Source organism: Scyliorhinus canicula, chromosome 14 (assembly GCF_902713615.1).
Source record: "Scyliorhinus canicula chromosome 14, sScyCan1.1, whole genome shotgun sequence".
Lineage (NCBI taxonomy): Eukaryota > Metazoa > Chordata > Chondrichthyes > Carcharhiniformes > Scyliorhinidae > Scyliorhinus > Scyliorhinus canicula.
The window spans coordinates 40,262,632-40,386,702 of NC_052159.1; the positions used below are offsets into that span (position 1 = coordinate 40,262,632).

The window sequence follows — 124,071 nt, forward strand, 5'->3', positions numbered from 1 at the left end:
ATTCAAAATTTATTGCAACATTCATCTATGTCATATATTTGATATGTTACTTTAACAGGCTTGTTTCTTTTCTATAGCCCTATTAGGATGGTTGGCGGGGTGGGGGGTTGATAGAGGAATGCCAAATATAATGGGCAGAAGTTACAAGGGTCTTCACGCCAACAGGATTATCCGGTCCCACCATCGGCGCACCCCCGCCTCCGGTTTCCCGGTGATGATGGGTGTATTCAATCACACATTTCACGATCTCGGGGCATCCCACAGCACTTTACAGCTATTGCAGTTCTTTTGAAATGTAGTCACTGTTGTAATGTAATAAACATGGCAACTGATTTGTGTGCAAGGTTCCACAAATAACGATGAAATAAATGACCAGGTCATCTATTCTAGGCATTTATTGAGGACTAAACATTGGCCAGGACATTGGGAAAGTTCCTCTGCTCTTCTTTGATTAGTACATGGGATCATTCTTGTCCATTTGACGTGCCTGGAGATAACCTCTCATCTGAAATGGCTGTGAACGCTGAGCCAATTGAAATATTCAAGTTCGAGATTACTCCTTTCAATTAATACTCAGTGATACAAATTACACAGGTATGAAATCATTGGTCAGAGACCGTGCAAAAAAAAACCACAGACTAAACAAGTACAACACCCGTACTTCATGTAATTGTTATTTCTTTGTGACTGGAATATGAAGTTAAAGCACAGTGTGGAATAGAATTTGCATTCCAATGTGGAAATGCATTTCAAATTGCAACTATTCAGTTAAAAATAACTCTATTTTATCTGGTAATCTTCTTGTCAATTCTCCAGATTTTCCATAAGGTTATGACCAACAGCTTGGAACATTATTGTTATGCAAATTCCTGTAAATGTCAATCTCTCACAACACTAATTGCAGATGCAGTTTTTCTAGTTAGATTTGAAAGAAATGGGCCAAAATTGCAAAAGGAATGTCTATTAAAATAATCGATTTTGATCTGTTCTAACCAGCAAGCTTGTTTTCTTCTTTGAATTTCACAGTTGCAAAGAGATTTCATAAGAAAAATCCCCAAAACATTTTTAAAAAAGCTTTCCTGGAATTTCTGCAATTCAGAGAGTAAAAGTTGAAGATTTTTAGAGGTTGTGTGGTTTTTCTTTGAACCAAGGCATTCCAAAACCTCTGGTGAGCTGCATTGTTCTGCTATTAATATATGCTCCTTGAACCATGGGGGAACTGAAAGGTGAAGTGTCAACCTGGCAAAGATACAACAGAGGATGACATGGAACAGTCACAGCAAAGAAGGCCATTCGGCCAATCGTGTTTGCGGCAGCTCTCTGCCTTAATAATTCACCTACTGACTCCTTCAGCTTTCCCTGTTTCCTCATCAGATAATGATCCAATTCACTTTTGAATGCCTCAATTGAACCTTCCTCCACCATCCTCTTAAGGCAGTGCAGTCCAGCTCCTAATCATTTGCTGCATAAAGTAGTTTTTACTCATGTCGCGATTGCGTCTTTTGCCAAGCACCTTAACTCATTATCCTCTGGTTCTTGATCCTACCACCAATTTATTTTTTTAAATATTTATATTGAAAATATTCATTTATAACAAACAGGACATCAATAAAAATAAAATGGCCGATGTTACTCAGTATAATGTAACAACAAAAGTACACAGAAAAAAACAAGACCGGCACAACCTATCTTATAGGCTGGGAATTTCCCACCAGCCCGCCACATGTTTTTCAGTGATGGAGGTAGCCCGCCAAGAGGATCTCTCGGTCCCGCCTTTGTCAATGAGATTTCCCATTGACAGCACCCCTCGTGGTGGGAAACCCAAGCGCTGGCATGGGACGGGAATTTCCCGCCAGCGTGAATAGCTAGTAAATCGCAACAATAATCTTTTCACGACAATACTAACTACCCTCCCTCACTTAACAGCTGATGATGATGAATTCTTCAAAGTAGGAAATGAATAGCTGCCACCTCAGGTAGAAACCCTCCATCGATCTGCTAACAGTGCACTTTACCTTTTCCAGAAGTAGAAACCCTATAAGGTCACCCAACCAGGCCGAGGCACTGGGTCGAGTGGAACATCTCCATCCCAGCAGAACCCGCCACCGGGCTATCGGTGAGGCTTTACCCCGGTCTGCAGCCAGCGAGTCCGAAACCCCGAAAATGGCTACCAACGGACAAGGCTCCAGAGAATCGCTGACATGGTGTTAACGAAGGAGATCCAAAAGCTTACCATCCTAGGGCACGACCAGAATATGTGGGTGTGGTGAGTGGGCCCCAAGAGCACTGTCCACATTTGTGCTCCACTCCTGCAAAGAACCCACTCATGCACAGGAGGAAGGGGAGTTCACCCTGCAAAAGGCCTCACACCACACATCTTCATCCAGAATAGGATCTAGCACCCCCACCCACTTTTCTCTCACCCGGTCTAGTGAAGCTTCCTCCATTGACAGGATCTGCCCATAGATATTTGAAATGCCCCCTCCCCTCAGACCCCAATAAGATTCACCGAAGCAGGGTGGTTTGTGGGGCTGAAGGAAATTTAGGACAGGCCTTCCAAGTAAAAACAAGTGCATCCCTCACAGTTGAAATTTCACAGAGAGCTCATCTAAACTGGCAAACCTTCCCTCCATGAACAGATCCCCAAAGCTCTCAAGGCCCTTTCCCCACCATGGCTCAACCATCACATCCAGGCTCGGCGGGACAAACAAATGACTGCCACACATGGGGCCAATTGTGACATGGAGCTCAGTTTGTAATGCTGCCTAAACTACCTCCATATCCTTAAAGTAGAGATCACTACCTGGTTCAAGGAATACTTGGCAGCAAGGTAGCACAGCGGTTAGCACTGTTGCTTCACAGCACCAGAGTCCCAGGTTCGATTTCCTCCCACAAAGTCCCGAAGGACGTGCTATTAAGTAAATTGGAAATTCTGAATTCTCCCTCTGTGTACTCGAACAGGCGCCGTAGTGTGGCAACTAGGAGATTTTCACAGTAACTTCATTGCAGTGTTAATATAAGCCTACCTGTGACACTAATAAAGATTATTATATTATTATTACTTTGCTGTGGAGAACGGAAGCGAGGCCATCACCAAAGCCAGCAAACATGAGCCCCCACATTTAGGGGCTGATTTAGCTCACTGGGCTAAATTGCTGACTTTTAAAGCAAACCAAGCAGGCCAGCAGCACGGTTCGATTCCCGTACCAGCCTCCCCGGACAGGCGCCCGAATGTGGCGACTAGGGGCTTTTCACAGTAACTTCATTGAAGCCTACTCGTGACAATAAGCGATTTTCATTTTCATTCATTTCATTTTCATTTTTCACATGAACCCTCCTCCATCTGACCCCACATTGAATTCGGTTCCCCCAACCACCCTAGCACATTTCAATATTGACCGTCCAATAATAAAAGACCACCCTGGACTGCCGGTCCTTCTGAAGGAACACCCTATGGATTCCCGGTGAGTTACCTGCCCCAATAAAAGAGCCATGATGTGGAGATGCCGGCGTTGGACTGGGGTGAGCACAGTAAGAAGTCTTACAACATCAGGTTAAAGTCCAACAGGTTTGTTTCAAACACAAGCTTTCGGAGCACTGTACTAATAAAAGAGGTAAGTAACCTGTTAATCTTGGCAAAATAAAGATTTAGGGAGGAAAACAGGGAGGCATTGAAGCAAAAACAAAAACCTTGGGAGAATGTTCAACTTAATTGCCTGGACTCTGCCCGCAAGGACAGTGGAAAGTTATCCCACTTTTGCAGATCTGACAACACTCTACTCAACAGACTTGTATAATTTAACCCATGAAGCGTAGGCCAATCATGGGCAACCTGGATACCCAAATAACAAGCTGCCTCTGGGCAAGAGGAAAAGGCAACACTCACAAATAGGCTCCCATCCCCAGGTAATTAAGCAGAAAGTATTCACTCTTCTCCAGGTTCAGTTTGTATCGTTGAAAAGAGTCAAAGTTCCTCAGTAACTTCATTCTTTCTTTCATAGTGGAGACTGGGTCCGTAACATACAAGGTTGTCAGCATGGAATGATACCTTATGTTCCCTTCGCACCCCCCCATCCCCTTGCATTCCCCAGAGACCTCAACACAATGGCCAAGAGTTCATTCACTCATCTAAACAGGAGTGGCGACAATGGGCACGCCTGTCTCATGCTCTATTCAAAGAGAAAGTACCACAAGCTCATCGTGTTAGTGCATAAACTTGCCCTGGGTGATCTATACAATAGCTGAAGCCATGAAATCAAGTTCTGCCCAAGTCCAAACCTCCTAAGCACTTCAAAGAGGTACTCCCACTCTACTCTTTCATAAGCCTTCTCCGCATCCATCGAGCTAATCACCTCTGGTTCACAAACTGAGGAGGAGGAGAGAACAGCACTAAGCACCTGCCGTATATTAGCAGTAAATTGTCGGCCGTTGACAAACCCTGTCTGATCCTCTGCAATTATCTCCGGGACACATGCCTCCAATTTCAGCACCTTGGCCAGTAGCTTGATGCCCATGTTCAAAAGGAAAATGGGCCTATATGATCCAGATTTAATTGGACTTTATCCTTTTCCAAAATGAGGGAGATGGGAGATGGAAACCTTCAATAATGTATTGGCCAATACCCTGCCAGCCAATGAACATGTCTACTATCAGTGGTACCAATTGATCTGCAAACATCTTGTAAAATTTGACAGGAAACCCATCAGAACTGGGAGCTTTCCTTGACTGCATCAGCCCAATGCTCGTCAACACCTCCTCAAGGCTTAATGGGGCCTCCAATTCCTCCCTTCTCTGTCTCTCCACCACCGGGAGGGACAACCCATCTAGGAACTATAACATGCTCGACCCTTTCTTTGGGGACTCCAACCTGTAAAGATGCCTATAAAATATCTTAAATACTGCACTGACCTTTCTCGGGGCGGAGATCAAACTGTCACTCACGTCCCTGATCTGAACAATCTCCCGGGAAGCTGCCTGCAGCCTCAGCTGGTGAGCCAAAAGACGGTCTGCCTTCTCCTCCTCTCTCAAACCACTCCCCTCACGCACTGAAGCTGGCCAAGGGATTCTCCCCTACCCTGAGGGGCGGGGGGTCCCGGCGTGTCGGAGTGGCGTGAACCACTCCGGCGTCGGGCCGGCCCAAAGAGACCTCCGCATCTTTAGGGGACAAGCCCTCACATTGAGGGGTTAGGCCTGCGCAAGAGTGGTTGGCACTCCGCCGGCTGCCGTGAATGGCCTTTGGCACCACCTCAGCCGGGGCTGAAAGGACTTCGCCGGCCGGCGTAAGTCCACGCATGCGCCGGAGCGTCAGCGGCTGCTGACGTCATCCCGGCGTATGCGCAGGGGAGGGGGTCTCTTCCGCCTCCGCTATGGTGAAGACCATGGCGAAGGCGGAAGAAAAAGAGTGCCCCCCATGGCACAGTCCCGCCCGCCGATCGGTGGGCCCCGATCGCGGGCCAGGCCACCATGGGAGCAACCCCCGGGGTCAGATTGCCCCGCGTCCCCCCCCAGGACCCCGGCGCCCGCCCGCGTGGCCAATCTCACCGGTCAGGTAGGTGTTTTGATTCCTGCCAGTGGGAGAGGCTTGACAGCGGTGGGGCTTCGGCCCATCGTGGGCCGGAGAATCGCCGGGGGGGGCCCGCCAACCGGCGCGGCGCGATTCCCGTCCCCGCCGATGTGGGGGCGAAACCCACGCAGACACGGGTAGAATGTGCAAACTCCACACGGACAGTGACCCAGAGCCGGGATCGAACCTGGGACCTCAGTGCCGTGAGGCAGCTGTGCTAACCACTAGGCCACCGTACAGCCCCATTCTTATTAAACTTGAGATACTCTTCAATAGTCATAGCCATGTGTTTGCAAAACCCTTTCTTCGCCAATAGCATCTAACCTCCACAGCAGGCGCTGAAAGGGATCCATCTTCAAGACCGAACCCACAAAGTGCGGAGCATGGTCAGAAATTATTATTGCCGCGTATTCCATTCCTTTTACAGAAGGGAACAGAGACCTGCCCATCAGAAAAAAATCAATTCTGGAATATACTCCATGAACATGTGAAAAGAATGAGAATTCCTTATCCCTTGAGTTCAGAAATCTCCAAGGATTCCACTCCCCCCCCCCCCCCCCCCCCCCCCCCCCCAATCTGCTCCATAAATGCTCAAAGTGCCTTTGCCATCCCCAAAGAGCCAATGGTTTAGATATGGACCGGTCCATTTTAGGATCCAGCACACAATTGAAGTCCCCTCCAAGAATCAGTTGATGCATATCCAGGTCTGGGATGGCTCGCAACAGACCTTTTACAAATGCCACATCATTCTAGTTAGAAGCAATGACATTCACCAGCACCACCAATGTCCCCGCCAATGACCCACCGACCACCATGTATCACCACTGACTGGTAGACCCATTTATTGCCAGAATTGCAGCTCCTCGAGCTTTTCCATCAAAGCCTGAGTGAAAGACCTGGTTCACCTACCCCCATCACAGTCAGATCCGATCTCTAACCCACAAGTGAGTCTCCTGTAAGAACATCACATTAGCACAAGGGCAGCACGGTAGCACTTTGGGGAGCACTGTTGCTTCATAGCTCCAGGGTCCCAGGTTTGATTCCTGGCTTGGGTCACTGTCTGTGTGGAGTCTGCACGTTCTCCCTGTGTCTGCGTGGGTCTCCTCCGGGTGCTCCGGTTTCCTCCCACAAGCCCCGATTGATGTGCTGTTAGGTGAATTGGACATTCTAAATTCTCTCTCTGCACACCCGAACAGGCGCTGCGCCGCCTACAACGGGCAAACTCCACAAAGGCTCCACACAGTCAGCCAATGCCGGAATGGAACCTGGGTCCCTGGCATTGTGAGGCAGCAGCGCAAACCAATGTGCCACTGTGCCACCCCAGATAAGAGGTGATCGGGTTGTGGGTGATGTTATGTTGGAGAGAATTGGGTCCAGGGTGATTGGGTTGGGTAGGTAGTCAGGTTGGGTACTTGGGGTGGATAGTCAGGTGGGGGAGCATTCGGGTCAGGTCGACTGGGCAGTTTGGTCCGGTCAAGGGGTGTTGGTGGGAGAGAGACCTGTCTTTGTCCAGTAAGTTTAGGGGTTGTTGGGTTGGGGGGGTTAGTCAGGTTGGGTTTCATTGGGGTTAGTCAAGTAAGGTGGTAGTGGAGATTGTTGGGTTGGGTGTGATGCTCAGTTCAGTTATGCTGGCTAATCTCAGTTAGACCAGGCATTACCCAGGGTAACATTTCCTGGGAAGGGTCTGGTTAAGTCCTGCCAATCTCGCCAAAGTCTCTGGCACTGAGCTCAGTATTGGAGATATTCACGGGGGTGGGAGGTGGCGGGGTGGGGGAACGAGGGGGGTCCTTGAAAGTGCAAATCAGCCCTTTGGAAGCTTTAATGTCCTGGAAAATATCAGTTTGTGTGCATGTGCCAGGACATCAGGTGATTTGGCCCATTTTTGTTTTAGTGATGCTAATTGAGAGATAAATATTGGTCGTAACACCAGAGAGAACTCCCTTTTTCCATAAAAATTGTGTCATGGGATCCTTTATTTCCAGATGAGAGAGCAGAAAGGCCGCCTGTTAATCATCTCATCCAAAAGACCCCAGACCATGCAGAACTTCCTCAGTACTACACTGGGACGGCTACCTACATTGTTCCATTCAAGTTTCCAGTGGGACCCAAACCTTCAGACTCAGAAACAAGAACTGTGCCACTGAGCCCCAGCTGACGCTTCATTATTTGTCAATTTCCATTGTTGGTGCTCAGGTAAAGGCAAGATCAAGTGCAGTCTTTAATTGGAAGGGTAAGAGAAGATTCCTGTCTATATATGGACTGGCGAATCAAGTATCTATCAATAAAACAATTAACATTTGATTATTCCTTTTGGCTTGACAAAAATGAAGAAATAGAATGTTCCTACTTCGGATCAAAGGCCACTTGCATCTATCACCAACTTACCCACTCTCTGGATGCTGGAGTCCGATTTCCTCTGGGCTGCACATATTCCACTCTAAGCACTGTGAGAGAGGACATATAAGTGTTACATTCATCAGAGGCTCAATTAAAAGTTACTGAAAAGATTAATTAATATTTCAGATGCGCCATTTTTTGGAACTAATCAAGTATTGTGCAAATCAAGTTGTGTGCTGTTGTTTTCTTCAATTGTTTCTTCCCGATGGTGTAGAATTATCTGATTTGTAAATAATTCCATTAGTTTTAGCGTGAACATAACGACCTGCCAATGTGATCTATCACTTTTCAATGTGGACAGAAGAATTCAGTGAGCAGCCCAAACAGTGTGTGGTCTCTAGTCTTGCGCTGTTAATTATGTGGTATACTATTCCATTAAAGCCAATAATAAGGATCCTTCAATTCACTGGAGATGTGCTCTGTTTATGAACACTGTCCTTTGACTATCTATTCAAGATCAAAGTTCGGAAGGAGAGCCAAGGTTTTTAATGAACTGTCCAGGTGAAACATTTTAAAAAAGATTTATGTATCAGGTTGATGTAGGTTTTTTTTATAAAGCAGCTCACAGCATATCCATTTCCCATAGCAACACAGATCTGCTGAGATGAAGTATTTCAATAAATCTGCTTGAAAACTAGATAAAGCAGGGAGAGACAAATAATAGCTTATTCATACATTCACAAGATTTATTTTCCTTACCGTCTTAAATCAATGTGAAGCTTTTCACAGGATTAGTTTGTATAACGGTTTACAGAAGCAGATCAGTGTGACTTTGCCTCAATCTTATTGTAGCAACCCTCACTAAATTAGTCCAGCATTTCAATTTTTCGCACGTACTCTCCTTGTACTTTCCTTCTGTGTGATTTTGAGAGAGATTATCAGATTTGTGCTTTGGCCTCCATCACCATTACAAATTGTCCAAATCACTTCTCTGAGCTTCTTGCTTCAGTTGGGAGGTGGGAGATTTGTTTCCAAATATCTCCCTAACTTGAACTTCAAAATAACGCTCTTGGCATAAAGTCATATGTGAAAATGTATCTTCTTGACCAACATCAGGTGTGAAACCATCAAGACTCCTGCACCATTAGGATCTAGGAGCGGAAAGTCTTGCAAGAATTCCAAAGTGCATTTCACACTGATGTAAACGAGTGACCTGATTGTCCCCTCCCCTGCCAGCCATGTAACACATTTCCTGGTGTTATCTGGCATCTACATTTAAATCATTCCCCTGTAAGAATGCCCATTCACATTGACGTGAGGGCAGAACAGAGTAAAACCCAACTGGTCTCCCAAGGCATGTACCCAGCGAGAAGACCTTCTAGAGGAGTTCTGGTGAATGCATTTCTCAGGGGGAGGGGGGGGGGGGAGGGGCGAGGGGGGGGGGGGGGGGCGGTTGGAGAAAGGGAGTCCTGTCCGTGCACTACCCGAACAGTGTCAGGGGGTAGTGCCTGGAGCAGTGCCGGGCGGGGGTATGTCGTGGGGGTATTGGTTTCCGGTGAACTATTGTGTACTGGGGTGACCATTAAAAAGGCCCCCAGATCTTGGAGAAACAAAGTTGCTGGCTGGCGGTGTGGGCTCAATCAGGACGCAAAAGTGCAAGTTGTCACTCCAGTGCAGTGTAGAGGGTGTGCAGGACTTTTGAAAGATCCTTCTTTTGAATCTGACATTAAACGCAGCCCCTCTCAAGGGGATATAAAAGATTCCAAGATGCTTTGAAGAGGAGCAGAGGAGTTTCACCTGGCATCCACGCCAATACCCATTTCTCAATCAATATTACCAAAACAGATGAAGACATTGCTCTTTGTAGGAGTTTGCTGTGTGTAAATTAACAGCAATGGTTCTTGCATGATATCATTGACTACACCTTAATGGTATTCAATTGGCTGCAAAATACTTTTGGACACCCTGATGTTGAAATATGCTAAATGCAAATCTTTTTTTTTCCCAGTGAAACTTTATTCTGTCACAGGTTCTTCCATTGAGGCATTCAATCCTCAATCCATCAGGTTAATTTATAAACTGCAATCTTTTCGACATGCACCAACAATCATCCCAGCTGATATTAATCACATTGCCTATTCACAAGACAAAACTAACCCAGTATCGCAGCTGTTCCTGACTGGCCTCCGTATTAATGCGGAGACTGGTGAGCAGGCTATTTCTTGGATTGAGGGCAGGCTGATTTAACTATTGGGAATAAACACATTTATCCTTTCAATAGATTGGCCAAGGTTAAGAATAATTTAATACGATTAAAGCAATTTCTGAAAGGTTGTTCAAATAAACGGCCATATCCAAACCTGAACCTATTCTTTTCTCTTTCAGTGCCTGATCAACACATCAATCATCATAAAGATCTGACAATACATTATGAACTGTTCTTGGTTACCTCACATTTTGGGATTTTTAACTTGGAAGTGTGAATGGAAATCGATGGCAAGAACAGTTGGGCAGGGTTTGTTCACTGTAAATGTGCGACACTTCAACCAGTTATCTCAAAACTCGTTCATCTAGGTGTCCTTACTCGTGAGACAAACAAAGAACAAGAGTGGATTAGTGGTTCAACCTGATTTTATTCCTGAATCTTATGATCCAAATTCTATTCACACAACAAACTCTAAATCCTTAAACTAACTTATAAATACCATGGTCTATCTGAGACTCAGATACTACTTGTGCAGTTAAACCTTGTCAGGCTGCACCACTGGGTATGACTCTTCATTGAGCTCTCCTGATTCCGTTGACCTTGCTCCTGAACTCATGGCATTTTTGGCAAAGGTGGGTCTCGCTCACCATCTTCTGTCACCCTGTATTCTCTTCACTGGGGTGGAGTCTTTGCTTGGGGTAAAGTCTTCACTGGGGGTGGAGTCTTTGCTGGGGTGGAGTCTTTGCGAAGGTGAACAAAGAAAAGTACTGCACAGGAACAGGCCCTTCGGCCCTCCAAGCCCGTGCCCACCATGCTGCCCGACTAAACTACAATCTTCTACACTTCTAGGGTCCGTATCCCTCTATTCCCATCCGATTCATGTATTTATCAAGATGCCCCTTAAATGTCACTATCGTCCCTGCTTCCACTACTTCCTCCGGCAGCGAGTTCCAGGCACCCACTACCCTCTGTGTAAAAAACTTGCCTCGTACATCTACTCTAAACCTTGCCCCTCGCACCTTAAACCTATGCCCCCTAGTAATTGACCCCTCTACCCTGGGGAAAAGCCTCTGACGATCCACTCTGTCTATGCCCCTCATAATTTTGTAGACCTCTATCAGGTCGCCCCTCAACCTCCGTCGTTCCAGTGAGAACAAACCGAGTTTATTCAACCGCTCTTCATAGCTAATACCCTCCATACCAGGCAACATCCTGGTAAATCTCTTCTGCACCCGCTCTAAATCCTCCACATCCTTCTGGTACTGTGGCGACCAGAATTGAACACTATACTCCAAGTATGGCCTAACTAAGGTTCTATACAGCTGCAACATGCCTTGCCAATTCTTGTACTCAATGCCCCGGACAATGAAGGCAAGCATGCCGTATGCCTTCTTGACTACTTTCTCCACCTGTGTTGCCCCTTTCAGTGACCTGTGGACCTGTACACCTAGATCTCGCCCACTTTCAATACTCTTTAGAGTTCTACCATTCACTGTATATTCCCTACCTGCATTAGACCTTCCAAAATGCATTAACTCACATTTGTCCAGATTAAACTCCATCTGCCATCTCTCCGCCCAAGTCTCCAAACGATCTAAATCCTGTTGTATCCTCTGACAGTCCTCATTGCTATCCGCAACTCCACCAATCTTTGTGTCGTCTGCAAACTTACTAATCAGACCAGTTACATATTCCTCTAAATCATTTATATATACTACGAACAGCAAAGGTCCCAGCACTGATCCCTGTGGAACACCACTAGTCACAGCCCTCCAATTAGAAAAGCACCCTTCGATTGCTACTCTCTGCCTTCTGTCACCTAGCCAGTTCTGTATCCACCTTGCCAGCTCACCCCTGATCCCATGTGACTTCACCTTTTGTACCAGTCTACCATGAGAGACCTTGTCAAAGGCCTTACTGAAGTCCATATAGACAACATCCACTGCCCTACCTGCATTAATCACCTTTGTGACCTCTTCAAAAAACTCTATCAAGTTAGTGAGACACGACCTCCCCTTCATAAAACCATGCTGCCTCTCACTAATACATCCATTTGCTTCCAAATGGAAGTAGATCCTGTCTCGAAGAATTCTCTCCAGTAATTTCCCTACCACTGACATAAGACTCACCGGCCTGTAGTTCCCTGGATTATCCTTGCCACCCTTCTTAAACAAAGGAACAACATTGGCTATTCTCCAGTCCTCCGGGACATCACCTGAAGAAAGTGAGAATCCAACGATTTTTGTCAAGGCCTCAGCAATTTCCTCTCTAGCCTCCTTCAGTATTCTGGGGTAGATCCCATCAGGCCCTGGGGACTTATCTACCTTAATATTTTTCAAGATGCCCAACACCTCGTCTTTTTGGATCTAAATGTGACCCAGGCTATCTACACACCCTTCTCCAGACTCAACATCCACCGATTCCTTCTCTTTGGTGAATACTGATGCAAAGTATTCATTTAGTACCTCGCCCATTTCCTCTGGCTCCACACATAGATTCCCTTGCCTATCCTTCAGTGGGCCAAACCTTTCCTGGCTACCTTCTTGCTTTTTATGTACGTGTAAAAAGCCTTGGGGTTTTCCTTAACCCTATTTGCTAATGACTTTTCGTGACCCCTTCTAGCCCTCGTGACTCCTTGCTTAAGTCCCTTCCTACTTTCCTTATATTCCACACAGGCTTCGTCTGTGCCCAGCCTTCTAGCCCTGACAAATGCCTCCTTTTTCTTTTTGACGAGGCCTACAATATCTCTCGTTATCCAAGGTTCCTGAAATTTGCCGTATTTATCCTTCGTCCTCACAGGAACATGCTGGTCCTGAATTCCTTTCAACTGACACTTGAAAGCCTCCCACATGTCAGATGTTGATTTACCCTCAAACATCTGCCCCCAATTTAGGTTCTTCAGTTCCCACCTAATATTGTTATGATTAGCCTTCCCCCAATTTAGCACATTCACAGTAGGACCACTCTTATCCTTGTTGACCAGCACTTTAAAACTTACTGAATTGTGGTCACTGTTCCCGAAATGCTCCCCTACTGAAACTTCTACCACCTGGCCGGGCTCATTCCCTAATACCAGGTCCAGTACAGCCCCTTCCCTAGTTGGACTGTCTACATATTGTTTTAAGAGCCCTCCTGGATACTCCTTACAAACTCTGCCCCGTGTAAGCCCCTAGCACTAAGTGAGTCCCAGTCAATACCGGGGAAATTGAAGTCTCCCATCACAACAATCTTGTTGTTTTTACTCTTTTCCAAAATCTGTCTACCTATCTGCTCCTCTATCTCCCGCTGGCTGTTGGGAGGCCTGTAGTAAACCCCCAACATTGTGACTGCACCCTTCTTATTCCTGATCTCTACCCATATAGCTACATTGCCCTCTGAGGTGTCCTCCCGTAATACAGCTGTGATATTCTCCCAAACCAGTAGCACAACTCCGCCACCCCTTTTACATCCTCCTCTATCCCGCCTGAAACATCTAAATCCTGGAACATTTAGCTGCCAATCCTGTCCTTCCCTCAACCAGGTCTCTGTTGAGGTTGTTAATTTAGCACAATAAACAGTCCCACAGCATATTGTTGATCACTGCACCGAACCCGGTGCTCGGCCATTTGGGGGAACCTGGCTACGAAGGCAGAGATTGTCTCTCATGGGTCCTACACAGCAGAGTTAAATTTGATCATCCTACAGCGGTGCAGAGGCCTGGGGTTAAAATGTTTCTTGACCAATGTGACTAACTGGTTAAAGGTTTTGAGTCAGGAGCCTCCGGGGAAATAAGACTTCTTACCACTTTGTAGGTTTGAGGCCCACAGAACGTCAAAAGTATCACCGTCTGCTTATCTTCCCCTGTTTTTTCATTCGCTGTGAAGAAACAGCGGAGCCGTCCCCACCTCCCCCAAATCCAGAACTGCTGAAGACTAATGGGGCAGCATGGTAGCATAGTGGTTAGCACAGTTGCTTATAGCATAGTGGTTAGCACAGTTGCTTCGCAGCTCCGGGGTCCCAGGTTCGATTCCCGACTGGATCACTGTCTGTGCGGAGTCTGCACGTTCTCCCCGTGGGAATGTGGGTTTCCTCCGGGTGCTCCGGTTTCCTCCCGCGGTCCGGGGATGTGCGGGTTGGGTTGATTGGCCATGCTGGGTTGCCCTTAGTGTCCATAAAGGTTAATTGGAGTTACTAGGTTAAGAGGATAGGGTGGAGGAGATGTGTGCTTGAGTGGGGTGCTTTTTCCAAGGGCCGGTGCAGACTCGATGGGCCGGGGGGCTTCCTTCTGCACTGTAAATTCAATGATTCTATGATAATGATCAAACCTAATACCCACCCTTGACCAAAACCTATTACCCACCCTATTATTGACCACCCTATTTACTCTTTTCGCCGGGGCACTGGTCCCGGCTCGGTTCGGGTGGAGACCGTCCCGGCGGTGTGGGTCCCCCCTGTCCCATCAGTTTTGGGACGGGGGGGACCTGTGCCGTTGGGATGGTCTCCACCTGGGCCGGGCTGGGGCCAGTGTTCTGGCGAGGGGAGTAAATAGGGTGGTCAATAGGACTTTAAACTAGAGATTGAGGGGGAAGGGAAAGTCAGGGAACCAAGAGGTGAAGGAATCAGTGGGAAGCGTAGCTGCTTAGGATTACAAAAAATCACGAAAAGACAGAGCTCAGGAGAGGTTACGATAGTCCCCATCTCACAAAATATGACACAGTGTATGGAAAGGCTCAGTAAACCAAGGTCCACCACACTAAGAAAACAAAAAGGGACAGTCAATAGGGAATTAAAGGTGCTATATTTAAATGCCCGCAGTGTATGGAACAAGGTAGATGAGCTTGTGGCCCAGATTGTGACTGGCAGGTATGATGTGGTAGGCATCACAGAGACGTGGTTGCAGGGGGTTCAGGACTGGCAGTTAAACATCCAGGGATTTACAACCTATCGAAAAGACAGAGAGGTGGGTAGAGGGGGCGGGGTTGCCTTGTTAATTAGAAATGAAATTAAATCAATAGCACTAAACGACATAGGGTCAGACGATGTGGAGTCTGTGTGGGTAGAGTTGAGGAACCACAAAGGCAAAAAAACCATAATGGGAGTTATGTACAGGCCTCCTGACAGTGGTCAGGACCAGGGGCACAAAATGCACCACGAAATAGAAAGGGCATGTCAGAAAGGCAAGGTCACAGTGATCATGGGGGACTTCAATATGCAGGTGGACTGGGTAAATAACGTTGCCAGTAGACCCAAAGAAAGGGAATTCATTGAATGTTTACAGGATGGCTTTTTGGAACAGCTTGTGATGGAGTCCACGAGGGAACAGGCTATTCTGGACTTAGTGTTATGTAATGAGCCAGAATTGATAAAAGACCTTAAAGTAAGGGAACACTTAGGAAGCAGTGATCATAATATGGTAGAATTCAGTCTGCAATTTGAAAGAAAGAAGGTAGAATCAGATGTAAAGGTTTTACAGTTAAATAAAGGTAATTACAGGCGCATGAGGGAGGAACTGACGAAAATCGACTGGAAGCAGAGCCTAGTGGGAAAGACAGTAGAACAGCAATGGCAGGAGTTTCTGGGAGTAATTGAGGACACAGTGCAGAGGTTCATCCCAAAGAAAAGAAAGGTTATCAGAGGGAGGATTAGGCAGCCATGGCTGACAAAGGAAGTCAGGGAATGCATCAAGGCAAAAGAGAGAGCCTATAATGTGGCAAAGAGTAGTGGGAAGTCAGAAGATTGGGAAGGCTACAAAAACAAACAGAGGATAACAAAGAGAGAAATAAGGAAGGAGAGGATCAAATATGAAGGTAGGCTAGCCAGTAACATTAGGAATGATAGTAAAAGTTTCTTTAAATACATTAAAAACAAACGGGAGGCAAAAGTAGACATTGGGCCGCTACAAAATGACGCTGGTAATCTAGTGATGGGAGACAAGGAAATAGCTGAGGAACTTAATAAGTACTTTGCGTCAGTCTTCACAGTAGAAGACATGAGTAATATCCCAACAATTCAGGAAAGTCAGGGGGCAGAGTTGAATATGGTTGCCATCACAAAGGAGAAGGTGCTAGAGAAACTAAAAGGTCTGAAAATTGATAAATCTCCGGGCCCAGATGGGCTACATCCTAGAGTTCTAAAGGAGATAGCTGAAGAAATAGTGGAGGCGTTAGTTATGATCTTTCAAAAGTCACTGGAATCAGGGAAAGTCCCAGAGGATTGGAAAATCGCTGTTGTAACCCCCCTGTTCAAGAAGGGAACAAGAAAAAAGATGGAAAATTATAGGCCAATTAGCCTAACCTCGGTTGTTGGCAAAATTCTAGAATCCATCGTTAAGGATGAGATTTCTAAATTCTTGGAAGTGCAGGGTCAGATTAGGACAAGTCAGCATGGATTTAGTAAGGGGAGGTCATGCCTGACAAACCTGTTAGAGTTCTTTGAAGAGATAACAAATAGGTTAGACCAAGGAGAGCCAATGGATGTTATCTATCTTGACTTCCAAAAGGCCTTTGACAAGGTGCCTCACGGGAGACTGCTGAGTAAAATAAGGGCCCATGGTATTCGAGGCAAGGTACTAACATGGATTGACGATTGGCTGTCAGACAGAAGGCAGAGAGTTGGGATAAAAGGTTCTTTTTCGGAATGGCAACCGGTGACAAGTGGTGTCCCGCAGGGTTCAGTGTTGGGGCCACAGCTGTTCTCTTTATATATTAACGATCTAGATGACGGGACTGGGGGCATTCTGGCCAAGTTTGCCGATGATACAAAGATAGGTGGAGGGGCAGGTAGTATTGAGGAGGTGGGGAGGCTGCAGAAAGATTTAGACAGTTTAGGAGAATGGTCCAAGAAGTGGCTGATGAAATTCAACGTGGGCAAGTGCGAGGTCTTGCACTTTGGAAAAAAGAATAGAGGCATGGACTATTTTCTAAACGGTGACAAAATTCATAATGCTAAAGTGCAAAGGGACTTGGGAGTCCTAGTCCAGGATTCTCTAAAGGTAAACTTGCAGGTTGAGTCTGTAATTAAGAAAGCAAATGTAATGTTGTCATTTATCTCAAGAGGCTTGGAATATAAAAGCAGGGATGTACTTCTGAGGCTTTATAAAGCACTAGTTAGGCCCCATTTAGAATACTGTGAGCAATTTTGGGCCCCATACCTCAGGAAGGACATACTGGCACTGGAGCGGGTCCAGCGGAGATTCACACGGATGATCCCAGGAATGGTAGGCCTAACATACGATGAACGTCTGAGGATCGTGGGATTATATTCATTGGAGTTTAGGAGGTTGAGGGGAGATCTAATAGAAACGTACAAGATAATGAATGGCTTGGATAGGATGGACGTAGGGAAGTTGTTTCCATTAGCAGGGGAGACTAGGACGCGGGGGCACAGCCTTAGAATAAAAGGGAGTCACTTTAGAACAGAGATGAGGAGAAATTTCTTCAGCCAGAGAGTGGTAGGTCTGTGGAATTCATTGCCACAGAGGGCAGTGGAGGCCGGGACATTGAGTGTCTTTAAGACAGAAATTGATAAATTCTTGATTTCTCGAGGAATTAAGGGCTATGGGGAGAGAGCGGGTAAATGGAGTTGAAATCAACCATGATTGAATGGTGGAGTGGACTCGATGGGCCGAATGGCCTTACTTCCACTCCTATGTCTTATGGTCTTATGGTCTTATGTAATGGCAACAACATCATAGTTGCAAGTACTAATCCAAGCTCAAAGTTCATCTACTTTACCCGTAATACTTCTTGCATTAAAACATATGCACTTCAGGCCACCAGACCCACTGTGTTCAGCAACATCTCCCTATCCGCTCTCCCTCAGAGCCATACTGGCCCTATTCCCTAGTTCTCCCTCAATGCTTTCACCTTCTGACCTATTGCTCCGGTGCCCAGCCCCCCTGCCATACTAGTGCCCTCCCATGTAACACTAGCAAACCTCGTGGCCAGGATATTTATGCCTCTCCAGTTGAGATGCAACCCGTCCTTCTTATACAGGTCACACCTGCCCCGGAAGAGCTCTCAATGGTCTGGATAATGGAAACCCTCTCTCCTACACCAGCTGTTTAGCCACGTGTTTAGCTGTTCTATCTTCCTATTTCTAGCCTCACTGGCACGTGGCACAGGGAATAATCCCAAGATTACAACCCAAGAGGTCCTGTCCTTTAACTTCCTGCCTAGCTTCCTGAATTCCTGCTGCAGGACCTCATGCCCCTTCCTGCCTATGTCATTAGTACCAATATGTACAACGATCTCTGCCTGTTTGCCCTCCCCCTTCAGGATGCCCGCTACCCGTTCAGAGACATCCTGGACCCTGGCACCAGGGAGGCAACATACGATCTTGGAGTCTCTTTCATGTCCACAGAATCGCCTATCTGTGCCCCTGGCTATCGAGTCCCCTCTGACTGTTGCTCTTCTGCGCTTTGACCCTCCCTTCTGAACATCAGAGCCAGCCGTGGTGCCACTGCTCTGGCTGCTGCTGTTTTCCCCTGATAGGCTATCCCCCCCGACAGTATCCAAAGGGGTATACCTGTTCGAGAGGGGGACAACCACAGGGGATTCCTGCACTGACTGCCTGCCCTTTCTGGTGGTCACCCATTTCTCTGCCTGCACCTTGGGTGTGACCATATTTATATAACTGCTATCTATGACGCTTTCCACCACCTGCATGGTCCTAAGTGCATCCAACTGCTGCTCCAACCAAACCATGCGGTCTGTGAGGAGCTCCAGTTCGGTGCATTTTCTGCAGATGAAGCCATCCGGGATGCTGGAAGCTCCCCCGGACCTGCCACATCTCACAGTCAGAGCACAGCACCCCTCTAATTGACACTGCGTCAATCAATTAGTAAATTAATTAACTATATGTTTCCTCGCACTAGATTTCTACTACGAATGTGAAAGCTGAATACAGTACTCTCCAATCTCTGGCTTAGATACCCCTCTAAATTATAATTAAGTAATAAGTAATAAGGGCAGCAGGGTAGCATGGTGGTTAGCATAAATGCTTCACAGCTCCAGGGTCCCAGGTTCGATTCCTGGCTGGGTCACTGTCTGTGTGGAGTCTGCACGTCCTCCCCCTGTGTGCGTGGGTTTCCTCCGGGTGCTCCGGTTTCCTCCCACAGTCCAAAGATGTGCGGGTTAGGTGGATTGGCCATGCTAAATTGCCTGTAGTGTCCTAATAAAAGTAAGGTTAAGGCGGGGGGGGTTGTTGGGTTATGGGTATAGGGTGGATACGTGGGTTTGAGTAGGGTGATCATGGCTCTGCACAACATTGAGGGCCGAAGGGCCTGTTCTGTGCTGTACTGTTCTATGTTCTAAGTAATTATGTTTAATTAGTTTAACAATGCTTAATTTTTAAATTTAGTGCAGCTTCCCAACCAGCCAATCAGGTCACAGCTTTTCTGTGATGTTACTTCCCCCCCCCCCCCTCCCCCCCACCGACACAATTTGAAAAGGTAATAAAAATAAATAAAAATCACTTACCTTCCCAGGTTCTCAGATGCTCTCTGGTTCTCTCCCTGTAGATTAAAAGTTACAGGTCAGAAGAAAGAGAGAGAATACAGTAGGGAAAAAGCACCTTCTCCCATTCTGCACCGAATTACCTCACTGCACTAAATTACCAAGTTCCAAATTCCCACTCTGGATGTGTCTCACTCTGGCTGTGTATCCTCGACTTGCGCAAAGCTTCACTGGTGGTGTCTTCACTGGAGGTGGAGTCTTCACTCAGGGTGGAATCTTGACTGGGCTTGGAATCATTGCTGGTGGTGGAGTCTTCACTGAGGTGGAGTCTTTGATGGGGTGGAGTCTTTGCTGGGGTGGAGTCTTCGTTAGGTTGGCATCTTCGCTAGTGGTGGAGTCTTCACTCGTGGTGGGGCCTTCGCTAGGGGTGAAATCTTTGCTGTCTCTTCTATACCCGTCTCTCTTTCGCGCCACTCTGGAAAGTTCTCTGGCTTCCAACCAATGGGCTTACTGGAGTGGGGAGTCTCAGCACCCAATTGGATTGCCGATATCATATATGGAAGATGCCAGAAGCCCCCCGTTTCTCAGGTGTGCGGTGCGCACCTAGCCCTTTATACATATATGGTGTAGTGACACCATTGAATCTGATCAATACTGGACCTGATGTGCCTGCGGGTCTGACCAAAGGTAGCCAATACACAAAAACTGTCCTTATTTGTCCAAGGTTGAGTACGTCCGGTCCCAACTTCGAGGACAAGTTCAGACTTGCCCTTGTTCGCCTCTGAGCAGTGTCTGTGTTTGTTCGGCCTATCTGAATTCTCGGCAAGCCTGGTGATTCAAGCTGTTGGCTGTTGTTTAATTTAGGTTGTCCAATTCTGTATCTGGCCTAGCTTTTCAGGCTGTTTCCCTTTTTGATAAAGGTTTATAACAGGTGATCAGGCTGCCTGTTTTTTGCCCATGCCCAAAGCACAAATGACCGGTGCAAAATTTTGGATATTTCACATCACAATATTGAAGTCGTCATTAAATTCAGAGGTTAAATCCATAAAAACAGCAGTTGGGGATGAAGGTTAGAATTCAGGAGATTACACAAAGAGCTCAACTAGGGTTTATTTCCTACATTTGTTTAATAAGTTTCATTAACACACCCCAGACAGAAAGTTACATTCCGATGAGCCACACAGAGTCTTGTACAGAATCCCAGCTATGAACGAAGTAGGCAGATAGATTGGCAGCTTCACTGGCCACTCCCCAGGAATGTCGGGCGAAAAGGGATCAGGATTTTGGTTCCTTGTTCAGCTAAGAAAGGACCCACAGAAACACAAAAGGTGTTAGTCTGCTAGGACTGATAAGGGAGTCAGAATTGGAGAGAGAGAGAGAGAGAGAAAGCTTTTTCCTTAAACTTAGCGCTGACCGGTTTCAAAAGATATTACAGCTTATTAAAGTGTGTTTTGCTTGTTAAATTAGACAGTGTGGCACATTATGGAGAGTTTTATAAAATGGCTTGGAATTCAGTACAAATGTTACTCTGAACATTCAAGCATGATTTATGGGTTGATCTTAGATTTGCCAAATTGGATTGGAAGTAGTGTTGGAGCTTTCATTGTCTGACCTCCCACCTCCAACCACCTCACCCAGTTAAACAGTGTTTTTTAAGGATCCTTTCCCAATATTTTTTGCAAGCAATAACACAGAATTTTTACAGGGCAAGAGGCTCTTTGGCCCATCGTGTCTACACTGACTCTCCAAATGAACATCATGACATGGTGCCATTCCCTTGCCTTTTTCCTGTACCCCTGCACATTATATCTATTCTATTTCTATTGGCAGAGGGTGAAATTTGAATTCAATAAAAACAACATTTTGAAGTCTAATGAGGACCATGCAACCATTGTTGATTGTCATAAAAATCCATCTGCTTCACCAATGTCCTTTAAGGAAGGAAATCTGCCATCCTTACCTGGTCTGGCCGACATGTGACTCCAGATCCACAGCAATGTGGTTGACTCTTAAATAACCTGGCAAGCTATTCAATTCAAGGGCAATTAGGAATGGGCAATAAATACTGGTGAGGCCAGCGATGCCCACACTCCATGAATGAAAAAATAAAATTCAAATAATCATCTAATGCCCTCTTCATGCCTCGATTGAACCCACCTCCACCACACTTCCAAATAGTGCATTCCAGACCTGAAAATGAAAAGCACACTTTGGTGGTGGCACAGTGGTTAGCACTGCTGCCTCACAGCTCCAGGGCCCTGAGTTCAATTCCAGCCTCGGGTAACTGTCTATATGGAGTTTGTACTTTCTCCCTGTGTCTGCGTGGGTTTCCTCCCACTGTCCAAAGATGTGCGGTTAGGTGGATCGGCCATGCCCCGTGTCCAAAGGTTAGGTGGGATTGCTGAACTTCTCAATGGGCCGAATGGCCTCCTTCTGCACTGTTGATCCTATGATTTTGTACTCCGGTTCGCTTGAAAGTTAATTTATGCAGACAAATAAATGCTCAAGGTGCCCAACAGATTTTCGACTGCTGGATGCTTGTTTTTAAGAAGGGAACAGATGGTTGGCAATTAAAGCCTCCTCCGTTTTTTGTAAACTAAATGAGATGATTAGTTTCTAATTGATCCATCTCATCAATTTGTTTATGAATCTGATTATCAAAAAAGTAAAGACTCGCATTCATTTAGTAACTTTAATGACTACTAGGCGTGTCAAAGCACATTGCCGCCAACGTAGTGTGGTGAACTATAAATACTAATAATCCACACTGTATTGTACAACATGTGTTGAGCCTGTATATTGTATTGGATGATGCGTAGTTGCACGGCTCTACCCATAGGGGGAGATGAGGAGCTTGCACTGGGCTCCACCCTTGGCTCCGCCCATGGCTCTACCCATGGCTCCTTCCCCTAACCGGAAGTATAAAGGTTGATGCTGAGAGCCTGCCTGCCAGTTCATCTGGAGTTCTTCTCGTCACAGGCAGGCTCTGTTGTAAGACGATTAAAACCACTGTTCACTTCTAACCATGTGTCGCGTGAATTGATGGTCTCATCATGTAGCTCCCTATAAGTATTGTCACTGCTGTAATGTAGGAAACACAGCAGCCAATTTGTGCAAGCCAGTGCTAACAAACAGCCAAGTGATAGTGACCAGGTAATCTGCTCCTGTGAAGCTGCGGCTTCCTATGGCTGAGGACATCTTCCCAGTGGCACGGTGTGGCTTTAGACCTTAAAGCAGAACCCCTAACATTGTCTCTTTTTTCAGACAAATCCAAGAAAAATGACGGGAACAGCAGCAGGAACTCTTCAATGTATTCATCAACCTGACTCATTAGGCCAGGTTTTCACTCCTGGGTCAGGTGTGTGGTGACAGGAGAATTCCCAAGTCAGTGAACACGGCCCTTAAAAAATGGCCACTCATAGCTCTAATTTGTATTCTCAGTTCCGGGGGAAGTGGGGGTGGGGGCAGGCGAGGGGGTTTGGGTGGGCTGGATTTGAAGGTGGGCCCAAACGAGAGCTAAGACTGTCAGTTACAGAGATGGTTACGACGGAAGGCCTGCCTCTGTGCTCTGACACTTCATTAAATTCAATAAAAAAGATTGAAACAAAACAGCCTCAACCCCGCCACCCATCCCACACACTCCCTATGTCCTATCCAAGCCAACGCATACCCCAATGCCAAACCATGCCCCTCTACCCAATCCCAATTGCCCCTCATGTTGCCTATGCGTCCCATGTCCCCACGGCCATTATAGCCCCTTTGTCAACTTGGTTCAACTCTTGCCTCTCACCCATCCTCCTTTGCCTTAACGCCCACCAGGCCATCTCATCCTGTATCTTTTGACAATTCTTCGACAGCTTTGATAGTTCCAATGAATTTATGCACTTTTTATGCACAGTCCTGTATACTTTTAACAATTCCGAAGGGTGCCTCATCTACCTCAAAACTGCTCCAGGATCAAATCCAAAGGGGTTATTCTGGTTTTTCAAAACAAATCCAGCAAGTTCAGACCAGCGCTTACTTGGTCTAATCTGCACACTCCGAATTTCACACTGCTGGCCTCTCAAAATCCCACTTCAGTGGTGGCAACTGATGATTTAAGTGGCCAGCTGCCTCTGTAAACCATGCATGCATGAACTCAGGGCTGATTCCAGTCCCACCCCGATGAAAGTAGCAAGTACCGTCTTCGGCACCAGGACCTGGATTTCCAGGCTCATTGCCATTTTTGCCACAAAAGAGAGGCTCACTGTCATGGTAAAAATCTGGGTGTAAAATCATGAGGCTCTGTGAGTTGTGTTCCAGAGATTTGGATTTCCAAGAAACTTCATCTGAATTGTGCAACTGCTTCATGATGATATGACTGCAGCTGTCTTGAGTGGGAGATCTGCAACTGGCGTCTTCAAAAGCTGGACCGGTGTCAAGCAAAGCTGTGGGGCAGCCCCCATACTATTTACAATCTACCTGACAGTGGTTACTCACCTCAACAGTCTTTTGGTGTCTAAATCAAAATCTCTTCACCTCAGTCAACTCCTTGCCAAAACTAAACTGACCACCAGAGACGCACTTATTTACAGTTTGCAGATGATTCATCGATATCATTGTTCATTCTGCATAGCCTGTGTGGATAGGTTTGAGAAATCGCAAAGGAAAAAATACCCTGATGGGAGTTATGAACAGGCCCCGGAGCAGTCGTCAGGATGTGTGGCAGAAAATAAATCAGGCGATAGAAAAGGCATACAAGAAAGACAATATGAAATTAAATGAATTGAAAATCGCTTATTGTCACAAGTAGGCTTCAAATGAAGTTACTGTGAAAAGCCCCTAGTCGCCATATTCCGCCGCCTGTTCGGGGAGGCTGGTACGGTAATTGAACCGTGCTGCTGGCCTGCCTTGGTCTGCTTTCAAAGCCAGCGATTTAGCCCTGTGCTAAACCAGCCCCTGAAATAATCATGGGGACTACAATATGTAGGTGGACTGGGAAGATCAGGTTGGAAGTGGATCCGAAGAAAAGGATTTGTGAAACGTCTACTAGATGGAGTTTTGGAGCAGCTTGTGGTAGAATCCAATAGGGAACTGGCAATTCTGGATTTAGTGATGATGTAATGAGGCAAACTTGATTAAGAGCTTAAGGTGAAAGAACCCTTGGGGGCAGTGACCACAATACAATAGAAGTAACCCTGTAGTTTGAGAGAGAATTCTACTATGAGCTGCACAAATATCCATCTCGTAGACATTTCACGAATCCTTTTTTTCGGATCCACTTCCAACCTGATCTCCCCAGTCCACTTGCATATTGTAGTCCCCATGATTATTTCAATATTGTCTTTCTTATATGCCTTTTCTATCTCCCGATTTATTTTCTGCCACACATCCTGACGACTGCTCCGGGGCCTGTTCATAACTCCCATCAGGATCTTTTTTCCTTTGCGATTCCTCAAATCTACCCACACAGATTATGCAGAATGAACAATGATATCTATGATTCATCTGCAAACTGTAGATAAGTGCGTCTCTGGTGGTCAGTTTAATTTTGGCAAGGAATCAAACGTAACAGTGTGAATAAAGATAATTACAAAGACATGAGGGAGGAGCTGGCCAGAGTGGATTGGAAGGGGAGCCCAGCAGGGAAGACCGTGGAACAGCAATTGCAGGGGTTTTTGGGGGTTATTCAGGAGGCACAACAGAAATTCATCTCAATGAGGAGGAAACTTGCTAAGGGCAGGACGAGGCAACCATGGCTGACAAGGGACGTCAGTGACAGCATAAAAGCAAAAGTAAAAGCAAGGATTAGTGGGAAGCCTTTGAAAGCAAACAGAGGACAACTAAAAAAGCAATAGGGGGGAGATGAAATATGAGTGTAAGTTAGCTTGTAATATAAAAGAAAATTGCAAGGTTTTTTTCAATATATAAAAGGTAGGAGAGCAGCAACAATGGATATAGGACCACTGAAAATTAGACTGGAGAAGTAGTAAAGGAGAACAAAGAAATGGCAGTGGAACCGAATAGGTACTTTGCGTCGGTCTTCACGGCGGAAGACACCAGTGGCATATCAGAGCTTCAAGAGAGTCAGGGGGTAGAGGCGAGTGTAGTGGCCATCTCTAAGGCGAAGGTGCTGGGGAAACGGAAAGATCTGATGGTAGATAAATCACCTGGACTGGATGGGAGGAGGAATTTGTTCAGCCAGAGGGTGGTGAATCTGTGGAACTCATTGTCACAGAAGGCTGTGGAGGCCAAGACACTGAGTGTCTTTAAGACAGAGATAGATAGGTTCGTGATTAAGAAGGGGATAAGAGGCTATGGGGAAAAGGCAGGAGAATGAGGATGAGAACTATATCAGTCATGATTGAATGGAGGAGAAACTCGATGGGCTTAATGGTATAATTCTGCTCCTACACCTTATGGTCTTTCATCATCTGGGGAGATCTGGCTTTGTTTGTCTTACCTTTCCTTCTCATGCGAACATACTTCGCTATCTCCTCTGAAAGGGTAGCCCATTGTTCCACAGTTTTAACAGTCAATTTTTGATTCAAATTTACCTGATTGCAATTTTACCTGGGCCAGATTAATTCTCACCTCAGTGAATTTGACCCTACCCTTATTAGTTATTTTTGTTATGAATTGCTCTTTGCCCTTTCCATAGCTAGCCTAAATGTTATGATATTATGATCATTGTCCCCTAAACATTTCTCTACTAATACTTGCTCCATTTGTCCTACCTCATTTCCAAGAACTAGATCCAGCAATGGTCTGGACACATATTTGTAGAGCAGGTGGTCACGTGGACACTGGGATGATGTGGTTACAAAAGGGGTCACGTGCGGGGGTTCTCGGCTGGTTGCAGGCAGACACACAGAATGCAAGAGCTGCTCAGTATTATCAATAAACATTTATTGTTGTTAATCCTTGATCAGCAGTTATTGCAACCCAGTACTTTTACATGGTGTCAGGAGTTGGCAGAATGGCACAGGGACTGCACCGCATTGACCCGCTTGTGTTTGACGACACGCCACAGAAAAATTAGCAAAATTCGAAAAAGAGTGGCCTATCTGCTGTGGTGACAGCCTATTAGATAAATCTGAGAAGATACAGGTGTGCACTCTCTTAAATTTAGCAGACCGTGACGTGTTCGAGAAATGTGATACTTTTGTATTTGAAATGGAGAAAGAGGAGGATTTTGAGATACTGTGAAAGAAAGGTTTGAACACATATGCATGCCAGTAAAGAACAAGATTGGATCGACACACGTTCAATACTACCAACCAAAATTTAATGGAACTATTCAGTGTGCATCATGACTCTTAAAAATCCGAGCACTGAAATGTATTTTTAGCTCCTTCACTGAGGAACACGAGAGAGAATGCATTGTGTGATCCACAGTGATATTGTCCGTGAACAGCTTTTTTGTGATAAAGATCTAACGCTGGAATGGAGAAAGAGGAGGATTTTGAGATACTGTGAAAGAAAGGTTTGAACACATATGCATGCCAGTAAAGAACAAGATTGGATAGACAAACGTTCAATACTACCAACCAAAATTTAATGGAACTATTCAGTGTGCATCATGACTCTTAAAAATCCGAGCACTGAAATGTATTTTTGGCTCCTTCACTGAGGAACACGAGAGAGAATGCATTGTGTGATCCACAGTGATGTTGTCCGCGAACAGCTTTTTTGTGATAAAGATCTAACGCTGGAATCTGCCATCACCATTTGTATGCTGAGCGAGCAGTCAGAAAGTGCAAAGTGCAACATGCTGCCCAGGCAGCAGGAAATTGACCCATATGCTGCAGGAAATTGGCCCATATGCTTCATCAGAGCCTAACACTCAGGTGGATCTAGTGGCATAATAAGGACAAACCATCTGCCCGGAAGGTGAGGCCACTGTCCATTGTACGCAGGGAAATTTCCAGTTTCATGTTATTGACCAAAACATCAGGCCACTCTTGGGTCTTCAGGACAGCTTCACACTGAAGTTAATCCACCTTGCCCAGATGTACACACTCTGCAACAACAAGCCCCAAAAACGAGAGAATATAATGACCTATTCAACTGCAACGACATTGGTAAGCTTATGTAATAAATCATATCAGGTTAAATAACTCGGTACCCACAGGTCTGTGCTCTGAGAAGAGTTCCTCTCATGATGAAGCAGGAAGTAATCAATGAGCTGGACTGGATGACTACACTGGGTGTCATAGCCTTCATAGACAAGGCCACAGAACTTCAGCAGTGCTGGCTGCGGTAAAGGAAGATGGCATTGTCAGGATCTCCAGTGACCCAGTTCACCTAAACAAGCTGCTGCTCAGACCTCATCACCTGATGAAGATGTTATAGTTGACAGGTCCAATGCCAAGGTTTTCAGCATCTTGGGTGGAGATTCTGGCAAATCCCATTGGATGAAGAATCCTCAAAATCCACCATATTCATATCTTCAGCAGGAAGATACCGTTTCCTCCATATGCCCTATGGGATCTCCACGGCAGTGAGGTCTTCCAATAGTGCATGGAGTAATTCTTTGTAGGACAACCCTGCAACATCATCATTAACGACATCCTAGTCTGGAGTCGCACAATGCAAAAACGCAATACTCGTCTTTGTTTTGTTTTCTACAGAATCAGGACCATACGGTTTAAGCTCAACCCCACTAAATATGAATTCAGGGTCAACCAGGTTCCCGACATGGGTTACTTGCTCAAAGCCAGATCCAGACAAGGCAATGGCTACATGACAGAAGTCCATTCCCGAGGACAAGCATGCTTTGCAGCGCTACCTTAGTATGACAAATTATCTTTCCAAATTAATTCTTTGCTACGTTGAGGTCACGGGACCTCTTTGTCAGCTCCTCCACCAAGATGTGAAATGGTGTTGGCAGGGGCACAACACTGGAGTGTTAAACAGACCCAAACAGCTAGTCTCAGCCCCTTTGGTGCTACAATACTTTGGCGAAGCACCGGCATTCCTGTCAGCAGATGCCTCCCAGCACGGACTTGATGCAGTCTGCATCCAGAATGGCAGAATGGTCTTCGCATCAAGATCTGTCTAATACTGAGACTCGTTATGCCTAAATCGAGAAGGAACTCCTTGCCCTTGGCTTCGTTAGTCAGAAATTTAATGACTTCATATATGGTCGTCCCGTAAGTGTTGAAACTGATCATCAGCCACTTATAACTATTCTTAAAAAGCCTTTTCACATTGTGTCCACACGACTGCAGTACATGATGCTGAAGCTGCAGTGCTACAACCTCAGTGTCATTTACAAAGCGATAGGAGTTGTACTTTGTTGGTGCCGTCTTCAGAGCCTTCTTATCCACCACTGTCCAGACAGATTGTATCGTAAGGAGGACATTGACTTCATGACCACACTGGTACTTCCATCTCATTGAATTGAGCAATTTAAGGATGTCTCACATGCCCTACAGACAGACCTCACATGCAGGCAGCTCTACAATGTCATTATGAAAGGCTGGCCTGAATCCGCAAAGGAGATTCCACACAAGCTCTGCATATTCCTCTCTGTGAGAGAGGAGCTGACCGTACAGGTCGGACTGACATTGTGTGGCCAGTTATCCCCACCTCTCTGCTAAAGTAAAAGACCCAACAACCCCACCAAGAGCGCCTAGAACTGGAAGCAAGCAGAGGCAGAGCAATGAAATCCCTATAATGGCCCTCGATGTATGCGGACATGGAGGGGGAAGTATCCAGGTGCGCATCATGTAATGTGTTCAAGCCAAAGAACCACTGCACCTACACATGATGTCCCGGACCACGCATGGCCTCCCATGGCAGCTGATATCTTCGAATAGCACGGAAAACAGCACATGGTCCTTGTCGACTCATACGCTGGTTGGTTTGAAATTGATCACCTGTCAGACATGAAGAGTGAGATGGTCATAGGCAAGCTCAAGAGACACTTCACCACACACGGCATCCCTTAGAGGATCATGACAGACAACGCTCGCCAGTTCATCTATGGTGAGTTCAGGGACTTTGCACTCACATGGGACTTTGAGCACATTATGAGCAGTCAGTCCCCTGTATCTACAGTTCAACAGCCAGGCAGAATGGGCAGTACGTTCAGCCAAGCGCCTACTTGAGAAATGTGCCTGAGACCACACCCATTTCTATCCTGCATTACTCGGCCTGTGAAATGTGTCGAGAAAGGGTCTACCTTCATCAGCACAGTGAATATTCTCCAAGTGCACCAGGACCACGAACCTTGTTGCCAAGGTCCTCTTGCAGCCAAAGGAGATGCCAACGTGAGTGCCACCCAGATGAAGTGGGGACAAAGGGGAAAGAGGTATTATGATGGAAATGCTTGCAGCCTCTTCTATTTAGAACCTGGTCAAACAGTCAGGATCCAGACCACATGCAGACATAACAATCTGGCAGTGGTACACAGCTATGCCCCATGGTTAAACAGCAATCTGGTTGCCTCGGACGGTGCTCATTGTGTACAAAACGATTATCACCGACTGCAGGTAACTGAACCAGCAATTCAGGTTCCCTACACCAGTGGAAATGGAGGTTCCGTCAGAGGCCAACCCAGTGAGGCCTTCAGCCACTGGGTCCACCGCAAGGACGCTGATTCCATCTACACTGAGGACATCAACCAAAGGGCATCTCAAGCACAGCCAACTGGCACAACTACACGCTCAGGGCAATAAGTAAACTAGATATATGGGTCAAGGACTGTGATGAACTAGTCTACAAGTGGACTTTGTTTTTTTATAAACTGGGTGGGGGGGGGGGGGGGGGGGAGAAGCGATGGGCTATGCACCAGCTGCAGCAGCCCAATCAGTGTTTTGCCGTGTGAATAGTTACATGTTGTTAGCCTTGTTCAACTTTATATGTTGTAATTAGTTTACATCTTGCGATTGTTCTCTTACACTGCCTGTCCCAACTTAATCAGTGATGGCTTACAAATTAAGTCTGTCCGGTGGTCGAGTTGTCCATTGTGATCAGCGGAGCACCGGGGTTGCAGCCTCTTCTGGTGGCTGGACGATCACGGTTGGTTGGGGTACGATGGCGGACTCCGGGGGTGATTCTGTCCGAACTTCGTATCCTTCTGGTTTGACTGGGGACTGGGGACGCTGGAAGCTTGTGGGCATGGGTGCGTGGAACATGTGTAGTGGCCTGGTGGGTGCGGGGGCGTGGGGCGCGACGAGTTGGGTGGGGTGTAGTGTGAGGGGTACCTCGGCAGTGGTAGTGGTGGGATTCGATCCTGCCGGCGCTAGGTCATGGAGGGATACAGTGTCCTGACGGCCGTCAGGGTACTCTATAAAGGCGTAATGGGGGTTTGAGTGTAGTAGAAGCACTTTCTCTACAAGTGGGTCAGTTTTATGTGCCCTGACGTGCTTCCGGAGGAGTACCGGGTCCGGGGTCTTCAACCATGCTGGGAGCGAAGCCCCCGTGGTAGCGCCCCTGGAAAAAACAAAGAGCCGCTCGTGAGGGGTCTGGTTGGTGGCGGTACACAGGAGGGACCTAATAGCGTGGAGCGCGTCGGGGAGGACTTCCTGCCAATGAGAAACCGGGAGATTCCTGGACCAGAGGGTCAGTAGGACGGTCTTCCAGACCGTCGCATTCTCCCTCTCCACCTGCCCGTTCCTCCTGGGGTTATAGCTGGTAGTCCTGCTCGAAGCGATGCCCTTGTCGAGTAGGTACTGACGCAGCTTGTCGCTCATGAAGGACGAACCACGATCGCTGTGTACCTAGCTGGGGAAACCAAACAGGGTGAAGATACTATGCAGGGCCCTAATGACTGTGTGGGAGGTCATTTCGGGGCACAGGATAGCAAAAGGGAAGCGGGAGAACTCGTCGATGACATTCAGGAAGTACACATTCCGATTATTCGAGGGAAGTGGCCCTTTGAAATCGATGGCGAGGCGTTCAAAGGGCCGAGAAGCCTTGACCAGGTGGGCCCTGTCTGGTCTATAGAAGTGCGGTTTGCACTCCGCACAGATCGGGCAGTCCCTGGTGATGGCTTTTACCTCCTCAGTGGAGAAAGGTAGATTTTGGGCTTTGACGTAGTGGGCGAGCCGGGTGACCCCCGGGTGGCAGAGGTCATTGTGGATGGCTTTCAGGCGGTCGCTCTGTGTGCTGGCGCACGTCCCGCGGGACAGGGCATCTGGGGGCTCATTGAGCTTCCCCGGTCAATACATGATATCGTATTTGTAGGTGGAGAGTTCGATCCTCCACCTCTGGATTTTATCATTTTTAATTTTGCCCCTTTGCGAGTTGTCAAACATGAGGGCAACCGATCTTTGGTCGGTGATGAGGGTGAACCTTCTACCTGCGAGGTAGCGCCTCCAGTGACGTACAGCCTCCACAATGGCTTGTGCTTCCTTTTCAACCGAGGAGTGTCGAAGTTCTGAAGCGGAGAGGGTTCGGGAGAAAAATGCGACTGGTCTCCCTGCCTGATTCAATGTGGCTGCAAGAGCGACCTCTGAGGCATCGCTCTCAACCTGAAAAGGGACGGATTCATCCACCGCCCACATGGCCGCTTTGCCGATGTCCTCCTTGATGCAGTTGAAGGCCTGGTGAGCCTCAGCTGACAGGGGGAAAAGTGTGGCTTTAAATAGTGGGCGGGCTTTGTCCGTGTGGTGAATTATAAACACTAATAATCCACATATTGTACAACATGTGTTGAGCCTGTACCTTGTGCTAGATCATGTGTAGTTGCACGGCTCTACCCATAGGGGGAGATGAGGAGCTTGTACTGGGCTCCACCCTTGGCTCCGCCCATGGCTCCGCCCATGGCTCCTCCCCCTAACCGGAAGTATAAAGGTTGCTGTTGTGAGCCTGCCTGCCAGTTCATCTAGAGTTCATCTCATCACAGGCAGGCTCTGTTGTAAGACGATTAAAACCACTGTTCGCTTCTAACCACGTGTCGCGTGAATTGATGGTCTCATCAATTTAATCGTCTTAAGAAACAGTAAGGAATGACCATGGAATCAGCCCTCAAACCTGATCGACTGGAACACAACCCACAGGATGCAGAGGCGAAATAAATCTTTTCACAATGGCTCCGATGTTTTAAGGCCTACCTGGCTGAAGCAAGCACTAAAGAAACTACGGAGGTGCAGAAACTCAGCCTACTGCACGCAAGGGTGAGCCATCGTATATCTACTCAACTTAATTGTACCGGCTCATAATCAGAGGCCCTGGCCCGACTCGACAGAATGTACGTGAGGCCCGTCAATGAGGTCTACGCGCACCACGTTTTTACTACTCGCCGCCAGCGCCCCACAGAATCGCTAGAAGAATTCCTAAGAGACTTAAAAACCTTATCCCGGGACTGTAATTACCAAGCTGTAAATGCTGCAGAACATAGGGAACTCGCTGTCCGCGATGTATTTGTTGCAGGCCTCATATCCAATTACGTGCGCCAGCGGTTGCTTGAGAAGGGGGCCCAAAATTAAAAGACACTGTAGAACGTGCCACTACTATGGAGGTCTCGTTCCACAGCCTCACCTCGTTCCCCGCGATCCCGTCATGGGCCCCCGACCAGCGACTACCCCAGGCCTGCGCTGCGCGGCCACCCAGCCACTATGCTACTCCAGTCTGCCACTTTTGTGGCCAGCCCCAGCACCCGCGGCAGCACTGCCCGGCCCGCAACGTGACCTGCAGCAGCTGCGGTCGCAAAGGACACTATGCCAGAGTATGTCTGGCGAAGAAAGCTCCAGCCTCAAACCCTCCTGCAGCCCAGAGCACTCACTCCCTGAATTCGCAGGCCCGCAGGCCCCGTAACGCAGCGGCCTGTACTCCGACTCCGACCCCACCCACCACGTGAGACCCATGGGGGCCGGCATCTTGGCAAACCCCCACCACGCGGCCAGCCACGTGCGACTCATGGGGGCCGCCATCTTGGACGCCATCTTCCTCGCCGCCCACCACGTGCGATCCCGGGGGCGGCCATCTTGGGCTCCATCCTCTCCAAACTCAGCAACCCAGATCGAAGACTGCGACCTCAGCGGGCCTTCATCATGGGGCCACTCCAGCACAACTGATCGAGGCGCCGACTACCCACAACTCAGCGCGGTCACGTTGGACCAGTCACGTCCAAAACACCTCCGCAACTCCATGATGACCGTTAAAATCAACGGGTACAGTACACCCTGCAGGACAGGGTGTTTATCAGAACCGAGGTCCGGAGGCTCCTGCGTGAGGGGATCATAGAGGCCAGTAACAGCCCCTGGAGAGCTCCGGTGGTGGTCGTCAAGACCGGGGAAAAATTCCGCATGGTCGTGGACTATAGTCAGACCATTAATCGGTTTACGCTCCTCGATGCGTACCCCCTTCCCAGGATTGCAGACATGGTGAATCAGATCGCCCAGTATCGTATTTTCTCCACGGTGGATCTTAAGTCTGCATACCACCAGCTCCCAATCCGCCCGGAGGACCGTTACTACACGGCGTTCGAGGCCGATGGCCGCCTCTTCCATTTCCTCCGGGTTCCCTTTGGTATCATGAACGGGGTCTCGGTGTTCTAACGAGCAATGGACTGAATGGTGGACCAGTACGGGCTGCGGGACACGTTTCCGTATTTGGATAACGTCACCATCTGCGGCTATGACCAGCAGGACCACAATGCCAACCTCCATCGATATCTCCAGACGGCCCAGAAACTCAACCTCACTTACAACATGGAGAAATGCGTTTTCCGCACAACCAGGCTAGCCATCCTCGGCTATGTCGTGGAAAACGGAGTCCTGGGCCCAGACCGTATGCTCCCTCTTAGAACTCCCTCTCCCTCATTGTCCCAGGGCCCTCAAACGGTGCCTGGGATTCTTTTCATACTATGCCCACTGGGTCCCTCAATATGAATTATAAACACTAATAATCCACACTGTATTGTACAACATGTGTTGAGCCTGTACCTTGTACTAGATTATGTGTCATTGTGCAGCTCTACCCATAGGGGGAGATGAGGAGCTTTAGGCTCCTCCCCCTAACCGGAAGTATAAAGGTTGCTGTTGTGAGCCTGCCTGCCAGTTCATCTAGAGTTCATCTCGTCACAGGCAGGCTCTGTTGTAAGACGATTAAAACCACTGTTCGCTTCTAACCACGTGTCGCGTGAATTGATGGTCTCATCAACGGGGAAGATGTAGACTGGGTGGTCACGTGGATGCTGGGACGACGCGGTTACAAAAGGGGTAACCTGTCAGGAGCACAGGTGTTCTCCCCGAGGCACGGGCAGTAAGAGCTGCTCAGTATTATCTCAGCCTTTATGTTGTTAGTCCCTGGTTGCCAGTTATTGCAACTCAGTACTTATACAATAATGATGCCAAATAAAAATGTTCTCGTAAACACACTTCAGATTTCCCTCCTCTCTGCCCTTTTATTACTGCAGGAGCTGTTGCAAGCAAGGTGACCTTTCATCTGAATAACTTGACTGCAAAAGAAAACTGGCATTTTTAAAGAAAAATTAGGGACAGGTTAAATTTCTACTTATCTTTGATAAAGCCAACATGAGGCTTTTCTTTGAAGATCACAAAAGCACACATTATAAAGTCAACAAAACAAGTCGTCAGAAAGCATATATGAACTAAACTTTAACAATTAACATCATGTCCAGACACGTATCAGACATCCACAATTCCCATTTTCTGTCTGGGTGAATGGATAAGTCCTGAGTTCCTGCCCGCCTCCAGCTCACTTCAGTTTGTTATTTCCTCCTAAAGAAACTCTCGCAAAGCTGCTGAAGTTAAACAGACGGCGGTCTAATTGTTGAAACTTTGTACTCGCTCTCAGCCACCTCCACTTCTTGAATGATGGGGAGGTTGCAAACGTGGGCCGGTTGCTGAGCAGCTGCTGGAATCAGGTGACAGTGCAGTCCAATAAGCGCTCGCCAGGGGTTGTTTTGTCGATTTCTGTGTGACAGTTCGCGGCCGTCGCTAAGTTACAGAAACCGACCGCGTTCCAATTCCGGTCAACGTTCCAAACACGCCTCCAGCAGCAGCAGCCCTCAGATCGACTCACCATATTCCAGGAGGTACGTGGACTTTGTGGTTTTAATACGCCGATCGCTGTTTTGTTCAATAAAGTTCACATTCTGAGTGAGCACTCAGGAAAACAAGGTGACTCGATTGCATTTAAACTTCTGTAGGGAATAGGCAAAGCAAGCTGGAAACACACTTCCATTGTGGAACAATGAGATGGACTTGTTGCCAAACAGAGCCAGTCGAAGCTCACGTTTGAAAGCCACACCAAACTGAGTCTGGTTTCCAAAACCCGGCCAACGCTGATCTTAAAAAATATCCTGTCGTGGTTTTTATCTTACAATTTTTTATCTTACAAAGGTGAAAATTTTAGAAATGTTACTGTTTTTTACTGTGAGCATTGACATACTATTGTATTCAGGGCCCATGGTTTTAGTGTGTTCAGTACTTGACTAGACGAAGTCAACATGAAAGGGAAATCATGTGTGACAAACCTATTGGACTTTATTTTGCAGACTTAACAAGTAGAATAGATAAGGGTGAACCAGTGGATGTGGTGTATTTGGATTTTCAGTAAGTTTTTGATAAATTCCCAGATAAAAGATTAGTGTACAAAATGAAAGCACATGGGATTGTGGTAATATATCGTCATGTATTGAGATTTGGCTAGCAGGAAACTGAGAGTAGGAATAAATGGATCATTTTCGAAGTGGCAGGCTCCCTCAGGGATCAGTGTTGGCGACCCACCTTTTCACAAGGTATATCAATGATTTGGATGAGGGAACCAAAAGTAATATTCCCAAGTTTGCTGATGACATGAAACGTGGTTGGAATATGAATGGTGAGGAGAATGTTCAGAGGCTTCATGGGGCTTTAGACAAGTTGCATGAATAGGTAAATACGTGGCAGATGCAGTATAACATGGATAGTTGTGAAGTTATCCACTTCTGACAGAGAAACAAAATGGCCGAGTATTATCTAAATGGGGATAGATTGGAAAATATTGACATAGAAAGGGACTTGGGTGTCCAAGTACACCTGTCACTGAATGCAAGCGTGCAGGTAAAACAAGCTGTTAGGAAGCCAAATGGTATGTTGGCCTTCATTGCAAGACCACTTAAGTACAGGAGAAAGGGTGCCTTACTGCAGCTGGATAGGGCACTGGAGTGTTGTGTGCAGTTTTGGTTTCCTTATCTAAGAAAGGATAATACTTAGCACGGAGGAAGTACAGCAAAGGTTTACCAGAACATTTCCTGGCATGGCAAGATTGCCGTGTGAGGAGAGATTGGGTCAACTGGCCCTGTATTCACTCAAATTTAGAAGAATGTGAGGGGATCTAATTGAATGGTGTAAAATTCTGATAGGGCTGGATAGACTGGAGGCAGGGATGTCATTTCCTCTGGCTGGGGGATGTATAACCAGGGGTCACTGTCCCACAATATGGGGCAGGCCATTTCGGACTGAAGTTGGGAGAAACATCTTTATTCAGAGGGTGGTGAACCTGTGGAATTCTCTGCCACAGAAGGCCCTGGAGGCCAAGTCACTAAATATATCTAAGAAGGAAACAGGTAGATTTCGAGACTCTAAAGATATCAAGGGGTAGTGGGAGAGCGTTGGAGTATGGAGCTGAGGGTCAGCCATGATCGCCTTAAATGCGGAGCAGGCTCGGAGGGCCAAATGAACTACTCCTGCTCCTATTTTCTATGTTCCCATTTTTCCACTGAATGACATCCGAACCATTGTGCATTCATGTAAAACTGGCAGTATTTAATACAATTAAAGCATCAGAATCAAGTAACCTGTATTCTACAGCAAATTTAACATTTGCTCCATGCTTCTGTCTCACCATATTTGCGCAGGTCATAGTACTGAGCTTTCAGTGGTTAAGTTACTGCCATAGGTAGTGAATCAGTGAACAAACATGGTATCTGTCCAGTAAAAGAAAATGTCTTATTCTCTGTCAATGGAGAAAGCATTTTAATATTCATGATTAGCCTTATAACTTTTCACTGGCCTGTTACCAATGTCACTGTATACAACACGTATTAATACATTTTTATGGTATTGTCTCAACATACTCTATTTAAATACTAATTAGACAATTGCAACAACATCTGGATTTCTCACACTTTTGTACCCTTCTCCATCTACTACTACCTCAGCAAGTGGTCATCACATATTTCCTCTGATACTGTCTTTGTTTGATGGGCTGTTTAGCACTGGTTCCTGGAAAGCTACATTTTAAGGAGTATGATCCATAAGCCCATCATTGTGTCTAATGCTGTGAAATGTGGTTAATTGTTACTCGAGGACTGAGAAAATCTGTACTAGAAACTTAATTGTTAACACTTCACCTAAAATGGTCTTCCTCAGCATCCATTTTTATTCAGCTTCAAAAAGTAGATAGCGTCAACATAAACTCCCACTGGCAATGACTCCTTGCAAGAATGAAACTTCACTTCACTCACTCACTCCAGGTAAGCATGATGGGGCAGCAGGGTAGCATGGTGGTTAGCATAAATGCTTCACAGCTCCAGGGTCCCAGGTTCGATTCCCGGCTGGGTCACTGTCTGTGTGGAGTCTGCACTTCCTCCCCCTGTGTGCGTGGGTTTCCTCCGGGTACTCCGGTTTCCTCCCACAGTCCAAAGATGTGCGGGTTAGGTGGATTGGCCATGCTAAATTGCCCGTAGCGTCCTAATGAAAGTAAGGTTAAGGTGGGTGTTGTTGGGTTACGGGTATAGGGTGGATATGTGGGTTTGAGTAGGGTGATCATGGCTCGGCACAACATTGAGGGCCGAAGGGCCTGTTCTGTGCTGTACTGTTCTATGTTCTATGTTCTATGTCTATGTCTATGAATTACAGAAAAAATAAATCCCTGTCAACCTGCACCTTAATACAGAACTCAATAAAACCTCCGCTAGATCATTCTCAGTTGCAATTTATATATAGGCAATAGCCCAATTGTTACAAGTAAGCTCCCAGCCACTTACAACATCAACTAATTAACTTACTATCAGCGGACACAGAGGAACCTAACGGCCGGAGAATTCCGGTCAAGATCTTGCATGTGAAATAAATTTGCCTCTTTTCGCTGGCTGAGTTAACTGTTGGATTTGGACACGGTTCTTTCTTAATAATAATAATCGCTTATTGTCACAAGTAGGCTTCAATTAAGTTACTATGAAAAGCCCCTAGTCGCCACATTCCGGCGCCTGTTCGGGGAGGTTGGTACGGGAATTGAACCAGCGCTGCTGGTCTTGTTGTGCATTACAAGCCAGCTCTTTAGCCCACTGTGCTAAACCAGCCCCTTTCCTCTGGCTGCGTGTGATCCTTCTGATCCCAGACTGCCTTTTTGTGTTCCCTTGTATACGAATAAGATGTCGGCTCCCTTTCTGCCTAGTTTTGGTCATGTGCTGACAGTTTTGGTGTAGATCCAGCTAAAAAAGGGAATGAGGACCCGGTGAAAGGTAATCGGACCCTGTGCGTGTATGATGCTGTTGCTGAAATAAAGGACCTTTAAGAAGCTTGTGAGAGTCCCCTGGCTTTATCAAACTGGCGACAATGATGAATTGCATCTGTTGGCATCTTGCTTGTTCGACTGAGCTACCTACCCGGAATTTGTTTTTTACGTGTGGACTACGGTACAGAGTTTTTGTTTTGTTGTGTTTTGTCTTTCGGAGTCTGTAATATCATGGAAGGCAAGTGCCTAGTTGGGTTTTTGCTGCCGGTTTGTGAAGTGTGTCCGCTGGGAGTGATCTGGGGCGAAATACTCCCCTACTCAGGCACCGTGCCTCCCCAAAGGTGCAGAATTCTCCGCACCTTTAGGGGCTAGGTGCGTGCTGGAGTGGCTCCCGCTATGCCGATTGGCGCCAAAACCGGCGGCAACGGCCTTTGGCGCCGCCGGCCGGCGTCGGGGCTGGCTGAAAGGCCTTCGCCGGTTGGCGTGAGTCCGCGCATGCGCCGGCGCGTCAGCGGCCGCTGACGTCACTACCGGCGCATGCGCAGTTGGGGGGGTCTCTTCCGCCTCCGCCATGGTGGAGGCCGTGGCGGCGGCGGAAGAAAAAGAGTGCCCCCACGGCACTGGCCCGCCGGCCGATCAGTGGGCCCTGATCGCGGGCCAGGCCACTGTGGGGGCCCCCGGGGTCCGATCGCCCCGTGCCCCCCCCGAGGACCCCGGGAGCCCGCTCGCGCCGCCAATCCCGCCGGCACAGAGGTGGTTTAAACCACATCGGCGGGATTGGCCTGTCAGCGGCGGGACATCGGCCCATCGCGGGCCGGAGAATCGCCGCGGGGGGCACGCCGATCGGCGGGGCGTGATTTCCGCTCCCGCCGATTCCTGGGTGGCGGAGAATTCCGGCCATGGCGGGGGCGGGATTTACGCCAGCCCCGGGCGATTCCCCTACCCTGCGGGGGGTCGGAGAATTCCGCCCCTGGAGTCTGACGTGTCTGGCAGTACCGGAAGCGGTGACTTCTGTCTCTGTCTATCATTATTTCGTGATGCTGGCAGTCTGGACCACCAGGGAGTTTGTTCTCGAGTTTCCGCTGCCCTTTTGGAACGTCATTCTCGTCGTGAGTGTAGAGGTACTGTAAGAATGTCGGGGCGACAGCTCCCTGGGCATTTTGGTAGGTGCTTTAATTTTAGGTAAACTTTAGAGTGCCTTTTTTTTTAAAATTAAGGGCATTTGGGTGTTACAGGACGTTGTCCGATGGTCCCCCCCCCCCCCCCACCCACCCTGTTCCCTCTGTGACTGGAAGACATGCCATGCCGATTGGGCCTTGGCTTGGTGGGTCCGATGCCATGGCGCACGCCATCCCCGGGTTTGGCTGTTGGCAACTGTGGTGAATCACAGTAGCGTAATTCACACTATGTTACATATGTTGTACTATGTCTCTGTAAGCTCGGCACACGAGCAGTTGCGCTGCTCTGCCACTAGGGGGAGATGCACTGGGAGTGTATGGGAGTTTGTACTGGGCTCCACCCTTGGCTCCACACACGACTCATCCCCCTAACCGGAAGTATAAAGGTTGATGCTGAGAGCCTGCCTGCCAGTTCATCTGGAGTTCATCTTGGCACAGGCAGGCTCTGTTGTAAGACGATTAAAACCACTGTTCACTTCTAACCACGTGTCGCGTGAATTGATGGTCTCATCAATTTAATCGTCTTAAGAAACAGTAAGGAATAACCATGGAATCAGCCCTCAAGCCTAATCGACTGGAACCCGACCCGCAGGATGCAGAGGCGAATATAGAGTGAGATCCCCTATTTTTGGATTCCACCAGTCCCCCGAACCCCTGAAAATGTAATCAAGTATTTATTTTTACACTCGATGCCTTTGTAAAATAATGAGATTCTTTCTATTAATGATGTACCTCTGAGCTCGACTGTCGAGTCAGAGAGAATGAGATGTAATGATGCTGCTGTGTGAATGATTAAGGATTTAGAATGTTGTAGAATGTTTAAATATGAGATGAGAATAGTTTATTGAGGATAGTTAGAGGTTCCCGATTCCAATTGGTAATGCATGTCCCCTTTGACATAGCGCCAATCAGAAATTGTTAGTTAAAATTTTTTTGCCATAATTGAGGAAAGTATAGAAGTCATGGAACTTGCTGAGGTCAGGGAACCCAAAGACACCGTACTTGGGTGATCCTTCATGATTTCTCACGAGGATCACAAGGAGCAAGTGTAGCCACCAAAGTTGGCCATTCCCTCAATACAAAATGGAGGAACGCAAAGCTTGCAGGGTAAAATGGACAAAGTTTGCAGCACAAGCAGGCTGCAACAAGCCACTGTGTATTCTGTCTGCTAAGAGAGCAGACAGCACCGAAACGAACATTCCGCATACTAATGAGGCAATCTCCGGGACAGTTAGCATAGTAATGGAACGATCCCAGAGACAGCACGGTAGCATTGTGGATAGCACAATCGCTTCACAGTTCCAGGGTCCCAGGTTCGATTCCGGCTTGGGTCACTGTCTGTGCGGAGTCTGCACATCCTTCCCGTGTGTGCGTGGGTTTCCTCCGGGTGCTCCGGTTTCCTCCCACAGTCCAAAGATGTGCAGGTTAGGTGGATTGGCCATGATAAATTGCCCTTAGTGTCCAAAATTGCCCTTAGTGTTGGGTGGGGTTACTGGGTTATGGGGATAGGGTGGCGGTGTTGACCTTGGGTAGGGTGCTCTTTCCAAGAGCCGGTGCAGACTCGATGGGCTGAATGGCCTCCTTCTGCACTGTAAATTCTATGAATGGACACAAATAGGGAAGTGATTGCAACAGTGTATGGGAAACCAGACACCCCAGCACCAGTGGGGTTCGAAGACAAAGCACCTGAAGGCCCGCCCAGTAGCCGAGGGACAGCCTCAGTATTGGGGGGATTCAAACAAATCGATTGGGAAGAGACCCAATCGATCCTCAGCAGATAGAGGGTCCGCCCAAAAGGGCGCGAAGCCCTAGGACCTATAAAAGGCAGGTCCCAAACTTAGTTCGTTCTTCTTGACCAGCCTTCCTCTCTTGACCAGCCCTCTCGACCTGCCTTTACCGAAGAAGACCTTGACCGAGAGAGAGGAGAGGTTCGGACAGCAGCCGCCAGCAAGTAAGTGTCTCACAACAATCGCTACCAGAGATAGACACTCCTGACACCTTTTAACCCGTACCAACCTGAAGTCTGTGGACCCAGTGCAGAGGAAGAGGCCTTGTCCCCTGATCCGGCAGTTCCTTATTCAGATAAGTATTGGTCTATTTAGTGGTAGGAATAGTTTAGTCATCTTAGCGTGTGCATGAGTTGTATAATTGTATTATAATAAACTCATTTGTTTGAACTTACTAATTGGTGTATGGTTTTATTGCTTTGAACTTGACCTTGAAACTTGTGGCGGTATCTTAACGATACCTGGCGACTCCAAAGCTAACGAACGAAACAGAGCCAATTTGAGTGTTAAGCACACTCACCCAGAACGAGCAACACCATCTTCCTCACCGCCCGCCACGCTCAGTCAACGGGGGTCGCCATCATGGCTGCCATCTGCTAACCCGCTCGACGCGTACGATCAACAAGGACAGCCATCGCGGAGCCGCCCTAGCACCTCCGACCACGCCGACTACCTGCAACTCAGCGCGGTCACCCTGGACCAGTCGCGACCCAAGCACCTACGGAGCTCTATGATGACCGTCCGGGTAAACGGGCATGAGACGCCTTGCCTTTTCGACTCCGGGAGCACAGAGAGCTTCATTCACCCGGACATGGTAAGAAGCTGCTTGCTCACAATTTTCTCAGCGCACCAAACCATCTCCCTCGCCTCTGGGTTGCACTCAGTGCAAATCCAAGGGTGCACTACCGGAACCCTAGCAATACAGGGCGTCGAATACACCAATTGTAAATTATATGTGCTCCCAGACCTCTGTGCTCCTCTCCTATTGGGACTAGATTTCCAATGCAACCTCAGGAGCCTAACCCTGAAGTTCGGGAGGCCCCTACCCCCACTCACCATATGCAGCCTCGCGACCCTAAAAGTCGACTCTCCCCCACTCTTCGCAATCCTCACCGCTGACTGCAAACCGGTCGCTACTAGAAGCAGGCGGTATAGCCCACAGGACAGGACTTTTATCAGGTCCGAGGTCCAGCGACTCTTGTGGGAGGGAGTCATCGAGACCAGCAATAGCCCCTGGAGAGCTCAGGTGGTGGTCGTCAAGACCGGGGAAAAGAACCGGATGGTTGTAGATTACAGCCAAACCATAAACCGGTACACGCAACTCGATGCGTACCCCCTTCCCCGGATTGCAGACATGGTTAGCCAGATCGCACACTACTGGGTGTTCTCCACGGTGGATCTGAAGTCTGCATACCACCAGCTCCCAATCCACCCGGAGGACAACCACTACACGGCTTTTGAGGCAGGCGGCCACCTTTTCCACTTCCTCTGGGTCCCCTTTGGCGTCACGAACAGGGTTTCGGTGTTCTAAAGAACAATGGACCGAATGGTGGACCAGTACAGGCTGCGGGCCACATTTCCGTACTTGGACAATGTCACCATCTGCGGCCATGATCAGCAGGACCACGACGCCAACCTCCACAGATTTCTCCAAACTGCTCAAACCCTAAACCTCACGTACAACAAGGAGAAATGCGTTTTCTGCACAACCAGACTAGCCATCCTCGGCTACGTCGTGGAAAACGGGGTTCTAGGACCCGACCCTGACCGTATGCGCCCCCTCCTGCAACTTCCCCTCCCCCACTGCCCCAAGGCCCTGAAGAGGTGCCTCGGGTTCTTTTCATATTATGCCCAGTGGGTCCCCAACTATGCGGACAAAGCCTGCCCACTAATCAAGGCCACCATCTTCCCACTGGCAACTGAGGCCCGCCAGGCCTTCAGCTGCATCAAGGCGGACATCGCCAAAGCCGCGATGCGCACGGTGGACGAGTCCATCCCCTTCCAGGTGGAGAGCCACGCATCAGAGGTCGCTCTCGCCGCTACCCTCAATCAAGCAGGCAAACTGGTAGCTTTTCTTTCACGCACCCTCACCACCTCTGAAATTCGACACTCCTCAGTCGAGAAGGTGGCCCAAGGCATCGTTGAAGCTGTGCGGCACTGGAGGCACTACCTCGCTGGTAAGAGGTTTACCCTTGTCACCGACCAATGATCGGTAGCCTTCCTGTTTGGCAATACGCAGCGGGGCAAAATCAAGAAAGATAAGGTCTTGAGGTGGAGGATCGAACTCTCCACCTATAATTATGATACAATATATCGTCCTGGGAAGCTCAACGAGCTCTCAGATGCCCTGTCACGCGGCTAATGCGCCAGCTCGCAAGATGACCGACTACGGGCTATCCATGATGACCTCTGCCACCCGGGGGTCACCCGGCTTATCCACTATATCAAGACCCGCAACATGCCCTACTCCACCGAGGAGGTCAGAGCCATGACCAGGGACTGCCAGATCTGTGCAGAGTGTAAACCGCACTTCTATCGACCAGATAAGGCCCACCTGGTAAAGGCATCTGACCCTTTGAGCGCCTCAGTATCGATTTCAAAGGGCCCTCCCCTCCAATAACCGCAATACATATTTCCACAATATTATTGATGAGTTCTCCCGCTTCCCCTTTGCAATCCCTTGCCCCGACATGACCACGTCCACCGTCATTAAAGCCCGACATAGTGTCTTCACCCTGTTTGGTTTCCCCAATTATGTCCACAGTGACCGGGGCTCATCGTTCATGAGCGACAAACTGCATTCGTACCTGCTCAGTAAGGGCATCGCCTCGAGCAGGACTACCAGTTATAACCCCAGGGGAAACAGGCAGGTGGAGAGGGAAAACGCGACGGTCTGGAAGACCGTCCTACTGACCCTGCGGTCCAGGAATCTCCCAGTTTCTCACTGGCAGGAGTTCCTCCCCGATGCGCTCCACTCTATTAGGTCCCTACTGTGCACGGCCACAAACGAGACCCCTCATGACCGCCTATTTGTTTTCCCCAGGAGATCCACCTCAGGGGCCTCGCTTCCGTCCTGGCTGAAGACACCGTGGCCGGTCCTACTCAGAAAGCACGTCAGGAGCCATAAGTCCGATCCTCTGGTAGAGAGGGTCCAGCTCCTGCACTCCAACCCCCAGTACGCTTATATTGAACACCCCGATGGCCGACAGGATACGGTCTCCCTCCGGGACCTGCCTCCCGCCGGTTCCATCACCACCACCACCGCCCCTCCACCATATCCCGCTCAACCTACCATGACCAGCGCCCCCGCCGCTATATGGCTCCCGCGCTCCCTCCCGCCCGCCATTCCCCCTTCACCGATCCACAGGAATGAAGCTCCAGAAGAGACGCTCCCGGAGTCGACGTCTGTACCCGCACCAGCGCCCTCACTATCGATGCCAGCAAGGATGAGTTCGACACCCGGGCCAGCAACAATGCCAGAGCTTCGGCGATCAGAGCGCACAATCCGTGCGCCGGACCGGCTGAACTTATGAACCCGTCACTCCCGCCGGACTTCATTTTTTTAACAGGGGGTGAATGTGATGAATGTATTATACCAATAATCCACCAGTCTATTTGTATCGGTGCTGTTGCCCTTGTATTTGTATCTGTGCTATGCTGTTGCCCTTGTGGGCTTCTCCTATGGGCCATTGTATGGCATTATCCATAGAGGAACATGTTGGAGCATATATGGGCTCCGCCCATGGCTCCTCCCCTTGAAGGGAGGTAGAAAGAGCAGTCGACCTGTAGGCGGTTCTCAGTATTGGCTCAGTCGCAGGCAGGCACTGTTCTAAGTTGATTAAAGCCACGGTTTACTTCTACTCATGTCTCGAGTGAATTGATGGTCGCATCATACAGAAAACGTCCAGTTAATGTTCATGGATGCCATGAGAACAGAAGATCACAAGACTCGTGACTAAAATTTCTCAAAGGTAAATTGAATGATGGCCTATTATCCTGATATCTTTGTGGAACATAAGTTCCACAAATCATGTAATAAGTGCACTGGCCTGGAAACCTAGGTGTGCAGGGTGGGCCATGCGCTGCACACACCTGTGAGCATTAACCCAGGCAAGAGAGAACATTTGTGCTGCCTGCTAATTATCATCAATCAGATGTGCCGTCAGGACTACCCACCCTTCATATTGGCTACATGTCATTTGCAGGCAAGAACAAGGAATGGACCTCTTTGGAATCACTTAAATTCCTAGCTGCATCCAGCCATGAGTCAACTGTGATTTATCCAAATGGCTGCTTGACCTACAGATTGTGCAACTGGTCAGGCTCCTGGGGGAATGTAGGCGGTGGATCATGTTGGATGGTTCCCTGAGCAGACTGTCAGAGTCATCCAGCAGAACGCCTCATCACCAGAGCTTTCAAACAAGCGTCAGACCTAGTTTGCCTGGTGGTGAGCAAATTAACTCCCTGTCAGATCCTTCAAACATGCCCAAAGTCTCAGTGGCACCACATGCTGTCCTTGAAGTAGCTGCAAGGGGGGTGGGGGGGGAGATAAGATAAGACAGTTGCACACCTCCTTGTGGAATGTGCCGTTGCACAGAATGTCTGGAGAGAGATTCAGTCGTATATGTCGAGGTGCATCCCGAACAACTCTTGTGACGCAGGCCACAGGGCGCTGTGCTCTACGGGCTGTTCCCATGGACACACACCGAAACAAACACCAATTGCTGCTGGAGGACCATCAACTCAGTAGAAGATGCTCTTTGGGATGCCTGAAACGTATTAATCTTCCAGTGCAAAGAATTGTCCACAACTGAGTGGTGCAGAACTAACACATACAGCAAGCACGGTAGCACAATGGTTAGCACAATTGCTTCACAGCTCCAGGGTCCCAGGTTCGATTCCCGGCTTGGGTCGCTGTCTGTGCGGAGTCTGCACGTTCTCCCCATGTGTGCGTGGGTTTCCTCCGGGTGCTCCGGTTTCCTCCCACAGTCCAAAGATGTGCAGGTTAGGTGGATTGGCCATGCTAAATTGCCCTTCATGTCCAAAAAGATGGGGTGGGGTTACTGGGATACGGGGATAGGGTGAAGGTGTGCACTTGGGTAGGGTGCTGTTTCCAAGGGCTAGTGCAGACTCGATGGGCTGAATGGCTTCCTTCTGCACTGTAAATTCTATGATTCCAAGGTCCAGGACTTTGTGCACGAGAACGCTATTTAACGGGACTTTACCTTTTTTGGCCTGAGCGATTAATGCTTCGTCAAGGTCATTTTTATCCTCTGATCCCCCTCAGCTACCGCACCATGGCTTCTGGATGCCCAATTTCACCCAGCTTAACTCTTACGGGGTCCTCGAGTCTCTCCCCTCACCCCACCTCTGAAGAGCAAGGCACCCCGGGCCCGATTTCTTGCAAGGGTAACCTGGAACCCAGGCACTTTAGCACTACTAACGTGGCACCCTGGCAATGCCTCTGCCAGCCTGGCCGTGCCACACAGGCACCCTGACAGTGCAAGGGCGGCACTGCTTGCAGGGTGGCACCGCCAAGGCTCTAGGCTGGCAGTGGCGAAGCGCCGGGTGTTAGCGAGAGTGCGAGGGTACAACCCTGCGCAGAGTTCGACTGCCCAGGGGTCTCTAATGGCCTGGGAGATCCCCCACCCCAGGTGCCATTACGCTGGTCCACGTTTGACTGGAACTGTGCTAAATAGGCCATGCACAGGCAAGGTTTCCCAGGCGAGCCTACTAGCTTATTTAAATATGTATATATGGATCTTGCCCAGTGAGAGCGAGATCCAGGTATCGGTGTCTTGCAAGATTTCGTTAAATCCCGCAAGGCGATTCAAGTGTCCCGAATCTCACGAATGGCATTATCGCATCACCAAGTCCGGCGTGATAAGGCCCATAAACACGCCCATTTTTATTAGTCATCACGACAGGAGCAGAGGCCCCCTGCCAGCAAGGCTAGGAAATGTAAGATCACATACAGCTCTTTCTTTATTGAACTTTCTCCACAAAAGCATTGTTGCAAGCAGCGTCTGGCAACCTTTTAAATTATTTTGAAAAAAAGCTTCAGTTGACATTTGTGTATTCTCGTGATTGTATCGGCATTAATGCTTTGGCAAACAGGGCAAAGCACTTCCAAAGGTTATGCAGTTGCATTTATCCCACAAAGAAATGCGTAGTACAATAGGTTTGGAGTTACTACCGGTTTGACAGAAGCTTTTGAAACTTATCTAATTCATTTCAGCATGAGAAAAGTAAGAGGATGAAAATAAGCTATGGAGTCTCGGGGTAAACACTGGAGGCTTCCAGTAATTATCAAAGGGGTTTATTGATGAAAGGCAAAGGCAGTTAAGTAACAAGCTCAGAACACAATATAACAGGTCTCAACACTTCGTCTCCGGAGTCCACACTGCCCGAGGTTCCGCCCCGAAGGTCCCGTCCCTATTGGCTGGTGTTCACATTGAACCCAAGCCGGTCAGGTGGTCAGTCAAGCACACCCCCTTACAGGGACTGCGCTACCACAGAAGCCAGGACAATAGATAGTAATGATGTGGAGATGCCGGCGTTGGACTGGGGTGAGCACAGTAAGAAGTCTTACAACACCAGGTTAAAGTCCAACAGGTTTGTTTCAAACACTAGCTTTCGGAGCACTGCTCCTTCCTCAGGTGAATGAAAGAGCAGTGCTCCTGAGGAAGGAGCAGTGCTCTGAAAGCTAATGTTGGCAGTTCTACCTTCAGCTTCCAGAATTCCTTTCCCAAACCTTTCTGCTTCACTACCTTTTTTTCCTTCTTTTGCTGGGGACTTTCATGTCAGGCGGAACGGAAATATCGTGACAAGTGCAAAGTCGCATTTTCCGTCAACATGAAAGCATGACGTGATTGACCCCGCCCCCCCAAACTAGTAAGTGATGGGGTGAATGTCGGGAACCTCATGTGAATACATTTATATGTCATTATAAGGCCCGTATGCCAGAATCATCCCCCCCCCAACACCCTAACGCCCTGTCAAAAAAACAGCAGCATGGAGGTGCATAGCCTGACTCTGAGGAAGGGGGGTGGCTGGTGTTGGTGCACCTGATGAGCAGACCTGCCAGGAGAACTTAAGTGAATGCAGCACTCAGGAGGAAGAGACCTGGGCAGTGGCAAGGGTTGCCAGGGTCTTGTTAGATCCCTGCCCAGTAGTGCCAGGGTGATGTCTGGTCATTCCTGGGCAGTGCCCAGGTAGTGCCAGGTGCTGGAGTGGGGTGGTTCCAGGGTCAACTGGTTTGCTCACTGTGTGCTGGGGCAGCCTTTAAAAAGGGTGACCTGGAACTGTGAATTCGTAAGTTGCCGGCAGGTTTAGTGAATCAGAGACGTCCTGGGCAGCGATACACCGTGGCACCCATCACTTGAAGTTGTTTTTCCTAAGTGAAATGAAATGAAATGAAAATCGCTTATTGTCACAAGTAGGCTTCAATGAAGTTACTGTGCAAAGCGCCTAGTCGCCACATTCCGGCGCCTGTTCGGGGAGGCTGGCACGGTAATTGAACCGTGCTGCTGGCCTGCTTTGGTCTACTTTCAAAGCCAGCGATTTAACCCTGTGCTAAACCAGCCCCTAAGATGATCCTTAAAAGCTTCCTTTGACCATGTTTATGGTTTTTGCCCTAATATCGTCTTGCCTGAGTGTCATGTTTTGATTTATAACTCTCCTGTGAAGTGCCTTGGGATGTTTTACTACATTAACGCCATTATATAAATTCAAGTTGTTGTTCGCAGGACTTAATTTTCTCAGCTTGACTTATGGTCCCACAGAGGCCGTTTGCGAGAGGATGTTTTTTCCTCTGCAGACTCTCCAAGGCCAACTGAATAGTTGAAAAATACAATTTGCAAGGTGTTTTGGGTTATAGTTGAGCTGACATTAAAGAATTTTGGATTATTCCTCCCTTGAATGGTCGCTATGGGCTATGTGTATAGCGTAGAAAGAAAGCTTTCTATTGCTTCTCAGTCAGATATTTTCACAGGATTGATCCATGCCTCTTCAGATTTAAACAAATAAAAATAGAATTCTACAGGGAATCTTATCAGGTGAATTGAACCAGGTAAATTGAGCGGCACAGTGGTTAGCACTGCTGCCTCACAGTGCCTGGGACCCAGGTTCAATTCCGGCCTTGGGTGACTTCTGTGTGGAGTTTGCATATTCTCCTCATGTCTACGTAGGTTTCCTCCGGGTTCTGCGGTTTCCTCCTACAGTCTAAAGATTCGCAAGTTATTTTGCAGGGATGGGTTATGGGAGTGGGCCTAGATAGAGTGCTCTACCAATAAAAGCTAACACACCTTCTTAACAACCCTATCAACCTGGGTGGCAACATTCAGGGATCTATGTACATGGACTCCGAGATCTCTCTGCTCATCCACACACCAAGAATCTTACCATTAGCCCAGTACTCTGTCTTCCTGTTACTCCTTCCAAAATGAATCACCTCACACTTTTCTGCATTAAACTCCATTTTCCACCTCTCAGCCCAGCTCTGCAGCTTATCTATGTCCCTCTGTAACCTGGAACATCCTTCCGCACTGTCCACAACTCCACCGACTTTAGTGTCATCTGCAAATGTACTCACCCATCCTTCTATGTCCTCCTCCAGGTAATTTATAAAAGTGACAAACAGCAGTGGCCCCAAAACAGATCCTTGTGGTACACCACTAGTAACTGAACTCCAGACAGAACAGTTCCCATCAACCACCACCCTCTGTCTTCTTACAGTGAGCCAATTTCTGATCCAAACTGCTAAATCATCCTCAATCCCATGCCTCTGTATTTTCTGCAATAGCCTACCGTGGGGAACTTTATCAAACGCTTTACTGAAATCCATATACACCACATCAACTGCTTTACCCTCGTCCACTGTTTGGTCACCTTCTCAAAGAACTCAATAAGATTTGTGAGGCACGACCTAGCCTTCACAAAACCGTGTTGACTATCCCTAATCAAATTATTCCTTTCTAGATGATTATAAATCATATCTTTTATAAACCTTTCCAAGACTTTGCCCACAACAGAAGTAATGCTCACTGGTCTATAGTTACCGGGGTTGTCTCTACTCCCCTTCTTGAACAAGGGGGCAACATTTGCTATCCTCCAGTCTTCTGGCACTATTCCCGTAGACAATGACGACATAAAGATCAAAGCCAAAGGCTCAGCAATCTCCTCCCTAGCTTCCCAGAGAATCCTAGGATAAATCCCATCCGGCCCAGGGGACTTATCTATATTCACACTTTCCAGAATTGCTAACACTTCCTCCTTATGAACCTCAAGCCCTTCTACTCTCGTAGCCTGTATCTCAGTATTCTCCTCGACATCATTGTCTTTTTCCTGCGTGAATAATGCCGAAAAATATTCATTTAGTACCTCTCGTATATCATCGGACTCCACGCACAACCTCCCACTACTGTCCTTGACTGGCCCTACTCTTACCCTAGTCATTCTTTTATTCCTGACATACCTATAGAAAGCTTTAGGGTTATCCTTGATCCTACCTGCCAAAGACTTCTCATGTCCCCTTCTTAGCTCTCTCTTTAGGTTCTTTCTAGCTAACTCTCGAGCGCCATAACTGAAGCTTCACGTCTCATCTTTACATAAGCCTCCTTCTTCCTCTTGACAAGTGATTCAACTACTTTAGTAAACCACGGTTCCCTCGCTCGACCACTTCCTCCCTGCCTGACAGGTGCATACTTATCAAGGACACGCAATAGTTCTTCCTTGAACGAGCTCTACATTTCAATTGTGCCCATTCCCTGCAGTTTCCTTCCCCATCCTATGCATCCTAAGTCTTGCCTCATTGCAACATAATTGCCTTTCCCCCCCAGCTATAACTCTTGCACTGCGGTATGTACCTATCCCTTTCCATCGCTAAAGTAAACGTAACTGAATTGTGGTCACTATCACCAAAGTGCTCACCTACCTCCAAATCTAGCACCTGTCCTGGTTCATTACCCAGTACCAAATCCAATGTGGCCTCGCCTCTTGTTGGCCTATCTACATACTGTGTCAGGAAACCCTCCTGCACACATTGGACAAAAACGGACCCATCTAAAGTACTCGATCTATAGCATTTCCAGTCAATATTTGAAAAGATAAAGTCCCCCATAACAACTACCCTGTTACTTTCGCTCCTATCCAGAATCACCTTTGCAATCCTTTCCTCTACATCTCTGGAACTTTTCAGAGGCCTATAGAAAACTCCCAACAGGGTCACCTCTCCTTTCCTGTTTCTAACCTCAGCCCGTACTACCTCAGTAGACGAGTCCTCATCAAACCTACTTTCTGCCACCATAATACTGTCCTTGACTAACAATGCCACCCCTCCCCCTCTTTTACCACCTTCCCTGAGCTTACTGAAATATCTAAACCCCGGAGCCTGCAACAACCATTCCTGTCCCTGCTTTATCCATGTCTCCGAAATGGCCACAGCATGAATGGTATGGGCTGGTATGGGAATTGAACCGTGCTGCTGGCCTGCTTTGGTCTGCGATTTAGCCCAGTGTGCTAAACCAGCCCCTCTAAATGAAAATCACTTATTGTCACGAGTAGGCTTCAATGAAGTTACTGTGAAAAGCCCCTAGTCGCCACACTCCGTCACCTGTTCGGGGAGGCTGGTACGGGAATTGAACCGTGTTGCTGGCCTGCCTTGGTCTGCTTTAAAAGCCAACAATTTAGCCCAGTGTGCTAAACCAGCCCATCGAACAGCATCAAAGTCCCAGGTACCAACCCATGCTGCAAGTTCACCCACCTTATTCCGGATGCTCCTGGTGTTGAAGTAGACACACTTTAAACCACATTCCTGCCTGCCGGTACACTCCTGCAACTTTGAAACCTTACTCATGACCTCACTACTCTCAACCTCCTGTATACTGGAGCTGCAATTCAGGATCCCAACCCCCTGCTGAATTAGTTTATATCCTCCCGAAGAGCATTAGCAAATTTCCCCCCCAGGATATTGGTACCCCTCTGGTCCAGGTTTAGACCATCCCATTTGTAGAGGTCCCACCTACCCCAGAATGAGCCCCAATTATCCAGGTATCTGAAACCCTCCCTCCTGCACCATCCCTGTAGCCATGTGTTCAACTGCTCTCTCTCCCTATTCCTCGTCTCGCTAGCACGTGGCACGGGTAACAACCCAGAGAAAATAACTCTGTTTGTTCTAGCTCAAAGTATCCCGCTCCCGTGCCGGGTTGGAGAATTGCCGGGGGGGTGGGGACGCCACTCTGTAGTGAGGTCAGAGTGGCAACGCCACTCTGGCCGAGTTCAACCGAGTCCCGCCAGCGATGTTCGCGTGTGGTCCTACCTGGTGGGATTTCAGCGTTTTGGCTACGGGGGCTGTCCTGGGGGGGGGGAATCCGACTCTGGGGGGGGGGGGGGGGGGGCTCCACGTTGGCCAGGCCCGCGATCGGGGGCTACCGATCGAAGGGCGGGTTAATTCTGGGGGGGGGGGGGGCTATGTTCCTCCGTGCCGGGCCCCTGTAGGGCTCCACCGTGTTGCCCGGGGGCTGGCCATAGCGCACATGCGCCGGCCCGCGCCGCCCATGCTGGCGCCCGTATCGGCAGCTGGAGCTGCATGAAGTGCTCCAGTGCTGTGCTGGCCCTTGTGCAGCACAGGATTGCTGCTCCTAGGGGCCAGACGACGCCATCGTAAAACGCTCCGGCGTTTACGACGGCGTCAACACTTAGCCCCATTATCGGAGAATCCTGCCCTCGGTTTCTTCTTTCAAATTAGCATTGCCCTTTGAGCTTGATGTTGAGCTGGATGGTTTCTATAACGTTGGGAGAGTTATTTTGGACCCTGTTTCTGGATAGCACATCAAACAATGTATTAATTAAAAAGAGGAAGATTACATGTTCGTGTGACAAGTGGTCTACTGAACGAGCCATGGAAAAATCAACAATCAGATGGTACAACCAGCATATTAGATTGATCAGTAAAATGAAAATTTAACATGAGAATGTAGGGCGCCACTTGCTTCAGCATGAAACAACTGTTATGAGACTCCATTTTAGCATCACATGTAACTATCCTGACCTAATGATTCAAATTAGCTGATCTTAATGATGGGGCACTATGGCCAGGATTTTATGGAGTGACAGTGGCCCCGTCTGCCAGCCAGAACGGTAGGTGCCAGTCTGCCTCAGCCAGTCATGAAGGCCCCTATGCATTTTAGTGAATTTTCATACACATTTTAGGGAATATTGGGAGGTGGTGAATGGATTTGTGGCCAATTATCAGCCTGTTGCCCATTTTTGATCCCAACAGCATCACCAATAATGTTGCTAATATTAATGATAATGTTGGTGAACCACAAGCCTTCCCTTATATCGGTGAAATGACCACACAACCAGTTAATTAGTTCAAAAGATGGTTTATTTACATACAAAGTGTTACCTCGACATACAAACACAGTATCTACTACGAGTTAAACTACACCTATCAGCTACAATAACCTTTACTTAACTTCAGGGCGACCGGCACTGTGCAAATGGATAAAGGCCTTTATCTGGATTTCACTTGGCTGGTTCGAAGAATGTGGCTCTGTCTCTGCTGGGCTCAACCGTCAGGTAGCGATCGTTGGTCTTGTACTTAGCTGGCTGTTTCTGCTGCAATTGGATTGGCACAGGCTGGATCCAAAAGAGACAGAACACATGGCTGTGCTCTCTTTTATCCCCCTGGGATTTTGCGCTCTTAGGGGCGGTCCTTAACCTTGGACCCAATAGTTCGACAGGGCCCTGATCACTCTCTTCGATTTCGGCCAATAAAGGGGCGGGTGCCTTGGTAGCTGGGCAGGTCCTTAGCGGTCATTGACCTTGGCAGTTGGGCTTTCTGAGTAAAGGGAGTGGCGCCGATCAGTCTGTGGCTGTTCCGGTTGCTTGATTGGAGTTCTCTTGTCCTGGGAAAATGGGCCATTGAAACTCAAACGAGCGGGGGTTTCAATCAGGTCTGGTTACCTGTGTTTCAGATACACATAGACTGTGTTTCTATCTGAGGCCTGGGTTGGCCATAATTCCTGATGTGTTAGGCAGGTTAGTCCGATGTGGACTGCACTCGATGCAGGGAAGTCAGAAACAGACGTCTAACACTGGAGAAGATACAACACTGTTTTATTCAACTATAGAACTGATAAACATATTCAGCTGTGGGTCGACACTATACAGAACTGACTGGAGACCTTGTATTAGCCTGACCAGACTTACTAGCTGCCGCATGGTGTTTGCACTTGCTAGCTCGAGGACTCTGACTGTCTCAGTGGCTGGGTCCAGAGAGAGCAGGAAACCTAGTGCTCTCTGGCTTTATAGTGGTAGTGTCCTGTCTGGTGATTGACTGCACTGTGGTGTGTGCTTACTGGTCATTCTATGTGTCAATCACTGCCTGTCTTATATCTCATTATATACATGAGTGGATATTATGACAATTCCCATGGTCCTTTGCAGGTGGCCACCTTAGATGGCTACATGCCCATTGAACACGGTCAAGAACAATCCTTCCATGGCTCGGCGGGAGACTTGAACCTGAGTTTCGGGCACAGAGGTAGCGACACTACCACTGCATCACATCACAAGACCTCCACCCTAATCATGGGATGTAGACGTTATTGGCGAGGCCAGCACTTTTGCCAATCGCCAATTCCCCTTGAACTGAGTTCCGAGAGCAGTTAAGAGTCAACCACATTGCTGTGGGTTAGAAATGTAGGCCAGACCAGGTAAAGACAGCAGAATTCCTTCTCTAAAGGAACCAGATGGGTTTCTGTGGCAATCAATGATTTGTTTCATGGTCACCTGGTCATTATAACTGAGACTAAATTTCAATTCCAGATTTATTAATTGATTTTAAATTCTAGCAGCTGATGAAGTGGGATTTGAACCCATGTTCCCAGAAAGTTAATCTGCTCTTTTGGATTAGTAGTCCAGTAACATTACCACTATGCCATCGTCTTCCACCCAACTGCATTTTATGTTCATCAGCCAGTAAGTGCCTGCAGTCAGAGCTTTCCTTCCCTTAGAGGAGGAAATTCAAGCCTCAACATCTCCCTCCGTGTACCCGAACAGGCGCCGGAGTATCGCGACCAGGGCATTTTCACAGTTACTTCATTGCAGGGCTGATATAGCCTACTTGTGACACTAATAAAGATTATATTATAAGAGCGGCAGCAGGCTGATCAGATGACCAGCCATTGGGAGTAGTGACCATTGCTGGAACGCAGCACCAACTTGGATCCTGGAACGGAGATGTGTCAAATTGAGCTCACCAGGGCCAAACAGGTAGGAATTTTCGAGGGGAGGTGGTTTTTTAACTGAGTGCCCCTTGCCTATGAATGGGGGAGAGGCTTTGTGGCTAATTTTGCCTGAATAGGAGCCTGCAAGGAGACTGCCTGGGTTCCTCCACACAGAGAAGTGCCCCATTTGCTGCAAGTGAAATACCAGCTGTGGTGGGAAAAGTCCTTTAAGTGGCCCTTAAGTGGGCCACTGAAGGGCCTCTTAATAAAAAAAAATCTTTATTGTCACAAGTAGGCTTACATCAACACTTCAATGAACTTATCAGAGGATTAGATAGGGTGGACAGTGAGAGCCTTTTTCCTCGGATGGTAATGTCTAGCACGAGGGGACATAGCTTTAAATTGAGGGGAGATAGATATAGGACAGATGTCAGAGGTAGGTTCTTTACTCAGAGAGTAGTAAGGACGTGGAGTGCCCTGCCTGCAACAGTAGTGGACTCGCCAACACTAAGGGCATTCAAATGGTCATTGGATAAACATATGGATGATAAGGGAATAGTATAGATGGGCTTTAGAGTGGTTTCACAGGTCGGCGCAACATCGAGGGCCGAAGGGCCTGTACTGCGCTGTCATGTTCTATGTTCTATGTTACTGTGAAAAGCTCCTAGTCGCCACATTCCGGCGCCTGTTCGGGTACACAAAGGGAGAATTCAGAACGTCCAAATTACCTAGCTGCATGTCTTTCGGGACTTGTGGGAAGAAACCGGAGCACCCGGAGGAAACCCACGCAGACACAGGGAGAACGTGCAGACTCCACACAGACAGTGGCCCAAGCCGGGAATCAAATCTGGGACCCTGGACCTGCGAAGCAACAGTGGTACCCACTGTACTACCATGCTGCCCATGTCTTCTAATAAAGGACAGCTCTGACAGAATGCAAAAACATTAAAACAAGATACAGACTGGCCCCTGGTAAAAAGGAGGACCAAATTGATGTTGTTGAACTCAAATGTTGAGTCCAGAAGGCTGTAAAGTGCCTAAATGGAAGATGAGGTGCTGCTCCTCAAGCTTGTGTTGAAATTCACTGGAACATTTCAATAAGCTAAGGACTAAAATATGAGCTTGAGAGCAAGATGGTGAGTCAAAATGGCAAGAAACCGGAAGGTTAGGGTTATTGAAGATGAGCAAAGGTGTCCCGCAAAGCGGACCCAGTCTGTGTTTAGTCCTCCCAGTGTAAGAGAGACCACATTGTGAGCAGCAAATTCAGTAACTAAATTAAAAGAAGTACAAGTAAATCACAGCTTCACCTGGAAGGAGTATTTGGGGCCTTGAGCAGTGATGAAAGATGAGGTAAAAAGGGCAGGTTTCCATCTGCTGTGATTGCATGGGAAGGTGCTGTAGGAGAGGAAGAGGCGTTGGGGGATAAAGAATTGGACCAATGTGTCAGAGGGAATGGTACCTTCAGAATGTTGACAGGAGAGTGGAGAGGAAGATGTGTCTGATAGTGGCATCACACTGGAGTTGGAAGAAATAGCACAGGATTATCCTTTCGAACGTGGAGGCTGGTGAGGTGGAAAGTGGAGCCCAGGAGAATCCTATCATGGTTCTGGGAGGAGGGAAGGAGTGAGGGCAGAAGTATGGAAAATGGGTCAGAAAAATGGTTTCCTGTTAACCACAGTGAAAGCAATCCTTGGTTAGGAAAAAGGAAGACCTGTTGGAAGCACCATTGTGGAAGGTAGCATCATCAGCAGGGAGGTGATGCTGTGGTTGTATTGTCACTGGACTAGTAAACCAGAGAAATGCTCTGGGGACCCAGGTTCAAACCCAGCCGCTGCAGATGGTGAAATTTGAATTCAATAAAAATCTGGAATTAAAAGTCTAATGACCATGAAACCATTGTTGATTGTTGTAAAAACCCATCTGGTGCATGAATGTCCTTTAGGGAAGGAAATCTGCTGTCCTTACCTGGTCTGGCCTACATGTGACTCCAGACCCACAGCAATGTGGTTGATTCTTAACTGCCCCCGCTGCTTTAGCTCAGTGGGCTAGACAGCTGGTTTGTGATGCAGAACAAGGCCAGTCGTGAGGGTTCAATTCCCGTACCAGCTGAGAATTCTGAATTCTCCCTCTGTGTACCCGAACAGGTGCCGGAATATGGTGACTAGTAACTTCATTGCAGTGTTAATGTAGGTCTGGTTTAGCTTAGTGGGCTAATCAGCTGGTTTGTGATGCAAAACAAGACCAGCAGCGCTGGTTCAATTCCCGTACCAGCATACCCAAACAGGCGCAGGAATGTGGCGACGAGAGGCTTTTCCCAGTAACTTCATACTCGTGACAATAAAAGGTTATTATTATTATTATTGTTATTAACATAAGCCTATTTGGGCAACCAGGGACAGGTAATAAATGTTGGCCCTGGCTGCGGTGCCCATATCCCATGAACAAATTTTAAAAATGAATGGACGGAGACAAAGAACAAAGCAAATTACAGCACAGGAACAAGCCCTTCAGCCCTCCCAGCCTGCGCCGATCCAGGTCCTTTATCTAAACCTGTCACCTATTTTCCAAGGATCTACTTCCCTCTGTTCCCCGCCCGTTCATACATCTGTCCAGATGCATATTAAATGATGCTATCGTGCCCGCCTCAACCACCTCCGCTGGCAAAGCGTTCCAGGCACCCACCACCCTCTGCGTAAAAAACTTTCCACGCACATCTCCCTTAAACTTTCCCCCTCTCACTTTGAAATCGTGATCGCTTGTAATTGACACCCCCACTCTTGGAAAAAGCTTGTTGCTATCAACCCTGTCCATACCTCTCATAATTTTGTAGACCTCAATCAGGTCCCCCCTCAACCTCCGTCTTTCCAACTAAAACAATCCTCATCTACTCAACCTTTCTTCATAACTAGCACCCTCCATACCAGTCAACATCCTGGTGAACCTCCTCTGCACCCTCTCTAAAGCATCCACATCCTTCTGGTAATGTGGTGACCAGAACTGCACGCAGTATTCCAAAGGTGGCCTACCCAAAGTCCTATACAACTGTAACATGACCTGCCGACTCTTGTACTCAATACCCCGTCTGATGAAGGCAAGCATGCATATGTCTTCTTGACCACTCTATCGACCTGCGTTGCCACCTTCAGGGTACAATGGATCTGAACTCCCAGATCTCTCTGTACATCAATTTTCCCCAGGACTCTTCCATTGTCCATTGTCCGCTCTTGAATTAAATCTTCCAAAATGCATTCCTCGCATTTGCCTGGATTGAACTCCATCTGCCATTTCTCTGCCCAACTCTCCAATCCATCTATATTTTGCTGTATTCTCTGACAGTCCTCCTCGCTATCTGCAACTCCACCAATCTTAGTATCATCTGCAAACTTGCCCATCAGGGGCAAAATTCTCCGACCCCACGCAGGGTCCGAGAATCGGCTGGCGGCGGCGTTATTCCCGCTCCCGCCATGTAAGGAATTATCCGACCCGCCATTAAACGGCGTTGTTCAAATCCCGCCGGCCGCCAAGGAGAACAGCTGGCGCCGGCGGGATGTCATGTTATTTTTAGGGTGAATAATTCTCCGGCCCGGATGGGCCGAAGTCCCGCTGACGTGGCCACGGGTCACGTCAGCGAAAATCAAAGTAGGTTTATAACGGCGTCAACCATTGATGATGGTTGACGCTGTTCAGTAACCTACATCGAGTGCGCGGGGGGGGGGGGGGTGGGTAGCGGCGTTGGAGAGGGGTGGAGAGCGGTGGGGAGGGGGGTAGCGGCGTTGGAGAGGGGTTGGGAGGGGTGGGGAGGGGGGGTAGCGGCGTTGGAGAGGGGTTGGGAGGGGTGGGGAGGGGGGTAGCGGCATTGGAGAGGGGTGGAGAGGGGTGGGGAGGGGGGGTCGCGGCATTGGAGAGGGGTGGAGAGGGGTGGGGAGGGGGGGTAGCGGCGTTGGGGGGGTGGGGGGGTTGGGGGGTGGGTTGCGGCGTTGGGGGGGGGTGTGTTGCGGCGTTGGGGGGCATGCAGTGTGACAGAGCCGGAAAGGTTGGCTCCACAGGGTGCCACCTTTAATGGGCACAGCAATCTGAACTAGAAGTAACTGCCCACCCTCACCCTCCAATGGATACAGACAGCGCCGGCTCTAGGGTTGCTGGCGCCCCGGGCAAGCTGAACTTCGGCGCCCTTGGGGAGGGGGGGACGGGGCCGAGGGGGGGGGGGGGGCCGAGGGGGGGGGGCGGGGCCGAGGGGGGGGGCCGAGGGGGAGGGCGGGGCCGAGGGGGGGGGGGCGGACATGCGGGGGGGGCGGACCCGAAATGGGGGCGGACCCGAGGGCGGGGCGGGGGGGCGGACCCGAGGGCGGGGCGGGGGGCGGACCCGAGAGGGGGGCGGACGCGGGGGGCGGACCTGAAGGGGGGGCGGACCCGAGGGCGGGGCGGGGCGGGGGGGCGGACCCGAGGGCGGGGCGGGGGGCGGACCCGAGGGCGGGGCGGGGGGCGGACCCGAGAGGGGGGCGGACGCGGGGGGCTGACCCGAAGGGGGGGCGGACCCGGGGGCGGGGCGGGGGGGCGGACCCGAGGGCGGGGCGGGGGGGCGGACACGCCGGGGGGCGGACCCGAGGGCGGGGCGGGGGGGCGGACCCGAGGGCGGGGCGGGGGGCGGACCCGAGAGGGGGGCGGACACGCGGGGGGGCGGCGCGGGGGGCGGACCCGAAGGGGGGGCGGACCCGAGGGCAGGGCGGGGCGGGGGGGCGGACCCGAGGGGGGCGGGGGGTGCGGGGGGGACAGAGCGGGGGGGGGCGGACCCGAGGGGGGCGGGGGGGGACCGAGCCGGGGGGCCGCCCTGGGGACGGGCGGCCACCGCGCATGCGCTGGTTGGCACCGGCTCAACTGCGCCTGCGCGGGTCCCGAGTCTCTGGCGCCCCCGAGCACATGGCGCCCCGGGCGACGGCCCGAGTTGCCGGTGCCTTGAGCCGGCCCTGGATACAGAGGACAAGCATCAGGGTCTCTGCCCCTAAACTAAATTTAAATAGCTTAACGCTGTTGTTTCTGGGGTCGAAGGAAGTTTCACCTGCCAGCGTCAGGGACTCGGAGGTGAGGGTAACATCCGGGCTTGAGGTTGGTGGTGCAAGGGAGGCTCATGGGCAGGGCCTCTCGGGAACCCTGCTATGGGTGTGGCGATGATGGGGGGAAAGGATGATGCTCCCCCCCTTCCCCTCCCAACGCCGCAACCCACCCCCCCCAATGCCGCAACCCACCCCCAACCCCCCCCCACCCCCAACGCCGCTACCCCCTATCCAACACCGCTAACCCCCCCCAACGCCGCTACCCCCCTCCAACGCCGCTAACCCCCCTCCAAAGCCGCTACCCCCCTCCAGCGCCGCTACCCCCCTTCCCCCTTCCCCCCCTCCAACGCCGCTACCCCCCCTCCAGCACCGCTACCCCCCCTCCAGCACCACTACCCCCCTTCCCCCCCTCCAGCGCCGCTACCCCCCTCTCCAGCGCCGCTACCCCCCCTCCAGCGCCGCTACCCCCCCCAGCGCCCCTACCCCCCTCCAGCGCCGCAACCCCCCCCCCCTTCCCTTCCCTTCCCTTCCCTTCCCCCCTCCAACACGCCACTTCCGCAGCGGCTGATACTGACGCGTACAGCGTCACTCCGCTGCTGGCCCTTTCAGGACGGCAGATTTAGGCCTTTAAAGCAGGCCCCGACGCCGGAATCACAGCGCCGCTTTTGCCCGCCGGTAATGGGCGTCACGTAAGTCTTCGGTGAATTTCGCCCCAGACCACTTATACCTTCGTCCAGATCATTTATGTAGATCACAAACAACAGTGGTCCAAGCACGGACCCCTGTGGAACACCACTAGTCACCTTTCTCCATTTTGAGATACTCCCTTCCTGTTGCCCAGCCAGTTCTTTATCCATCTAGCTAGTACACCCTGAACCCCATACGACTTCACTTTTTCCATCATCCTGCCATGGGAAACCTTATCAAACAAAAGCAACTAGAGCAACTAAGAAAATGGAATGGAGTTCCTAGAGGAAGCAGGGTGGAAGGAAGTGTAATTGAGGTAGCTGTAGGACTCTGTGGGTTTATAATCAATATTAGTTATGATATTAATATAATTAGTGATGATATTGGCAATATAATCCCAGAAATGGAGACAGAGAAGTCAAGGAAGAGAAGTGTCAGAGATGGACCACATAAAGGTGAGAGAGGTGTAGATATTGGATGCAAAATTGATAACATTTGCCAGTCCAGTTGAGGGTAGGAAGCAGCACTGATACAGTCATCGATGTGCCACAAAAAGACTTAAGAGAAGAGGCCTAAGGAGGACTGGAATGAGGAATGTTCCAAATAGCCCACAAAAAAGACAGACATTATCAGGGCCCACGCAGATACCCATAGCATCAGCTTTTATGTGGAGGAAATGAGGCAAGTCAAAGAAGAAATTGTTAAATGAGAGATGTTTCCCCTGATCACTGCTATAAAAAAGATTAAATAAGTTTTTATATAGGTCCAGTAAGACTGTAGTGTTCCTCAAGAGGGACATTTAGTACTATTTGTGGTCAATCAAAAAGCAAAGGTTTAAATAAATATATATTTATAATATCCATTTTAAAAAGTTATATTATTTCTTAAAGGGGAACAAAATACACGGTATTCCCAGTAAGCATCTGCAAAGAGAAATGAAAGGCCAACATTTTCACTATCAACCTTTATCAGAACTGACAGCTGACATTCAAGTTGCGATCTGTACTTCTCCATGAAAGAAAGATGATGCAAAAGCAAATCCAATTTTTATTCTACGCAGCAGCGATATTGCATGATCAGATTTTACTGTCAGATAGGAGAACCTGAATGTTCAACATGGTTACTTGGAGAACTGCGACGGTTCAAGAAGGCAGCTCACCACCACCTTCTCAAGAGCTATTGGGGGTGAGCAATGAGGAGAGCCCGGCCCAGCCACATCCTGTAAAATTTTTTTTTTATGTGCAAAATTGCTCAACTTCTATTGGTAATTACAACTGGGGGCTTTTACACAAAAATTATCAAAAATTCTCTTTGATTTTACATCTCTTGTCCTTTTTAATGTCGGCAGTCTTGATTTCTGCAAAATACATTGTTACATAACAACGTTAGAAGTAGGAGCAGGTATAGACCACAGTTGCTCCGCTATTCAACAGGATCATGGCTGATCTTGGGCTTCACTTTTCTTTTACCGCCGACCCCCCATATCCTTCAATCCCAGAGAGACCAAAAAAAGTGGGTGAGATTCTCTGAAATGGCGGCTAGGTGTTGATGCCGGCATAAACACCGGAGTGTTTCACGCCGGCATTAACATGCCCCTTGGCCCAGCGATTCTGTAGCCCACAGAGGGCTAGCACGGTGCCGGAGTGCTCCACGCAGCTCCAGCTGCCGATATGGCTGCGGGTCCGCGCATGTGCGCGGCGGCAGCCCCACACAACATGGCGACCTACACAGCGGACGGCCCCCATGATATAAGCCCTCCCCCGATCGCGAGCCTGGCCATCCTGGAGGCCCCATCCCAGTGACGCAGCTGCCACCCTGGGTGCCCGCCAGGTGGAACCATGTTACAACGACACCGACGGGAACTCGGCCAGTACCCGGCAGAAAGTAGCCACGGGGGCCTCTTTCAATGGCCCCAACCGACGCCACATTGACCGTGCGCCCGGATTTCGGTGTCAACGCCCATTCTCCGCCCCGCGTCGAGCGCAATTGCGCCGCGGAGGCTCGGAGAATCCCGCCCCTTGTCTATCCCAGCCTTAAATGTATTCAATGATGGAACATCCACAACCCCCTCTGGGATATAGGGCGGCACTGTGGTTAGCACTGCTGCCTCACTTCTCCAGGGACCCGGGTTCAATTCTGGCCTTGGGTGACTGTCTGTGTGGAGTATGTACGTTCTCTCCGTGTCTGCATGGGCTTCCTCCAGGTGCTCAGGTTTCCTCGCACAGTCCAAAGATGAGCAGGTTAGGTGGACTGGCCATGCTAAATTGTCCCTTAGTGTCCAAAAGGTTAAGTGGGATTATTGCATTACAGGGATAAGGTGGAGGCATGGGCTTAAGTAGGGTGCTCTTTACAAGGGCTGGTGCAGACTCGATGGGCCGAATGGCCTCCTTCTGCACTGTAAATTCCATGACAGAGAATTACAAAGATTCACAACCCTTTGAGTGAAGTAATTTCTCTGCATCTCAGTCCAGAGTGATCAGCCCCTTATCCTGAGTCTGATCCCCCGTGTTTTAGATACCCTGACCAATGGAAACAATCTCTATGTCCAGCCAATCAAGTCCTTTCAGAATTTAACATGATAAATCTGGTATAATTTCACAGTTCCACGACGAATATTCTATTTACAGATGTTATCCTGTGGCGCTGGAATTCATTCATCTTGTGTTGCGTGCAGTAGATTCAAAATATGAGATTAGTAATGCCGAAGATAAAATATGGCAGTACATCAAACCCAACAATGCAATCACTGAAAAGTGGAAGAAAATCCAGCATGATTTGATTTTCTCAATGATCCATGAAATTAATTAACTAGCTTGATGTAAACGCTTAATCCAGCAGTTGCTCATTATTGTAGTTGTGCCACCTTTTCTTTGTTTGGAGGGTGAAGGATGTGTAGGGAAAGAGAGAGAAAGGGCTGTCTAAAAATTTATTTCAGTGAACTACGAAGACAAAGGGGGTGGTTTATGAATGTATTGTCGGAGCACAGAGCCTCTGTGGGGTTGCCAATGGGAAGTGGCATAGGCAAACAAAACTACAGTCAGTTTGGTAGGAGTGTGGGGGAGTGAGGTACAATACCACCAGCGGGATCTTGGATGACCTCAAGTTTGCAGAGGATGGGAGACCAGCCAGAAGAGCATTAGAGTAGTCAAGTGGGAGGTGACAAGGGCATGGATGAGGGACACTTGGGGAACGGGATGGGGGCAGACAGAGAGAAACCACAGAGTTCAGGTTGGAGAATGTGGAGGGGGTTATGGAAACAGGAAACCATTCTGTTCGGAGGAGGGAAGGAAACAGTGGTCAAAGTATAGTCACTGAAGTAGCATTGGGTGGGGGGATGGTGATGGATGTAGGAGCGTATATAGATGAGACAGGTGGAGATCGGCATGGTGCTCGGTGATGAGGATAGAAAAGCATGAGGTTGTTGCTTGATGGAATGGGGACAGATATATTGCTTATGACCAGGGTCAGTGTGGAGGACACTAGGGCTGAGGTACTTACAGAGCCTCAGGGGTGGGATCCAGGAGGTAACCTGTGCTTATTTAAATGGGAATAGGTGATAATGAAGAAGAGATATATGACGAAAGAGATGATCAGAAGGTAGCATTTATAGGTAACTAGACCTTCACCACCCCCAACAGTAGTTACCGTTTTTGAACAGTTTCTTTGTGTGGGTTTCAGGATGGAGAAAGTAACAGAAAATGCTTAATTCCTCCTCCCTGATAGCTTACGGACAATTTTCTGTCATTAGAACAGAAACAACTATTTGTCAGTGCGATTTGAAGGTCATGCACAGTATTTGTCGGCGATTGCAAATAGGTCGGGGCAACCAATATTCAAAGTGATTAAATTAGAGATTTCAAATCACCAAGGAGGCTGGAAAGTTAAATCCCATTTTAATTTGTTCATTTTAACATTAACATTGTTTTGTTTTTTTAAATAATTTTTATTGGAATTTTTTGAAAAATATATATCAACAAAACAATAATAACAATAACAATAATAATAATAAACACCCCCCGGCACCCGTAACAATGCATATAACAACCCCCCCCCTCCACTTTCCCACCCTCCCCCCCGGGTTGCTGCTGCTGCTGACCTAGTACCTTATCGTTGAGCCAGAAAGTCAAGGAAAGGCTGCCACCTCCTAAAGAGCCCTTGTACCGACCCCCTCAGGGCGAACTTGACCCTCTCCAACTTAATGAATCCCGCCATGTCATTAATCCAGGTCTCCACACTCGGAGGTCTCGCATCTTTCCACTGCAGCAAGATCCTCCGCCGGGCTACTAGGGACGCAAAGGCCAAGACATCGGCCTCTTTCGCCTCCTGCACTCCCGGCTCCACCCCAACCCCAAATATCGCGAGTCCCCATAACATTAACATTGTTAATACTACAGCATTCCAGGCATGAAATGTTTTTGGCTATGTTTAATGCTGATGTAATAGGTACTTTCAAAGTTGTTGTCTTCAAAGCTGAGGGTGGAGTGTACTTTAGATTTGTTAAAGCAAGAAGCAGAGCACCATAATGGTTCTGTCAAGTGAGCCCGATTGTAGCAGACATCAGGCAGCATCTGACAAAATGTGGCACCTAGGAACCCGAACAAAATGGGAATCAGGGGAAAGCTCTCTGCTATCGGTATTGGGTGGCACGGTAACACAGCAGTTATCACAGTTGCTTCACAGCGCCAGGGACCCGGGTTTGACACCCGACTTGGGTCACTGTCTGTGCGGAGCCTGCATGTTCTCCCTGTGTCTGTGTGGGTTTCTCCAGGTGCTCCGGTTTCCTCCCACAAGTCCCGAAAGATGTGCTGTTAGATCATTTTGATATTCTGAATTCTCCCTCTGTGTACCCAAACGGGCACCTGAATGAGGCGACAAGGGGCTTTTCACAGTAACTTCATTGCAGTGTTAATGTAAGCCTACTTGTGACAATAATAAAGATTATTATTATTATTATTGGAGTCTTACCTAGTACAAAGGAAGATCGTTGGGGTTGTTGGAGGCCAATTATTTCAGGCACAGGACATTACTGCAGGAGTTCCTTTGGGTAGCGTCATAGGTCCAGCCACCTTCGGTTGCATCATCAATGACCTAACCTCCGTCATCAGGTCAGAAGTGGGGATGTCTGCTGGTGGTTGCAATGTTCAGGATCATTTGCAACTTCTGAGATATTGTAGCAGTCTGTGTCCATATGCAGCAAAGCCTAGACACCATTTAGGATTAGGCTGATATGGCAAGTAGCATTCATGCCACAAAATTGACAGGCAATAGTCATCTCCAGCAAGAGAGAATATAACCATCTCCCCTTGACATTCGGTGGATCACTTGGTTGCGTGGTGTACCGAAAATAACAACTCTTTAAATGTTAGCAAAACCAAGGAACTGATCATCGACTTCAGGAAGCGTAGTATGACACAGACCCCCGTCTACATCAATAGCTCCAAAGTGGAGATAAGAACATAAGAACTAGGAGCAGGAGTAGGCCATCTGGCCCCTCGAGCCTGCTCCGCCATTCAGTGAGATCATGGCTGATCTTTTTTGGACTCCGCTCCACTTTCCAGCCCGAACACCATAACCCTTAATCCTTTTATTCTTCAAAAAACTATCTATCTTTATCTTAAAAACTTTTAATGAATGAGCCTCAACTGCTTTACTGGGAAGGAATTCCATAGATTCACAACCTTTTGGGTGAAGAAGTTCCTCCTAAACACAGTCCTAAATCTACTTCCCCTTATTTTGAGGCTATACCCCCTAGTTCTGCTTTCACCCGCCAGTGGAAACAACCTGCCCGCATCGACCCTATCTATTCTCTTTATATTTTATACGTTTCTATAAGATGCCCCCGCATCCTTTTAAATTTCAACAAGTACAGTCCCAGTCTACTCAACCTCTCCTTGTAATCTAACCCCTTCAGCTCTGGGATTAACCTAGTGAATCTCCTCTGTGCAGTATGTCCTTTCTCAGGTAAGGAGACCAAAACTGAATACAATACTCCAGGTGTGGCCTCACTAACACCTTATACAATTGCAGCATAACCTCCCTAGTCTTAAACTCCATCCCTCTAGCAATGAAGGACAAAATTCCATTTGCCTTCTTAATCACCTGTTGCACCTGTAAACCAACTTTTTGCGACTCATGCACACCCAGGTCTCTCTGCACAGCAGCGTGTTTTAATAATTTATCATTGAAATAATAATCCCTTTTGCTATTATTCCTACCAAAATGGATAACCTCACATTTGTCAATATCGTATTCCATCTGCCAGACCCGAGCCCATTCACTTAACCTATCCAAATCCCTCTGCAGACTTCCGGTATCCGCTGCACTTTTCGCTTTACCACTTATCTTAGTGTCGTCTGCAAACTTGGACACATTGCACTTGGTCCCCAACTCCAAATTATGTATGGAAATTGTGAACAATTGTGGGCCCAACACTGAACCCTGAGGGACACCACTAGCTACTGATTGCCAACCAGAGAAACACCCATTAATCCCCACGCTTTGCTTTCTATTAATTAACCAATCCTGTATCCATGCTACTACTTTACTCTTAATGCCATGCATCTTTATCTTATGCAGCAATCTTTTGTGTGGCACCTTGTCAAAAGCATCCTGAAAATCCAGATATACCACATCCATTGGCTCCCCGTTATCTACCGCACTGGTAATGCCCTCAAAAAATTCCACTAAATTAGTGAGGCACGACCTGCCCTTTATGAACCCATGCTGCGTCTGCCCAATGGGACAAATTCCATCCAGATGCCTCGCTATTTCTTCTTTGATGATAGATTCCAGCATCTTCCCTACTACCGAAGTTAAGCTCACTGGCCTATAATTACCCGCTTTCTGCCTACCTCCTTTTTTAAACAGTGGTGTCACGTTTGCTAATTTCCAATCTGCTGGGACCACCCCAGAGTCTAGTGAATTTTCACTCAATTATCATTAGTGCATTTGCAATTTCCCTAGCCATCTCCTTTCGCACTCTGGGATGCATTCCATCAGGGCCAGGAGACTTGTCTGCCTTTAGCCCCATTAGCTTTCCCATCACTACTTCCTTAGTGATAACAATCATCTCAAGGTCCTCACCTGTCATAGCCTCATTTCCATCAGTCACTGGCATGTAATTTGTGTCTTCCACTGTGAAGACCGACCCAAAAACCCTCTTCAGTTCCTCAGCCATTTCCTCATCACCCATTATTAAATCTCCATTTTCATTCTCTAAAGCAATATTTACCTTCGCCACTCTTTTTTGTTTTATATATTTGTAGAAACATTTACTGTCTGTTTTTATATTCTGAGCAAGTTTACTCTCATAATCTATCTTACTCTTCTTTATATTGCCCCCTAAAGATTTTCCAGTCCTCTAGTCTCCCACTAATCTTTGCCACTTTGTATGCTTTTTCCTTTAACTTGATACTATCCCTTATTTCCTTTGATATCCACGGTCGATTTTACATTCTCACCCTCCATCTGTATTTTAAATTCCACCATATTATGATTGCTCCTTCCGAGAGGATCCCTAACTATGAGAGGATTGATCAATCCTGTCTCATTACACAGGGCCAGATCTAGGACTGCTTGTTCCCTCGTAGGTTCCATTACATATTGTTCTAGGAAATTATCGTGGATACATTCTATAAACTCCTCAAGGCTGCCTTGACCGCCCTGGTTAAACCAATCGACATGTAGATTAAAACCCCCCATGATAACTGCTGTACCGTTTCTACATGCATCAGTTATTTCTTTGTTTATTACCTGCCCCACCATAATGTTACTATTTGGTGGCCTATAAACTACTCCTATCAGTGGCTTTTTCGCCTTACTATTCCTGATTTCCATCCAAATGGATTCAACCTTATCCTCCATAGCACCGATGTCATCCCTTACTATTTCCCGGATGTCATCTTTAAATAACAGAGCTACACCACCTCATTTACCATCCACTCTGTCCTTCCGAATAGTTTGATACCCTTGGATAATTAACTCCCAGTCGTGACCATCCTTTAACCATGTTTCAGTGATGGCCACTAAATCATAGTCATTCACGATGGCTTTTGTTTTGAATCTTAACACCTTGATCAGTAACCACTCCTAAGTTATTTTTCCTCTTAACATTTCTCCTAATTTTCCTTGTCGTTGAACCCATATCTTCATATTACAACCTGTTGCGTCGCTTTCCATTTATGTTTTTACTTCCCATTTTATTCCTTTTAGTATTACTGGGCCTATTCACTGAGCTCCCCTCACTCACTGTACCTTGTACTGTCGCCCTTTTTGATTTTTGACTATGGCTTCTCTGCCTTACATTTTCCCCCTGACTGCCTTTTGTTTCTGCCCATGTTTTACTACCTTGCAACTTCCTGCATCGTGTCCCATCCCCCTGCCTCATTAGTTTAAACACTCCCCAACCGCTCTAACAAATAGCCCCCCTAAGACATCAGTTCCAGTCCTGCCAAGGTGTAACCCATCCAGTTTATACAGGTCCCACCTCCCCCAGAACCGGTCACAATGCCCCAGGAATCTGAAACCCTCCCCCGACACCATCCCTTCAGCCACGTATTCATCCTATATATCCTGTCATTTCTACTCTGACTAGCACGTGGAACCGATAGTAGCACCGATAGTAATCCTGAGATCACTATCTTTGAGGCCCGATTTCTTAACTTCCTTCCTAGCTCCCTGTTTTCTGCTTTTAGGACCTCATCCCTTTTTTTACCTATGTCGTTTGTACCGATGTGTACAACCTTGGTGCCACAAGTTTGGCTGTTGCGGTTTTCCTCTGAGAGGCCATTCCCCTCAACAGGATCCAAAGCGGTATATCTGTTCTGCAGGGGAATGGCCACAGGAGACTCCTGCACTACCTGCCTCGCTCTCTTGCTCTATCTAGTAGTTACCCATTCCCTTCCTGCCTGTGGAGCCTGAGCTTGCAGTGTGATCACCTCTCTATCCACGATGCTCTCCAACTCGCAGATGCTCCACAGTGTCTCCAGCCGCCGCTCCAGCTGTGAAACTTGAGCTTCCATAAGCTGTAACTGGAGACACTTCCTGCACACATGCTGGCCTCGGGGACAAGAACTGTCCCCAGCCTGCCACATGGAGCAAGAGGAGCTGACCATGCCTTGGAGCCCTCCTGCCATCAATTTTTTCTTTAAATTAAACCTTTAAAATTCAACTTGAGAAAGATGTTTTTGTGTCAGATGAGATCCAATCCCTGTATACTATTTAATTAGCTTTATCCCTGAGTATTTATCTTGCTTGATCCTAGAACAAATTAAATAGTTATTTAATTGAAATTAAAAAGTTATTTAATTAAAATTAAAAAGTTATATTAATCAACTTAAAAATAGTAATTTAAATCAACCCAAAATAGTTATTTAAGTGAGATTTAAAAGTGAGATGGTCGATAGCTTTAAGTTCCCGGGGGTCACCATCACCAACAGTCTGTCCTTGTCCACTCAAGTTGATGCAATAGTCAGGAAAGCCCAACAACATCTCTATTTCCTACAGAAGCTAAAGAAATTTGGCATGTCTGCATCGACTCTTACAAATGTCTACAGATGTGCCATATAGATCATCCAACCGGCTGCATCACAGCTTAGTATGGCAACTGCTTGGCCCAAGATCGCAAGAAACTGCAGTGTGGTGAACTCAGCCCAACGCATCGCACAAGCTTGCCACCCTCCCATTGATTCTGCCTACACCTCCCTCTGCCTCAGGCAGGCAGACAGCATTGTCAGGGACCCCTCCCAAACAGACCCTTCCATCAGGCAGAAGATACAGAAATTTGAAGATCCGTACATCCAGACATAGGAACAGCTTCTTCCCCACAGCTACTAGACTCCTCAACGACTCTCCCTCAGACTGATCTGTTCCCTCTAAGAACACTATTCACAACACCCTATGCTACTCTTGCTCATGTATTTGCTTTGTTTGGTCCTTGTTCCGCACTGTAACCAATCACTATTTGTCGATGTACTTTGTCGATTATTCTTTTTGTCTACTGTACGCTCCCTTGGCCGCAGAAAAATACTTTTCTCTGTACGTCGGTACATGTGACAATAAATCAATCAATCAAATCACCATCACTGTATCATCTACAATCAACATCCTGGGGATCATCATTGCCTAAAAATTTAACTGGACTAACCATATGAAATCTGTGGCTACAAGATTTAGTCAGAGGCTAGGAATTCTATTGCAAGTAATTCATCTCCTAAATACCAAAGCCTATCCACCATCTACAAGATATAAGTCAGGAGTATGATGGAATATTCTCCACTTGCCTGGGTGCGTGCAACTCCAACAAGAGCTTGACACAATCCAGAACCAGTCAGCCCACTTGAGTGGCACCCCATTCGCCACTTTAAACATTCAATACCTCCACACAGTGGCAGCAGTGTGTAGCACATACAAGATGGAGTACAGCAAATAGGCAAGACCTTCCTCGATAGGACCTTCCAAACCTGCTACCTCTCCCACCCAGAAAGACAAAGGAAGTACATGGATGGGAACAACATCACCTGCAAGATCCCCTTCAAACCACATACCATCGTTGCTTGGCATTCCTTCACTGTCACAGGGTCAAACCCCTGGATCTCCCCTCCTCATAGCAAGATAGGTGTAACTACATAAGATGGGCGTAAGATGGACTGCAGTGGTTCAAGAGGACAGGTCATCCCCACTTTCTCGAGGGAAATCGGGAATGAGTAACAAATACTGGTCTTGCCAGTGATGCACACGTCCCATGAAAGAATTTTAAAAATCTCAGTTCTACACTCATTGCAATTCAGCCGCCGGCAGTGCACCCCACACGGGGGTTTCCCAGCGACGTGGGGTGGCTTCAATGGGAAATCCCATTGACAAGGAGTGGGAAGAACTGAATTCCGCCTCCAGCGAACAGTGCACTTTCAAGAAACACGTGGAAGGAGAACCGGAGAATCCAGCTCCTCATCTAACTCTTCTGCTACAATGTTAATGCTCTATTTGCATTGCACTTGAAGATGCAGACTAGGTAAGTTTTATTGATTATTTTTCCACTATTTACGTTTGAAATGCTTTAAAAAGTTATGTGTAGAAAAGCAGTTTAATTTTCTTTGCTGGTCAAAATTCTGGCTGAGGCTCTTCCCCTCAGTATTTGTCCACAACCCCATTTATTTGCTATGATTGGTTTCTGCTAACTTTAATCTTTTGCCAGAATGAGAAAATGGCCTACCTCTATAAAGATTAAAATCTCCAGGATCCTGCTCTGTAAAAGAGCATCAACAAATATTAGTTTACAGTTTCCTGAATACTGGTTGGGGATTTCCATGGGAATCTTCCAATCTCCCACTGTATTTGCAGTGGAAATGCGAGAGAAATTATCATTGTTTTTCTTTTAGATAATCTGTTAAATTGAGGTCCCATCTGCCCCTTCAAGTGGATGTTAAAGATCCCATGACATTCTTTCGAACAGTATGGGAGTTATCCTTCGTATCCTAGCCAATATTTATCCCTAATTCAAATTCACAGTAACAGATTATCCAACCTTCATCACATTGTTATTTCTGGGACCTTGCTGTATGCAAATTTGCTATGTTTCCAACTTTGCTACATTTCAAAAGGACTTAATTGGCTGTAAAGCACATTGGGACACCCTGTGGTCAAAGTGCCATATAAATGCAGTTTATATTTACATTGTTTCTACACTGATCTCCCACTGTGGAGCCCCCTTTAAGGCCCAGGTTCAAGAACAGAGAGAACACTTTGGGAAGTGGGTGATCTTGGCAATCCCACATTTATTTCCCATCTCTAGTTAGCCTGAGAAGGTGGCGGTGACATCTTTTCTTGAAGCAGTTAAGTCCTGGTGGTGATGGTGCTCCTACAGCCATTTTAAGTTTGGAGTTGTAAGATATTGATCCATGACAGTGAACAAGTCGTCATAAATATTCTGTTGCTGAAATGCATCTTGCAGATTGTACACAGTGCGGTGACTATATACAGGTGACAAATGGGTGAATATAGCATCTAGTAGCTGGAGCACTTGGACACCTTGGCAGTCCCAGGCTGGCACCAACCTGGCAGTGCCAAGGTGGCTGGCTGGCGCTAACAGTGTCAGGGTGCCACCCCACTCAGAGGGAAACCTCCTGGGGGCCTCCAATCCCCTGGAAGACCCCGCCAAGGTGCCATTCCGTCTGGTTCCCATTTGCGGGGACCAGTAGTGAACAGCACTTGCCTAAGGTCTCCAAGGTGAAGGAATTATATCCCAGGGCCTTGGTAGATCAGGCGGGTTGATATTAAAGTGAGACTAGCTACCTCACTCTAATATACAGATTTGCCAAACACAGATCCCGTCCACAAAGGGCAGGATTCAGATCGCAACGTCTCGCGAGATCCCATTAAATCTCACAAGGCCTGGCGAGGCGGGTGCACAGCAATATCCCGATGTGACTGGGACATCCAGAATATTAATTGCTGCTTTTACCTCATCACCAGTATAAATATCCAGGAGGCCTGAGTAGGCAAGTAAACGTAAGTTTGTTTAGATCAAAGGAAATGGCTGCTTCAGCGGTAAGCACACATAACAAGTCATCCTCATCAGGGCAAGCAAGGTGCCCGTCACTGTCCGCACCAACTTTTGTATTGTCTCGTAAGAACCCCAGCTGGGCGAGCCTCTGCCCAATCACAGGGAATTTCATATTCCACAAGTCCCACTGCGAGATTGGTTAGGCCTGTGGGCCTTGTGAGGATTATTACTATGCTGATTGGTCGCCAAGGTAGTGTAGGGTCATTAAGAGTCCTGGGAATGTGATGATTGGTCTTCAACAAGCCGAGACATTTCCCTTTGTTTGTTATGGCTTAAGCAACTGGCTTAGTGACATTTACTGAGTCACTTCATTACCACAGTCAGTAAAATGTGACCTTAATATTGTCAACCGTACTCTGATCTGAGCAGAGGAAGAGGATGCAGGCCAAGCTGAAAGCTGAGGCTGGTCTTCAGTTTGGAGTTAAGTTCGAGATGAGCTGAGAGGAGAGCACAAGCCAAGGCGAAACATTTTGCTGATAATGGCAGCAGATTATGAATGAGCGTAGGACCCAAGCTGGGGAGAAATGGGTTTGTTGGGTTGGGTTGGGCATGGGCATGTGGTTGGCCAAGATTCTGTCCAGACATGAGGCAAATAAAACTTTTGGAAACATTTATATCGATGAGTGTTATGGGAAATGTAATCGATTAAAGTGTGTTCTAAATTTTTATGAGCAATTACCGAGTCTAAAATTACTCACTGCAGTGTTGCATTTTTCGAATTACTTTTTAATATCTTATTTTCAGTTTTCCCCAAACCTTTGGAGCTTTCAACAATTTCATGACAGAATGCATGATTTCACCATGGACAAAGAGGCAAGCCGCTTGGAGAAGGACTATGTTCATAGTGTCTATGAGAAGATTGCCCCTCACTTCAATGACTCTCGTTATAAGGCCTGGCCCCGAGTACGACAGTTTCTGCTGGAACAGGAATCGGGCAGTCTCATTGCTGACGTTGGTTAGTATATAGTCCGGTTGCTAATCTATTTTGAGTGATCAAACGTTGGATTCAGAAAATGTCTTCTGCTTGATTTTAAATGCTGAGAGTGATTTAGATTTTATTTCCCAGCTCTTCTAAATGCTTATTTCCATTTGGCAGTGATGTAAAAACTGTCTGCTGTAATTAAAGATTTTATTTCCTCGGGTGGTAAGTAGTCCACTGTGCCAACATCTTCACCATCAATGCTAACACCATCCTGTTCAACTCCCATCGGAAAATAATGGCCGGGATCTTCCGCTCCTAACACCAAGACATTTGCTGCTATTGGAGCCACAAGGACATCAAAACCTCTGAGGAACTGACTTATGTTCAAATCCCAGAAGCATTGGGTCGCCTGAAACGGCTCCAGAGGAGCTTTGTTTACTAATGGTCCCACCAGGACCTGACAGCTTGTAAACTTGTTCTGGCTTCCCTATATTTACCCTGTTATTTACACTGTCGTATTTAGGGATACTCTTGGCAGGCATAAGCCTGCTCCAGGAGCACAACCTTCAAATTGGGGTGAGTGTCAAAAAACACAACTAATTTGTGGACCCCAGAAAGTCTCCACGGACTCCAGCGGTCCTCAGATACCAGTTTTGAGAACTAGTGCAATACTCCTTTCAACCCCACTGTCAGTGGCCACCATTCGCTCCCAATCTCCCCAACACAATGACAATAGCATCCTCAAACTGATTTTCAGATATTTTCATTGCTTTATCCATCCCTGACGAGGCAATGTTTTCCAACCCTGCATTCCAAGCGTACATCTTGCACTCTCCTGGGCCTGGTCTACCTCTCTCTCCCTCTTCACCATCTGTGGTAGAGGCTTCAACTATCATGCACTTGTATTCTGGGATTCTTTCATCAAACCTTGATACCTTTCATCCCACCTTCAAAAACGTCTCTCTAACCATATTTTGGTCACTTCCTCTAACCTTTGTTTATTTCTCTTCTTGCTTAGGGTCCCTGACACCAACTTTACCCCCTAGTTAAATGGTATTGACTTTTTTTTATGTGAACATGCTATAAATTGAACGTGTCAATGAGTTTGGTAGTTCTATTGCACTGTCAACATTGACAATATTGAAACAGCATTTTCCAATGCGCTACCTGAACCAAGTATATAGAGTGGAAGTGGGGAGTATCAAAGTGATATTGCTTATCACATAGCTATAGAAGGGAAATCCCCTTGCATGCAGTCAGAAGGAAGTAGAATGTTAGTTTTTTTATTAACATTTTATTAAAACAGATTTGTATCCAAAACAAAGCAATATTGAAAGATAAGGTTCCATGTCGGGCTGTGGGCTGGTATAAACATGGTTTCATTTGAGCAGTGTGACAATTTCAACATAATGTTGCGATTAAAAGTATAGTGTAAAAAAGAGTCTTTTTGAATACTTTTTGAAGGTTTCATTTTTTAGATTTTCAGAGACTCTTTTGGTAGTCTGTAGAACTATGTAATAAAAAGCAGAATTTTGCAAGCTTGATTCCCAGTCTGCAGAATTGTAAATGCCGCCACAGTCTCAGAGGACCAGAGGACCACAGCTCTCCCTTTTGAGAGCTGACTGTTGGTGATTTTATCCTGAGGGCCACCTCGCCTCTCGTGAGGGGCAAGGTTGAGAAGGCAGGTCCTTCATGAATAACCTCAGCAGGTACGGGAATTGAACCTTCGCTGTTGGCGTCGCTCTGCATTATGAACCAACTGTCCAGCCAAATGAGCTAACCCTCCACCCTCCCAGCTGAATTTATCGAATTTACAGTGCAGTAGGAGGCCATTCGGCCCATCGAGTCTGCACCGGCTCTTGGAATGAGCACCCTACCCAAGCCCACACCTCCACCCTATCCCCATAACCCAGTAACCCCACCTAACACTAAGGGCAATTTGGACCCTGAGGGCAATTTAGCCTGGCCAATTCACCTAACCCGCACATCTTTGGACTGTGGGAGGAAACCGGAGCACCCGGAGGAAACCCACGCACACACGGGGAGAACGTGCAGACTCCACACAGACAGTGACCCAAACCAGGATTCGAACCTGGGATCCTGGAGCTGTGAAGCATTTGTGCTAACCACTATGCTATACTCCAAGTTAGAATACTCAATGTCCCCAGACTGGGGACTCTACTGAGGAAGAGGCTTGCGGACTTGAAATGTTAACTCCATTTTTCTCTCCACAGAAACTCCTGGATCTGCTGCGTTTTTCCAGCATTTTCTGTTTTTGTTGGGAAAGCAAAGACCAGCCAGGATTCTCCCTCTTGCCTGGTGTCCTCTGATTGGTGTTAGAAATTTCCCATGTGGAGCATGGGTGTTGGGAAATTGGGCCTTGGTTCAGTAGTCTATTTACATTTACTGCCTGGATAAAGAAGGTAAAGAATTGCCAACTGGGCAGATGGATTACCCCATTGGAACCCCTTCAGGATAAGGGCCTGTCCTGAGAATAGGAGAAAAAACAGAAGGGACTTTGTCCTTTTTTACAACCACTGCCCAGGGGTATTCTCCTGATCTCCCACCTGAACCTCACAAGGTGATCAGTGTACATGCCTGAGAAAAGGTGTTTCTGCCTGCCTTCAGTGAATCTTAGAATCATAGAATCTGCAGTGCAGAAGGAGGCCATTCAGCCCATCGTCTGCACCAGCCCTTGGAAAGAACACCGTACCCAAGCCCACACCTCCATCCTATCCCCGTAACCCAGCAGCCCCACCCAACCTTTTTTGACACTAAGGGCAATTTAGCATTGCCAATCCACCTGACCTGCACATTTTTGGACTGTGGAAGGAAACCGGAGCACCCGGAGGAAACCCAGGCTGACATGGGGAGAATGTGCAGACTCCGCAAAGACAGTGACCCAAGCCGGAATCGAATCTGGGACCCTAGAACTGTGAAACAACTGTGCTAACCACTGTGTCACCCAATGAAAACCACAGTGGACATTTTAACCCAAAGGTTTTGACCTCTGGAGTTATGTTACAGCAATTCGACATGAGGCTCCTTTCAACTTGAAACTCGTCTTCCACTTGACCTTTCCACATGTTATTATAGTCGATGAACCATCAGCCTATGGTTATAGTGTTAGTCGTGGCTCACTGTGGTAGGACTGCTGCCTCTGGGTGCTTTTGGTTTTTATCTTGCATGTTATAATTTAATGAAACAGGTGCTGTTTAAGATTTATTTCCACAACATCTATCTCTTAAATTAGGATGTGGAAATGGAAAGTATCTTTGCATCAACAAGCAGGCCTACAAAGTAGGTTGTGACTATTGTCTGCCTCTGGTAGAATCAGCAAGGGAACAGAGCTACGAAGCCATGGTATGTGACAGTTTGCATTTACCATATCGGGATCAGTGTTTTGATGCCATTCTATCTATAGCAGGTAAGAAATTAATTCCTTCTGTCTGTCTTTAATTCTCTGTATGAACCAAAATACAGAGTGTAATTGTTCATTTGTTCACACCTAAAATAAATGCAGGGAAACAACGGGTTAGATACAATGCCATGGAAATTGGATTGATTTGCCATTTCTGAGCATATGGGCATGAATCATATCAATAAAGCAGTGGGACAGCAGTGCTGGGTTTGCACAGGCATTGGCCCCATTGCTAAATTCTTGGGGTCCACTGCTTTGGCGGCCGCCTAAAACAGTTGTTAGGCTAATGTCTGTTGAAGGAGCCATTTTTTAAATTAGTCAGTGATGCCTGGCCTTCCCCACCCCCCACTATTGTTCAGCAGGACTCATGATCAGCAACGGTGGATAGATGCAAAATACCTCTTCCTTCAGGGCTGGAGTGCTTGTCCAAATCCTCATGTACTGTGATCTCATCAACTCAGCTCACCCGGATCCCACTGACTACACTCTGACCCCACCAGAGCTCACTCCGATCCTACCTGACCTCAATCCTGTTGTATAAAGTATCTGGCCTAGCAAGGGTTAATGTGGGACTGGGAAAGAGTGCCACTCACTGTATGATGTAGTGAGGCACCTGACCTGAGACAAGGAGGGTTAGTTGTGGACTGGGCAGAGACCGGTGTACAAGCAAGCGTGGAGTTAGCTTGTATATATATATACATAGTTCTGGATTATCAATAAACACAATGTTCAATGATATAAGACTCAGGGCCTCTGACTGACACTTGCAGAATGTACAACATCTGTCACCACCCAGTGGTGACTCAAACGGTCCTAAATTAACATATCCTGTCAGGTGAGTTGCCAGAAGCCATAAATAGGATCAGTCAAATTCTTTACTCTATTCAGGATCAGCAAATATTAACATGTAAATGAGTGTTGACCGTAGAATTGATACAATGCTAACAATTCGCTGAGCTTTGATTTGGATTTTAATCTCATACATGTTTAATATTTACAATACGCATTGAAACCTGGTTATTAATGTGTCCGGCTGCCAGTTCGGAGATGGGGAAACAAATGCGATTGATACCCTACAGTTAAGTTTGGCAGGACCTCCATATTCCCAGCCTGAAAATGCATCCCCACTCCGTCACCCTACCTCCACCCAACTCCCACTGCTACCTGCCTCCTCTCTACCCACTGCCCACTGCCACACTCCCTTCCCCTGCTCCATCCTCCCCTCCCACTCCTTTCCTCCATACCACTATCACTTCCCTTGCTCACCGCCCATCCTTCCATCACGCCCATGAGCCGGCCCTATCCCTAGCTTCCCTGCGTCCCTTTCCGACCTCTTCTCCCGCGTTATCCCGCTCCTTGCTCTTTTTTGGTCTGCCAGTACATATTGGGTCTCGACCTGGACAAATCCACATGGCTTTTAGGTGTTGGCAAAGTGTCAGTAGAACTTCTCATGTGTTGGCTACATTGACTAGTGGTCTAAGGTGACTGGGAGCAAAACCAGGACTTGCCTGCCTTGATCGACTGTATTTTAAATAAAATTAGAATAATGCCTTATTCCTTCTAATTTAGAACCATTCATTTGCTAATGTATCTTTAAATATGTTTAAACCTGAGTCCATATGATCTAATTCTAAACTAGATGAGAGTAGGACTTTGTAAATAAAATTTACAACCCCCAATACAGAGGAAGCATTTCAATCTTCCTGATTAACAGGTAGTTCAGTCTTCTTAGTTCATAGTTAACTTAACAACTTAAAAATGTACTAAAGGTTATTATTTTTGGAATTTTTTAATGCAATCTGTGTGTACAAGTTACAAAATTAATGACAGATAATTCTATCTTAAATATATTAATTACATGCTTGAATTAAATTATATGGCTAATTTTAGCACGGTTGGTTGCAGTGAATTACAGAAAAAGATCAGACTCCAACTGCTGAAGATGGAAGATAGATTAGCAAAGCTAAATGTTACTATTCAAAAAGCGGGATGCTACAGATGCTGGAAATCTGAAATACAAACAAGAAATGCTGGAAATACTCAGCAGATCAGATATCATCTGTGGAGTGGGCCTGGATTTTAATCCTTGAGGCGGGAAGAGGGAGTTGGAAAAATGCCTGGCTCGGCCAGCCCACCTTGGGAGAAAATACCCTCAAGGGCAGGATAGGGGCTGGGGTCGATCTGGAGTCAAGTCAGTAAGCTGGGCAAGAAGTGTGCAAGGCAGCCACAAAGACTGCCGGGTGCAGAGGTGGGCGGTTTAAAAGTCGTCGGACTTTGTTCCACTGAGGGAAAAAAACACACACACACCCCTAACCCTTAACCCTCACAGCCTGCAATCCTACTTCATGCCCCATCCAGGCCACTTCATGCCTCCGAGCCATTCCCTCTGGCCCTTCAGGTCCCCCATGCCAAGCTCTGCCCTTTCATGCTAATTGACCCACTGTACACTTTGTGGAACCAATGAACATCACATTGCACAGTGGAATGTTTAAGAAAACGTTTTTTTTTTATTTATCCAAAGAGAACTTTTTTCTATGTTTGGGGAAAAAAGTCTGGACCAAGCAAATTGAAGTATCAATCATTCAGGCCCTTCGAGATTTGAAAATCCACAAAATGCTTGAAACCACGTAACCTGTGTCAACAAGCATAGTGAAACTGATCACAGACATCAGAGTGCCTGAGCTGTCAATCAAACAATGTTTCCTCTGGGAAGCAGGTGTTCTGATAATATAATAATAATCGTGACTCTCTGCCAAGTATACACAGGGGTGGGTGTGCGGGCAGTACATGGCATGGAGGCATTGGCGAACTAGGATGTGGGTGGAATGAAATGAAATGAAATGAAAATTGCTTATTGTCACGAGTAGGCTTCAATGAAGTTACTGTGAAAAGCCCCTAGTCGCCACATTCCGGCACCTGTTCGGGGAGGCTGATACGGGAATTGAACCGTGCTGCTGGCCTGCCTTGGTCTGCTTTAAAAGCCAGCGATTTAGCCCAGTGTGCTAAACCAGCACACTGAACAGAAAGGCAGAGCTTGGAATGAGGACAGGCATTGATTAACATAGCGGGTTGGATTCTGACCGGAGAATCCCGCCCAGGTTGCTTCCAGCCAGTGTCACATTGCTGTTGGATAAACCTCTGGGTAAAAATGCAATCGTACGAATTCCTCGCTTATGGATTGACGAGAAGAGGATGGCTACTTGAAAACTACAAGCATGAAATATTAAGATTTATTCTGATGAATTATTTGCAAATTATATTTTACTCTAAGTAACCTATAAAAGCTAGAATGGTTTTAAAACCATGCAATGCATTTTTGTCTTCCAGACTAAAATGGCACCCATCCACCACTTTAAGTATTCACTCCCTCTACCACCGACGCATAGTGGCAGCTTACATGATGCATTTGCAGCAATTTACCAAAGCTCCTTCAACAGCACCTTCCAAACCCATGGCCTCTACCCAGAAGGACAAAGGCAGCAGATGCATGGTAACAACACCAGCTGCAGGGTTCCCTCCAAGCCACTCACTATCCTGACTTGTAAAATATATTGCCGTTCCTTCACTGTCACTAGGATCAAATCCTGAAAGTCTTCCTAACAGCTCTGTGGGTGTCCCTACACCACATGGCCCGCTGCGGTTCAAGAAGGCGGCTTACTGCCACCTTCTCAAGGGCAATTAGAAGTGGCAATAAATGCCGGCCTAGCCAGCAACTCCCACAATCTGTGAAAGTATAAAATATTTTTTTTAAAGACACATAAGGGGATCCGTTACTACACCAGGAGCCTTCTTAGAAAAATACCAATGGACTTGCAAGCTGACACAAGTTTTGAAAACGTCTTTTTCTGCTTTCTGCATCACTCCTTTTGGCTGCCAGATTCCATAACCCGCTTGTCAATCACTCAGTTGTCGATTCTGAACATATTTCATAACCACCCTGATTGCACAGCAGGAGTGTTAGATTTCTGTATATAGCTGTGACAGGCAGAACATGTTTCACAAATGGATTTGCAAAGTTGTCTCTTCTTGAAGAAAAGTTCTGATATATATACATGGTTCTCTGATTTGCATTTCACACTTTGCTGCCAAAACTAACCATTTGATAAGTGGTAAGAAATCTAAGGAAGGTTTTGCATGTGTGGTATATAAATTGTATCTCTTGTGGCATTCCTCATGGTAACTCAGAAGGTGTGCTGTTTTATAATCATAAATTCTTACAGCAAAAAAGAGACCATTCGCCCCAGTATGTCTATGCCAGCTTTTTAAAAGAACTGTCCAAATAGTCTCACTCCCCTCTGCTTTTATCCTAACCTTGCAAATCATTAATTTTCAAGTACATATCCAATTCACTATTGATGCTGTTTCTACCACGCTCCAGGCAGTGTATTCCAGGTTAGAGTTTTGAATGTAGTACAATTATGAGAACGACACATGTAGTGCATAATGTATTATGTAACATATAGTTCTCTCCATGTGGTATTGTATATGGATGATAAAATTAATCGCTTCACTATGCACATAGAACATAGAACATAGAACAGTACAGCACAGAACAGGCCCTTCGGCCCTCAATGTTGTGCCGAGCAATGATCACCCTACTCAAACCCACGTACCCACCCTATACCCGTAACCCAACAACCCCCCCTTAACCTTACTTTTTAGGACACTACGGGAAATTTAGCATGGCCAATCCACCTAACCCGCACATCTTTGGACTGTGGACCAGGTTACTCCAGTGCTACTCTGCATTGTCAGAGTTCCAGTTTGCCTGTGGTTCAGATAGATGTTAGTCATGCCATGCCACATGACATGGAAGTTAGAAATGCCATTGCTGCCATTTGAAGAGGATCAAAGAGTTCTCACAATGCCCTAGTTAACATCTCCCCCTTGGGTAATACCAGATTAATTACTCATTCATCTCTGCTGTTTTGTGGGACTTTGTGGCACATAATAGCTGCATGTGCCTACAAATTGCCATTTTGCTTCAAAACTGATATGCGTTTTGAGTTTTTGTGGTGGGTGCCTTACCTGGCTTGCACTCCGTATCTTCCTCTTGATATGTTTGTTAGGAAAACAAACGTAGGTTTAGGAATTTATATGTGTATTGGTAAACATTAGAAATAAGGTATAGTTTTAAGTGGGTTTAATTTAATGTTTCTGTGCCTGGAAGGGTAAAATCTATAGTTAGATTCCTGTTGTGTGTGTGGGGTTTGGTTCCGGTTCCAACTGTGATTCTATTGTGCTTAAGAAGGATACAGCGTGAAGAATAGATAGAACTAGCAGGGGTTGCTTAGTAACTGGAGGCCACTTTCCAGAGGGAAGGACTTTCCTTTGTTCTTCGTTTAACAGGACAGTTGGAGACAGGACCTCGGGAAGTGAACATCTCTCAATCGTTCCAGAAGAAAGACTGGACAGGATAGGAGCTGCAGAGAGGCAGGCTTCCTAAAGTACAAGTCAAAATCCATATAACCAGGGAATTGGGACAGAAAAAGTGTTTAAGGCACCTGAAATTAAGTGAACAGAGACCAAGGTATTGTTCAGACAAGTAGGGCCATCCTCCCCCCTAGCACCATGGGGACTATGCCCCCCCCCCCCCACACACACACACACACACACAGCACTCACACATGAGGGTGCCCTCCCATCAGACCTCCATATCAAATATTGTCCCCATATCAGTGAGCCCTCCTATGTCAGAGAGTCCTCCCATATCAGAGAGCCGCCCATATATCAGAGAGCTCCCTTTTACCAGTCCCTTACACCTGCTGCCTCAGACAGAAATGTTGAAGGAAACAGCTGTTACTTCATAGAAAACCAAAACTAATCACAAGGCTTCCTCTGGTCCCTTGATCTCCAAAGCTTCTCTTCACTTTCAAAGAGAAATAGCTTTTAATAGGTTGTAATTGAAAGCTTCCAGACATCAGAGTGTCTGGTTTGTTTATTTTCATTTTCCTTCCCACTTGAATGCATCTCAAATACCCTGCTTTGAAGCTATAAACATTGTGATTAAACATCTAGCTGTGATTTTGGACTTTGTTTGGGCGGGGAAGGCACCGAGGGTCAAGAAGACCCTGCTACAGAGGACACTCTGCAGGGGGTTTGGCATTGCTGGCTTCATTATTATTGGGCGGCGAATGTGGATAAGGTGCGGCGATGTTGGGAAGGAGAAGGGGTGGAGTGGGTTAGGATGGAGGAGGAATCGTGTAAGAGGTCTAGTTTGAGGGCTTTGGTGACGGCAGCGTTGCCAATGGCTTTAATGTTATTCAGGGAGCCTGGTGGTGAAGTCCACGGTGAAGATATGGAATCAGTTTTTAGGGTGGAAGGGATATCAGTGCTAATGCCACTGTGTTAGAATCATGGATTTGAGCCAGAGGTGGGGGGATGGATAGTGTGTACGGGAAATGGAGGGAAGTGGGGCTGGCCAAGGTAAGGGATTTGTATTTGGAGGAGGGGTTCGCCAATCTGGAGAAGCTAAGGGAGAGGGTAGAGCTGCCGAGGGCGAGTGAGTTCAGGTATCTGCAGGTTAGGGACTTTGCACGAAAGGTCTGGAGGGGGTTCCCTAGGTTGCCGGGATACACCCTGCTGGAGCGGCTGCTGCTTCCGGATGTGGAAGGGGAGAGAAGAATTGGGGCTATGTACAAATAGCTGGGGGGGAGGGGGTACGGGGGGGGGGGGGGGGGGCAGGGAGGCGAGTGAGTGGTGAAGATCAAGGAGAAATGCGAAGGGGAGTTGGGAAGGGAGATCAATTGGTGAATATGGAGTGAGGCATTCCGTGAGGTAGACGGGACCTCCTCCTGTGCAAGGATGAGCCTGATACAGTTTAAGGAGGTGCACAGGGTGCATATGACTTGTATAAGAATGAGTGGGTTCTTTCAGGGGTTAGCAGGTGAGTGTGAGAGGTGTTGTGAGTGCCAGCGAACGACACGCACATGTTTTGGGGTTGGGAAAATTGGGAAGATTCTGGGCAGGAGCTTTCACGGTCTTTGCCAGGATAGTGGAGGAGGAAGTGGACACGGATCCTTTGGTGGCGATATTTGGGGTTTCAGAGAAGTCGGAGCTCATGGAGAGGAGGAAGGCCGATGTCATGGCTTTTGCCTCTTTGATTGCACAGCGGCGAATTATACTAGAGGGGCGATCAGGATCACCGCAGGGGGTAGCGGCTCGGTTGGGTGACCTGTACGACTTCCTGCAGTTGGAGAAGATAAAGTATGAGTTAGGGGCTCTGCAGAGGGATTTGAGAAAAGGTGGGGAATGTATGTGACCGTGTTTGAGGAGCTGTTTATCACAGGGTGGAGGAGGAGGGGTTTGGAAAACGAGATGGGAGGAAATTGTACAGACTGCATAGTTGATTGCTGGGAAGTATGTTTCTCTGGGTGTTTATGGGTTGTAATCTGTTTTGATACATGCCTGTGATAAAACACATTTAGAAAAAAAACAATCTAGCTGTGATAACCAGATCCTCACGTAAAGGGAAGTTGAGTGCTTTCTGCTGAGAAAAAGAGGAAGTGAAAGCACTTATCTCCTTGATGTTAACATTGTGGTTAGCTTCACAGCAGGATGCTTGAGATGCATTAAAGCGTGAAGGGAAATTAAAATGAACAATCTCGGCCCCTGGATTTTCATTGTGCGGGGGAGGGGCCCTCCAATAGACTTTGGAGAAACCAACATCAAATACGTAACCCCTTGACCTACCACTGGGTCCAGCATTTCAGGGCCACACTTGAAAATATTTTCACCAATCCATGTCTGTGTTAATCCCAGCCAAGAGGGTAGGAGTATCACAGGGGCATGGAGAATCAGGCTTCCAACTCATTAATCAGAGCCAAGTCTTTTCAAATGACCCATTTGCATCCTCCCACTGGCATGGGGCATGTAGCTTGCTGCTACCACTAGTGGGGAACCGGAGCATTGGGCGCCAATCTTGTTTAATTGCCTGACACTTGATCTCCGTCTGATCCGGAACCCCGCTATCGGAGGGTTCGCCCCTAGGTCTCTATTTCTTACCCTTTGTTAAATTCCAAAGATCCAAAAGAAGCACTGAGGGGCAAAGGTTTGCATAATAAAATCACGGCATGGCGGCACAGTGGTTAGCACTGCTGCCTCAGCGCCAGAGACCCGGATTCAATTGCGGCTCTGGGTGACTGTGTGAAGTTTGCACTTTCTCTCCGTGTCTGTGTGGGTTTTCTGGTTGCCTACCACAGTTCAAAGAAGTGCAGGTAAGGTGGCTTAGCCATGATAAATTGCCCCTTCATTTCCAAAGATGGTAGGTGGGGTTCTGGGGTTAAAGGGATAGAACTGGGGGGGGGGGGGGGGGGGGTTGGCCTAGGTAGGGTGCTCCTACAAAGGTTTGGTGTGGAGTTGATGGACCAAATGGCCTCCTTCTGCACTGTAGGGATTCTAAGAATGTAGGCCAGAAAAGTAGACTGGAGTATTTCCAGGAAAGGAACCAATTGGTGCCTCAGTCCATGAGAGGAAAAAGGCAATGAAGAGAAGAGCTGTGAAAGAGAGTTATAATGGTACGTAAATATATGTAGTTATGTCCGCTGATCGAGTTAAACCTTCTGGTATTGTGGGATTTGAATAGAACCAAGTTAGCCTCTTTGAAAGCTTATTTTAAAAATTTGATTTAATAAGGTCTGTGTTAATTGCTAATTCATTATTTACAATGCGAAAATATTTTTCTGAATCAGCTGGCTAACATGCATGTAACAATTGGTTAAGCCAATCAACACTTTGGAAGTGTACCAATTTAACAGATATGTGATTGATGTCCCGCAGATTTCATGCCAGAATCAAAATCATGAATATATTTAAATATATATATATTTAATATATATATCTTGTTGTTATTTTCCTTTGTTCTAGTGATACACCATTTTTCCACAAAAGAACGCCGTATTCAAGCAATAAAGGAAATGGCAAGAATTTTGCGAGTAAGAGGGAAAATTATGATCTATGTATGGGCAATGGAACAAAATAGACGTAAATTTGAAAAGCAAGATATTTTTGTTCCATGGAATCCTGCGCCTCCACCCTCAAATTCATCAGGGTCCAAAATGCTAAATGGAGAAGCTGAATCATTCCAACACAATAATAATGATGGTGTTTTTCATAAAGGCAAACCTTTTATTTCAAGTAAGCTGCCAAATAATCAACTGGATATACATAAAAAACAGACAAAAGGAAAGGAAGCATCCTCTTCGGGAATGGAGAATACATTACTCGTTGAAAAATCTTTAAAGCTATGGCTATTTTCTCAATCGCTGAATCCCACACTACAATTTAGCAGCAGTAACAGAACAAAAACCCCCAATGATCTGTGGATGTTTCGGGATTTTATTACTTCATTTAAAACAGATAGTATGATAAGATCCTTTGAACAAAGCAAAACCGACCATTTGGCCAGGTTTGCTTCTAATGTGTTTTGTTACGGACAAAGGTCTGAAAGCGTTTTTGATGCCCTTTCCAAGTCAGAATTACCTAGCCATTACAGCAGGTCGGAGTCACATGTCCGATTTTTTGAATATCCACGCACAGGACAATTTGAAATCCAACAGTCTTCCAGCATATTTCGTAGCTGCGCTGAAGTTTCCTTACCTGATCTTTCTTCACAGCCTTTGTTTCAAAATGAGCTCCGCAATTGCACAAGTGAAAATAAATCTGCAACCAACTCCACCTGTGAGAATAATATTGACACTGTGCATCCACAAATGCCGGGAAACCTGACCACTGACTCGAGTGACTGGCCTTTGGTGCCTCGGGTGTCTGCAAAGGACAAAAAGGACCAGATTAATTACAACAGTACTTGTCTCAGATACTATCATGTTTTCAAACAAGGGGAGCTTATTGAACTCATAGAAAAATACACTGAAGGCCTGCAAGTGATTCAAACATATTATGATCATGCTAACTGGTGTGTTATTGTGGAAAAAGTAAGAGTTCACCAAATTTGAAATGACATCTTATCACAACCGTACTCTACGAGTAAGGCGAGTAATTAGTATGAATAATTTGTGCATCTTTTAGAGGTGTTGATGCATATTGTTTTCATGTGATTTTATTTAATTTGTGTGTCTTTGGTGTGCCTTTAAGATTGCAGATTGTGATAATACTTGAACAGTACATGCACTGCCATATGTTACTATTGTAATGATAAAACATTGCACTCTTAATTCAAATATTTGAATTTCATTGCCTTCAAATGTTTTGGATTACTAATATGGTAAGCTAATAACAAAACCATATTAAATTATTTTACACTGTAATAAAGTATACACTTAACCAGGAAAGATTGTGTTTTTTAAAGTTATTATGGGAGCTGCATGCCCTTATGTTAAAATTTTAAAGCTGAAATGATTATCATATTTTTCTATCTGGTCACAAGAACAATTTCTAGCCTAATGTTGATATGCCTACTGTCGATTGCTGAATGTCTAGGGTTAAAAAGAAGCATGCCTTGCTGAGAGTTTGATAATTGTCTCATTTAATCAAACTGACTGGAGTATTCTACAAGGTTGTCTCCAAGGTGGCTTAATTACAGACTTGGATTCCAGGCAGGACTGGTCACAATCTTGCTGCCAGTGAAATAAACACTTTCCCCTCACATCAACAGATGATCTTCGTAACAAATATCAAAGTTTTTGACTGAAGCCCCAGCTTAAGGCACCTATTGTTGCTCGTTGTGTTCTCTCTTTAATTGGCTCTGTTTATGGTGGTTAATATGATCGCCTTCCTTAATTCTAATTACGTTTGCTCAAGAGTCGCCAGGTATCTTTCGATACCGCCACAAGGTTTAAAACCGAAGACTGATCAAAGACTCGATACACCAGTTAGTAAGTTTGAAATCAATGCTCATTTATTTACACACACAATCAATTATACTCATGCACAAATTCTACCAACTAAACTATCACTACTACTAAAGCCTATACTTAGCTTCGGGTGCCCACTCAGTCAGAGGAACAATGGCCGTTGTCCGGTTCTGAGGCTGCTGGGGTTGAACTGGTACGGAATAGTAGCTAGGAGCGTCTCTCATCGCTGAGAGCCAAGGCCAAGAAGAACGATTCTCTCTTGGGGGCTTCTTATACCCAAAGGGGACTTCCCGCGCTTTTGGGCGGTCCTTGAACTTGGTCCCAATTAATTGGACTGTACCCTGATCATTGGTATCGATTTCCTCCAATAATGGGGTGGCTGCCCTGATTGCTGGACGGACCCTAGGTGGCCGTTGGCCTGCTTTGTTCTAGTCTCCTCTGGCGCCGGGGTGTCTTCTTTAGTATCGTTTACCTAAATGTTTCCCTTTTGTCCCCGCAGATGGCTCATTAGTATGGTAATGGCTTTGCAGTATTGGTCTTGCCTGGGAGCTACAACTCCAATCAACAGACAAATCTTGCACCTGCTTGTTTTCTCAGCATTGTCCATTTTTCCCTTCATTCTTTGCAAAGTGTCCATTTTGTAATTGGGACGTGGCCACCCGAGGTGGCTACACTATGAAAGTCATAATATACTTTTAATATTTTATTTGGAGTTTGAGGAAAGCATTGTTCAAAGTAAGAGTTGTGACCTCTGTGCATTATACTTCCCTACTTGTTTTTCTTCCTGTTACTGCTGCAAATTGACATCCATTTTGTGTCATTTTTAAAATCGAGATCTAAGCTTTGTCAATTTTTGACTCATGAAATGGGATACTTGCCATTAATTACAAAGTAACATAGGTTCATAATCATTCACAGGATGATCAGTGGCAAGGTAAACATTTTTTGTTATCCCAAATTACTCTGAAAAAGTGGTAGTGGGTCTTCTTTTTGAACCACTTGTCGGAGTGGTATAATTGTACGGCTTGCGAGGATAGTTCATAGGGCCAACTAAGAGTCAACCACATTGGTGTTGCACTACCCAAGGTCACAATATAGGCAAAATTGGATAAGGATAGCCTGTTGCCTTCTCTAAAGTGTGGTGATGAACCAGTTAGATTTTATAACAATCCAAAAGCTCATGGTCACTTTTATTGTTACCATTTATTTACTTACATTTTTTGGTATCTCAATTCAAGTTCTCAAACTGCCACGTTAGAATTTTAATTCAGAATTTCTAGATTATTAGTCTAGGACTTCAGCATAACTGATCCAGTTATATACCCCACACCTAGTGAAGTGGTGCAACGACAACAATCTATCCCTCAATGCCAGCAAAACTAAAGAGCTGGTCATTGACTTCAGGAAGTAAAGTACTGTACACATCCCTGTCTGATTCAACAGGGCCAAGGCGGAGATGGTTAACAGCTTCAAATTCCTTGGGGTATACATCACCAAAAATCTGTCCTGGTCCACACAAGACAACGCTACCACCAAGAAAGAACAACAGCTCACACACTTCCTCAAGAAACTAAGGAAATTCGGCATGTCCACACTGACTCTTACCAACTTTTACAGATGCACCATAGAAAGCATCCTATCTGGCTGCATCGAGCCTGGTATGACACTGTTCGGCCCAAGACAGCAAGAAAAGAAACTTCAGATGTTGCTCGTTCTGGTGAGTGCGCTTTGCACTCAATTGGCTCTGTTTTATTACTTAGCTCTAGAGTCGCCATGTATGCTTATGATACCACCACGAGGTTTAAATTCAAGTTCAGATCAATGACTCAATACACCAATTAGTAAGGTTCAAATCAAGACACGTTTATTAATACACAGTTAATCGCTACTCATGCATATAATACTAAAAGACTAGGCTATTCCTACCACTAACAGGCCAATACTTATCTGGATAAGGGAACCCACTGGGTCAGGGAACAATGGCCTCTTGCTCGATCCTGAGTCTGCAGGCTTCCAGCTGGTATGGACTAAGGGGTCAGGAGCATCTACCTCATAGCGTGCGTTGACTGGACACTTACTTGATGGTGCAGCAGTTGGCCAGGTCTCTCCTTACGGTCAAGTTCTTTGAGAGCTGCTAAGATGTTCTGCTGGGAGGGCCGGCTAAGAGAGTGAACTGAACTTGGGACCTGTCTTTTATAGGTCCCAGGGGCTTTGCGCCCTTTTGGGCGGACCCCGAGCGTACATCCAATCGATTGGATCCCATACCAATCGATTGGTTTGAATTCCCCAATACTGGGGCTGTTTCTCGATCGCTGGGCATTTCTTTCTGGCTTGTTTGTCTCCTTTGTTTCAGACTCCCGTTGGCGCCGAGGAGTCTGACTTGTTATTGAGTGTCTTAAATGTAGCTAATTGTTGTAGCTATTGTTCCCGGGGATCGCTCATCAATATGTATAACTGCTGGTTTCAGTGATGTCTGCTTTCTTTGCAGGCAGAATACACAGGAACTCTGCAAAACTGCTTGTTTGGTTAGACTGTCCATTTTTCCCTGCTGTCTTTGTGTTTCTCCATTTTGTTTGGGGAAGTGGCCAACTCAGGTGGCTACACAGAGAGTCGTGAACACAGCCCAGTCCATCACACAAACATGCCTCCCATCCATTGACTCTATCTACACCTCACCTGCCTGGGGAAAGCGGGTAGCATAATCAAAGACCCCTCCCACCCGGCTTACTCACTCTTCCAAATTCTTCCATTGGGAAGGAGATACAAAAGTCTGAGATAACGTACAAACAGATTCAAAAACAGCTTCTTCCCCACTGTTAGCAGCCTCCTTAACAACCCTCTTATGGACTCACCTGATTAATACTACACTCCTGTATGCTTCACCTGATGCCGGTGTCTATGCATTTACATTGTGCACCTTGGGTTGCCCTATTATGTACTTTCTTTTTACTTTTTTTTATTTTCATGTATTAAATGATCTGTTTGAGCTGCTCGCAGAAAAATACTTTTCACTGTACCGAGGTACATGTGACAATAAACAAATCCAATCCAATCCAATATCCATGGTCCCCATAGTCATAGTCATTCATTAACCCTTTCAACTGGCTTTGGAAATCTGGACACAGCAAATCCTGTGCATTTGTGTACATGTTTCGCAGATAAAACATGCAAAGCATATGACCAGTTCCATATGTTAAATGCCTACTACTGAGAGCTCAGGCTTTTGGTGTCGTAGGATTTGACCCAGGTGTCACAGATTACTCAAAGTTGCCATTGGATACAGGAATTTATTGAGAAGTAACAAAGTAATAGTTCAATAAAACACACAATCAGAATAAGTAAAGCAAATATGATCTGTAACAGGTGAGGATGGTTTGCTGGTCCCGGATTGGAAAGATGGACGAGGCCAGATGGTTTAATCTCTGCAGCTTGCAGTAATGATCACTTGTCCTTTGGTTCCCCCTCGAGCAAGATGAAGGTGTTCAACCATCTCAAGGGAGCTTAATTCCTCTCTTCAATGTGATCTTTTTCTTCTTGGATGGCAATTTATTAACTTTATTTTTGGGGCCTGGTGAACACTATATGCTAAGCACTCGTTTAGTTACGTCTTTCCATCCAATTGTATGATTACTGGGAGATAGGTAACCATTTTGGGCCTTTTCTATTCCAATGCGGAGGTAATGCAATCATCTTCTTGAACATCTCTTGTATGGACAACTTGCTACTTTCTCCCAGACAGCTTGTTTTAGAAATGTGGGCATGTTGCTCCATAATATCAAGCACAGAAATGCTTGCACAACAGCTTGTGCTCAGAGTCATCTCCTTGACAGAGACAATAAATCTTGAAAAAAATCCTGACTGTCTCTGTCTCTTCTAGTAGGTTGCTTAAAGATTCTTTACTGCAAGGAAGCCATCTCTATAGTATTTAATACATTTCTTACTAAGATCGTTAGACTACCATTCCTTACTGTGCAGTATTTTTAATCAGGTAATGGTTGGGATATTTAGTTGTTTGTATAAAACACAAGTTGGCCATTAAAGGAAGGCTAAAGTGGTCCATCAGAAAGCAATAAACACATAATTATGCAATAACTACAGTATGAATCCCAAGAGAACTTGAGGAAATAATTTCCATTTTTTAATTTAAAACTAGTGATCCACTTTCAGTAAACTATGATTTTCATTAAACGGGTGACTACCACTTATTACAATCTGCCAATGCTGTGAAGGTCATTTTCAGTTGAAAAGTTCAGTCATCTTCATTATCTTTAAATTGCTGAACACTTAAAATTTAATTTCCCACTTCCCTGATAAAGTCTTAAAAGTGAACATAACTTTAATATAAATACCAATCAATTTTGAAATTGAATTCCCATTCAAGTCAGTCCAGTTAATCTTCCCCTTGCACTCCTGTAGTAACATAAACAAAAATATAGATTTCCCATTTTGTCCTCCATAAACTCCCAAATTCTCAATCCTTAACCCCATCAACTTTCTTTTTTTTTCTTTTTCTTATAAATTTAGAGTATCCAATTATTTTTTCCAATTAAGGGGCAATTTAGCGTGGCCAATGCACCTACCCTACACATCTTTGGGTTGTGGGGGTGAAACCCACACAGACACGGGGCGAATGTACAAACTCCTCACAGACAGTGACCCAGGGGCGGGATTGAACCTGGGACCTCAGCGTTGTGAGGCAGCAGTGCTAACCACTGCGCCACCGTGCTGCCCTAACCCCATCAACTTTCTTAACTACGACTACCAGTTGTGTAGACCCTTTACTTGCTGCTGAATCTGGCCCATCAAAAACAATGGGCTAGATTCTCCGCTCCTGAGGCTGAGTGCCGGCACCAATGGAGGATCCGTGGTGTTTCACAACAGGAAGATAGGCGCAAAACCCTCAACGATTCCAGTACCGATGAGGAGCTAGCACCGGTGCTGCGTGAAGCACCCGCGGAGCGAGCGGGAAATGGTTGGAGAATCGCCGCACATGTGCTGGGCTAATAGGCTGCACCTGCGCACACCGACACCCCCCCCCCCCCCCCCCCCCCCCCCCCATCCCCACACACACACACGCACCAGTCGCACTGGAAAACATGCTGGACTGCGTATGCGCCCACCCTGACCCCACAACCCACCTCCTGACCAACTCCCCTGAGCCCAAGCAGAAGCCCTCACGGCTAGCAGCACGGATCTCGGCTGAGTGTGGCATTGCTGGGCACAGTCCGCGGCTGGCATGCCAGGCTCCCCACCGCTGGGACCGCACGTGGCCCGCGCCGTCGGGAACTCAGCCCATCCAAGGTGGAGCATCGCGGGTGGGCTGGCTGATGACGCTCCAACGGGGTTGCAGCTGCGCACGACGCGCATTCTGATGATGCCGATTTGGAGGGGGCGGAGCATCACGAAATAGCGTCAAACCAGCGCCTGCCCCAATTTTGGCGTCGGGAGCCATTATCCGCCCGATCGCCGTTCTCGATTTCAGCATCGGGCTACAGAGAATCTCGCCCAATTACTCCCAACATATATGTCAGAGTTTCCTCTTTTAAGGTTCTTCCACCTAACCCACTCACTTCAGTTGGTTATAAACTGCAACTCATTCAGAATGATGCTCAATGTCTCTCACTTCCATTACCCTGATCCTCCCTCATCCTCACTAATAACAGTGGATGTGCTTTTTTAATCTTCCAATTAGCTGCTCTGCCTCAACCCATCGTAACCCAGCGAGCTCTTTCTCCCATTGCTCACATACTTGTCTGCTCTGCCAATGATCTGCTCATCCTGTCCTTTTCACTTCATCACAGACAGCCACAATTCAAAGAGAAAAGGAGGAAGAGTGAAAAGAAATGTTTGAGCATTTCCACACTCTGCACTTTTCCGTTTCTTTTAATGCACATTTCTGGCAAAGTACAAGTTTCGTTGTTGAAAATTATATTGGTTCTCAATAATTTGGTGCCTGATATGAAAGCAAAATACTGCATATGTTGCCAACCTGAAACCAAAACAGTAAATTCTGGAAGTGCTCAGCAGCTCGGGCACAGTGAGTGCCGGGAAATACGTGGCTAAACGTGCTTTCTATGGGACTTTGTTCCCATTTAGTTGAATCGCACACTAAGGGCGTGATTCTACGCACCCGGGAGAAATCGTGAGGCTGGCGTCAAAAACGGACGGGTTTGACGCCAGCCTCCGACCCCCGACCGGGAACCGATTCTGGTCCCCGGTCGGGGCTAGCATCCCGCGGCCGTGAACTCCGGCATCGCGGGCTTAACGAAATTCATTAAGCCCGCGAGCCAGAGTTTGCGATGGCTGACGCATCACATGACATCAGCCGCGCATGCGCGGATTGGACGACTCCAGCCCGCGTATGCGCGGATGACATCATCACGCATTTGCGTGAAACCCGCGCATGCGCGGGCCGGTATGCCCCTCAGCCGCCCCGTGAATGGATACAGCGGGGTGGCGGAAGGATAAAGAGTGCACGGGGTAAGTACCCGCCGTGGTACTGCCGTGCCAATCGTTGCCATGGTTCCCCAGATCGGGACTTTACGGCCGTTTTTACGAACGGTCAGACCAGGTGTGTTTGACGTTCATAAAAACGGTCATAAAGGCCTTGGAATGCGGCCCATCGGCCAGCTGAGAATCGCTGCTCGCCGTAAAAATACGGCGGGCAGCGATTCGTGTTGGGAGGCGGGCGTGGGGGGGGGGGGGAGAATAGCGGGAGGGCGTCAGACCAGCGTGGTCGTAAAAATTTACGACGCCCGCTATTCTCCGCACCGTTGTGAGTGCGGAGAATTGCGCCCTAAGTGTCATTTTGGCCGTGTTTGAGGTCAGCGCGGTGGCGCAGTGGGTTAGCATTGCAGCCTCACGGCGCCGAGTTCCCAGGTTCGATCCCGACTCTGGGTCACTGTCCGTGTGGAGTTTGCACATTCTCCCCGTGTTTGCATGGGTTTCACCTCGACAACCCAAAGATGTGCAGGCCAGGTGGATTGGCCACGCTAAATTGCCCCTTAATTGGAAAAAGAAATGAATTGGGTACTCTAAATTTTTTTAAATAATTTTGGCCGCGTTTGGCAGGATGTTTCTCGCCAGACACTTAGTCAGATTTTTGGGGCTTGAGGAGTTTCTCACCGGTCTAGCCCACACTTAAAACATGTTTCAGTAGCAGGGAGCTGTACTTACTGGCATGACCGGTTTCGCGGAGATCGGGATGGCATTTTGAAACGGTGTTCGGGGCCGGGATTCGCCCCTACCCAGCGGGGTGTGGGGTCCCGGCGGGATGGAGTGGCGTGAACCACTCCGACGTCGGGCCGTCCCAAAGGTGCGGATTTCTCCGCACCTTTAGGGGCCAAGCACTAACCATGAGGGGCTAGGCCCGCGCCGGAGTGGTTGGCGTCCCGCCGGCCGGCGGGAAAGGCCTTTGGCGCCACGCCAGCCGGGGCCGAAGGGGCTTCATTGGCCGTCGGAAGTCTGCGTATGCGCCGGAGCATCAGCGGCTGCTGACGTCATCGCCGCGCATGCGCAGGGGAGGGGATCACTTCCGCGTCAGCCATCGCGGAGGCTATGGCAAACGCGGAAGGAAAAGAGTGCCCCCACGGCACAGGCCCGCCCATAGATCGGTGGGCCCCGATCGCAGGTCAGGCCACCGTGGGGGCACACCCCGGGACCAGATCACCCCGCACCCCCCCCCCCCCCCCCCAGGACCCTGGAGCCTGCTCGTGCCGCCTGGTCCCACCAGTAAGGCAGGTGGTTTGATTCACGCCGGCGGGACCAGCATGACAGCAGCGGGACTTCGGCCCATCGCGGGCCGGAGAATCGCCGGGGGGGGGGGGGGGGGGGGGGCGCCGCCAGGCGTGGCATGATCCCCACCCCCGCCGAATCTCTGGTGCCGGAGACGGCGGGGGCGGGATTCACGCCGGCCCCTGGCGATTCAGCGACCCGGCGGGGGGTCGGAGAATCCCGCCCCTGATCTCTAAGTGAGCTTGACGGTCCCCCACAACTCCACCCACAGACATTGTTAGCCCCTGCAGACATAGGCATTACCCGCCCAAGTGAGCACACCCCGCTATAGGGTCGTTGAAGCCCCCCCCTTCATACAAAGCCCCTTTATATCCCCCTTCACTACCCCCTCCCCACCCTTCATAACCCAACTTCAACCTTCTTTCCTGGGCATGGTCTACCTGCAGCCCCAACCCATGGCAATGTCAACCTGACTCCCTGGCACCCTGCAACTGTCAGCCTGGCGCCCATGCCTATGTGCTGGGAGAGTGCAGGGTACTGCGCTGTACTGGGTACTATCCCCAACCACCGAGGGGGCTCTAATGGCCTCTGAGACGGCCGGAGTGGACATTGTGGTGATATGCATCACTGTAAATACACAAGGGGTTAATGAAAATACACGTAGACTAGCTAGACACTAGAGGGAGCACCAGAGACATAACACACAGACATTCAACCATTAGGCCAGCAAGATAGGACACGACCAATGGGCATTCAAGACACACACAGAGGTGACACTACCACAGGGGGGCATTACACCAACCCATATATAAGGACACAGCACATTTGATCTTCCTCTTTCCAGTGGAGGCACTTTGGGAGTACACAGGGTTGATTTGAAACACATCACACCCACCACGTGGATTGTAGCAGACTGGTTCGTCAGTCTGAGTAGCTATAGCAGGATTAACAGGAGAGTCGAATCCAAGTAGGAGAATCGTTAACAGTTTAATAAATGTGTTAAAGCTATCTTCAAGTCTGAACCTTCCTTTGTCAGAGTGCACATCAAGGAAGCAGCTTATGCTACGTCAAGAGCATAACAAAACAGCCATCACTCCTGATCTGCGCTTTTGAAGACCAGTACTAATCGGTGCCCGGGTGAGGGTGCGGCCGGTGACTCTTGGGCGTTGAAAGAATGCGGCCTCAAATAGGCCATGCAACTTTAAATTAGTTTGTTGACTCATTTAAATATGGTTATCTGGGCGTGAACCAGATTGCAGCAGTCGCCATGGTTCAGGTGACTCGATTACGATTTTGTGCCTGGCGCGAAGTCTGATTTGGGCCTCTCCCGCGATGCTCCCAGCTCAAAGGGATTGGCACCAGGAACAATGCGGGGTAAAATCACACTTTTTAACTCTGTTTCTCTCCACAGATGCTGCCTGACCCATGGAGCAGCACAGATTGATACACATGACATTATGCTGGTGCGTATTGTATTCCAGATGACCTGCATTATTAATCCAGTTACTTAAGGTACTGACAGCAGTCCCAATGGCAGAGTCTAGGCAATACATTGTGTTAACCCTGCTCTACTGGCTTTACTTTGCTGGATAAGTTGTGGACACCACACTGTTCGCAAAGGAACGCCTGCAGAGTTAGAATAGCACCCAAGGAATTCCCAGGTCAACCTCTTGCTTCTGTGTTCCCAGACCTCATTTTTTCCTCGGGATTCCAACTCTATTTCTGAGTGTTCCAGTCCTCTGACTTGTTTGAAGGTTCAAAGTCCCAGGCTTCTGAAGTGATATTGACAATCAGACCCTCCCAATCACACCATTTCCCAGCCTTCAGTGTTGCCTGACTTCAGTGTTCCCGGATTCCAATAATTATTCCCACACCATGCATCTCTAAATGACTTTGGACTTCCATCTAATTTCTTTCACTCATAAACTCTTTTTAAAAATAAATTTAGAGTACCCAATTAATTTTTTCCAATTAAGGGACAATTTAGCGTGGCCAATGCACCTAGCCTGCACATCTTTGGGTTGTGGGGGCGAAATCCACGCAAACACGGGAGAATGTGCAAACTCCACACGGACAGTGGCCCAGAGCCGGGATCGAACCTGGGACCTCGGCGCTGTGAGACATCAGGGCTAACCCACTGCGCCACCGTCCTGCCTTCACTCATCAACTCTAACATGTGTTTACTCTCAGCCACAGGATTGGCAGTGGCAGGCCACCCAACCCATTTTCTCTCTTGCCCACGTGCTGCAGCTACACTTTGGCAGCCTCCACCCTGCAAACCTGTTCATTATATTTGTTAAAGAAAATGATATATGAGCTCAAGTATATAGTGAACAATTTGAGACATATGCAAGAGAAAAAAACTCACAGAAAGAATGAGAGGAATAACAGGAAAAAGAACCAGAATGATAAGTGAGAATATCTTGAGGATAGGTAGCACAGTGGTTAGCACACCTCCCCAGGCAGCACATTCCATATATTTACCACCTTCTGTGAAAAAACGTGCCTCACACATCTGTTCTAAACTTTTCGCCACACACTTTAAACCTATGTCCCTAATACTTGACTCTCCGACCCTAGGAAAGAGCATCTGACTGTCCACTCTGTCCATGCCACTCATAATCTTGTAGATCTCTATCAGGTTGTCTCTCAACCTCCGTCGTTCCAGTAAGAACAGACCAAGTTTATCTAACCTCTCCTCATAGCTAATACCCTCAATACCAGGCAACATCCTAATAAACCACTTCTGTACCCTCTCCAAAGCATCCACATCCTTCTGGTAGTGTGGCGACCAGAAAAGTTCTTTGGAACTTTGACCTTCCACTGACAGGCTGGAAATTCAGTTCCTCACAGCACCAGGGACCGGGTTCAATTCTGGCCTTGGGTGGCTGTCTGTGTGGAGTTTACACATTCTCCCTATGCCTGCAACGGTTTCTTCTGGGTGTCCCGGTTTCCTTCCAAAGACCAAAGATGCGCAGGCTTGGTGGATTTGACCATGCTAAAAATTGCCCCTTGGTGTCTAAAGATGTGCAGGTTAGGTGAGATTACGGGGATAAGGTAGGGTACTCTTTCGGAGGATTGATGCAGACTCAATGGGCTGAATGGCCTCCCCCAGCACTGGGAATTTATGATTCTATGATCAATGTGACAAAAAGACAGTTAGAGAAAATAAGATTTATTTTTCCTCGTGACAATTCTGTAAAACATCATGTTGTTAATACAAATGGATATATTTGGAACTATCTTTGAGCTTTCATTGCTTTGTGCAAGAAATCTGTGCAGAGATAGTGTAGTGTGCTGCCATCTAGTGTTTTGAGGTTGAAAAGCAAGATATTTCAGAAGGTTGAAATGTAAACAGAAATTGCTGGAAATATTTAGTCCGGCATCATTTGTGGAGAGAGAGAAACAAAGAGTTAATGTTTTAGATGGATGCCCATTAATTAGAACTAGAAAAAGTTAGAGAGGGAGGGAAGGGCAAAAGGGAATGGGTGTGCTAAGGTGGACGGAAGGAGAGAAAAGACAACAAAGGTTGATGCTGCCTTAAGGCAAACAGAGATGTTAATGGAACAAACAAAGAAGCGAGCAGAATCTAGAGAAGGTCAGGTGTCATGCCTGGATCTGGTATGTCTGTCTTGTGGGGACTATGAATTGGATTCAATTTGAATTGATTTTTGGAGCAGTCAAGGAGCTGGGTTAGGGGTTCGCTCCCATCCACACTCTAAATTCTGGCGTTGTAAAGATATTTTTTTTAAAGTCTGAAGGAGATGAAAATGAGAAGAGTAGAATTAGCATCAGTAGCTACCATCTGAAAATAATAATAATAATCTTTATTATTGTCACAAGTAGGCTTACATTAACACGGCAATGAAGTTACTGTGAAAATCCCCGAGTCGCCACAGTTATGATCTGCAATTAATGAAGTCAGTATTAAGTAACATGTCTAACTGAAAGTTGAGATGCTTTTCTTTGACCTTCCACTGGCAGGCTGGAAATTCAGTGTCCAAATTCAGCACGCTTCCTGTCAGGTCACTGTTCTGTTATCCCAGTTTCTCCGACTCCGTCGTATCTGCCTGACAACGCCACATTCTAGGCTAGTGCTTCTGATGTCTTCCTTTTTCCTCAAGCAAGGTTTCTTCTTCACCATGGTGTCCATTTGATTTCCTATACTTCTGCTCGCACCCCTATCCCTCTCTCTCCTTTGTCCCTAGCTTCCACTCAAAGAACAAGAACAAAGAATAGTACAGCACAGGAACAGGCCCTTCGGCCCTCCAAGCCTGCACCGAACATGGTACCTGCCTAAACTAAAACCATACGCAATTATGAAGTCCGTATCCTTCCATTCCCACCCTATTTATATATTTGCCTAGATGCCACTTAAATGCCACTATCGTACCTGCTCCCACCACCTCCCCAGGCAGCGTATTCCATATATTTACCACCTTCTGTGAAAAAACTTGCCTCACACATCTGTTCTAAACTTTTCGCCACACACTTTAAACCAATGTCCCTAATACTTGACTCTCCGACCCGAGGAAAGAGCATCTGACTGTCCACTCTGTCCATGCCACTCATAATCTTGTAGATCTCTATCAGGTTGTCTCTCAACCTCCGTCGTTCCAGTAAGAACAGACCAAGTTTATCTAACCTCTCCTCATAGCTAATACCCTCCATACCAGGCAACATCCTAATAAACCGCTTCTGTACCCTCTCCAAAGCATCCACATCCTTCTGGTAGTGTGGCAAACAGAATTGTACACAATATTCTAAATGAGGCCTAACTAAGGTTGTGTATAACTGCAACATGACTTGCCAATTTTTATATTCAATGTCCCGACCCATGAATGCCAGCATGCCGTATGTCTTCTTGACCACCTTATCCACATGCGTTGCCACTTACAGTGATCGGTGGATATGCACGTCCAGATCTCTCTGCCTATCAGTACTCGCAAGAGTTCTACTATTTATTGTGTAATTCCTTCATGCATTGGACCTTCCAAAGTGCATTACCTCACACTTGTCCGGATTAAACTCCATCTGCCATTTCTCTGCCCAAGACTCCAACCAGTTTATATCCTGCTGCATCCTTGACAATCCTCTTCACTTTCCGCAACTCCACCAATTTTTGTGTCGTCTGTGAACTTTTCTTCCAAACCATTTAAATAAACCACGAATAACAAAGGCCCCAGAATTGATCCCTGTGGAACGCCGCTAGTTGCAGCCTTCCATTCAGAAAAACACCCTTCTACTGCTACCCTCTGTCTTCTGTGCCCAAGCCAGTTCTGTATCCAACTTGCCAGCTCTCCTCTGATCCCATGTGAATTTACCTTTTGTACCAGTCTACCATGAGATAGCCTCCAGATTTAGCAGATCATTCTCGGTGATTTCCTCCTCTTCCTACATACTTTCACCGCCATGAACATCATCTGCTACTATTTCAGCATTCGCCTGAGACCATTCCCTCTTTGACAGCCTGCTCTATTCCTCAATCATCAACATCTCCACTGATTTTTATTGTGCCTTCCCAAGCAAGCACAGGAAATGCTACACCTGTCTTTTACTTCCTTCCATCTTACTACCCAGGACCCCAAACACTCCTCCCAAGCGAAACAGTGATTTAGCGTACTTCTTTAAGTTAGTATACTAAACATTATGAGCTCTACATTCTGGAAATCAAATTAAATTGGGTGACTGCTTTGCAGAACACCTTCATTCAGTCACCAAACATGATCTTGAGCTTCCGGTTCCATCCAGTGTGGGGCTAGATTAGAAATCAGATTATGTGACCCCGGAAGAAGTCAGGATGGGTGACCCTGGAAGAAGTCAGGACGGGTGACTCCAGAGGAATTCAGGTGCAAAGGCAGCAGCGTTGTGCAGTGGTTAGCACTTCTGCTTCACGGTGCCGAGGTCCCAGGTTCGACCCCGACTCGGGTTCACCGTCTGTGTGGAGTTTGCACAACCCAAAGGTGGATCGGCCACTCTAAATTGCCCCTTAATTGGAAAAAATGAATTGAGTAGTCTAAATTTATTTTAAAAAAGAATTCAGATGCAGAGTTGGACTGTGTGGAAGGCCTGCCTCGGGGCTCTGGTGCTGTGTCCAAAAACTGGAAAAACAATTAAAACATAAAACATACCATCAGCCCTCACTCCTCACATCTGCTCACCACTGTACATTCCCTATGCCACCTCATGGTCTATACCCTGATACCAAGGCAGCTTTTGACAGAGTATGGCATCACGGGAGCCCTAGCAAAACTGGAGTCAATGTGAATCGGGGTGAAAAACCTCTGCTGGTTGGAGTCATACCTGGCATCAAGGAAGATGGTTGTGTTGGTTGGAGGACAATTATCTCAGCTTCAGGACATCACTGCAGGAGTTCCTCAGGTAGTTTCCTATGCCCGACCATCTTCAGCTCCTTCCTTCCATTATTAAGTCAGAAATGGGGATGTTTGCAAATGACTGTACAATGATTAGTACCATTTGTGACTACTCAGATACCGATGCAGTCCTTGTCCAAATGCAGCAAGCCCTGGACCCTATCCAGGCATGGGTTGATGAATGGCATGTAAAACTTGCGCCACACAAGTACCAGGCAAAGACCATTTCCAACAAGAAAGGACCTAACCATCACCTCGTGACATTCAATGATATTACCATCACTAAATCCCCCACAATCAACATCCTAGGGGTCACCATTGACCTGAAACTGAACTGGACTAGCCATATTAATCCTGTGGTTACCAGGGTAGATCAAAGGCTAGGAATCCTGTGGTGAGTACCTCACCTCCTGAATCCCCAAAGCATGTCCACCATCTACAAGGCACATGTCAGGAGTGTAATGGAAAACTCTCCGCTTACCTGGATGAGTGTAAGCAGTCTGCTTGATTTCTATCACTTCCACAAATACTCAATCCCTCCATCACCGACGAGCAGTGGTAGCAGTGTGTACCAGGTAGAAGATGCACCACAGGAACTTGCCAATATTCATTAGGCATCACCTTCCCAACTCATGGTCGCTACCATCTAGAAGGACAAGAGCAACAGATACCGGGGAATCAGAGTGTTGTGATAAATTAAACAATTTCAAGTTGGCATGCTGTGACTAGTGGACTGCCATAAAGATCAATGTTGGAGCTTCAGCTGTTTACAATCTATGATAGTGACTTACATGAAAGGACCAAAAGTAACTTATCCAAGTTTTCTGACAATATAAAGTTAGGTGGGAATGGAAGCTCTGAGCACGGCACAAAGAGGCTGCATAGAGGTATAGACAGATTAAGTGAGTGGCAGATGGAGTACACTGGGGAAATGTGAGGTTATTCTGTTTCAGTAGTTACAAAAGAAAAGCCGAATATTTTTTTAAAAAGTGTGAAAAAATTTTAAAATCACAGGAATTTGGATATATTCATGCAATGATCACAGAATGTGAGCATGCAGGTACAGCAAACAATTAGGAAGGAAAATGTGATGTTGACTTTATTGCAAAGGGATTGGAGTGTAATATTAAGAAATTCTTGCTACAAATGGGTGGGGCTTTGCAGAGACCATCCCTGGAGTACTGTGTGCAGTTTTGGTTTCTTTATTTAAGGAAGGATAAACTTGCATTGGAGACAGTAGGATAAAGGTTCACTAAATATGTATATAAATAAATAGGTCTATTCTGCCTATAGTTTAGAAGAAGAAGAGATAATCTCATTGAAGCATACAATGTTTTCCCTGGGACCCAGCTGTTTCAACAACAAAATGGAATTCTGGGCCGTCAGTCAAGAATGTATAATGAGGATCGGATGAAAACTCATGACTTCCATTACTCTATGGGAACAATTACACCCAAGGGAAAACATGTCTTAATTGACAGCTCTTTCTCTCTGATCTATTCTGTTAATTGCACAATGTTAATGAACACAAGGTGACGAGGTGTCAGGTGCTTGCAGTTTCTGCTACGGAAACGTCCAGAAATATGGATGATTGACACTTTATAGGGGTGTAGTACAAGTAATTTTTATGAATCAATGACTGGATATTAAAGCTTTCTCATGCTATTGTTACTATAGGGTTCTCTGGTTTTGTACAGAATGTATATTGGGTAAATGGGCATGGAGATTCCATAGTTCGCATAGAGCGTATGAGGGACCATGGGAGGCATGAGGCAGTATGGATGGAACATGGGGAGTGTGTGGGGTGGGGGTTGGGAGGCGTGATGGATAAAGAGCTGTTTTTTTTTTGTTTTATTGATTTTATGGTAACTGAAAAGAAATCCCAGTAAATAAACAGCTTGCCTCAGACCTCACAGCCCATATGGCTGCCTTTGAACTCTTTCTTAGGGAAGTGGAAGTCACTCCAGTCAGCACCTGCCCTCCACATCTCCGGAGCAAAAATCCCACCTTTATCGGCACTTTCATCTGAGACGGGTGCTGTGAGCCGGGAAATGTTCCAAATCCAGCTACCCACCTCAAAAGTGAAAATCCAGCCCTCTGTCCTCCACGTGAGATACTAAACAGAGGCCCTGTCTGTCCTCTCAGATGGCGGCACGGTGACACAGTGGTTAGCACTTGTGCGTCACAGCACCAGGGACGTGGGTTTGATTCCGATCTTGGGTGACTTGTCTGTGTGGAGTTTGCACATTCTCCTGCATCTGCGTGGGGTTCCTCCGGGTGTTTTGGTTTCCAAAGATGCGCAGGTTAGGTGGATTGGATTGGCCATGCCAAATTGCCCCTTAGTGTCCAAAGATGTGCAGGCTAATTTGGGTTACGGGGATTAGGCCTAGGTAGGGTGCTCAATCGAAAGTACGGTGCAGGCTTGATGGGCCGAATGGCCCCCTTCTGCATGGTAGAGATTCTATGGATTCTATCCCATGGCACTATTTTGAAAAAGAGCTGGGGTGCTGCTGTCCGGCCAATATTTATCCTTCTGTCAAGATTCAAATATATATTATCTGGCCATTATCATATTGCTGATTGAGGGAGACGGACAAGTGTGTCCTAAATTACAACAATAACTACGTTTGTTGCAGATTCACTTTGAGACGTCCAGTGGCTGTATAAAGTGCTTTATAAATGCAAGCCTTTGCAAGTCTTTCTTTTCTTTTTACATGCCAGTTTTTATAGCATCGCTATGAGTTTTTTTACATGGTCTTTGATATATTTATTCTCTGCTTTTATTTTAATTATTTTTCTTCTCATCTGTTTTATAACTCGTTTAATGTCAGCTTGCTAATATTAGAGATCTTTCATGTTGACAGCAAATTGGATTTAAAAGTAAGAGGTCTCCACTGTATTAGCAGATGAGAAAGTGATAAGAATTCAATAATGAAGCCTTAAGGAAACCTTGTGAACACTAAATGAATAATAGGGTAATGATATTTTGCAAGATTTTGCCAGAGGTAAAGTGTGCCTTCAGCGCAATACAGTATCAAGATTGATGCAAGTACGCTAATGAGAACTTTTGGAGCTGAGCATGTGGGAATGCACATATCATTAAAACAGCAATACCCAAAAGAATACATTGGCTTTCAATAAAAGCAGCAGCTATAAAGTAAAATAAATGAATTTTTAGCTATGAATGAGTCAAATTAAAGATTGCTTCAGCAGTGGATGGCAATAATATATTTTCAAATATGGATTGTAAGAGAATGATCATGTCCCCAATAACTTGATATTTAACATCATTCTGCAAAATAGCTCTAAAACTGATCCTAAAAGTGAATGCCAAAGATGGTAAATAACAGGCCAGGGGATGGATATATAGGTGAATTCTCCGCTGCCGTGATTCTCCATTCTGCCATCAGCGCACCCCGCCCACGGGATTCCTGATGGTGTGGAGGAGCTACAATGGGAAATCCCATTGGCCAGCAATGGCGCCCCACGGAGAAATAAGCGGCTGGGGAGGCGGAGACTTCACCCCATAGTCGACAATGATTCCGTTGAAGAAACTCAGGACTGGGGTCTCCATCGGCGTGATATTCCGTTTCACCGACAACACAGTCACGCCGATTTTGCAGCGGCATGCGGGTTCCCATAATGGGAAATCTTCGGGATGCCGATGCACCGCTCGATAATGCCCCTGGTCATGGCATGGGCATCATTGTAGCAGGTCTCAGCGTTGGTCTGTGGCCTGCTACGACCAAGATAATCTCTGTCGCTCAGGAGCCAACCCCTCACCCGGGGGTGCGCCTTGAAGAGGCCGGGAACGTCTAGTGTGCCAGGATGAAGGTGTCCTGCACTCTGCGCAACCATGGGCCATGGTGGGCAGTCAGAGGTGTGCGCAGCAAGATGGTATCCCTGCAGGCTGCGGCAAAGACAGTCTGGGTTTGGACACCGTGGACCCGGGAGCGGTCACCCCGACTCATGGCCCATCCCTTGGTCACCCCCCTCTACAAACCCCCAGCCCCCCACTCCCCCTACCCTTTTGTGGCCCCAGTCAGCCCTGCTGATGGCAGGTCCATCAGCCCACGGCCGTACCTCTGGAAACATATCCTACATCCTCTTTCTTCCTCATTAGCCGCGTCACCAGTTTCCCGCTTCTTAAAACCACACGTGAACCGCGCCGTCAGTAATTCCTCCTGGTGGAGGCGGAGCATCGTGGAGGCCCCGGAGAATACCCGGTCAGGCCCATTAATGATATGCCAATGGCATTTACTGTACTTGCGGAGTAGAAGCATTGACGCCGCTGACAAGGCACTGCAGCATGGCATTCTGTCAGGTGCCTGGTGCCGGCCATGATTTTCGGTTCGTTTGCTCAATCGTGTTTCCCGATCCCGCCATCGGCAAACGGAGAATCGCGCCCCAATTCTTTTGACTTTAGTCTCACTGCTAATGGCTGTAGAAATAGGAAGTCAGTGGATTGACTGGATAAAGTCCTATTGCCCTATAATCTCTCAGCATGCAAACATTGACTCCCGGTCAAACAAGGTCTTAGAACATAGAACATAGAAAAATACAGCACAGAACAGGCCCTTCGGCCCACTACGTGCCGAACTTTTGTCCTAGATTAAGAACAAATTAATCTACACCCCATCATTCTACCGTAATCCATGTACCGATCCAATAGCCGCTTGAAGGTCCCTAATGTTTCCGACTCAACTACTTCCACAGACAGTGCATTCCATGCCCCCACTACTCTGGGTAAGGAACCTACCTCTGACATCCCCACTATATCTTCCACCATTCACCTTAAATTTATGTCCCCTTGTAATGGTTTGTTCCACCCGGGGAAAAAGTCTCTGACTGTCCACTCTATCTATTCTCCTGATCATCTTATAAACCTCTATCAAGTTGCCCCTCATCTCTCTCCGTTCTAATGAGAAAAGGCCTAGCACCCTCAACCTTTCTTCGTAAGACCAACTCTCCATTCCAGGCAACATCCTGGTAAATCTCCTTTGCACCTTACCAGAACTGCACACAGTATTCCAAATGTGGCCTGACCAAGGTTTTGTACAGCTGCATCATCACCTCACGGCTCTTAAATTCAATTCCTCTGCTAATGAACGCTAACACACCATAGGCCTTCTTCACAGCTCTATCTACTTGAGTGGCAACTTTCAAAGATCTATGAACATAGACGCCAAGATCTCTCTGCTCCTCCACATTGCCAAGAACCCGACCATTAACCCTGTATTCCGCATTCATATTTGTCCTTCCAAAATGGAGAAACTCACACTTTTCAGGATTAAACTCCATCTGCCACTTCTCAGCCCAGCTCTGCGTCCTATCTATGTCTCTTTGCAGCCAACAACAGCCCTCCTCACTATCCACCACTCCACCAATCTTTGTATCTGCAAATTTAATGACCTACCCTTCAACTCCTTCATCCCAGTCATTAATGAAAATCACAAACAGCAGAGGATCCAGAACTGATCCCTGCGGTACGCCACTGGTAACTGGGCTCCAGGCTGAATATTTGCCATCCACCACCACTCTCTGACTTCTATCAGTTAGCCAGTTCGTTATCCAACTGGCCAAATTTCCCACTATCCCATGCCTCCTTACTTTCTGCATAAGCCTACCATGGGGAACGTTATCAAATGCTTTACTAAAATCCATGTACACTACATCCACTGCTTTACCTTCATCCACGTGCTTGGTCACCTCCTCAAAGAATTCAATAAGACTTGTGAGGCAAGACCTACCTCTCACAAATCCGTGCTGACTATCCCTATTCAAGCAATGTCTTTCCAGATGCTCAGAAATCCTATCCCACAGTACCCTTTCCATTACTTTGCCTACCACCGAATTAAGACTAACTGGCCTGTAATTCCCAGGGTTATCCCTATTCCCTTTTTTGAACAGGGGTATGACATTTGCCACTCTCCAATCCTCTGGTACCACCCCTGTTGACAGTGAGGACGAAAAGATCATTGCCAACTGCTCTGCAATTTCATCTCTTGCTTCCCATAGAATCCTTGGATATATCCCGCCAGGACTTGTTTATCCTCAAGTTTTTCAAAATGCCCAACACATCTTCCTTCCTAACAAGTATCTCCTCGAACTTACCAGTCTGTTTCACACTGTCCTCTCCAATAATATGGCCCCTCTCATTCGTAAATACTGAAGAAAAGTACTCATTCAATACCTCCCCTATTTCTTCAGACTCAATACACAATCTCCCGCTACTGTCCTTGATCGGACCTACCCTCGCTCTAGTCATTCTCATATTTCTCACATATGTGTTAAAGACATTGGTGTTTTCCTTGATTCTACCTGCCAAAGATTTTTCATGCCCTCTCTCAGCTCTCCTAATCCCTTTCTTCAGTTCCCTCCTGGCTATCTTGTACTCCTCCAGCGCCCTGTCTGAACCTTGTTTCCTCAGCCTTACATAAGTATCCTTCTTCTTCTTAACAAGACATTCAATCTCTCTTGTCAACCATGGTTCCCTCACTCGACTATCTCTTCCCTGCCTGACAGGGACATGATTTTTAAATTCTCGTCCTTGTTTTCAGCTCCCTTGATGGCCTTGACCCTCCCATTGTGTGTAACACCCTCCAATTCCACAACTTTCTGAGGTATCTGCGCTCCTCCAGTATTGGCTACTTCTATATTCCAATCAGAATTCCTCCACCACTGGTCACTGTGCCATCCGTTGACTTGGCCCTAAACCCTGAAATTCCCTCTCTACACCTCCCCTGCCTCTTTGCTTTCCTCCTTTAAGAAACCTATTAAAACCTAACTCCTGAGAGCAGCACGATGGCGCAGTGGTTAGCACTGGGACTGCGGCACTGAGGACCTGGGTTCAAATCCCGGCCCTGCATCACTGTCTGTGTGGAGAAGATGATGACTTAGAGTCTGACTCCCACCAGACGAACCCCTTTGCGACTCTGTTTGCTATAGACCAATGAGGTGTCCAGATGATGGTAAAAAGGGACCGATGGAGCTTTACGGTGTCCTTTCTAATGGAACCGGCACAATTTTTGTTATGTTAGTTTGTTGCTTTAAATGTTTGTTACTATAAATGTTGAATGTTGTTTGTTCACTTAAAGTTTTTGACCCCACGCCACCACTCTTTTAATACCCATTGGCAGTTAAAGGAACAAGTTTGTCTGCAGACATCCGATCATAGCCACTCTTCTGATTCGAAGGTAATCACAAGAGGCAACATCCACGGCGAACACAAATTCTTTCCGTTCTTGTACGGTCGCTCAGGCAGTGGAGTAACGGCACTGGTCACCGTCCTACCCGAGGATTCCACCCATTCTTACCCGCCGCGGCCCATCCGCACCCCATTTGGTACTTTTGGTTCAAAACTCTTTTGTTTGTTTTCCGGCGACCTTCAGGTTGCTCTCCATATGCTATTTACATCCTCAAACACTTGGATGGTACACTCACTGCATCGATCACACAGGCTGCGAGACTGCTCGCGCTGTGACAGTATTTTCTCCTCGGATGTCTTGTCCCAAAATATTTGTTTTTAAAAAATATGAGGGAGTCACATATGGTGACCAATTATAATGGGTAATTGATAATAAAGGACAGACAGACAGACATACGAGATCTTAAGCAAGATAATAACAGATATTACGCTTGTGTCCACAGAAATCCAGAACCACAGAAGCCACAGGAAGGGAGAAGAGAACATGAAGACAGACATCATGGTCTACATTTAGATCTTCGCAGGATCCCGACAGTTTCGCGCGGACGCGACCCCCCTAACCCCTACCCCACAGGCCGTGAATGTTTCCCATCCCTGCCACACACCACACCCAGAGACAGCAACTGATACACCAACCTGGTGTGACAAGTTCATCACCTGGTTTTCCCTGTCCTATGTTGTAGAAGCACTGCTAGCACAGCAATACTCTACAGTGTCATTCAGACACTGAGACTTAGGAAATGGCGATGGAAAGCCTCCCACACTCCGGTATATACCCTCAGGCCCCCTATTTTCGGACTTCAGCAAACCCCCCACTCTCTTTAAATGAATTAAAGTGCATCAATTTTCTTTTTGTTTGTTTGTTCTAATAAACAGATGTAAAACTCTGTGCTTCACTGCCAAGCTACAGAAACATGTATTGCTGCTGTTGTATAGTTTATACTGTTGTAAATTCTTGTAATTGACTAAGGATAGTTTAGATAAGAATAGTTAGAGGTTCCCGTGTTCTAATTGTAATGCATGCCTGAATGTCATAGCGCCCGATAGAATTTTATAATAATGTGTGTATATAAAACAATTTAGGTAAAGTTCCCATCCATAGGACAGAGTAGAGAGCCTGTCCTTGATTGCGGGTGCTCGACTTAGGCAGAGAACAAAGAAGATGCAGTAATATGATCCTTCAGGCTTCACGTTCAGGATCACAAGGAGGGAGTGTAGCCATCTGGGATGGCCACTTCCAGAGCACAAAATGGATGTTCCCAAAGAATGTAGGGAAATGTGGGCAATGCTAGACAGCAAGCAGGCACAGAGCCTGGATGTATATTTGGGAAGCAGTTACCAGACGGAATCGTAACTCTGGGTCGATTAGCATATTGAGGCCCATCTCCGAGGAACAAAGGACTAACACTCAGGTAGTTGATACTGTCGCAGACATCCCGGCGCCAGAAAGACACAAGCAAAGCAAGGCCAACGGCCACCTAAGACACGCCCAGCCATCAGGGCACCCACCCATTTATTGGTTAAGATCGATAACAATGATCGAGAAGCAGCCCAATTAATTGGGGCCAAGTTTAAGGCCCGCCTAAAAGCACACAAAGCCCCTCCAAGTATAAGAAGGAGCCCCCACGAGAAATTCGCTCTCTTGGATTTGGCTCTCAGGTGGAGAGACCCATCCCCCAGCATCACCAGGAGCAGTAAGTTCAAGGTCAACGCTCGCTACCAGACGGATGGCCTTAGCTGTTCTCCTGTTACCTCTTCGAACCCAACAGCCTCAGATCCGAACAACGGCCATTGTTCCTCTGACTCTGGGCACCCGAAGTTAAGTATAGGCGTTAGCATTAGAGATAGTTTAGTTTGTAATACTGTTGTGCATGAGTAGATCTTACTGTGTGTGTAAATAAATAGTATTGACTTTGAACTAACTAACTGGTGTATTGGCTCTTTGATCTGTACTCGGTTTGAATCTTGTTGTGGTATCGAGAGATAGCTGGCGACTCTGAAAGTAAACATAATTAGGATTAAGGAAGGTGACCATATTGACTGCTATATTTATAGCAAGTAAACAGAGCAACACTGGAGGGGATGGAGGACCCGAATCCCACTGAACATCTGTTGCAGATACTTGGGACGATGATGGGCGATGGTGGACTCTTCCTCGGAGCTGGGTAAGGCCCACTGGACGCATTGGCAGAAGCATCGGAAGAATGAATCACCTTGAGCGATCATTATTCGGTTCCACAGCTTTCAGGAGAAGGAGGGTCCTAAAGTGGGCCAAAGAGCACAGTTACACGAATTGGGAAGGAAACTCTGTTAGGATTTATCAGGACTTTGTGTTCTTGAAGTGGCCATCCCAGATGGCTACACTCCCTCCTTGTGATCCAAGACTCGACATGTATGCTCAAGCTGTCAGAAGTCGTGTCAATGCCAGATTCACCAGTCGCATTCACAAGGCAACCCCGAACGTCACCCAAGCACAACCCAACGCCATCCATGCTCTCAAGACCAACCGCAACATCGTCATCAAATCAGCAGACAAAGTACTGAACAGAACGGACTACTGCAAAGAAGTATACCGACAGCTCAACAACCAGGAACACTACAGCCAGTTACCCGCAGATCCAACCAAGGAACACATCCGCCAACTCAACAGACTGATCAAGACCTTGGATCCAGACCTTCAGAGCACCCTACGTGCTCTCATCCCACGTAATCCCCGCATTAGAGATCTCTACTGCCTCCTGAAAATACACAAGGCCAACACACCAGGCCGTCCTATCGTTTCAGGCAATGGGACCCTGTGTGAGAACCTATCTGGCCACATCGAGGGCATCTTGAAACCCATCGTACAAGGTACACCCAGCTTCTGTCGTGACACAACGGACTTCCTACAGAAACTCAGCACCCATGGACCAGTTGAACCAGGAACATTCCTCGTTACAATGGACGTCTCAGCACTCTACACCAGCATCCTCTATGATGACGGCATTGCTGCAATAGCCTCAGTCCTCAACATCGACAACTGCCAATCTCCAGACGCAATTCTGCAACTCATCCGCTTCATTCTAGATCATAACGTCTTCACTTTCGACAACAAATTCTTCATCCAGACGCACGGAACAGCCACGGGGAACAAATTCGCACCTCAATATGCCAACATCTTCATGCACAAGTTTGAACAAGACTTCCTCACCGCACAGGACCTTCAACCGACGTTATACACCAGATACATCAATGACATTTTTTTCCTTTGGACCCACAGCAAAGAATCACTGAAACGACTACACAATGAGATCAATAAGTTCCATCCCACCATCAGACTCACCATGGACTATTTTCCAAATTCAGTTGCATTCTTGGACACACTAATCTTACTCAAGGACGGTCACCTTAGCACTTCGCTTTACTGCAAGCCCACAGATAACCTCACGATGCTCCACTTCTCCAGCTTTCACCCGAAACACATTAAAGAAGCCATCCCCTATGGACAAGCCTTCCGTATACACAGGATCTGCTCAGACGAGGAGGAGCGTAACAGACACCTACAGATGCTGAAAGATGCCCTTGTATGAATGGGATATGGCGCTCATCTCATCGATCGACAGTTCCAACGAGCCACCGCAAAAAACCGCACCAACCTCCTCAGAAGACAAACACGGGACACAACTGACAGAGTACCCTTCGTCGTCCACTACTTTCCTGGGGCGGAGAAACTACGACATCTTCTTCGCAGCCTTCAACACATCATCAATGAAGATGAACATCTTGCCAAGGTCATCCCCACACCCCCACTACTTGCCTTCAAACAACCGCGCAAGCTCAAATAAACCATTCTTTGCAGCAAATTACCCAGCCTTCAGAACAGCAACCACGACACCACACAACCCTGCCAGGGCAATCTCTGCAAGACATGCCAGATCATCGACATGGATACCACCATTACACGTGGTAACACCACCCACCAGGTACGCGGCACATACTCGTGCGACTCGACCAATGTAGTCTACCTCATACGCTGCAGGAAAGGATGTCCCGAAGCATGGTACATTGGCGAGACCATGCAGACACTGCGACAACGAATGAACGGGCACCGTGTGACAATCACCAGGCAGGAATGTTCCCTTCCAGTCGGGGAACACTTCAGCAGTCAAGGGCATTCAGCTTCTGATCTCTGGGTAAGCGTTCTCCAAGACGGTCTTCAGGACACGCGACAACGCAGAATTGCCGAGCAGAGACATAAAGTCAAGTTCCGCACGGATGAGTGTGGCCTCAACCGGGATCTTGGATTCATGTCACATTACATTCACCCCCCACCATCTGGCCTAGATTTGCAAAATCCTACCAACTGTCCTGGTTTGAGACAATTCACACCTCTTTAACCTGGGATTACCCCTATCTCTGGATCTGCAGACTTGATTACCTGCAAATGCTCGCATTCCAAGCATTGTCTGGCATCTCTGACTTTGTCTATATAAATGTTTCTAGAACATACCTCTCCATTCACCTGAGGAAGGAGCAGTGCTCCGAAAGCTCGTGTTTGAAACAAACCTGTTGGACTTTAACCTGGTGTTGTAAGACTTCTGAATGTGGTTACCGCAGTCCAACGCCGGCATCTCCACATCAGGATTTATCAGGACATGGGGGCTAAGCTAGCAAAGAATTGGGGGGCTTTTAATAAGGATAAGGCCGTTCTGTGAAAGAAGGGAGTTCGGTTCAGGGTGGTGTACCTGTCAAGATTGTGAGACACATATGAGTTCAAGGACTATTATTTCGAGGCACCGGAGGAAGCGTACATCTTTATTAATGAGCTTGGACTTGGTTGTAGTTGAATGTATTGTATAGGTTCTTTGATTTCTGTGAGTTCCTTTGAGTGTTGGACTATCTCGTATTAAGTGGCTATTTGTTGACAAAATTTGTTTTTCTGTTTTTGGGGTTGATGGGGGTATTGCTTATGATATATGGGGTATGATTGTTGGGGACAGCCGATGGCTGGGAGATGGGCTGGGTCGATATAGGTCTCCCATTGGAAATTTAGTTTGGTAGGGGACTGTGGTATGAGGCATAGTCTATCTTCGGGCTGGGCGATATCGCTGTCCTTTTTCCTGCGGGGGAACTGCCTCACTACCAATAAACATGACTGAGATGGGGCGGGGGGGGGGGGGGGGGGGGGGGCAATCTGCAGCCATTGAACCAATTTGGTCGGGTTTGACTAATTTAGCATCTGGTTTGGGGCATGGAGGGGTGGGGGAGGGGGCTTGGATTTTGGCTTGGGTTTCAGTTTGTGTCTTTGGGTGAGGTGGTGAGCGAGAGCATGGGGTGGGGGGTGGGGTAAGTTTGCTGATGGTGGCTATAGCAGGTTCTTTGTTTTACTCTTCGAGTGGGGTTGGTAGCCATCTTGGGAGGGCCTTTAGACTGTTCCTCTTGAATATTTATTTAGTAGTGCCTAATGGTGGAACGGCGGATTCAGGGATGGGGTTGGGAGGGGGTGGGAGACCCCCAATTCAGTTGGTCGCCTGGAATGTAAGGGGTTGGGTGGCCCAGTGAGGAGGTCGAGAGATTTTGATCACCTAAGGAATCTGAATGCTGCTGTGGTGTTTCTGCAGGAAACTCACTTGCGAGTAAGAGATCAGACCGGACTGTGGAGGGGGGTGGGTGGGACGTGTATTTCACTTGGGCTTTGGTGGAAGAGCTCGAGGTGCAGCAATTTTGATTAATAAGCGGGTTCCCTGTCAGCCACTAGGATGGTGGCAGTCCTAACGGTAGGTACTTGGTGGTCAGTGGGTCTCTGGCGGTTCTTGTAAATGCCTATGCTTCCAACTGGGATGATGTGGTGTTTATTAGGAATCTGCTGGCTTCCATCCCTTTACTAGACACGCGCCAGTTGGTTCTGGAAGGGAACTTTTAAAAAAATATATTTTTATACTCCTCCTTTATCACATTTTCTCCCAAATTTACACCCACCAATAAACAATAATCAATAACAAATATGTCAATCCCCATATCAATAACAACAATCCCATCCTCCCACCAAACCCCAAACATTAGCCCGCATGTTCACATAAACAAATGACAAAAAGGAATCAGGAATCACCCATAGTCACCATTAACACATACAGTCCCCCCCCACCCCCCACAACTAATGTTCGATGTTATCCAGTTCTTGAAAGTGCATAATGAATATGCCCATGAATTATAGAACCCCTCCATCATTCCCCTCAGTTCAAACTTAACCTTCTCAAGAGTCAAGAATTCCAACAACGTGGCAGGGGACTGCCACGCCAGGGCACAGGGTGGCGAGGTTGTTCTCCAACACATCAGGATGCGCTTTTGGGTGCTCAATGAGGCAAAGGCTACAACATCTGCCTCCTTGCCCGTTTCCAACCCCGGCTGGTCCGACGCCCTGAATATGGCCTCCCGAGGGCCGAGTCCAGTTTCACGTGCACCACTTTAGAGATTACCCGAAAAACCTCCTTCCAGTAATCCTCCAGCTTTGGAAAGGACCAAAACATATCAACGTGATTAGCGCCCCCCCCCCCCCCCCCCCCGTCCTGCAATGTTCACACACATCTTCTACTCATGCAAAGAATTGGCTCATCCTCGCTCTCGTGAGGTGTGCTCTGTATATCACCTAGGAGGGGACTTTAATTGTGTACTGGAGCCTATAGTCTCTGGCAGATTGGGAGGGCTGACCCGTGGAATTTTTTTACATTTGAAGGCGAGTTCTGCTGGTATGGAGATCTTCTACTGCACCCTCATGCCTAAGCCTTGTTGGGTGACCTCATAGAATTTATATATTTGGAAAAGGTCAAGTATACCATTAGGCAATCAGTGGAAAGGTGGTGCCATTATCCATCAGCTGTTGGGGGAGGATTTTTGTTGGGTTGGTGGGAGTTAGATCGGTTGTGGGTTTCTTTTGCTTTTTAATCATGAGCTGTATGATATGAGTAATTTGTATGAGCTGCATTCTGAGCTGTTTAATGTTGATGGCATGTTTGTATCAATGAAGCATTTTAATAAAAATATTTTTTAATTGGAAAGGTACTCTGGGAAGGAGACAGTGTTGGCGGTGATTCAGGAATGGACCAGGGTGGCGTGAGGGGTACGTTCCCTTCGGGATGTCAAAGCAGAAGGAGGAGAAGAAACAGAGGAGGGAAGGAGCGGTGGGGCTGTGGTGGTGGCATCAATATGGAAATGACAAAATGGTGGAGCATTATTTATTGAACATGAAGGCTAGTGGGGTGCAAGGTGAGGGTAAGGAGAACCCAACCGTGGTTCTCAGAGGGAGGGAAAGGGGTGAGAGCAGAAGTGCTGGAAATGTGGCAGTAAATCAAGGACCCCATCAACATTTGGGGTGGGTGAGGAGGGGGTGGGGGTAGGGGAGAAGATACTCAGTTGAGGAAAAAGGAAGACATATCAGAAGCTCTGGTAAGGTGGTTAAATCATCAATGTGCTAGACAGAGCAACTGGGAAAACAATGGAATTTTTTCAAGGTGTGAGGAAGTGTAGTCAAAGTAGCTGTGGGAGTCAGTGGGCTTATAAATTAATTTTTGATTGTCAATTTCTGTGGATAGGCTTTGAAGTCATGGAAGGGAAGAAATGAGGAAATGACAATGACCATGGGAAGGGGAGAGGATTGAAATTCAAAATAATGTTAAAGTTTTCAAATTTAGGGCAAGAGTAAGGCACTTTGATTTGATTATTGTCACATTTATTAGTATACAGTGAAAAGTATTGTTTCTTGCATGCTATACAGACAACACATACTGTACATGGGGAAGTAGAGACTGCAGAATATAATGTTATTGTCATAGCTGGGGTGTAGAGAAAAGATCAACTTAATATGAGGTAGGTCCATTAACATTGTTGAGAGTTTAAAAGAGCTAGAATGAGGTTTTAGAAGCATAGAATGAGAGTAAAAGATAGCGTTAGAGGGTGCTTGCAAGAAATCGCCTCGCTCCGGCACTGATTATAGTCACTGTACCAGCGAAAGATGATACTACCCAAGTCAGAATGGAAAAGGAATTGTCTCACATACCCCCAGAAAAGGCATTACTAGGACCCATGCCGACACCAATAGCAACACCTTTTATTCGATGAAATGAATTAAATGAGAGGTTATTCAATGAGGACAAGTTCAGCCAGGAGCGTGTTCGATAGAAACTGGTCAAATCTCCATTCAAAGAAGATGCAGAGAGCCCTCAGACCATTCTTTTAAAAAAAATAAATTTAGAGTACAAATTCATTTTTTCCAATTAAGAGGCAATTTAGTGTGGCCAATCCACCTATCCAGCACATCTTTGGGTTGTGGCAGTGAAACCCAGGCAGACACGAGGAGAATGTGCAAACTCCACATGGACAGTGACCCAGAGCCAGGATTGAACCTAGGACCTCGACGCCATGAGGCAGCAGTGTTAACCACTGCGCCACTGTGCTGCACTGCCCTCAGATCATTCTGATGGGCGCTGGAGGAACAGAGATTGGACTTCCATGGTGAAAACAGTTATGGCTAGGAAATTTGAAACTGTTAAAGTGATGGAGATAGTCAGAAGAGTCACAGATGTAGGTGAGGAGACATTGGACAAAGGAAAGGAAGAGTCCAAGATGTTTTGAAATCAGTTCAGTGGGGCAGGAACAAGATGAAATGGTGGATCTATCAGGATAGTTGTTTGTGAATCTTGGGATTATATATTGACCTGACAAACTGTTTCTCTTCAGAGGATGCCATACCTGCTAAATATTTCCAACATCTGCAGTATTTAGCTTTTGTTGACTTTTTTCAAGGATGTGTGATGAATGCAAGACATTAGTATATCTATTGTATTGTGTGTATCTGGTGCAGTAATTATTTTAAAAGCCTAAGTTAGGGTGTGTATATATCTGGTGCGGTAATTTTGAGAAAAAAAAAAACCTGGTTTAAAAGAGACGGACTTTGTGGCTGAAGAGGGCAATTAAGATGCCATAATAGTGAGATCATCTTTATTTCAAAACATGCTTATGTTTACCAGGAGAGGCATAATGAGTTTTGTTATGCTTTTTGGGGAGTAGATAATTAGAGATATTGGGCAGGATTTACCAGCTGTTCATGCTGGCGGGATATTCCGGTCCCACATCAGCGCACAGGTTTCCCGGCAATGAGAAGTGCAGTCACCAGGAAATCGCATTGCTTCACAGCGCCAGGGACCCAGGTTAGATTCCCACCTTAGGTCACTGTCTGTGTGGAGTCTGCATGTTCTCCCTGTGTCTGCATGGGTTCCTCCAACGTGCTTGTTTGGGGAATTGGACATTCTGAATTCTCCCTCAGTGTACCTGAGCAGGGCCGAAGGGGATTTTCACAGTAACTTCATTGTAATATTAATGCAAACTTATTTGAGACATTAATAAAGATTCTTACTGACAAATGGGGAGTGGGGTCAGTAAACCCTACTGACAGGCCACCTCCGCCACTGAAAAACATGTGGCAGGTTGGTCAGTGGATCCCGCCTATTGCCTTTAAACTTAGGTCGTGGGATAAATATGTAGTAATGGGAGGAGCCAGGTCTGTGGCAGTCAGTTTTGAGTTAGTGTTGCTGAAAGCTGGGATCTGAACAGCAGCTTCTGCTGAAGGCTGTCAGAGATTCAGCATTAATCTGACAGACAGGGTTCTACAGGTTGTTTACTGAAATGATCTCTCTCTCTCTTTCTCCAAGCAGTCTTTAAAGGAACAATCCAGAGGCCGGCTAGTAATCCTGTGTTTGCTAACTTTATTTAAAAGTGGCTTTTGATCGGTGATGGGTTTGGCTTGATTGAAAATAAAGGAGGTATCAGTTAGGAGTTGGTGTTTAATTTTATTGTTTAATAGGTAATTTTAAGCTATATTTTTGTGATGTTAAGGTAGTTTAATACGGTCTTAGTAATAAAGTTTGTTTTAATGTATCATATCCTTGTTTGCATGTGGAATCACTCCTGGAGCAAAGTATCTTTTCCTCGCAGTTTTGCAAATGAAAAAGTAAGTATTTGGAGTCCCTGACCGGTATCTGAGCAAATAGAACGATACAGCGCAGTACAGGCCCTTCGGCCCTCAATGTTGCACCGACATGGAAAAAAACTAAAGGCCATCTAACCTACACTATGCCCTTATCATCCATATGCTTATCCAATAAACTTTTAAATGCCCTCAATGTTGGCGAGTTCACTACTGTTGCAGGTAGGGCATTCCACGGCCTCACCACTCTTTGCGTAAAAAACCCACCTCTGACCTCTGTCCTATATCTATTACCCTTCAATTTAAGGCTATGTCTCCTCGTGATAGCCACCTCCATCCGCGGGAGAAGGCTCTCGCTGTCCACCCTATCTAACCCTCTGATCATTTTGTATGCCTCTATTAGGTCACCTCTTAACCTTCTTCTCTCTAACGAAAACAACCTCAAGTCCATCAGCCTTTCCTCATAAGATTTTCCCTCCATACCAGGCAACATCCTGGTAAATCTCCTCTGCACCCGTTCCAAAGCTTCTACGTCCTTCCTATAATGGGGCGACCAGAACTGTACGCAATACTCCAAATGCGGCCGTACTAGAGTTTTGTACAACTGCAACATGACCTCATGGTTCCGGAACTCAATCCCTCTACCAATAAAGGCCATCACACCATAGGCCTTCTTCACAACCCTATCAACCTGGGTGGCAACTTTCAGGGATCTATGTACATGGACACCGAGATCCCTCTGCTCATCCACACTACCAAGAATTTTACCATTAGCCAAATATTCCGCATTCCTGTTATTCTTTCCAAAGTGAATCACCTCACACTTCTCCACATTAAACTCCATTTGCCACCTCTCAGCCCAGCTCTGCAGCTTATCTATGTCCCTCTGTAACCTGCAACATCCTTCCGCACTGTCTACAACTCCACCGACTTTAGTGTCGTCTGCAAATTTACTTACCCATCCTTCTGCTCCCTCCTCTAGGTCATTTATAAAAATGACAAACAGCAACGGCCCCAGAACCGATCCTTGTGGTACGCCACTCGTAACTGAACTCCATTCTGAACATTTCCCATCAACCACCACTCTCTGTCTTCTTTCAACTAGCCAATTTCTGATCCACATCTCTAAATCACCCTCAATCCCCAGCCTCCGTATTTTCTGCAATAGCCGACCGTGGGGAACCTTATCAAACGCTTTACTGAAATCCATATACACCACATCAACTGCTTTACCCTCGTCCACCTGTTCAGTCACCTTCTCAAAGAACTCGATAAGGTTTGTGAGGCATGACCTACCCTTCACAAAACCATGCTGACTATCCCTAATCATATTATTCCTATCTAGATGATTATAAATCGTATCTTTTATAATCCTCTCCAAGACTTTACCCACCACAGATGTTAGGCTCACCAGCCTATAGTTACCGGGGTTATCTCTACTCCCCTTCTTGAACAAAGGGACCACATTTGCTATCCTCCAGTCCTCTGGCACTATTCCTGTAGCCAATGATGACCTAAAAATCAAAGCCAAAGGCTCAGCAATCTCTTCCCTGGCTTCCCAGAGAATCCTAGGATAAATCCCATCAGGCCCCGGGGACTTATCTATTTTCACCTTGTCCAGAATTGCCAACACTTCTTCCCTACTCACCTCAATGCCATCTATTCTAATAGCCTGGGTCTCAGCATTCTCCTCCACAATATTATCTTTTTCCTGAGTGAATACTGACAAAAAGTATTCATTTAGTATCTCGCTTATCTCCTCAGCCTCCACACACAACTTCCCACCACTGTCCTTGACTGGCCCTACTCTTACCCTAGTCATTCTTTTATTCCTGACATACCTATAGAAAGCTTTTGGGTTTTCCTTGATCCTACCTGCCAAAGACTTCTCATGTCCCCTCCTTGCTCGTCTTAGCTCTCTCTTTAGATCCTTCCTCGCTTCCCTGTAACTATCAAGCGCCCCAACTGAAACTTCACGCCTCATCTTCACATAGGCCTCCTTTTTCCTCTTAACAAGAGATTCCACTTCTTTGGTAAACCACGGTTCCCTCGCTCTACCCTTTCCTCCGTCTGACTGGTACGTACTGATCAAGAACACGCAATAGCTGTTCCTTGAACAAGCTCCACATATCCAGTGTGCCCAACCCTTGCAGCCTACTTCTCCAACCTACACATCCTAAGTCATGTCTAATGGCATCATAATTGCCCTTCCCCCAGCTATACCTCTTGCCCTGCGGGGTATACTTATCCCTTTCCATCACTAATGTAAAGGTCACCGAATTGTGGTCACTGTCTCCAAAGTGTTCACTTACCTCCAGATCTAACACCTGGCCTGGTTCATTACCCAAAACCAAATCCAAAGTGGCCTCACCTCTTGTTGGCCTGTCAACATATTGTGTCAGAAAACCCTCCTGCACACATTGTACAAAGAACGACCCATCCAATGTACTCGAACTATATCTTTTCCAGTCAATATTAGGAAAGTTAAAGTCTCCCATAACAACTACCCTGTTACTTTCGCTCTTTTCCAGAATCATCTTCGCCATCCTTTCCTCTACATCTCTAGAACTATTAGGTGGCCTATAGAAAACTCCCAGCAGGGTGACCTCTCCTTTCCTGTTTCTAACCTCAGCCCATACTACCTCGGAAGAAGAGTCCCCATCTTGCACCCTTTCTGCCACCGTAATACTGTCCTTGACTAGCAGCGCCACACCTCCCCCTCTTTTGCCCCTTCTCTGACTTTACTAAAGCACCTAAACCCCGGAACCTGCAACAACCATTCCTGTCCCTGCTCTATCCATGTCTCTGAAATGGCCACAACATCGAAGTCCCAGGTACCAACCCATGCTGCCAGTTCCCCTACCTTATTTCGTATACTCCTGGCATTGAAATAGACACACTTCAAACCACCTACCTGAACACTGCCGCTTTCCTGCGAAGTCACATCTGTGCTCCTGACCTCTCTACTCTCAATCTCTCGCACCCCAAAACTACAATCCAGGTTCCCATGCCCCTGCTGAATTAGTTTAAACCCCCCCAAAGAGTACTAACAAATCTCCCCCCCAGGATATTGGTGCCCCTTAGGTTCAGATGTAGACCATCCTGTCTATAGAGGTCCCACCTTCCCCAGAAAGAGCCCCAGTTATCCAGAAATCTGAATCCCTCCCGCCTGCACCATCCCTGTAGGATGGGACCCATGTTGGGGTCTAG

The 124,071-nt window shown here is 47.1% G+C and overlaps 1 protein-coding gene across 2 annotated transcripts; it reads left to right on the plus strand.

Annotated features, from left to right (window-relative positions):
• The first annotated feature begins 35,210 nt into the window (after positions 1–35,210).
• Positions 35,211–89,066, plus strand: trmt9b (tRNA methyltransferase 9B). Of its 2 annotated transcripts, XM_038818780.1 has the most exons (4): positions 35,211–35,531; positions 75,179–75,389; positions 78,610–78,783; positions 87,643–89,066. In XM_038818780.1, the coding sequence occupies exons 2-4, from the start codon at positions 75,221–75,223 to the stop codon at positions 88,728–88,730; spliced, it is 1,431 nt and encodes a 476-aa protein (XP_038674708.1). In that variant the 5' UTR covers positions 35,211–35,531; positions 75,179–75,220; the 3' UTR covers positions 88,731–89,066. The 2 variants fall into 2 exon arrangements, with proteins under 2 accessions (XP_038674708.1, XP_038674709.1); XM_038818781.1 differs by lacking the exons at positions 35,211–35,531; positions 75,179–75,389 and adding an exon at positions 82,105–82,267 and having other exon boundaries at positions 78,615–78,783.
• Positions 89,067–124,071: the final 35,005 nt, after the last annotated feature.

What these genes read in the sequence shown, in the direction of transcription:
- trmt9b (XM_038818780.1), top strand. Translation starts at nt 75,221, where the DNA reads ATGCATGATTTCACCATGGACAAAGAGGCAAGCCGCTTGGAGAAGGAC. An exon ending in CAGTCTCATTGCTGACGTTG is followed by an intron (nt 75,390 to 78,609) that starts GTTAGTATATAG and finishes CTCTTAAATTAG; the next exon opens with GATGTGGAAATGGAAAGTAT. An exon ending in TGCCATTCTATCTATAGCAG is followed by an intron (nt 78,784 to 87,642) that starts GTAAGAAATTAA and finishes CCTTTGTTCTAG; the next exon opens with TGATACACCATTTTTCCACA.